This window comes from Rhamphochromis longiceps, linkage group LG14 (assembly GCF_057381845.1).
Source record: "Rhamphochromis longiceps isolate RC_006_pf linkage group LG14, R_longiceps_female_GT1.1, whole genome shotgun sequence".
Taxonomy (NCBI): Eukaryota; Metazoa; Chordata; class Actinopteri; order Cichliformes; family Cichlidae; genus Rhamphochromis; species Rhamphochromis longiceps.
Genome location: NC_140570.1, coordinates 8,634,498 through 8,778,676, shown reverse-complemented (window position 1 = coordinate 8,778,676; position 144,179 = coordinate 8,634,498). Strand labels below are relative to the sequence as shown.

At 43.0% G+C, this 144,179-nt stretch overlaps 1 protein-coding gene across 2 annotated transcripts; it reads right to left on the bottom strand.

The window, feature by feature from the left end:
* Positions 1–78,330: 78,330 nt before the first annotated feature.
* Positions 78,331–140,815, bottom strand: epha4l (eph receptor A4, like). 2 transcript variants are annotated; one of them, XM_085380214.1, is made up of 18 exons: positions 140,516–140,815; positions 138,634–138,701; positions 135,223–135,886; positions 113,481–113,636; positions 104,429–104,764; positions 99,175–99,299; positions 98,907–99,066; positions 97,093–97,204; positions 92,693–92,748; positions 92,119–92,232; positions 91,400–91,585; positions 88,012–88,073; positions 87,337–87,546; positions 87,077–87,226; positions 86,504–86,700; positions 84,180–84,338; positions 81,394–82,682; positions 78,331–79,409 (listed from the first exon to the last, which is right to left on the bottom strand). In XM_085380214.1, exons 1-17 carry the CDS (start codon positions 140,610–140,612, stop codon positions 82,568–82,570), a joined length of 2,967 nt encoding a protein of 988 aa, XP_085236340.1. In that variant the 5' UTR covers positions 140,613–140,815; the 3' UTR covers positions 78,331–79,409; positions 81,394–82,567. The 2 variants fall into 2 exon arrangements, with proteins under 2 accessions (XP_085236340.1, XP_085236339.1); XM_085380213.1 differs by having other exon boundaries at positions 92,693–92,751; positions 140,516–140,813.
* Between the last annotated feature and the right edge of the window lie 3,364 nt (positions 140,816–144,179).

Sequence of the window (144,179 nt, the reverse complement as noted above, 5' to 3'; positions counted from 1 at the left end):
CGTCACCCCTCCCCAGTGAGGGTTTGCAGAAATTTGACAAACATTACAGAGCAAAATACAGAGTGAGCATGTGGATGTAGTTTACACACCATTTTTCTTCTTTATGCTTTTTTTTCCTGCTCCAATGAAACCCCCACCTTCCCAGCGTGCAGTCACTTCAGCTCCTTCTGATCGTCTTCCTCCTCCTGCCAGTCGTAACTTCTGCACTTCCTGTTTCCCCGGCTTTGGCTGTGATGTCTGGAGCTGAGGTGAGAGGTCGCGGGGACCAGGTGCGCTGGAGCTGGCGTCGACCAGTCCGCCTGCTCCGTTACCTTTGTCTCTCTCGCTGTTAATCTGGCGCGGTGTAAGCACATTTTGTTCTATTGTTCTCCCCATGAATAAGGTGTTATGCTAAGCTGCTTTGTCCGCCTGCCACGATTTTATGAAATGATTTGAACCAGGCTCTGTTGCCAATTTGTAGAGCTGTGTGTATCACAGACAGCACAGACTGTGCAGAAGTGGTTTCTTGGTGACGATAACAGTTCATAAACTCTTAATGTGTTATTGATCAGTTCTAATCCTCTAATAAGGCCAACATCTTCTTTGCAAGGGCGTGAAACGTTACCTTGACATTAAGATTTTTGTAAATATTATTTTTTCTGCTGGTAGAAATTCAAGCAAATATGCTACTTTGCTTTTAGTTTTATTACACAAAAGAATAAAAGTGTGATGGTAAAGTGGAAATCATCCTGAACAGAAACAACTGCATTACAATACTAACAGAACTTCAGCTCATTGCAAGCACCTGCACAGACAGCATGCTAATACAAAGCAAACCAAGAACCCAGAGTGATGTTAAAGTTGAGTGAATGCCAACAGCCACACCCTGAACTTTAACAGGAAACGGGATTTTTACCATCTACTTAATGATCAAAGAACTGATCACAGCCCAGTGTTAGTCAGTAGTGCTACTTTCAGTCATTATGCAAAGGTTCTGTCTGTGAGGCTGTGGAAACCTGCAGTTAGCTGTGACTGAAGAAGTCACTTGGATGAGTGACAAAAAGTTTCTCCCACTGAAAACATTACTTCCAGATGAACAGAATCAACCTTTTGGGGAGGATTTCTACCTCCCCAAAAGGTTGGTTAATGTTAATGTTTCTAAATTAGAATCACTCTGTTTAAAGTTTCTTTGTGCTGGTTTTCAACTTTGTTTTGAGTTTTCGACTTCATAATTAAACAGTAGAAGAAAGATTGTGTCCTCATTAGAATGGGGATTGGTGTGAGTGTGCGGGACTGTAGCCTATAGGTTTATGTTGTTAACCGCTAATTATAAGACAATGTGTTTCAGGTCATTTCACATAGTTAAAAGTAATGTAAAGCGTAGTGAAACAAATTTCTTCCTCCAGCAAGTGATTAAGTAACGTCAGAAGTAATGTGTACTAAATTACTCTTTCTGAGTAATGATCCCAACGCTGGTGAGTTCAGACGCTGCAGGTAGTTGATTTGGGATCTGGGGGGTCTGAAGGCTGTAATAAAGCCTCTGAATTTTTGTTGTGTTTGTCATTTTCTTTACAAGCAGTTTTTCCTGCATGGTGGACATATTATCCTTTGGGCACAAGCTGCAGCTCATAGGAAGTGCCTTTGGGGGTGCGGGGAGAGGTTCATGGTCTGCAACAATGTTTAGGTGGGTGATACATGTCAAAGGAGCATGCACAATAATGACATTTACTAAGATTTCCCAGAAGAGACTTGCACTCTAATAAAATAATCAGTGGCAGGGATTTTAATGTTGTGTCTGATGAACTAATGCCGCTGATGATCTAACAGCTGACATGTTTGCAATATTCAGTACTAACAACTCCTAGAGCTTCTTTCTATTATCTCTGTGCCAATGTCCTGCTGACTTTCTGTTCTTGGGACTGATAGCATGTAAAAAGAAAAGGAAGGAAAGACAGAACCATATTTATACCACAAGTTCTGCCAAGAATTGCACGAGCAGTTTGTACTCTCAATCACTTCTTTGCTGCACATCTCCTGTGATAACAGCATTGCTCTATTTTCAATCAATAGTTGTAAACTTGGTGTGCCCACTGTCAAACTTTATGAAAGTAAAACAAACAATTTCTTCATAATAAGGTTTCTATACTGTGTGCTGTGGCTGTTTAATGTCAGAAGCCTGTGTTAGACCTTTTATGACTGTTTCCTGCTTGAGTAAAGAGTTATCATCTGTGGTCATTCACTGCATAAAAGAATAGGGAACATTTTAAGACTCATGGTGAGAAATAACTTCGTTCTTCACTACAACCTTTTGTACCTGAACCTTACTGCATAAAATTTCCAGCGACAAGTCATGGGCTCGGTGTAACAGATGTCAGCGATGATTTCTGTTTGTGTGAGGTCAGAAGTTTGAGATGAGTCAAGGAGGAGAGACAGAGACAAGCAGTCTGCCGAAAAATGAAATATGCTGAAATCGTGACTGTCACACATCATTTAAGGGGAGTCAAGGGTGACGTTTACTTTCAAAAGCATGCGCCACACAGTAGGGGCTGGCTCAAAGGCATGCAGGACACACACATCTATAAACACACTGCATCACATCGTATGCCTGCAGCCGTGTTTCCGGGGCAATAAGCTAAGCATGCAGCATTGATCTACAGCTGGTTTGGCTATGGACAAAAAAAAAAAAGCAGAGGGTTTAGGGTTTCTGTCTTGTCTTTAAACTGCTGAGGTGGATCACAATAGGGCACAGAGTGTTGACAGGCCAAGCAGAAAGGCCTCATAAAAGCCTGGGGATTTAACTAGGGCTAAGGGAACACTGGGGACAGACTGCATCAGTGTCGGAGGGAAGATGATTTAACTTTGCATGACATCTGGAGATGTGTTGTTGACATATGAAAGATTTTACAGGGTTTAGGAGGCGTCAGGGAACAAGGTGGAAGAAGCTCGTGAAGGAAAGAGGAAGAGGCAAAAAGAAAAGCACAAGCAGAGAGAGCTGACATAAAGATAAGAGCAATATGAAGAGACACAGAGGGAATCTATGTGAGACATTTGCAAAGGCAAGATTGCATGTGCAAACTTGTGGCCTGTGACATACCATTCATCTTAAGTCAAGACTTAGAGTGGGAAGCACTGGAAACCACAGAACGATCGCTTTTCTCCTCCATTCACTCTGGGTCGTCATTCCGTCGGTAACCTCTGGTGTCTGCTTAGACCTTGTTTGGGCTTCAGCAGATGTGTATGACGTGCCTGTACCTACAGTAGCATGCTTGAAACTGGGTGTGTATTTCTGTACCTGGTACTGTGCCTCAGAGTACATGCTGAACAGTATGTAAATGCCAGGCCATGCTGAGCCTCGGGGCAAACAGGCCACATAGGGTTTAGAAATGTTTTCTCTGCACGCCATTTCAGAACACACTACCCTCTGCTGCTTTCTCGCCTGACTCTCTAGGTACAACCAATTGCTCACACATGCACACACACAAACACACATCATGTGACAAGCATCTGACATTTTAAAGTGACAAATCTGCAAATAGGCCCTCCCTTCAAAGCATTTCTAACAGTGACTGAATTCTAGTAACCTGCATTTAAAGGAAAAGTCTGGTAATAATATCTATGTTTTATCTTTTTCATCAAAACATTGAAAAAACACAACACATCAAAGTAACCTGCACATAAGTGTTGTGTGTACAAGCTGCAACCCCTGGGGCTGCACTAAAAGTGCAGCTCCTGGGGTGGCCTCTTGAGACCAACCTGTACACCTAAATACTCAACTCCACATTGCCTGATAACTAAGCTCGTTAATATTAGCTGATAATTTAAAGCATGTCAGGTAGGTTATGTCCTAATTTATTTATACTCTGTAGTATCGAAAGCCTGATACAACCTACTCCTGTGTACTATAGAGCTAAACTGTTGTCCAGGAGTCATTGGAAATGCCTGACTATTCATGAATCCATCCATTTTCCTCTGCTTACCCAATTCAGGGTCACCATTCACACTCGCGTTCACACCTATGGGCAGTTTAGAATCACCAGTTAACTTAACCCAAGTAACTAAAAGTGGGAGGAACCCAGAGTACCAGAGGGAATCCACACAGACATTGGAACAACATGACTTGATGTTTATGGTCACCACTCAGGAGATGCAAAAGCTTTCAGACTGGGACTTCCAGAAAGTTTTTCAAAAAAGACTGCCAAGCCTGAATCACTGCTGGAGAGGAGAGCAGTAACATTTAAGTTGGGTATGGTTTAAATTTTTATGTGCTGATATGTGGAACACTATGATCACATCTTGTACAGCACCCTGGTGCAAAGTGAAAAGCATCCACAGGTACTCAGCTCTGAGGAACCGATAAGACCTGATCCAGTACCAGGTGCCTTTGGGATACTGGCATCAGATATTGCAGGGCCTCCATTTAGTGGCACACATCTCTAGTCTACATGCCAATTAATTAAAAACCCAAGTACATCCGAGCACAAAGTAGCACTGATAATTCTCCTCTTAACATACAGCATGCCTTTACATTCACCTTTAGCATTTTTGCAGTTATACACCAGTTCTTTTGCTTGTTAACTCATCGCTATGCATCATCACGCTGCTGGTCTGTGCAGGTCGAGCTGCATTTTAAGGTTAATTATATTTAGATAAGGTTGGCTGAGATTAGGTCCCTTTAGGCAAACAGTCTAATCGTCGATTTTGAAACCTTTTTCGATCCATGAAGACCTCGAGCAGCTGTGTTTTTGTTTTTATTTTACTTGTCTTAACAACTCCAGAGCCCAGCTGCATCAGACAGTGAGAGTTTTCTTCTACATGAGAGTTTCGTTTTGGGTTTTTTTGCATGGAAATATGATATCAGCGGGCATTTATGCAAACAATTATATTATCTGTGCCACACAAAACATTATAGCATTGAATTTAAATGGAATACATAATGTAAGCAAACTTTTTCTCGTCCTAGAAGCCTTTCAAGGACCCCATTTGAGAACTGCTGAAACATCTCATTCCCCCTTCATACCCTTTCCTGTATCAGCACCATCCTCTAACTCTGCAGTTGTCAGCTCCCCATAATGTTTCACTCTCCTGTTCCACTTAACCTGTCTCAATTAATCCAGGAAGTCCCACTGAGATAAAGGATCTGCCCCATCTCGGCATTCAATTGTCACTCTCCTGACGAATCCACTCACCTGGTTGGCTAGATTGCAATCAGCAGGGGTTGATTGAAAGGCAAGGACACAAAAGGACAAAGACAGAATCACTTAGGCAGCCTATTAGGCCCGGAATGGGTTGCCCATTCGCAACAATACAGTAGGCACTGATAATCTGCTGCTGATAAGGAGGAGGAGAAAAGTTTGCTGGCCTCAGGGGGGCTGTCAAGAGGTGCGTGTGTGTGTGTGTGTGCAGAAGTGTAGTGCTGCTCCACAGATAATAAGCATCCACGTGGAAGCAAATTATGGCCAAAGTGATTTGAATCTTCGCCACTAAATATCTTATTATGAAACTGAGTCGCAACTGACTTCTTAGTGCTAATTTATTTGTTCCATTTGTGCGCTTTGAAATATTTACCAGTCAATTACAGGCTGTGTCTGCATTTTCAGGGCGTTTTTTCAGACATTAACGCAGAGTCACAAAGCTATACTCGAACTGCTTTAATCCAAAAAGTGGTCTTTCAATTAAATCGCAGATATAAAATTCAGACTTAATTGGTGATAGTTAGTATCAGGACTTTTCAGGTCTGACATTTTTCTGGATTTGACTAAAGCTGCTGGCATATGTTCTAGTCATTACACAAAGCTTTGCAGACCCTGGTATTGCAGCTGTAACTAACAAAAGAGGTCAGTTTGTGCCTATATGCATGTGTAGAAACACTGTATTATTCTGACTAATGTAACAGTTTCCTATAATAGCTAAAGCAGTGTAGAGCTGTTATTTTACTTTGCCCGATATATCTATAATGTTCATATGCTCATTGTCAGGATATGTGAGCCCTCTTTGTGTGGATGTGTGTGTGTCTGCACAGTATGCCCACACTTCCCTGCTCTAATTATGTCCTTGGCCCTTGTTTCAGAATCAGTATGGCACTTGGATTACCAGTAATACCACCAGATTCCCACAACCAAACAATACGGCCAGTTTAGCCAAAACCTTAGCAGCTTAAAGCCCAGAGAGCCCAAGTAGAAGTCATGGATTACGCTCTGGCCACAAAGTCCCTTATTTTATAAGAGAGGTCAGGAATGTTCTTCATCACTAACACCCCCGTAATCCTACATGTACTGTATGTGAGCATTTGTGCATGTTCGAGGGAGACAGGGGGCGAAAGTCGCTTGCTTGAGAATCTCCAAGCTTGTGTATGGATCAACAGTCAGGTGGAGGTCAACTGGCTCTGTTAACAGATGGATTGACAGAGGGATTGGGTCACTGTGTTTGTGTGCATGGAGGAGGGGAAGGATGTGTGAAGTGTGTGTGAAAAGGGGGAGGTCCCAGCTTCAACAGATGGTTTGTGACTGATTCCTAGGTGAAGGTTAAGAAAATATTCAATATTGTTTTCCAGCAGCTTTCCAGACACACCCGCAAAGTAATTTGTTACCTTGCTGTGACAGTTACATTTGAGCACATTCCCCAAATCCTCCACGAGTATTGCCGATGTTTCAGGGTGACAGTAGGAGACAGTATGCACATAGTGCACTGAGGCATCTTTTCCATTAGCAAATGTACCATAGTGTGTGGCATTCACGTCTGCAGGGATTGGTTCGAGTTTTGTGGATATGCCTTTTGTGAGAGGTTAAATCCACCGCTGTCTAATGATGCTTTCATGTTGTCTGTCTCTTCATCTCCCTCCCTATCTCTGCCTTCATCCCTCTCTACTCTAATAAAGAGAATGGCGCTATATGCATCAGACATCAAACGACATCAAAGCCCACATACTGTTTACCTCCGATGCTTTCTCTCCTTCGTGCTCCTTTTTAGAGCTTTTTTTTGTTTTCTTGCACACACATTACCTGTCTGCAGACGCCGTTTGATGTGGAGCTTCGGCAAACAGTGAGTGTGTGCCTTAGCATCAATACATTGTGGCATTGTCCATGTCTAACAGGCAAATCAGTCTACAAGTCACCATTGCAAGTGCATTTTCCACACTTGCAGTACACCTGTATAAGGGTGTCTCTGTAATGCAATTAAGGCAGAAAGAGAAAGAGAGACAGAGGAAACCTGGTGTTCTCAGCCTGAAACTCAAACCATCTCGATTTATGTTTCAGGCTGATTTTTATGTTATATTATTTCTGTCTGCCAACATCAGTATTACCACCAAACAGAGGTAGTGCATTTCCCCTCTGGATTCGTCCACCTGCAGGCAGGCTACATGAAATTTAAAAGATGAGGATGTCTAATGCTGTTTGATCATGCATTAGACTGGGCAGCCAGCTCCAGGTGTGTGTGCAGGTGTGTGTGTGCATGTGTGTGTGTGTGTGGCAAACAGGGTTATAAATTTATCACCTGTGACAAATCCGTCTTTCTACTCCTTGCCAATTTTGCTGTGGGACATTCTGAATTTTTAAAATAGCACACAGAGATAAACTCGGTGCATTGTGCTTAAATTGTGTCAGGCAGCCAAACAATTAAAAACTGCCTCCAGGTGCCCTTTGGAAATATCTGAATTAGAGGGTAAACACTGATACAAACATAGCAACAGCAAGAATGCTCCATGTCACTGTACTGGATCGAAATGAAAAGTGTGTGTATGTGCCGACTGTTGAATGTGCCCCTGATTTTATGAGGTATTCAAACTCTGTTCAGGCAAGATATACAGTTCAGGAGGTACAGTTGATCATCCGCTGTTCAGACATTCCATTGTTTCCATCCACAGCTCATCCGCACTCCATGCAAAAGTGCCCTGAGACAATATACTGAACCCAAAAAGCCCTGTGATACCCTGAACCTCTAATGCAGCATATGGTAAATGTTATTGTGAAACCCCTATGTGACTATGTAACTGTGGCTTTGAGTGAGCTAAACAAAAAGACAAAATGTTTTTGAATTTGAACAGAAACACTAAGTGCAGCTGAGACAAAGTCTTTTGTTTTGAAGATTTTTATTCATTAAGAAAAGTACTGGACAAAGCAAAATTATGCACCGAACATGGTTATGTATGAACAATTAAGGGATCATGAAAGTTCATCGTGAATTAATTTTTCACACAAAGTAAACTGTCAGGAGGTGGGGCCGTTAATGTTTGTACAAATTTCCTGAAAATACATTCATAGATTAGTAAGATTACAAGTATAATCATGTTTATTCTGCTGTTCTAAGCTTAGCTTAGAGAAACACTGTCAATAACCTCTGCACCTCTTTACCACAAGTGAAGGAAATCAGTGATGAATTTAGATAATGATGGTTGTTGAGCAAACCTAGATGGAACTTGGGGACTGGCTGCTGGATAAGGTGATGATAAAAGCAATCAGGTGGCTAGACAGTGACAGAAACTTGACTATGTTTGATGAACAGCTTTAGCTGATCGACTGAATTGAGAAATGTGGCATAATTACCTGCAGTCAGTACTTACAAGCTGCATTTGCGGAAATATGGCAGTTTTGACGAACCAGTTGTTGGTTCTGGAAAGTAAGTTTTAATATCAGAGGTTACTTAAGGTAGTAAGGTGATAGTTAGCACCGTCACCTCACCGCATAATCAGTTAAACTAACAGTTAAACTCCTTGTTAGTTTAACTGATTATTCTAAATTAGATTCAGGTGTGAATGGCTGTCTTCCTACTGTGTTAACCCTTCGACAGAATGACGACCAATCCAGGGTGTACGCCACCTCATATACAGTGACAGCTGGGATAAACTTTACAGAGTTACAGAGAAAACCACGACAATCACATGACGCCCTATGAATAAGCACTTGGTGACAGTGGAAACAAAAAACTGCCTTTTACCAGGAAAAAACTTCCAGCAGAACCAGGCTCAGGGAGGGGCAGCTATCTGCCGTGACCTGTTGGGGGTGATGGGAGCTAATACCTAACGGTTTAATGCAGAGTGGTATATAAACACTCTAATGGGTGAAAAAGGTGAAGAACAATCACTCAGTGGATCATGGGAACCCAGGTAACCTGATCCAGGCATAACTATATGCTTTACTAATGAGAAAGGTTTTAAGACACAAATCCTAACATGGAGCTGGTTCCATTGAAGAGGAGCCTGAAAACTGAAGGCTCTCTCTCCTGGGAACCACAAGTAAGCCTGCAGTCTGAGAATGAAGCGCTGGGGATGGGATTCAACAGGGAGTCAGTATGGGAGAAATATGCTCTCTCTTTCTAGTCCCCGTCAAGAAAATGGATGGGTGGATGGCAATTCAATTGAAGCATATGGACCACTCGTAGAATTAAAGATCTGTATGGTTGGGTAGAGTCATCAGGTAAGTTCAGATAGCTTGTATATTTTTACAGACATATGTGACGGTTGTCAGACAAACAAGAATACACTGGTTCGCTCAGGCCAACTATTGTATTATTCATTTAAATCTTAAGGAACTCTAGCTTTCCTGCACTCACCATGTATTGCACTCTCAGATATTCAAGTATCTTATTGCACAAACCTAATTCTGAAAAAGTCTGGCTGTCAAACTGTGGAAGTGCAACAGCTTGTCATCGGAGCACTACACTCTAAAGTGCTGCCGTGTAACCTTGACAAGTGCTTGATAACCTTGAACCTCTGGTGACAGTTTTATAACTTAAAAAATTCAACTTAAACTATTTAACAACAAGGATTGCAAAGTACATGAAACTGGTGGGTTGCAACCATTTACACTACTCCATAGAGGGCATAGATCATAGTTTCGCTTGTTGATGTCATAAACATGTTGAACTAAAAATTTTGGCATACGGAGGGTGATTTGAAGAGAAACACATGTGCGTTGGTAACCTTTATAGTTCAAATCGGAGATGAGTGGCAGCCAGTTTTGCTGCGTTAACCACACCTTTATTTCATTTCTTATGGGCAGCATATACAGCGCACAACATCTGGACAACAGTTATACTAAAGCTCACGCATATTTAGACACTCTAGGTTTGATTACAGTAACTAATCAATGTCAGATTGCACAACAGTGGCTGCAGCTACTTCGCAAAATTCCAGCATCAAGGAACACCAGGTCCTTGGAGGAAAAGGCTCAAGAGTATCACTCCACCTCAAATTTCAGGCCCTCATCAGTAAACCACAGCCACAGCACTTGTAGCTATGTGGATAAGCAAATGCTCATTTTGTTTCCATTGATGTTTCCAAGCATCGACTTTCAGACGGCAGCCCTGATGTGCTGCTTAGAAGCATACAGCCTTAGCAGTAAGCAAAAAGGCGTTGATGATGCCTCAGTGTTTTGACAAGGAGGCTATTGAGGGGTTACACCGGGGTCAGTCACTGAATAGAAATGTATGAGCGCGGATGTCTCTGGCTGACTGATGACGGATTTTGAAGGTGTGTGGGATCAAAGAGCGTCAAGGATGTTGTCAGGAGTTCAGCATCGACAAAGACGTGTGCGTGCGTGTGTGTGATTGTGATGAAGTGAGGTGTCCCGCCCTCCTCCAAGGGCCTGTAACTGAGGGTTTTCATCAATCACCCCCTGTCCTCTCACTCCTTTAATTCTCTCTCACCCTGTTGCTGACACATTCCTCAGCCAAACTAGCGCTCGTCTTTTTTTTCTCCTATGCCCTCTAAGACTCCTCATAAACTTCTTCATGTTTCTGTCTGTCCTCCTCTTCCTTTTATCTCTTTATTCTCTCTTTCTAACTCACCCTTCCTGTCACTCCCTTCGCACTTGTCCCCGTCACCTTATGCTTTAGCTCAGGTGAGTCCCATTGTGGTGGTATAGTGTGTACAGCGTGCTGCCAAGGCGTCCCCCTGCAGTCATGATTTATGACTGCTTTTACAGCAGGTATGTTTGCCTAACAATCACCTATCAAGGAGAAGTCCCTCCTCCCAGCTCTTCATTTCCTTATGGACTCTTTATACACCCCAGCTGTCATCTCCAATGACCCTCTTTTTAAAAGAAGAGTCCAAATAACAGCTTGCAATCCAGTGCTCATATGTGTACCTTAAACTGTGTGCCAAATATCTTACATACTCATTTATATGACTGATTCAGGACACTTGGAGGGTGTGTGTATGCGCTGGCCTGTTTGAAAAAAACTCCTGTTAACCTTTAAAGTTCTTATGTTTGTTCACTGGGGGTGCCCTCTTGTGAACATATGCTGTGGGATATTTGAGTAATAACGAGACACAGGCGCCTGATTTCATATGTACAGCCTAGAGAATGATTGCCTGTTCTTTGTTATTGTTCTCTGATGCTGATACAAGGGGCCAAATTAGGATTTTTGTGCATCTGTGCAAATAGATGCCGAATCAAAATCAGTCTCTCTCTGTAGATTCTTGTTTATCTTTGCATTTCGACCTCTGTTTGAACTGCTCGCGAGCGCAAAGGCCCGCTGCACATAGCGAAACGCAAATTAGTTTTCCCTAAACCCTCAGCATGAGCTAACTACTGAGCATTAGTAAGAAAAGTTGTCCTGCTGAGTTGCCTTGCTAGCCTGGAACAAAATGCCGGCAGGGGAGGTTGAAAGAACTTCAGTGTAACGTTAGAACCGGCAACGGGCCTAGAACTGTTTTTCATTTGCATCACTGAGTGAAGTACGAGGCGACGGGAAAGGAAAGGGAAGAAGGGAAGGATAAAGATGAAGAGATGTTTTGAAGGATGTTGTTTGGGTGTTTGGAGGGAGGGAGATGTGAGGATATGGCGATATCCTCCAGAGGGGTGTTTGCTAGCTTGTAGCCATCCTTGGCTCTTGAAGCACCGATAGACATGTGCTTCATAGTGCATTTAGTAGCATGTTGAAGTAAGTCCAACAGCACTCACAGACTGCTAAACAGGTGGGGAGAGGCGAGCGAGGTGCCGTCTGTGTAGAACTGTAAGATTTTCTTAAGTCAAAAAGTTTCCAGACTGCGTCTGATTTGCTATCTACATTGGCAAATGTGTGTTATGTCTTGGTGCAGTCTGTCAGGGAATCCTTCCCATGTGTTTTCAAATGTGTACCGAAGCCGTGTTCACGCAACAGGCCTTCATGTTTGCTTCCACATGCTGCTCATATCAGGTTCTGATAGATGCTTATATCCATTTGCTCATAACTCCTATCCTATTACAGCGCAAACTGGCAGAGCAAAAAAGACACGCTCGAGGAGAAGTAACAAAAGACGTCACATCTGTTCTCAAACACTAACTTCTTTGTGTTTGCAACACAATTCAAATGTGTAACTGAGCTAATTCTTAGGGGTGCAACGATACTCGTATCAATATTGAACCGTTCGATACAGTGCTTTCGGTTCAGTACGCATATGTATCGAACAATACAAAATGTTTAATTTATTTTATCAACTTTTCTTCTGACGATGCTGTCTGTGTTGAGAGCTCAGTGGATCTGCGTTCGACTACTCCGCCTAGGCTGCACTGTCGAGCGCAGATCCACTGCGCAAGCTAGCACGACAGAAGTTAAGCTCCTTGCAACATGGCAAATTGAACCTCTCCCACCCTCATTCAGATCTGGCCTTTGGAACTATTTTGGTTTTCATGTGAGTATGACCCTGAAGGTAAGCGCGTCATGGACAAAAGTAAAACAGTATGTCGGATGTGCCACGCAATGCTCAGTTACATGGGTGGGAACTAGTGTGTTAGCGCAGTTAGCTCGTTAACGTGTTGACGCTGTCCAGCCCCACGCACGGGGCGATCCGCGGTAACTCGTTAACGGAGATTTGCCGTGTTGTGGGGTTAACGTCATTTCAGATTAATGCTGACAGCACTAGTGGGAACAAAATGAATATGACTGCACATTTACGCCGACATCATCCTAGTGCAAAGACAAGTGGAAGCTGACAAAAACAACAAGCACGCATGCTACAAACTTTACCCGAGTCATTTAGACAGCCGTTAGCACATGATTCTCCTTATGGGGACCTGATATGTTTAATATGCTGCTGAGAGTATAGCCCAGAAGAAGCATATATTTATAAAATATATATTTATATTTTATAACTTTATATTCCATTTTTTTCAGCTGCTCATATTATAAATACAGTCCTTAACAAATTTATAATTAACAAAATCACTGTTTTAGGTTTCTGTAATGGTTAATATGCAAGCTCTTAAAATCAAAATGATATTTTTTATGCTAAAATATAATTATCTTTGTTATTCATGAATTTTCACATTTTGTGTTTTACAAAAAAGCAGAAAAATATTAAAGCACATAATTATTTTTTGATTAAGATGCCAACTTACGGGTATTTACTTGCATTCCTGAACAGAAAAATGGGCTTTAGTGGTTGAATGTTATGCTTGATTCATTTCTGACTTTCTGACTGAAGTCCAGCGTGTCGGGTCTAATTTTAGTATATAAATATGAATTCAGTTTGTTATATTGCATTAAATAATAATCTAATTTTTAGTTTTAAATAAAACTAAAAACCTCCTCACACATATATTCCTAAGATTATTTGATTATTATAAGAGTTACAGTTCAACAGTCAGTCTACTATCACCTCAGCAGAACAAAGCCTGCTTGTCAGCATGTGGAGTGTGTGGGACGGGGTGTGTGCGTGCATGCATGAGGACGCTGGAGTGTGTGAACATTTGCGACCCGTCATGTGTGGTCAGTATGTGAATGGCTTATGTCATGGATGGAATTTCCACCACTTCACTGTGTCACCTGAGCTGCTCCTGTTCCTGGCCACTCACCCTGAGGCATCAGGTGCAGGAGCCTATCATTACCTGCCAATCACCTTGTCAATAGCGGCGGGTCGCCTCCCCTGCTGCCCCTTGAGTATCTCCACTGTTGCTCTCCCCTCTCTCCCTTTTAAACAGGCCCCCTTTTAATGTTCTCTGATTACTGTTGTTTTTCAATTTCATGCCCATTTCTCCTCCATAATCAATTTGCACAACATGCCCATCACTTATTGCTGTTTGCCTCAGTTGCAATTGTCTTGGAATTCAATAATCATTTCTGTTCTTTTCTGCTTGGTAATTGAGGCAGTGGAGTGTGTGAGTGTGCTTTTCTTTTCACTCTAGTCAACTCCATCAGCCTGTCTCTCCGTCCTTTTTTGCATTGTGTGAGCATTGTGCGGCCACGATGGTGAAACAGCGCACAGCTTGAGCATTAGGAACCAATAGAGCACGCCACATTATTTACACTTAGATAAAAACACGGCAAAGAGCGTCCACACTCATGTACGGGGAAGGAAACCCACACAAGGACACGCCGTCTCTGTCTCTCCCTTTTCAGCATTTTAATTAAAAGCCAGAGCTCCCAAATGTCATGAAAGTGAAACACACACACACAGGCAGCCTCAGTATTTACAATCCAATGAATTATATTTTCATGCTGAAAACACAACACTAATAAATCACACTTTTCACATTTAATGCAGGATCCGGTGACAAAATATGACAAAGTTTTATGCTGGGTTTTCATTTCCTAATGGTTCGGGCCTCGCCTCTCACATTCATTCCTTTTTTCCCTTCCTTGTCAGCTTCCATCACTGTCCTCATCTATCGTGTTCTGCTTCCTCCTGCCTGCACCCCCTGAATTTCCTGCCAACGTTACTTCTACCTCCTTTTCCCTCCTCCTTTGTCCTCTGTTTTCTTCGTTCTTTCTTTCTTTCTTTCTTCTGCGCCACCACACACTTCCCTTTCCCCCCTCATTGGGAATGCGAGGTAATTTAGAGCGATGTAGGTTAATGACAGTGGAGACTTGCGTCGGCCACAGTGGCCTGGTGTCTGGGAACACGCCTGGAATCCAGACTAGGACATCTGACATCCTCTTCCTCTCGCTATACGTGCTGATGAGCCACCTTTTATTATCTTGTTTTAAGTCGGATGAATCTGGAACAGATGCCTCTAAAAGCCCTATTTTCCTGGTAAAACTGAAATTGTTGAGGCTAACAAGGCTTCATAAAGTTTGTGCAAGTTCACATACCTTTCACTGTTACCCAACTGACACCAAAATAGAGTGCAGTGCGCTCTCAAGCCTGAAATATTCATACATTTTCTATAGGTGACTTCTGCACAGATCCCTCTCAGCAGGCTCCTTAAGACTACCCACCCCATCCATCAGTACAGTATACAAGAAGGCATAAATCAGACAGCTCTTGACCATAACAGACCCCCTATACATCTCCCCAAACACCCCTCAATTCTCACACAGTTGTTTGTCAATGTCCAGCACTCTCTGCAGTGACAACACAAAACCCCTCTTTGTCTAATTGGCTCTTTAAGACACCCCGGCGATTAAAAATCTCCCCGGTGGCGGTGGAGGAGGCAGCGGCTATAGCATCTCCTGCTGAGCTGTGACAGGCTACTGTTTACCAAAACTCTCCCTCTGTTCTCCACTCTCTGTCATCTTTGCTTTCTTTCCCTCTGATTCTCCCACACAAAGGGAGGCTGCTCAGAGCAGGGAGGGGGAAGCCCTAAGGCAAACAGAGGCCCAGGCAGGAGGACAGAGGGCCATTGATGGCCAACGTATTGACAGGGATGCTGAAAGACACCTCCAATAGACGAGTAGAAAAAGAACAGAAACAAATGGTGGGGAAATGGATGAGCTGCGTGAGGAATCAATTCACTAAATCCTATGTTAAAGCAAGGCGCCTGAGGTTACCGTTTTAATGCCACCAGAATGTCCAAACATATGTTTCTGGGTTTAACGTGACAATCAGGTTTGAGAAGGCAGAAACGCCATATCAAGACTCACAAACCCAGCCTAAATCTCACAGTCTCTCTTTTCTCCACAAAATATTAGACTCAAAAAGGTGCATTTATTTAGAATGAATGAGCCATACAAGTAATCATCAAGGCTTTTCTCCCCCTTAATTTATACAGACAGCTTCTACAAAGCTTGTTTTACCTGGGCATAAAAGACTCTGAGGCCTACCCTCAGAGTCTTTTGGTTTTGGGGTGTTGACTTGTCGCTAATATAAACCACATATAAACTGTTTATCCTTAAAAGATGTTGGCTCTTTACTGTTAGTAGGTTCACACACCAAAAGTGGAGCACAGAGTTCATGAATAAATGTGTACAGTTTTGTTAGAACAAGTTTGTAGAGCACCAACACCACAAACATAGATGACAATATTGCATATTGTCTCAAATTAGCAAAGGTGAGCCCTAGCAGACAGCTAGTTGGCACTCATTTATTGTGGTCATATATCCACCTCTCCTTTATCTCCCACTTATCCAAAGTTGGGCTGCAATCTCAGCTGGCTAAGAAGATTATTCCAGACATTTTTCTCCCAAGGAACCATTTCCAAGGCAGTCCCAGGACAAAAATGCAGGTTCCGGTTTACCCGGGATCTCCTCCCAGTTGGGCATGTCTGGAAAACCTCTAAAGGGAAAGTTGAGGATGCATTATGATCAGATTCCTAAACACCTCAACTGGCTTCTTTTGTCACAGAGAAGCAGCAATGCGATTCTAAAGGCTTATTAGGTTTATTATATACAGTGATACAGCTAATCAGAATGAAATTGGGAGTGATGAATAATTATAATGGAAGACTGAAAGCAATTTATGAGAAACAGTCACGTGTGAGCGCTGGTACCATTTGTGAGAAGGGACTACTTTAGTGAAATTTACAACTGGATTGTAGCAAATTTTGTGTATTTCTGTGGAGAAATAAAGAGGTAAAGTGTTTTTGTTCTTTAAAAAAAGGACTCAAAATGTGGGTTTCACATATTTGATTGCACCCACAAGTCTTTTCCAGCCAGTGTCAGATTAGGTTGTAGCATAGGAAAAGCTAAATTAGCCTATATTTGTCTTTTGGGGAATTCACTTAAACAAAAGTCTCATTTTCAGACGGCGCTGATGTCACACAATGATGGTGATGTAATAAATTTTTAACCTTGAACCAAAACTGAACAAGATCTATTTCAGTCAGAATTAATGTCGAAAGGGTTCATGTTGACATCATAAAAAAGAAGGCTTGCTCATTGTTTTCCCTGTAAAGGTCGTGAAAACTTACCTGCCTTAAGCAAACGGATACTGAGATTTTCCAGGGCACAATCAGTAGAACAGAAATTGTGAATTACCCAAAGGTTTCCTCATGTGAATGATTCAATGAAATGCTTGAAGCGAATGAAACTGTAGAGGTTTTCACACATGAATTCCAGACAGTGCTGGAAAAATCAGGTCTGGACGTCGTCTGAAGTTGGCTTTTCTCAAAGGACAGAAAAAGGAGTACGAAATGTTCACACACTCCGTACGAAAACGAGTACAGTAAAAACCAGCTAATAAGTGATTTTACCCTTACCACTGGTAGGGCTTACCTTGAATGGTCAAGTAAGACTAGACTAGCACAAATACAAAATAAATTCATGATTACAAATACTGTTTTTTAAATGTCTGTTTTTGTACCATTACAGAAAATTCTCAGACGAGGTTCAAGACTGGTCCTGAAGTACAAACCACAAGCCTGGTACTTTCAAGGGTACAATGGCAGTACCTAGGAGGGTTATGCCTCATTGATAAGCCATTAAAGGTACAATAAGGCACTTATTTTCTGGGACTGTAAGGAAAGTGTGCACGAGGAAGGAAGCAATGACGTCCACTCACTGGGAATGCACAGGAAAATTAGCCGTGCTGTTCTTACATGGACATAATCTGACATCACACAGACTTTGTCCTAGGAAGCAGGCAGTTTAAAGATCATATAATGTCTGACCAAACTGTGCTGGACATTGGTTTCCTCACATGCTTGTAATGGAGTCATGGTGGCTCCACTGAACTGGGTGGCTGGAAGGCAGAGGGGTAATCTATAGCGAGTATCAGGCCACGTTTTTTTTCCCTGCGGTTTGTTCATTTTCAGCGAGTGCGTATCTGCTACGGTATTTCACTGTTTTCGCCCGGGGCAAATTTGAGCCTTATTATCTGTTCAGCAATTAGCAGGCAATCTGCTCATTATCAAGCCAATTATCCTGCACTAATAGCATGCTTAATCAATCTCATTTTATCAATTATTACCATTTAAGGAGGTGCGTGCCAGAAGTCAGAAAGAGTTGGAGCGATAAGAACTAAGTTGTTTAGACTGGGAAGTTGGTTTGATCGAGTGCATATGTGAGCGTTTGGGGAATTTTTTTCTGTTGCAGTGGAGCGTTGGGTTGTGCATTGTCACTGAGTGTGTGTGTGCGTGCGGTTTTCGGTGATTGTAAAAATCTGCGTGCATGCGCTTGTGTGCGTCTGTGTATCTGCATGTCTGTGTGAAGTTGAGCGTGCAGAGAGATGAATGGGAAGCCGTGAAGCGGCAGGAGTGTGTGAGCTAGTGTGTGTTGTGCTGGTGGCGGCAGCTGCTCTGAGTGCAACATCGTCCTCTGGAGATAAGAAGACGGGGCCACGGTCACAACTGTAGGACTTATCAAAAGGGACCACGCACCATTACACTGCTATTCTGACAGCCTAAAACCCACCATCACACACACATACACACACAGGCGCGCACACCACACAAGCATATAGACTCACACCACCCATATGGACTCACATGCTTCAATAGATTTGCTCAGAATATACACAGGCATATTCTATATGCATACACAACCCATGTGGACGCACGCATGAATGAGCACGGATGCCCACGCTGGCACGCTCAAGTGCATGCGCACACTTTCGCAAAAGCACACTCAGTAATAGCAGACACTGTGTTCTCCTTTCCAAACCACAGTCATTTCTAAAATAACCCCCTCATGCAAGTAATCTTTGTGTTTCTCTCTCTCGCAAAAAATAGCCCACAACACAATTTGCGCTCACAAAGAAGCACACACAAATACGCACACATACAATTTCCTTGCCATTGCCCATGGATGCCCAGGTAGGATGCCCTAAAGGGGGCACAGAGGACAGGCTATCATTTTCACAGGAGACCCACTGGGCCGTGCAGCCCTCGCCCCACAGGGCACCGTATCTGTGTGTCTGTGTGTGTCAGGATGAGGAGGGTAGGGTGGGGCTGAGGGGGGGGGGGGGGGGCAATAATTACCTGTGTGCTTCTCCTGCTGAGGGAGGCACAAAGGTTGCCCCCGCCGAGGGGCTAATTATTAGGAAAAAAGCTTTTTAATTTACCGTTGTCTGCTGCCATTCCAGGGAGGAAGAGAACCATGTCATTCAGCGCTGCTGCATGTGCGTGTCTCCGTCGGGGCTGAGCGCTAACAGCACTGCACAGGTGGCCCTCTGTGTGACCCCTTGACCTCTGAGGACACGCACAGTGTATCTGAAGCCTTATTGTTTCCCACAATACCCACATTCGTCAATCATCTGAGGTGGAGGGGATTGAGTAATAGAGGTCTGCTCTCAGGTCAGATGATGTAATCTATGGGAAAAAGGAAATGTTGAAAAGACAAACAAAGACCTCTGGCCACATTGTACACTGCGTGCACTTGTCAGCTGCAACATTAAAACCACTGACAGGTGAAGTCAGAGGTTTTAATCTTGTGGCTGTTCAACTTGGACAGGAACACTGGCTCCTATCCAGTTTGGATTGTTTTGAACATTACTTTTTTTCCCCCTCCTTTTGCTTTCATGTGTGGTTTCCACATTTGCCTAACCCTGGAGGAGACACAAATCCCTTGAGGTTTGAGTCAGGAAGAGCATCTGGCATAAAAATCCACCAAATCAAAAATGTGGAGCTACCCGCTGTGGCGACCTCTTGTGAATAAGGGACCAGCTGTAAGTTTCACATGTTGGTTCGGTTTAGCCACTAAGACGTGCTTGTTTGGGAGTAGGCATTAACGGGCATGTGGTTACGTTTATACACTAAAGATCACTTGGTTAGTTTTAGGAAAAGGTCATGGTTAGGCTTAAAATAGATCCCTTGACAACCCTGCTCACTGGGGGGGAAAAGAAAAGTTCGGAGTGCTCAGAGCCAATTACCTAAACTAGTGTGTCACCAGCCAGCACCAAAGAGAACGTAGAGACAGCTCTGGTGCGAACTGCTCTACTTGATGTTACTGGATTGAGAATAGCCTGAGCAGACAGTGTTAGGTGCCATCCTAGCCTAACATGTAACTCATTCCAGAGGTGAGGGGCCACAGCTACAAAGGCATGATTTCCCCTTGGGCTTCAGCCTTGATCTTGGTATAAGCAGAAGCAAAGTGTGAAACAGACCCGAGTAAACTGTAAAAGGTCAGACAGATAAAGTTATAAGCACACACACTGTGTTTTAGACAGATTACAGACAGGCACAGGGGAAATAAAAATGAACTTTTCATAATAGTTGATATTAAGATTACATTTAAATTGCAAATGAATTTGCGAGTTCCCTTTATTTATTCATCGTTTTTAGCTTTTCTTTAAAATGTGCCCTGGACTGTTAAGTTGGCATTAGCTGGCTGTAGCACATTACTTTGTCGTTACACCAACAAAAATCCCTATGTTAACACGCATGGTCTTTCTTTTGCTGGTTTTGTATAAACACAAAGCTTGACAGCACAAGGCAAAGATGAAACCCAGCCCAGAGAGGCTACAAAGCGATCGCCACAGTGACTCTACTTTAGAAACATGCACAGGTAAAAATGGAAGCTCGCTGCTCATCACTGCTTTTGTTACCTTCTGAAGTTGAGGCCGTGGCTGCTGGGCTGGGGTCACTCTAGGTACTTGGCTAGCTTAGTGTTAGCATGCTGTCTGCGCAGGTGCTTGCAAAAAGCCGAAGTTGTCTTCGTAGCCTAATGCAGTTATTTCTGTCCTGGATGTAGTTCACCATCGCACTCTTTATTCTTTTGTGCAATAACATTAAAAAGACTGCCCATATCCCTGCTGACTGCTCCACTTTTTTCGTCCTTCACACAAACTAGAATTAGCTGGCAGTAGCGGGAGTGCGCAGGAAGAAAAAAAACATGTTTGCTGAACCATTTCTCTTTGTATCCACCTGACATGCAGATAACTGAAGGACCTTTGTAACACCAGTAATTACTGAATTTGCACTAAAACGTTACATTACTGCAGCGGTCCCCAACCCCCGGTCCATGGACCGGTACCAGTCCATGAGTTGGTACCGGGCCGGAAGAGTTGAGGCTCGGGTGGGAGATTTATGGTTTTCAGGGTTTTTATCATTAACTCTGTTTCCCTGGGTCTTTTCCTGTGTTGTAGTTGTGTGTCTTATTTTGAAAGAAATATTTACACGTTACCATAGCGACCAGCGAGCATTAAGCGGCAGAGAGGAGGATATTACTCTCAACATTGTTGGGGCATTTCAGGAGGATGCTGCTAATAAAGTTACACAATTACACAGTGAATTCACGTTTATTATTATATTTACAAAATACCACAGTTTTTGTCTTGGTCGTATCATTTTATTTATTTCCATGGTGCAAAAAAGGTTTGGGACCGCTACTTTACTGCATTGCTAAAAAATATAATATGATTACAGTGTTACACCCAACACTGCACATGATTCATGCCCTTTTGGGGCAGTGGGAACTGTGAGCTTAGATAACATGCTGGGGCTGAGTTGGCTAATGCAGAAGTCTCCCAGTACCTAATGAGCTGAGTAATTTACAGGCGCTCGTGCACTGGCAGAAGTGTTGGGCGTGTGAAGCTTTAAGTGTCATTCTCTGGGAAAAACATTCATTTAGATGTTAAGGATTTATTACATAAATCCAGCACTGTCACTAGCAGTATGACTCATTTTACAAAAATTAGAGATTTTGATTTTTTGGTTAAATAACTCTGGTTTAGGATTTTCAGCCAATAATAGCCAAAGTCATAACTCATTTTTCACATCTTAAACTTATGCGGTGACTGACACTGATAATAAAACTATTATCACCAAGGAAAGTGCTGATAATATTGCTATGGGCTGCTTAGGCCTCTACCATCCAACACTGGTGCTCAGGCAGCAGACACACACATGCACACACACAGACGTTCACATTCGTCTCACATTCTCTTTGACACCTAAACTCACCCCCATCCAAAACCCCAATTCTTTGCCAGTCTTTTAACATGCGACACCACCGCTGCACCCGCGCAGCAGGAGGGAGGGGGGTCTGTAGATTTTTCAATCAGCACCAGCTCTACGAGCTTCTCCTCTGTTTGAGATATTCTGTCAGGTTGCTCCCTCCCAGCCCTGCCTTCCCGCCGTCTGTCAGATCCTGCTTCGTCAGTCTTCGCCGCTCCGCCTGCAAATGAGTGAATCCAACTGCTCGCTCGCACCCCCCAAAACCTCAATGCACCCCTGGCACGAAAACCAGCATGGGGTCCCAGTTTCCTGACACACAATGATCTCTCAATTTAAGGGGAAGTAATCCATTTAGCTTGTGCACGCGGCCTCCATTTTGGTGTTTTAACCCCCACCCCCCCCACGCCCGTCCTTAGCGCCTGCCCTCCTTGCTGCGTCTCATGATGCTGCAGCCATGGATTTCAGAAGCATTGGGGCTGAACTGATCGGCGCATGGCTGGCTTCGTCTTTTCAGTCAGACTCGTGAATAAGCCAGGTCAGATTCTGTTCCACTCTCCAACATCTGCTACATTGGACGGCTGTTCTTGGACTGAGAATAATCCACTCCAAATATGCTATTCAAATTAGGGACTGTTGTTCCCATTTATAGATTAAAAAAAATGTACCAAACAGCATGATAGTCATTGGTCATTATCTTTCAAAAGTGTGTTTTCTCCATCATTTCAACATCCACCCTCCAAAAGCTGTACTCATATCTTATATCACTGTTATTCTGGTTTTCTGCAGTTTTGGTTAAGATGCAAAGTACTCGGTCAAGGTTAGAAAAACATTACAGAAAAGCTCTTAAAGTACACCTACTGTGTTCACTTCCACCTGTGTATTTTCTTTCTTGGACTCTTCTAGAGCAGTTTTGGACCAGTTCAAAATATTTATTTCTCCAATATCATGCTTTGTTTTTTTCTGATTGGCTGCTCCTTGCAAGCTGATGGGTTTGCCCATATGAAGGATATCTACTGTCAGTGTCAGAGCCATGAGTAGAAAACCTTGTCATTTAGAGGAACATGAAGCCTGACCTTACTTGCACAAACACTAAGCAGTGTCCTACCAGTGCATTCCTCGTGACAAGCCTGGAAATCGAATATAAACCTCAAAGTTGAACATTAAAATTAACATGCTTTCACTTAATGGTAAAATGCAAAGCTTAAGTTTGCTACTATAGAATGAGCAGGTGAAGTGACGGTGCATGTAATGCGGTGTAAACAGCTAACTGGTAGGCATGGTTTCTTGTACTAGTGATGGAGTTTCCTGAGCAAATCAGCTCAGACTGTGACAGACTGTGTCACATTGTCAAACAATCGTGTATATGGACTGGTTCTTATATAGCACTTCTCTACTCTATACAACACGTTGCACTTTTTTTGTGCTTAAGTATTTCTATCTACCATTTACACTCTGATGGATGCATTGGAGAGGAACTTGGGGTCAGTATCTTGCACAAGGACATAAACCACCAACCTTCTGTTTAGTAGATGACCTGCTCTCAATCCTTAACTATAGCCACCCCAAGCTTGCAGCACCTGATATTCACAGACGGGCTCCCATCCAAGTACCAACCAGGCCTAACTTTCCAAAGCTTCCAAGAGCAGATGAGATTGGGGTGCAGAGGCAAATCTGAAACCTCACATCAAATCAAAGTATCTGGCCAGTCCTGGGAAATATCTAAGGGGGAGAGATTTATGTGTGGAATTGATCATAACAGGAAGTCACCACAGGTAAAACTTCCTATAAAAGTAAAAAACACTTGTAAATTGACCCACCATCAGTGAGCCTGCTTTGCGATTGCACACTGTTTAAATGTACTTCAGCTGGTGTGTGATTTATTAGAGTATGTGGTGCAGATTTGGGCAAAATGGGAAGTTTACAGCAGGCCAAAATAATGTAAGAAATGGATGTGAATTTGAATTGTTAATTGTGAACTGAACATGAGCATTCAGTGCATACACTGTGCACAGTAACTGCTGTTCACACATAAAGATTCAGGGTTTAATAAACCTTAACCAGCTGAAACGCTCAGCTCTTTTCCTGTGACAGAAACCTGCCAGCGACACCTTCATCCTTTTGCTTTGTTTGGGGAAAAAAGTGAGCAGCAGTGAGAGCAGTGGGTACTCTGACTGCAGTCTAAGTATTTCAGAGGCGACCTCAGAGTCAACGGAGGAGAAGTAATATTTAATGTCGGGGAAGAGAGCAGTAGCAAGATCTCCTCTAAAAACGAGAGCGACTGGCCGGCCCCGGCCTCTGCGGCGAAACTAACCGGCTAAAGGTGTCGAGCTAAGAGGTCATGACTCACATACACATACAATAAGTCGGCGCACACACGACCCAAAGATGGGCCACTGTTGCCATGGGAACAACCTGACAAATCCTGTGAGTGAGATGTATTTAAATGGAAATCTATCCTCACCCCCACCCTTTCCCCCTTCCTCCTCCCTTGCACAAATCCAGATTCATTTCAGACGCCCCCGTTAGTCTCTCCTCGCCCCCTTCTCCCTTGTCTCCATGCGTTTGGCCATGGCTGATCGCGCTGCATAGACAGCACAGCCCAGAGGTTTTTAAGCAGATTATTGAACTCAGAGAGAAGACGGTGGGGGCTGGTGTGTGTGTGTGTGTGTGTGTGTGTGTGTGTGTGTGTGTGTGTGTGTGTGTGTGTGTGTGTGTGTGTGTGTGTGTGCAGAAACTCCTAAATAGAGAGAGAAAATATGTTTTGGGGGAAAAGGAGTCAGAATGGGAGGAGGCTCAGCGATGATTTAATTCAAATTGTCATGTTCCCGCTTGAAATGGAAACAAACTAATTCTAGCTTTAATATGAATTTATAAATTGATGCTGAGCCATTTGAGGGGAATGCAGGGAGTGGACTCTGGTGCAACGCAAAAAGAAGGCCGAGGCTCAAGGATTTGGCCGAGGGTGTGTTACATGGGCTAAGTGGCAAATTAAGGTTGAAGTTTTTTCCCCTCAGTTTCTTGCCTTAAAGCCAGTGTGTGAAACAGATGCGGCGTTTGATGTTGAGGGAAAAAAGAAAGAAGAAAAGTGAACAGGACAGTATAAACCAAAGGAACAGAAGATTATTTTCTCCTCCAGTATGTCACTCCTGGCTGAAAATAAAGGTACCTTTAAACTAACTAACTAAAACTTTTGAGCTATGCTGTTAGTCTGACAGAGTATGTAATAGCTTTAATATGAATTTCTTTTTAAGTCTTTTATGATTACCAACAAAAAAGCAGACAATTTGCTTTGAGTTTCACTGATTCACTGTGTCTATATTAATTTATGGTAATCAGAGTAACTGCATAGATGTTTATTAACATGCATTAACAGTATATAACAGATGGAACTTACCGCCATGTTAACCAGTGTTAGTGAAGTCCCATCTAAAAATCAGAGCATTGGGCACATGTGGAATTCTCAGATCTCAGGTTTGATCCTGGGAGGAGATCCAAACGCCTTTGGGACCTAACCTCTATGTTAAATAGCCGAAGAGTAGCTTATTTACAAAATAAACATTATGTTGCATTCAATTAGATCTACAACTAGTGACATCACATATGATGTTGAGATCTCATCACAGATCAAGGAAGTCAGAGAGTCGCCCTGTGCTGCTCTACTTCCACATTGGGGTCACATCTCAGATCTGGAGACTACAACAGTCTTTTATGTACAGTCTATAACAACATGCAAAAGTAATACAGTAATACACAATAAACAGAAACAATATGAAAATTGGATAAAATGCTATTTTATGTCATTCTCTTTCTATAAAAATGACCCTGAACTGAACCGCTGGAAAATGTAAGCATTTCTTCACGTAATTATCTGACATTGGCTCTGGAAAATAAGCAACTATGCCACTGTTACACAATTCAGATGTTTCCAAATTATGATTACTGAATGTAAGTCGTTAACTTTGCTGAAACCAGCCCGACCCACTTCAAACCAGCGAGAAGAGCTTCAGTAGGCAGTTTTGGTAATGAAGCAACTGAAATGGTTTGAGCTGTGGCAGAAAATCATGTGTTCATGCTGGACCAAATTACTCAGGGTATGCGGCTGATTGGAAAAACAGGTTTTCTCAGCCTTTATGGCAAATCCTGCATCATTATTCCCCAAACCTGACATTCTGTCTTATACAGGGATTCAAAAAGCAAATAAAATAAAATTTATTTCACCATCATATTATGATCCATCCCTGAATATGTTTGAAGTCTAATTTCACCACCAAACATGTACATTCAATTGTGAGTACGTTTGCAGTGTCAGCTTAGGGTCAGCTAAATAATGGAGAAAGAAGAAGTCAAGGGAGAATTTTTCCTCCCTTCCCGAATCATTCCTTGATTTTCACCATTCTCCTGTAGAATCAGAAGTCTACAAACAGCCCGTGCTAAATGATCACAGATCTTGCAGTTCCCACATGCAATCCTCTTCAGTGTTATAACCTTGATATGTAGTTACATTTTTTATGAGGCATATGTCAGATGCTTGCCTTAGGTACCAGGTTAGCACTAAGCTCTAAGATATGCCTCTAACTTTAGTTGTGCGGTCAGATAGTAGGAGAAAAGATCAGGGGTGAAGGTCGGTGGAGCCCACTTCACAATGTTGCCCTAAGGTACTAACACTGGATTAATCCAGCACCTGCACCTGGTTTTGTTCCAGTTGTAAATCAAATTCCAAGACTTGCTACATAGGTAGAAGTAAAAGTGGGCTGGAACGATCCGGTTTAGCAGTACCTTCAATTAATGAGTAATTAAATCTTATAGGCTGGTCAATGCAGGTTACTATTGAATGAGTTAACAGTTTTCATGATGCAGCCTGGCTTTGGTTATAGTGTGGAGATACTTGCTTAATATTAGAATAATGACATCCTATTACTCGCTTACATCTTTTATGTGTTCATGCTATAGATGTGCTTGCCGTGCTTTAGCACTTTAGAGTTTTTCAATCAGATAGTGGATCTACACAAACCAGGCACATAGGCATAGGCATATATTTATCCCAATGCATGCCTATGTATTGGGATAAAAGTTGTTTACAGCAACACACTACGTTACACTGGTTACATCGGAGGAAGCATAACTAAATTTCTATTTGAAGTGATGATCAGAATCATTCACTGAATTCTACAACTCAAACTCGCTTTGTGGTGTCTAGAAATCAGCCATATAGCATCTGCTTGTATCTCGTTAAAAGCTGACTGCGGCTAAATCCACAAGGATCAGTGAATATCATGGTAGCCGTACAGGTCAGCTCATCATAGTCCTTACACAAAGAAAAATCTATAGTGACTTTTTGCTACAGCCTCTTAAGGACCTGCCAAATCCCACTTTAACCCCAGTGCACATGTGTGGCTATTGTCTCTTAACAGTTTCGGCAGTAGCAGTGTTAGTCTCGAGTAGACACTGATAACTTGACCCATTAAGGTTAGCCACCGTTCCTCGAGGAATACACAGTATAGGCGATGATTCTTCTTGTTCTACCAGCGCTGCCGCCCACATTCTCGCTCTTTAGTGTTTACCTATATATTTTACTCTGACGGAAGGAACAAATTAATCAGCATGCGCTTTCTGTAGCATCGCACAAATGTGCTGCTTGTGACTAATGATAGTTTGAGGTTAATTTGTACACCTCCAAATGTGTCTCCTGTGGAATGGGGATGTGGGTGTGTATGTGTTAATGCCGCTTAGTGTGCATACACACACTTGCTTATGTTATTTTACTGCTCTCCCCTGGGCTAAGAAAGTGCTGTTACTAATGAATCACTTAGCTAGCAGTTACAGCTGCTTTAGCCCATATAAATAGATATTCCAGCCTGTTTTACATTTTAATACACATCATTTACCCCGTTTTTTTTACCTACCATATGAAAGCACATAAGGGCCCTTATCCTCCAGCATTAAATGTGAAGTGTTACCAATCAAGCACCATTTAGCTCCATTGCTCAGCATGTGCTGGATGTTTTTGGAAAAAACCAGTTGCCAGTAAAGAAAGCAGAAAAAGAAAGAATAAAAACTACAAAACATGAAAACGGTCCAAAGTCTATTTACATATAAATGTAAATGTGCATATTTGCAGAGACAAGATATTTTTGGCTACCACACCTACTCTGTTACCAGAAAGACAGAATAAACTGATTAGCTTAGCATGTGGAAACAAGCATGTTATTTGTCTAGAAATAACAACAAGAAGCTCATGAACATATTATACACTCACTGGACACAATACATCAGTGAGTATGAAGCATTGGACCCTCTTTTTCCTTCAGAGCTGCCTTAGTTCTTAGTTCTTTGCAGCACAGATTAACCAAGGTGCTGGAAATAGTCCTCAGAGATTTTGGTCCATATTGATATCACACAGTTGCTGCACATGCTTGATGTGAATCTCTAGAGATGGCTGTACTGGAAAATCCCAGTAGATCAGCAGTTTCTAAAATACTCAGTCCAGCCCATCTGGCACCAACAACCGTGATACATTCAAAGCTATTAATTCATCTTTCTTTTCCGTTCTGATGCTCGGTTTGAACTTTGGTTTGAAATTCACCATGACGATGTATACATGCCTAAATGCACTGAGTTGCTGCTGTGTGATTGGCTGACAAATATTTGTGTGTTGTGTCCGGTTCTTTAATTGGCTCTAACTCCAAATTATAAAGATGTGTTTTTCTACGGTTACACAGAAAGCCTGTGCGACTTTTTGGATTCACTGTACCGTCCACAGATTTAATAATATGCTAACACTATTTTTCCACCTGTTTCCCTTTTCAATAGACGGCAAATAAACAATGAACCTTGAGTTTAGCATTCTGGCCATGTATGAAATGAGACTTCAAAAACGAAGAGTAGATTTTTACAAAGGACACTGCATGCTAATGTGGTTGGTGCACTAAATTCTATCTTACTTTATACTTTATTTTAAACTCTAATTTTGGTCATATTACATTACAAACTGGAGATCCTTATTAAAGAGTACTTGTTAAGTCATGGTTGAGACTCTAACCTAATTAGTAGTTATGAGGTAAGAAATTGAGTGAGAAGTGGGGTCATTTTCTCACTGATTTCTCTATAAGCTGACTTCTTTTGGCAACTACAGGAGTCCCCCACTGTTGACCATTAGAAAGAAAATGCCTGCACTGATTTCCCTTTTCACACCCAGAAGTCTAATCTATCTTTTATACACAGTCTGTACTGTCTGCGAGAAAGTGATGAAAACTTTTTAAAAATACCTCTGAAACTGCATCCTGATGCGCAGTTTGCATTACATCACCTCTCATGAAGGCAGTGTCACATTGCGCTTTATCATTAAAGACCAGCGCTAGATTTATGATGGCAGATACTGACACACAGCATGACACACTGCTGAGCTCATTATTTAGGCGAAGCCCCATTTAATAAGCATAAATCTGCATACGAATTAAAGGAAACTTAAACTTGCATGATCTCATCACTTTTCCAGGAGCATCTGACTGGGTTTTAGTCAGCTGAATGACATTATGTGTGCCTCTGTGATTGTCAGTTAAATACAACCGGTCATCATTATGTCACTTGATCTTGAATGCCGGAGTGGGATGGTGTTAGAAGTCTGTAGGCGTTTTATTGCAGCCCGGTGACATAGCGCTACCGTACCCAAAAGTCACGCTGAGTGCATCTGTCGCAGAGTTTAAGTGGACTGAGGGAGCTGGCGGAGGAAAAGGCACAAGTAAACATCTAAACCGCTTATTTTCACAGAAGAAGCAAAGACATGAAGGAATGATTCTTTATGAATGATCTGATTTTCCCCATGAGCAATTCCAACTCGGATTGCTGAAAATAACCAGAAGAAAATAAAGGGGCTATGCGGTTGTCTCGGTAACATTTCCCACAGCTTTGTTGTGTTTCCAGACATTTTCCCCACCAAACTGATTTTCCTCCATTATAAAGCACCCCTGGGTTCTGCTGTGGATTCAGTATATAAGATGTTTTCATGTGTCCCCTGCCAATCGCTCGCTCTCCGCTGAGCATGTTAACGACCACCCCAGATGGACTGCATCATTTCCAATGAGAGCGGCCTGTGACTGCTCAAAGTGAGACAGAACGACAGGGAGAGAGCGCAGCGCTCACCAGGGGAACAAGGAAGAACAGATTACTGGATAAATTTCTATTTCACGTCACAAACTTGCAAGATTTTGACGAGCACTAACATGAAGGAGACGACCACGTTCACAGCACCCTAAAAAAGTACACTCCATTTGTATCAATGACCAACTGTACAAACTAGCAACAAGTAATATATTTAAACTAAACCCATAAAGTAATTTAAATGTTGTAATTAATTGGATGTTAAGGTTTAATTATTACCTACTCGACTCGGTTTTTAGGGTTTTCCATTAGGTGGCAGTACCAGGTGTCTTTTAGTACCTGCTCATCCGGGAGTCCAACCAAATTGACATGAGCCAAAAACGTGAGGACAGACTGCATGCCACGTCATAAGAGCGACTCCTTTCACAAGAATTAAACCCAACATTTTTGAAACCCAGCATGGCATAGCTACACACAAACTGCACACACAAACTGACACCGTAATCCAACGACAAGTTCCTACATTTACCATGAGTTTAGCAGCTGGTATGCCATCACCATGATGTCCTCCATTGTTACATTTTTCTCAGACGTCATGGGACTTTTGGGCCGCCTTGCAGTAACGAACCCACCCACACTGAGGTGGTACTCAACTGTAATGTAAAATGACACAAACCAAGTAGAGTGAGTCAAGCCAATAAGGTGCGAGTGGAAAACAGGCAGTATACCACAATGCTGTTTTTCAGAGTGTATAACCTCAATTATAACCTTAATTATAACCTTAATTTTTGTAACATTTTAGTCCTACGCAAAGAAAACATTAAGCTAGTAACGGTTTCCTCTTACACCCACTCCAAAAATTCTTTATATCTTCAATTAGTACCCTTTGTCCTAACTATGTCATGCCTCTATTGCAAGCCATAAACACTGCAGACATTTTCAGGCTTTTGCTTTATACAGTATCCACATTGGTCCTCATATTTTCAAATGCGCCAGTGTCTCTCACGAGTTTGAGCTAAACACTCTGTGGACTCTTCAGGTTACATGGAAACAGCTTGGCTACAGATACAAAAAAGAAAATACTGCTACTGCCTGGCCAGTGTCTGCTTTAATGTAGCTGTAGTGGCATTAATCCCCTAACATGCACAGTTTAGAGGATTCTGGTCGAGGTTATATGAGCCAACCTGCTTTTATTTATCTGATATGTAAGTCATCATCTTTGACAACTTTAAGGTTAACCCTAGAAAGTATAAAGAGGGTTTTTTTCTAACGAAAAATGTAAATAGTTTTTGATATGTGTCACAGAGAATTCCTTTTCTTCTTGATGAAAAGATTTGGAGGACAATTAAAACAGATAATAAATAAAATGGTAACTTAGGGTTAGAGTTAGGGTTAAAGCTAGGGTTGGGGTTGTCACCAATGACAAGGACTGAATGGACAACCACCTTTGAAAAAAATAAATAAATAAAGACAAAAATAAAACAAAAGAGAGAGTGCTTTCATATTGTCACTTATGTATAATTGTGACATGCCATGTCCACAAAACAGAGGTTCAATATCTTGAACGCATTTCCACATTTTCCAATTTTTAAGTGAGGCCATGCCTTAAAACAGTGAACTCGGGGCCTCAAGGGCCAGTGTCCGGCAGGTTTTAGATGTTCTCCAGAGGCCTGGTAATCAACTAATCATTTGATTCAGGTGTGTTGACCCAGGGTGATACCTAAAACCTTCAGGACAAAGGCCCTTGAGACTTGGAGTTCCCCACCCCTGCTTTAAAACTACAAATTATGGAAAGTAGTATTGGGCCACCTACTGGTTAAACCAGCAGGAGCTGCTTGCTGATGGAAGCCCATGCTATGAAGCTCCCAGCACACACTTTCTGTGCTGATGTTAATGTCAGAGGATTTTTAGAAGCCTGCAATTATTGAGTCCCCAAAGTCCTGTCCAAAATGTCAGTGTCAGACCTCAGAGGCTTAAATAAACTACTTGTTACTGAAAGTAGTTAAATGATCAAATCAAATTCAAATTCAAATTCAAATTTTATTTGTCACGTACACAGTCATACACAGTACGATATGTAGTGAAATGCTTGGACAACTGCTCGTGACCTAAAGAGAACAAAAAAGGAAAAGGCTATGAATAAGATAGGAAATAAATATGAAAAATTAAAAAGGGTAAATTTAACTAGGAAGGAATAAAATATAAATTAAGGTTAAAAATGAAATAACTGTACAAAACAAATTAGAATGAAGGGTAAATTTAACTGGGAAGAATAAGATAAAGATAAATATATAAATTAAAGTTGAAAATAAAATAACTGTACAACAAAATACACAATACACAATATAGAACTATATAAGAATGTATGAAGAAATTTAAATATAAATAAATATATACACAATAACAGCAGCTGTACAAGTATTAACCGGAAATGAAGAATATAGTGACCAGTGTTGTGCAAAACCAAAGTCCAGAAAGTCCAGTGTGTGTGTAAGAACCATATGTGTGGGTCAGTACTGTGTGGTGGTGTGATTGAGAGACCGTATCGCCTGCGGGAAGAAGCTCCTCCTCAGTCTCTCTGTGTTGGTCTTCAGGGAGCGGAATCGCTTTCCTGACCTCAACAGAGAGAACAGTCTGTTGTTGGGATGGCTGAGGTCCTTCACGATCTTCCTGGCCTTGGTCCAGCACCGCCTGCTGTAGATTGAGTGCAGGTCAGGGAGCTCGGAGCGGATGGTGCGCTCAGCTGACCGCACAACCCTCTGTAGAGCTCGTCTGTCCTGCATGGTGCTGTTCCCGAACCAGGTTAAGATGTTTCCCGCCAGGATGCTCTCTATGGTGCACGAGTAAAAGTTCCTGAGCACCTTGGAGGGCAGTTGGAAGTCTCTCAAGCGTCTGAGGTGGTAGAGACGCTGTCGGGCCTTTTTCACCACGGTGTTGATGTGACAGGACCATGACAGGTCATGCGTGATGTGAACTCCGAGGTATTTGAAGCTGTCCACTCTCTCCACTGGGCACTCGTTGATGACGGGGGTCTGGTAGTTCCTCTCCTGCTTAGTGCTGAAGTCCACTATCAGCTCCTTTGTCTTACTGACGTTTAGAAGGAGGTTGTTCCTCTGGCACCAGTTCTCCAGATTCCTAATCTCCTTCAGGTAGGCCGTCTCGTTGTTATCAGAGATCAGGCCCACCACGACGGTGTCGTCAGCAAACTTGATGATGGTGGTGGAGCTGGTAGTGGCCACACAGTCATATGTGTACAAAGAGTACAGCAGGGGGCTCAGAACACACCCCTGGGGGGCTCCAGTGCTGAGAGTGGTGGAGGCTGAGACATGTCCGCCCATCCTTACTGCCTGTGGTCTGCCAGTTAGGAAGTTGGAGATCCACTGACACATAGATGAGCTGAGTCCCAGATGCTCCAGCTTGGTGGTGAGTGTGGAGGGAATTATGGTGTTAAATGCAGAGCTGTAGTCTATGAAGAGCATTTTAACATAATTCCCCCTTCTAGTGTCCAAGTGAGTGAGTGATGTGTGGAGGAGATGAGAGATGGCATCGTCTGTGGAACGATTTGGACGGTAAGCGAACTGTAGTGGGTCCAGTGTGTCTGGTAGTGAAGAAATGATGAAGTCTCTGACCAGGCGTTCAAAGCACTTCATCACTACTGAGGTGAGGGCTACAGGGCGATAGTCATTGAGAGAAGCAGGGTGGGGTTTCTTCGGGACAGGAACAATGATGGACTCTTTGAAGCATGTGGGGATCACCGACTGAGATAAAGAGATGTTGAATATCTCAGTGAACACAGGAGCTAGCTGGTATGTGCAGTCTCTTAGGATACGACCTGGGATGCCGTCTGGTCCTGCTGCTTTCCTGGTGTTCACTCTCTTGAAGGCTCTCCTTACTTCATGCTCGGAGATGACGAGCACGTTTCCGGTGCTGGCAGTATCTTCCTGTCTGCAGCCGTTAGCGCCGCTAACACTAGCATTGTTGGAGACCTTAGCTGCAGCCTCGAAGTGAGCATAGAAAGTGTTCAGCTCGTCTGCCAGAGTCACGGCCGCGTTCGTCATACCGGTTGTTGGTGCTTTATAGTCCATTATTGTCCTTAGTCCCCGCCACAGGCTCCTAGAGTCACTCTGTTGGAGTTGTGACTCTAGTTTCCTCCCGTAGCGCTGCTTCGCCTCTTTCACCGCCCTCCGCACGTTATATGACGCGGCTTTGTACGGGTCCATGTCCCCCGTCATGAGTCCCGTGTTGTAGGCAGCGGTGCGGGATCTCGAGCGTCGCGGATGGTTTTATCCACCCACGGCTTCTGGTTGGGAAACGTTGTGATAGTCTTTGTCTCCACGGTATCATCCGCTAGTTTCCCGATGAATCCCACAACCGCTTCCGTAAACACGTTGACGTCATCGTCGGAGCTGTTTCTGAACATGCCCCAGTCTGCGTCATCGAGTGCGTCCTGTAACGCGGCCACCGATTGATCCGTCCAGCGCGCGACCTTCCTCTGAACCGGAACTTCCTGTTTCAGCCTTTGTTTGTATTTTGGCATGAGGAAGATGGCGGCGTGATCAGATTTGCCAAACGGGGGGCGGGATTGTGCCTGATGACTTTGCTTTCCTGAAGCAGCAAAGCTAACACATTAACACAACACTGTCCGGTGGCCAACACAGAACTCTGTGATCACCTGGTTATAATCTTGCCAGAGACTTTGTAGCATAACCTCACCAACATCAGGAGATCAGAAGAAGAGCAGGAAGAATCTCAACATTACATCAGCCTCAACCCCTCTTACAAGCTCTCCAGACCTAGCCCCTTATCTTCCCTCTCTTTCTTCACTCTTATACCAGTCTGATTTACTGATTACCTTCTGAATCTGTAGATGAGAGGTGCAAGCTCTCTATCACTGGTGCAATCCCACAGTCGTATCTTTAAATGAAACCATAGCTGAAGTTTCTCTAATTACCACTTGAGGCCCGCTCCACAAATGAGTCAGTCCCAGTATACTCCCATTTTAAAATTCCCAGTTAAACAAGATTAAAAACCATGTTAACAGCCTGATAGAACAGTATTGAAAGTTTATGGTTGGTTTTTCCCCTTCATAACAATGTCAGAGTGGACCTTTTTTTTAAAAAAATAACTCATCCCACTCTGGGTGCTGTGACCAGCTAGACCGGTGCTTATTCCAGTTCAATTCAATTCAATTTTATTTATATAGCGCCAAATCACAACAAAAGTCGCCTCAAGGCACAGTTCACTGAACTGGGCCTCTCATCTGTGTTGGTGCTGTTGGTACCTTTTGGAGCATTTTTTAATGGAACTATCTTACAACTAGCATGACGTGCTGTGTGGTCCAGCTGGTCCAAGACATTTGTGTTGGTGTGCAAAGATCTTGTATTGTATTGGTCTGCTACATAGCACGTGTGTCTGCGTTTGCTGACTAAGCTAAGATAACTTAGCACTTACTCTTGCATCGAAATATTGAGACATCTAATTCCCAATCACCAACAAAGGGAACACTAAAGCTCTAGAAGACTGAGTCTAGAAAGCACATACATCTGTGATAGCAACATGGAGTGATGTGTCATTATGACTGTGAAATGACCCAAGTTATCATTCATCATTTTTATCATTTAGGAGCAAGTTCAACAGCTATTGTTTTACTATTCCCATGCCACGTTCACATGCCTTGTGAACCTCAGATAATAAAATATCTGTCACCCCCACCTCGAAACAGCTTCACTGTTCCCAAATGTCAGGCCCGGAGTGAAAAGCCAAACATTGGCCACACGTACTCCGGAAACTCCCAAGTCTTTGCCTGCGGGCCTTCAACCTTGCATTTCTCTCTGATCTTTTACACCATGCAGTTGGATGGAAGTCAAGATGGAAAACGGCCACCCTCCAACTCCACAATCCTGTCCCAGGAACTTTTCTGGATGGATATCCCACAAACAGCTCCCTTTTCCTCATCCTCCTTTTCTCTGCCTCCCTCACTCCAACCTCGCATTTCTCTTCTTCACACGTGGGAAATCCCTCCACCTCTCGATCCAACCTGCTCTCCCCTGTTAAGGTTGCGACGTTCGCGGTATATTTTGTCTGAATCAATATGTGGAAAATGGAGGATGGATTGGATCCTTTTGACATTTTGGATCTGTATATATTTATGTGCTGTTGTTGTTTTTGTCGAACGGCTCTCCAGAAGGTCAGAGGCAAATGTGGTTTCATGTTTAGTTTGGATCCAGGCTGACTGTGATTTGCTTGGCTCCTGCTACATCTCACACTGTTGTAATGCAATGGGATGTGAACCTCAAGGTCAGTTTGCTAGCTCATGTGTATGTGTTTGTCTGTTTCACATCGTGTGCACTTCTTTTTTGTGTTTATCTTTTAGTGTGCCTGTATTCTTTTTTCATACGTTTACAGCCATGTTTGCATTGCTTTCTCACTTTGTCTCGCTGTCGCTGTGTATTTGTGTGTTTGTGCGTGCTTTAGTTGAGGTTGATGAGAAATCCAGCGTTTGGCAGGGGAGTCATTGTGGCCGCTGCTCTGTTTACACAAGTTTCAGGCTTGGACTCTGTGTAAAGCCTTTAGTCCTCCACTGGCCTTTCAAACAGCAGCATACACACACACACACAGGCTTGCACACTCCTCGGCAGCTTTTATTTTCACATCATTCACTATTGTAAGGATCTGCTGTAAAACCCGAGTTAAAAGCCAGTCGGATCAGGGTGAGGGAATTAAAATTAATCAGTCTTGTAAAACTGCTTATGCTTCACTCAGCCGCAGGCCTCAGTCAGCAAATGAATCACGCTGCCGTTTGTTTGAATCCAAGCGAGCTTCAACCGAGAGACTGAAAACAAATTAGCATCAGCTACACAATAAATTCTCAAACTAATTAAGTAATGGTCACATTATCAGAGTTCTTTCAATGGAAAAGGTTGGTAAATAGTGCTCTATATTAAGTTGAAAAACATTTATATTAATCGAATCATGAATGCCCTCTCAAAAAAAGAGCGAAAGAGAGAAAACAGCCTCTTAAGTCAGGTCTAGCTTACACTGACCAAGCAGTTCATCAGTCATGCCTACATTGGTTATTCCATCAGCCAGCCACATGTGGCAGCAGGGGCAGGAGGAGGGACGACGACAGTCATAATTTTTGCTGGTGTCAGATGGGTCGGTTTGAGCCTCCTGGGATTTTCACCACAACACTAACTCACCAGTTACTCAGAAATGTGTAAAAAAGAACAGCACGCGCATCCAGTGCAGAGTATTGTTGTTGACCGCATGCATCTCGTTCGTTGCTATGATATACCATCTTATTATTTGTTTTCCATCACCACATGTCATGCCAAGAGTAGACCTTATGGGATACCGTAGATTTGCAGCATGGGCGTGTAGCTGATGAGTGTCCAACATCATGTGGAATCCAAGAACTGAGGATGTTTGGGAGCAAATAGAGGCCCTACCCAGGATCAGCACAGCATTTCCAATGAAGTGCTCCTTAAGATTATTTGCGTGGCTAAATTATTTTCTCTCTTGTTCTTTACCCTGTTGCATTCCACTTTGTTCTTCAAGAAAAACAAAACATATTGATTTCGACAAAGACGGCGACCGTGTGGTTTCTGTGTCTTGCCTTGAGGCTGGCTCTACATACAAACCTGCCAATCAAACTTGGCTGTGGGATTGATTCTTCCTCTCACTGACACTGCCATCTCACTTTGGTTTAGAGAAGTCCAGACCTACTACTGTTGTTTCTTTTGACCTTTAAGACCATAACATGTCCTTGTCTCCATTTTAGTGAGTAGTAGTCATGTAAAAGTATTTATGTCCTGAAAACAGCAGAGTAACACAACAACGCACTACAACAGCTACTGAAAAATTAGTTTTGTTTTTCACATACATACAGTTTTGTTTCTAGGATATCCTGATATGATTAATACATTTGAGTCTTCAGTAACTCCAACTGATGTAATTGTAAAACCTTAGTGTCATGACAATTAATATTTATGTTTTATATTGAATAGAAATAATGAGATTTGTTTTTCCCATTGCTTTATTTTGCCTTAGCTGGCACTAGCGTCTTACATATTCATTTTGTAAGACGGGGTAAGCAGTAACAGCGTCACTGTTCGATGAAAACTTATTTAGAAATACAACAACACATTGCAGTGACCCCAAAGTGCCAGTGCACTACAGATTGTTTAGCATAATGCATTTACAAAAAACAACGTACACGTAACGTACACATAATGTCACTGTTGATTAACGCATCTAGGAGGCATTAGGGAACAGAGAAACATATACTATGATCAAAAATAAATGTAGGGTAATGTGTTGCTTGGCTAGCCAGAGCATCCCCTTGTTCACATGTTTGTTTATGATAAAATCTTATGTCTGGTGGGAAAATCAGCCCATCCATGAGGCTGGTCAAGCAACCATCAGTTGCCAACAGCGAACGTGTACAGTTGAGATGAATGGAATCAACTGTGGCTCCAGAAACCTGAGAGCATGGCTCCCTTTAAATGATGTACTTAATGTAGAAAAAATCAATTGTTGTTTATTGTTTATTGCCATAGTTTTGGTTAATGATGTTGCTTTTCTCTATATAAAGAGAACATAACATATGGCTTGTATTCCACAGAGAAGGTTGTCTTTGGCTCCAAAAAGCGCTGCTAATTACTTAGCCTGATAGATGAGACTTATGAGACTTACCCCTTTCTTAAAGAACTTCCACATTGTGGTTGGTCTGTTTGGTGGCTATGAAACCATTGCCTTCATCTGTCTCTACTGACTGAACTTTTGCTCCTGACTGGGAACACTTGAGGTTTCTTCCTGAGAAATCTGGCAAGAACGCAGCTTTTGTGCTACATCTGGATAATGTCTCAATAAGCTGAATTACATTTTCACCTGACATTCAAATCGGCCAGCAACATACCCAAATTGGATTTTTCTTTCCTTTGCCAAAACGCAGATTATGTCTGTCTTTCCTTCTCTTAATATTTACAAGTTGTAAAAGTGCCAGTAAACACCTTGTCTCGATTGCCGCCTTATCCTGGCGATCCATTAGAGACCATGATGTTTTACTTACTAAACTTCCCGTCACTTGGTTGATTCACAAAACAAAGATTATTTCCATTTAACACCAAATGTAACAAAGGTCACTTCAGTGTTTGCTTTTGTTCAGATGATGTTGAATAAATTTACGGCTGGATTTTGTGTCATGTTTGTCTTTTAGTTTGAAATAAACAGTTCCCCCGCTGCTCGGCAGTAAATCTCCTGTTCCTAGCTGAAAGTGCTCAAAGTAACATGAACATCATTTTTGGTAATGAGTTGGCCGTGACACAAAGACAATGCAACTGAATATTTGGAACCAAGTGTATAAACAGCATATTGGATTGAAATATTTAGAGTGAACCCAGTGGCCTTTACCTGTTTTGTCTATTAGATGCAGTATTTTTAAATGTTACAAAAAAAGAAGAAATCTGTGGCGAAGGCCATTATAAATCTTATTGGAGGCTTAGAAAAAGCTTTATGAACGTTTACAGCTCGATATTCTTATTCTTGGAGTTTTAACTGTTCAAAAGCAATTGTCTTCTATTTGATCTTGATGCATCCGCTGTTGATCCATTTTCTGAAAGAAGCTGCTTTAGTTCCCATTCCTCAATGCCACCCTCATTCAAACAAACCGTCCTCTGATTGGTTGAATATAATTTGTATTTTCTTTATTTAAATCCTATCTTATCTTATCCAGATTGTATTTGATCCCAAAAATCCAACATAGAGTAGACATTATGAACTTTTGCAGCAACAAGATGTATTGCAGAAACATGTGAGAGGACAGAGGAGAATAGTAACAACCGGGCTTCATTTAAGCATGACAGCCTACATGATGTTGCCACAAAGAATTGGGGCCGTTCTAAATATATGTGTATACATACACACGAAAACACACCGCATATATAATAGGTGTACTTGAGGGAAATGAAATGTGCTAAAATGCTGACTGAAGTAAAACCTTAATGGTATCATAGCAGGAAAACTGCTGTTCTGCTATTAGTAAGTGATTCTCTTGTCTCTCCTTACCCTTTTATACATGTAAAAACATCTTGCAGGAGTTAGCAGAACAATAAAGAGCAGCATAGATACTTTGTAAATGTGGCTGTTACCAATCAATAAATCATAAATATCAATAAAGGACAAATATTTCAGGGTTGTTATGTTACAGCTTACTCTTCTGACTCCTCAACAATATACTTTAGAGATAAAACAGCCCAGGATTTTAACATTAGCTAAATATATATTTCTTTAGAAAAGCCCCCAAAATATAACTTTCCTTTACAAGTGAAAAATCTCTTTTTTTACAGCAGTGATTCTTATCATTCTTGAATCACTTACAGAGTACTCCTACACAGAGTGGTGGAAAAGGCAGGTAGATAGAGCTGCCAAGCTCATAGTCTGTTTAAGCGCATTCCTTTCTCTTTAACATCAAAGAGATTCAAGAGCAGAAAAAGTGGAGCATTTAGGGAAGCTTGAAGTCTGAGCTGGATAACTTATACGTACATTTGAAAACAGGGACATTTTGAATTTCAGCTCTCCAAAACCATTGACTGAGCCAGCTCAGGTACCATGTGAGCCTGCCCAGGCCTTGTTTCAAGAGGAGGCTCCTGTATCACCTGGGATGGTGGTCAGCGCCTAAATAGTTTCTTCCTACTGGTTTTCAGTATTGCACAGTGTGCTGTATCTGCCCAGGGAAGATACTGGACATTGTGCAATTATGAAAACCTCAATATCCCCCAAAAGAGCTGCAGGAGGCACCTGGGAGAGGGAGGCCTGCTTAGACTGCTGCCCATGTGACCTGGATAAATAGGAAATGAATGTATGAATATTTCAATTCAAGACTTTTTTTGTATTATTGTCTTTCAAATCTATGTCTAACTAATACCATTACAGCTTCATTGCTTTGGATTAGTTGCTTAACTGAGCTATTGTTAATGGTATTAGTGCTTTTTCTGCTACAGTATAAGTAGTCAAACGAACTGCAGGGACAAAGGCTTATTGCATTAACCTCCTTTCAGGCATGTGGTCATGACATCAATGTGATGTGTTGTCATTTCGAGTTCTGTACAAGTCTTAATTGTATGCTGTCAGACTAATATAAGGGAGCACTGGTAGAAGATTGCTGTAATAATTTTATAATGTCAGCCTTCATCTGATATATACACAGAAAATCGGTTTTATTTACAATGAAACACCATGAAGCAGTCAGTTTGAAGATGTTGAGGAGATTTGTTTACCGCAGTCTGACCAACAGTTGCAGCCTATATTTTCTGTGCTCATTTGTGCCAGCTGCAAGGATTTCTCCAAGAATATCCTGCAAAAGACTTTATAATCACCTGGAGCAGTCCCAGTTTAACACACTGACAGATTCAGCACTGTTGAACTTTATAACAAAATAAAGTTATGAGTGAAGCTGATGCTGTTGTTTTAGATTCTGTGAGATTTACGCTGACTAATATAGTCATTCTCAATCCATTTTACAGACTGGATAATTAATCGGTAACGTTCAAACATGATGAGCACATTGATCGTTAAACCCAAATCTCTAAATGATGCTGCATTCCTATAGGCTAATTAGTAGACATAGGACATCGTAGGGTGTAGGACATCAGAAGATGCTTGTCTGCAAACACTTCCAGCTTTGCTTGGTAAGATGTTGCGAAACTGTGAAGGCCTCGGAAACCTTTGCCTTCAAGTAAAAGTTGCAAGATTTTGAGATGCGTTGGTTGCAATAATAAGGCAAAGCTTTTGCTCTCAATGTTTTCTGATTCTGGTCTGTTTTCAGACAAACCAGCATCTTTTATGCAAACTACGGACAATCGTGGCAAGTCTGCTAGTGACTAAACCAATCAGACACAGATTTTGATTCAATGCTCATTTTTGCAAACAATTTCACCTGGCAACAGCAAACAACGTCCAGCAACCACTGGCCAACCTTTCAGGTAATGCACATTTTTCCCTAGCAACTGGAAGCTGCCAGCATGTTGCCAACCAGTGCAGGAATCATTATGAGGCAACTGATAGTCAAAGATGATGTAGATGTAGCCGTTACTCTTATGGACACAGACTCTGATTAGACTCTGATTAATATATCAGTTGTAGCACTCAGACCCAGACAATTAAAGGAGTCAGGCTCAGTTCAGATGGTCTGGACACTTTTATAAGTGGTGAGTGCCAAAAAAAAAAAAATGCATGAATTAAAAGATTTTAGAATCCCTAAAGCTTTAAACAGGAATTGAAACACGCTAAAGGCTAAAGATAAAGAATCCTAATCGTTCTTTAAATGATCGGGACCGACTCGTCATTCACGGCGTTGATGTGCAGCAGAACCACTGACTCACCGGGGCTCGGCCGCCTCAAACGTGCCCCTGACCACAGTCTCATGAAGGCAGAAGTCCACCCCTTATTAAAACGAGTCGCTTCGCTTCACGATTCCCCTGCCTCAGAAGCTGCGCCCTCCCCTTTCCGAAAGAGAGTCACCTTCCCTGCCTGCGCCGCAGACACACCTGTTTGTAATTGGCTCTTATTAAGGGAGTAATGTTTTGCACCTGTGCCACTCGGCACACTCAGTCATCCCGCCAATCAGGAGCAGAAACTGTAAAAGTCGGCCTATGAGGGACGAGGCTTGTAAAAGTCGATTAGACATGAAAGAGGAGCTCCCCTTCAGGGGAGGATTTTGGTGAAAGGTTCTCAGAGCAGAACAGCTTGGATTTATTCCAGTGGTGAAAAAGATACGCAAGATGGGACAGATAAGTGTTTTGTCAGATGGATGTTGCTGAAAACACGATACTCGACTGGTATAATGTTTCAGATCAGAAAGTTCATGTTTATTTCTTTCTCTGTGGCCATCTTACACGTTTCATATATTTTTCCTTTGGTTCTCTTGTGCATGTGTGTAAAAGCAGGCGACTCAAAAAGGGGTTAACAGGTCTGAAGGAATCGCAGCTTTGTCATAAGTCTCACTTTGACTCATCTAATTCACTATGTGATCGGCATAGTGTGAATGCACACTTTATCATCAGCAGACCTTGACCCACATGGACCAGTAAAAAAGGAGTATCCTCCCCTACCAACACACACACACACACACACACACACACACACACACACACACACACACAAACATTCATTCTTTTGATCCAGACAAAATGAACTGACCATGAAGGAAGAGTTCTGGCTATATCACTCCTCTCCTCTTTCTTCCGTATCCCATTCCTCCTCCCTCATTCCCTATCTTCCCCTCAGGACAGGTTCAGGGTGAGGGCAGCGTAAAGAGGGAGAGGATGGAGAGATGGAGGATGTGAAGTATGGAAGGAGACGCAGCAGCAGCTGTCCACTAATGAGGTGCCTGGCTCCCTCTATAAACCAATACCGACAGATATAGCCAGAGGACTGCCACACTGTGTGTGTGTGTGTGTGTGTGTGTGTGTGTGTGTGTGTGTGTGTGTGTGTGTGTGTGTGTGTGTGTGTGTGTGTGTGTGTGGTGTATTGCATTGTATTTGCGTGTATGAGGTGCGGGGGGGACTTGTGTGTTTCAGTGTATGAATGCGATGTGATGGGCAGCGAGAAAATATGGAACATAAATAATATGGTCAAGTCTCATGACTTAAAGGCACATAAAAGCTGTCATGAGTGTTTGCCCAAATTAGGATCTATGCTGTATGTGAAAATTCATTTTCTGACCTTGGAAATAGTACACAGTGTATTCTTACCAACTTTTTCCCATCAAGTCCTCTGAAAAAGTGAACATAGAGATGATTTCTGTTCTGAAATGACCTCTGCAAGGAGGCACTGAGCCACAAACTCATGTATGGCACAAACACACCCTCTTTCAACCATCAGAGGCTGACTCCTGGGGTACTTTCAGTTACTGATTACATTCGTTTTCACCTGCTGTTTGGATAGGTTTAGTCACATTTGGCTAGACTATAGAAATATCATGATAAGCTCCATTTTCTGGGCACCAGTGTGCTGAGCTCCACCCCATATAACTGTGACTACACCAGCACATGTTCAACACATGACAGAAGAGGTTAACAGAGGTCTTTAAAATATTTAACAGCTTGCACTTATGACCTAGGGACCAATATCTACAGGACAGACTCCTTTTTCCAGACCGTTTTATAACATTTTAGTCAGTTTTAACTGATTATACTGCTTTACAAAAGACTAACTGGAAAAAAATTATAACAATGGATGAAATTTTGAGCATTTTCATACAGTAAATACATAAAATCTTTAGTTAAATGTCACATAATCTAGCTCAGATGTTGGAAAACCAAAATACTTTATGATGATTATGCAGATTTATCTAGCAATGTCATTTTGGACTCATTTCCTGGAGTCAAAGAACAAATAAATACAATTTCACAATGCAGACCACTAAAGACTAGGCTTGGAATCTGCAGTGTAGTTTAGGGTTAACATTTTCTTTTATAGTGTTTCCCTCCAGCGTTTTAACATGTTTAAAAAAAAAATTGTTATTATACAGTTATTATTTTCGGAATTACTTCAAGTATTACTCCATGGTCTTCGTTAAGAGATGGAGTTTGATTTTTGGAAAAATAGAAAAACAAGAAGAAGGTAGTTACACTAAGATTACTAATTATATGTGTGATTTGGGTGAAAGCTAGGTTTGCATAGGAGTGTGTGTGCAGATATGTAGAAGTCATTAACTCCCAACATCTCCTGACAAAGAAAGAATAATATTTTTGCAGCGCTTACTGACTGATGCTTCTATGGGCATAAGCAACATTAGCTAAGAATTTCAGGATAAAGCAGCTACATGCTGATATCTTTATCTCGCTAACACTGAACAGATGCAGAGATAGAGTAGAAAGGACAGAAAGTAAATGCACGGTTCTTAACATTTGTAATTGCACTTCTTATCATATTCTTGCAAAATTGTAGGCTAATGGAAAACTACTTTGAACAAAATATTTGGACTTTGTGAAGTTGGTTTGATATGACTTTCCAGATGCCTGAATGGGTTCAAAGTAAGCTCAAAATTTCAAAGGTTTGATAAAATCTCTTCTGCTTGTGTGTTCAAAAATAAATAGATTCACTCCATCGTGTTTCTTAGCTGACATAGTAAGCATGACCAGTAAATACAGTAAAGGAAATGAGTTTGTATTGCCTGAAATTTGACAGAAATCGATGGATTTTCTTACATTTTTTTTTACCATTAGCTTGTAGATTATACACAAATTTTGTTTTGTCCAGAGTTGCAGATATAATTGAAAGAAATAAGCAAGAAAAAGTTTGAAAAGTTTGAAAAGATGTTATGGCCATAAACAGGACAGTTATTATAAATAAAACAAGGCAATACAGCATTCACCATCAGGTGTCCATTAAAATCACACATTTTGTTTGTTTAGCAGTCTGATATTGGTACGGTCCAAAGGACAGCTCATGGCGCTTGGATTTACATTTCCTGTGAATGCCTCGTCAATGGGCAATAGTGGATATTCATTTCAAGCTAACACATGAGCCAAACAATCAAAACTATAATTTTTAAACAATGACATTACATGATACTTTAAATCTTTATACAGTTCTTTAATATATGTTGACATATGAGAATCATAGTTATAAGGCATTTTGTCAATTTGGGGCCAATAAATCATTAAGCTGATCTTAAAAACCTTGGTGAATGTGAGCCAAATTTGAATGGACTGTTGACATGACCCCACTGTAAACCCCAACAAGGATTTAACAGAATTAATTCAAAACCTTTTGAGCTGTCGGGGTTTTAGACAGAATGATGAGACATGCACAAATGCTACCAACCAAAACTCAACCTCCTGGGCTGAGATAATAATTAATTTTGCTGAAAGTGGACAGCTTGGCATCTAGTTTTTAAGTGGTTGGTTCATTAAAACAAAGCAAAAAACTTTACATTACTTTACACTAAAGAAAGATGGGGTTTTATGCGGTCACTTTACTGGTCAGGCCCACCTTGGCTCATATTGGGCTGCATGTGGCCCATTAACTAAAATGGCTTGTGTAGAACCGTGAATGTGCTCGTCACCATTGTTTTGTTAACTCTGCATAGAGACAACGTGGCTAAAGCATGGTGGATAGATGAGTACAGCCCACCTCTGAACCTTAAAATGCCAAATGCTGCTAAATGTGTGTTAGAGAAGACTCTGGCCAGAAACAGAGATCCTGCTCGTGCTCAGATCCAGTCAAAACAAAAACTGACAGCTGGAAGTTAGAAGCATTTTTTTTAAGTTAAACATGCTTCATGTACAACTGCTGTTCAAATAATAAAGATATTTGAGGCAATTTTTAAATTTGCATCTTACCTTCTCACTTCTTTTGTTTTCGCTCTTTGGAGTTGGCATATGGGGGGATTGTCAGAATCTTCTGAAGAAAAAAACCTCCTCAAACACTCCTCAACCTGCTCCTGATAAGAGAAGAAAGACAAAACCGTTTTCATGCAGATATTATTAATATAAACACATAAAATTCAATTTTAAGGCTTTAAAAAACAAAAAAAAAGGGTTAGATGTTTTTGAGTTAAAGAAATCCATATTTTGCTCTGAGGACTAGAAAAAGAAAAATTAATAATAATTTTTTTTTAAAAAGACCATCTGTTTCTGTGTAGCTGATTCTGCATATTTCTCATATGTCTAAAGAAAAAGGAAGGGAAAGGCCCACCAGGAGAGCGCTGGGAGGAAAAAATGCAGCGCAAGGCCGAGACTAAAAAAGGGAGTGAGAGCAGTGGAGAGGTGTATTTCACAGCACTAGGTGCATTGGAAATTTACAGCGTGTGGTCTCTTGCTCTAAATGCAGATATTAAAATTATTACCGCTGTGTGTTAGCATAAGCTTTCCTCCGGTAGAGCCAAAGGGCTGTGTTTTATGGCTCTTTTATTTAGTAATCCACAGTGGTTTCGGCGAAGCGCAGTTTCCCCTCCCAGCCTCCTGCTCTGACTGTGTTTCCTTTATCAAAGACGGCCATTGTGTACTTAATATTGAGCCTATAATCCAGTTATCAATCCTGGCACTGGGGGGAAAAGTACATACAGTTAGCTCTGAAGGTCGGCTCACAGACAAATAGATTTTGAGACAATAAAGATAGAGGTTGAAAGAAATATTTCCACAGTCGGAACCAAAGTCAGAGGCAAAAGCACCATCGTACGCACACGCATTCACACACACAGACGCCCAGACACCTTGTCCTCATTTTAACAGCGTTGTAAAAATTACAAATAAAAATGTGATGAATTTAAAACTCTTATAGGTGTGTGCGTCAGTGTGAGATGGCGGTCATCCGATATGTAAAGCCTCAGGGAGAGAAGCAGGTCTGTGTATCTGGCATTCCACTGCAGGGTAAACACAAAGTCAATGCTATGTTTTATGTCAAGCCAGAGAAATTCATTACGTCTTATCACACATTCAGGTTTCAGGGTCAGCGGCAGAGCGTAAACCCACACATGTACTCAGTGTTTATTATTGCGCACTTACATATTATTAGACTCCTACATTTTCATAACTCACATATGGGGCAAAAAGGCCGGCCTGAAATTCAGTGTTTATTAAATGGGCTGCTATGCAGGAGAATGAATGGAAAACTCATTGCTGGCGTTCCCCTGCACATAAACAGAAGCAAAGAAACACGGCAGACGGAGAAAAGAGAGAAAAGCAGCGGCATAAACCCAAAGGATCCCTTTAAACCAAATAATCAAAGTGCATTTTGTCTTTCAGTAAGCGGTAGCTCGCCAAGTCATGTGTGTTAGGTTTATTTATTTATTTATTGGTCTCAGATATTTAGAGGTTTCTTCAAAGTCTTTCTGAACTACAGTACTACAACACTACAGAAAAAATCCTATAAAAAATGCTGACAGATTATTGTGTGGCTCATTTAGAGTAATGACCGCCCCTGCAAATTTGAGTGGTTCTCCTCCAAATTAAACAAAGAAATGTGCAGACATCATTTGCCTGTGTGTTTCATTAAGTATAAAAAATGAACCACTGAGGTTCAAGTTTTGTTTAAGCAAAAGGGAAGAAAAAAAAATATGGAGTAACGATCATTGTTTGGGTGAAAATGCCTGCTTGTCTCATGTAAAACAATTGCTGACGTTCAAAGCACCTAGAAATACCTGCCTTTCATGATCACTCACTGGTGTCAAAGTGTGTTTGCATGTCGACTGCTATCCCTATTTTTAATCCTGATATTGATTACATTTAGCAGGCCTTCACCTCTCACGTCTCAGCCTTCTTGAATGTTGAGAAAACTTGATAAGGGCTCTTTGTTTAAAAGGCCATAATATACTGGTTTGTAGTCCAAGAAGGATATCCATGTCCATGCTCATAAACCCTGGCCATAACCAGTATACTTATGTAAACAAAGTGGCTGAAATTAAATTTTGACTTCAAATTATGGTCATCAAGACTTGAGCAAGACAATTCTTTATTGGCGGTGCCACGGTCAAAGGAAACCAACATTAACTGCAGAAAAAAGGAAGCAAACAATGGTTTCCCAATGGAAGTTTGATGTTTTGTTGACCCTTCCTACAACCCCAGCCTCCTACGTCTCCTGACTTCCTGACTCGATAACAATTTTACACTGTTTCCACTCTTGCTCATCGCTTACATGACTCATTAGTCATGGCCGCCCGTATCTTGAAAGTAAACACATGTTGTTGCAGGGCTTTTGTCAGAATGACTTGCTACAACAATCTCCCTGTTCCTGCCAAATCTGGAAAAAAAAAGAAACCCAGACTGAGACTGGAGGCTATATTTTTCGTTTACTTCATCATGACTGACTGTTACCATGCCAGGCTCATGCAACACATTTGCCATGCTGTGTCCTGATCTCTTACTCCCCACTGGGCATTGTAGATCGACTTACAACACATGACAAACATAAAGGCAGAAAGGAGAAATATCTTAATAAATGACATATAAGTGAAAATAACCAGAACCATACCCAGCTGGAACCTAGAAGCTTTACGCAACAAAATGGCACAAACCCAAAGCAGGACTCAATAGTTGGTTAAGACCTGGTAAATCTGAAAAGCCTTTTGCAGTAAAACATTTTCAGTGCTTTCACATATGCAATTCAGTGTATTGACTAAAAGTGCATTTTGTTAAAGGTATGTTTAACCCCAAGTAACACCAAGATAATCTTTACACATGGACTGCATAAAGTTATAAGTGAGGAATTGTTTCTTTTTTGTTTAGTGACCCCTCAGAGAACCTAAAAGAATGACTCTGAATGTGAGCTGTTGAGAATGAAGGACAAATAGTTGTTTTAAAGAGAGTTGATTTAGATTCAGGCATTCCTGGCGTCCCTGACAGGGACCTTTCACTTTTCTCCTGTTGTTTTATTTTTTATTTTTTGCTGTCTTCAAATTGTATGCTTTTGATAAATAGCTCTATTCAAGGCCACGGAAAAAAAACTTCGCTTCGCTTGTTTCAAGCTATACCATTGTATAATTTACATTAATGATCACACCATGATTCAGAGCTCGTTGACTGTTAGCTCTAGCATAGCCTTGTCTTTTCTCAGTTGAGGTTTTCTACCTTGATATATTATATCCAAGGGGTTTGAAGGCCAAAGAGAAGAAACGCACATTCTGATATACTGCATTATTTGTTTTGACTCTCTATAGTATGAGCTAATTACACCCAAAACCACACATTAAGCCCTTCCAGTCCTGCACAAATACATACTTTATTGATTTAAAATCCTGTCTAACTCCTCATTACCGAATGGCTTCGCGCTTGCACGCTAAGGCTTCCTCCCGTCTCAGTTTTCCTTGCATACAACTTTCTTGGCCTAGAAATGAGGGTGCTCTTCTGTGGATAGAGGCTCCCTTGTGTGCAGGATGGCTTTTCATCTGACTGTAGCAGATACCCTTGGCCCAGTTCATCTGCAGCTCATCACATGCACGTCAATATGGCAGCCGTGTAGGCCCGTTTCACGTGCTGTTGAGCATTAATGGCTGCATCGTTCACCTGGTGGCGTGCAAAAAGCCCCACAAATCACCCTGCGAAGTCACACTGCAGCGGTGCTCAAAACACAGGCTTGTACGTGTGCAGTGTGCACCGCAGGTGACTTCTTTGATGCTTTCGGTTGCTGCTAATTAAGCCGTGTGTGTTTTACCCCGTACTGCATCAGTTACTGGAAGAGCTGAGTGTTAGGGGGAGTAAAACTGGCAGAGATCTGAAGCTACAAAGCAAGAAAGACAAATGGAGTATTTGTGTCAGTGTGCACAGCCGTGTGTACGTGTTCGAGCTTCTCAGTGTGTGTAACTTTGGATGTGGTGTGCTGCATTCTGCGGTTTGCAGCTCCGGTGACTGATGTCCCGTCCTTCCTGTCTTGCCTGTGTGGATTGATGTGCTCGACTGCTCTGCTCTCAAGGCCGGCTCTGCCCCTCCCTGACCCTCCCTTAGCCCTGGCTCGGCTCCCATTAGCTCAACCTGACCCTCCCCAGCCTCTTTTGACCCTCACCAGCCTGGCTCGGCTCTGTTCTGCTCTGCTCATTCAAATCGGACTCGCCTCAGCCGAGCAGCTCTTACCGAGGGGAGGATGGGATGGCTGAACCTTGGGGCCGGCAGATATATGAGCCCTAACTGCTATTTCATTAAGCTGACTGTCATTATGAAAAAGCCCTTTCTTTTTCCTTGTTTTCCTTCTCTGACTTTCTCTCCTCCTCCTCTGCAACCTCCACCCACCTTGTCTGTCTCCCTAATACTTTTACGTTCAAGGACAGAGCAGTCGTTCGATGCTTTACGGTGGAGAGGAGATGAAACAAAGGTTTGTTCTACTCTGTGTTTGCGAGGGGAAAAAATGCACTCCAGGGGAGGAAACTGGGAGGTTATGAGGGTCTCGCAAAGCCTGAGGAGATGGATGGCGAGACATTGTGAGGTGGTGACCTCGGTGGTGTGGAGATTTAGTGTAGGGCAACGCACTGTTTTGAGAAATGGAGATCAGGTGATTAGCCAGCACTGGTTCCACTGCGGCACAGGCAAACAAAGTGTGTACTGTATTGAAAAGGAGAGTGCTAGTGCCCTTTTTCCAGCTTTGTATTTTGCATTTGCATCTCATGCAAACCTGGTGATCAAATATTATCACAACTCTGTTGCATGTGTTGCATTCAGTTGATTTATTCGTCTATCTAATGGGATGTAATGACAATTTGACGCAACAGCACCCGCACCAAGCATGCGCAAAGAGTTACGTGCACGACACGTCCCCCTCCCCCTTTTAAATTCTCCACACATGTGAAGCAGACAATCTTCCTTGACATCTCTGACACAGCAGGGCCATATAGCATTTTTATTTTTCTTCTGTCCCAAACAAAACCCATAACTCAGCCACCCTTTCCCCTCCAGATTGTAAAGGCAGGGTGGAGGGAATGAAAGGCGAGCAACTGTTTTTACGACAGAGTGAGGGATGTAAATCGTGCAGGTCGTCAAAGCGGAGGGGCAGAAGAAGGCCCCTATGACTCTGGGGTACAACTCCAAACAAAAGATGTCGGCCTTTCTCAAAAATCATGAAGGACTACACCCCCCCACCACCACCACCCTCCAATCCATGGGTTTGTTACAATGGAAGCGTGTGACTGTGCAACCAGCTCAGCAGCAAAAACATTGTATCATCATATTCTCGTCTTCATCCCTAACTCTCCCTGACTTGCTCTGCTAACTAGCCGGGGTTTGGGTGACCATAAGTGCTGAGAGGGTGCCATGCTGACGAGCGGAGCGACTGTATTTATGGCTCTCTCACAGGTCCCGCATGAATTATACATGAGCTCTCATTGTGGCGCGGAGGAGCTCTGGATGTAAATCGATAGGTGTTCACTTCCACTGACACAAATGATATCTCCCCTAAGCAGCTCCCTCATCTGCCTCTCTCTTTTTCTGTGTCTCGCTGTCATTTTACACCTCGTCCCGGGATAATAATGTTTACCAATCCGACATCACTCGCGCTTACAAAAACACATGTGAGCAAAACACGGGATTAGGGTAGCTTTGATGAATGCATTGATGCGTCGCTCGAAACGGATAAACAGATGAATAAGTAAATGCTATTCATTGCCTGAAAGGAGACGGGGACGACAAGCAGTGATTGGAGCTTCTCTTTCTTTCTTTCAGAGAATGCGTCTCGTCTGAAAGGGGAGAAACTGATGTAATGGAATGCAATAACAGTATGATCTCTGGATTACAGCACAGGATAAAAAGGTGTAATTTAGGTGCTAATTACTGTTATCATTCACATGATATCATTTCTAGAAATATTAATTTTTTTCATACTTGTCAAACTCTGTTATTTTTGATGGGCCCTGGAGTCTCATCCTTCATCCTGTCCAGATAGATAGAAATTATGCATTCTCCATGAAAGTTGTTGCAGTCAAGGTGAAGGAAGCATCTGCCTCTACCTTTTTTCTCATCCATCAGTGAGAGGGCTGAGTTCAGTTTCTCCATAGTGTTTGCCGGCATTAAATGTTCTACTGAGCATTTGTATTACATTAGATTTTGACTATAGATTACATGTCTAATTCTGCTACCGGGCCTGTTTTCATTCAGTATTTATTCCTATGGCATCAGTGTTTTGTATGTTACTCTGTCATCGTTTATGTGATTTTTACAGTTGCTTCTCCCATTTGATATTTTTCCTAGGGTTTTACTACTGTTACTGCTACTGCTATCCAGCTCAGTGGTCAGGACAGGTTGCAAATCTTTCAGAATCAACGTTATGATTTAGGGCCCAGTAACTGCATAAAACAGCTACTCTTTTTCTCTTTTAAGGAACAGAGAGCTACAAAATCAAAATTAAAGGCCATCTTATCAGCTTTGACAGTTTGAATATTGTTATTTAGTGAAGAAATGTTCACTGTGATGTTTAGTTTAGCAGACAGATATAAGTACATTAAAAAATAATTTTTTAAGATATTATATATCAGGACATAATGAAAATCAGTCCTTACCTCAGAGTCAGTCTTCTAGTCCTTGTTAGGGCTAAATACTATTTAAGTACAAACAGAGATGAAACCTGAAAACACATGAAAAATAACATTGTGCCATTATTTATGTAACTATATAACACTTATTTAACAATTAAACAGTTTAATATGTCACGTTTTGTACTTTATTTGAGGCTGCATTTATCAAATTTTAATACCTGAGATGGACCCAATTGTTTTTATGTTATAATATATAACACCTTTAGAATTTAAAGAGCATGTACATCTTTTTTTAACCGTGACTTGTTTCAGTAGTCTCCTGGCACTTAGCAACTAGAGCAATAGCATTATAGTTGCTCAGTGCCAGTAGTTGCTATTTTCTAGACGTACATGAAAACATAAACACACTCGATTTATGATTTATTAGACATTTCCAATACTGTTTTTTTGCTGAAGAATTCCCTATAGCAGGCAGACACAAATACATATTCTGAACAATAATGTTTTGAGCTATATTCCTGTTAGCGACCAAATTGGCTAGCTTTCTTGCATATAGCAAATTGGCTAGTAGGCTGTTAAATAGCAGCAAAAATAAAAGAATAAAGAAAAACATGGGTCTGGCTTCTAAAAATTAAAGCAAATAGAGAATGCCAAGATGGGCTACATATCTGGTTGCCTAAAAGTAATATGATTGTACAGATGTTTACAAAAAAATAACACTAATATAGACTAAATATCTTAGTTTTCTTCAATAATACATTAAGTTTATGATTTGAATAAAATCAAAAAGCCTATCTAAGGTTTTATGTATCCTACATCTGTTTTAGACTGTGTTGTTTTTGACATGTTCGTAGCTTGTACGCCCGTCCTCAGTCAGAATCACTCATAGTTTGTGACATCTGGCTTAAAAACCATGATGTTAATGTTTCAGCCAACAGGAAATAAATGTCACTGATTTAAATCAAATAAATGTATTTCAAATATATATTTAATCAGAATGTAATCCTCCTCTGTGTGTTTTTTTTTAACGTTCTCAGGTCAATCGCTCCTCTTCTGACTTTTTTCCACTTCAGTGCCATCCGTCACTTGTTGTTGTTTTTGAGCCTGAAGCTGTGTTTCTAAGAAATTGCCTCTGTGAGGACCCACTGACACACCTGTTTTAGAGGTCAGAAAGGTCATGGCCTACAGGTGAAGAGGCAGGGGAAGTACATATCCTTGACTTTAGAGTTTCCAACCAACTCAGAGCCGACACAACCACTGTTTATGTTGTCTGGTTAGGTTTTCAGTGCACATTTTATTTGAGTCACATTTTATTTTGTTTCATTTAATGTAGTGCCCGTGGTTTGCCTTCTTTATTTTGTTTTCTTTTGTTTAAGGCGGCATTTTTATGCCTCTGTTATACATTTCAGTTCTCTTACACGCACACCCACACACACCCGCTTTCAGCGTGCTCACAGGGGCAAGTTCTCTTAATCCACCTGGCTTTGCCTCTCAACTTTCCAAATGCCGCCATGAGAGCCGGTCATAACTCATCACACACATACACACTTTCTTACACACGCATACACAGTCGCACAATGGCCGTTACTCCAGAGCCTTTCTTTGGTGAGCCATCGGCGCCGTATTACATTAAAGGTCAGTTACTGAGTTTCCATTTTAGCCTTGCCTTCCTCCAGTAGCATGCTGTGAGCTAAAGAAATTGGAGGATTGTCTGTCAGGCCGTCTATTTGATTTTTTTTGGATGGCTGGGATGGTTTGGCTTGAAGGAAACCATCTCTCCTTCACCCTATCCTCCCTCCTAGTTCATGCAACTTTATACTCCACCACATTACAGAAGGAAAATGATTGTACTTTACATTTATTTGGCAGTTTTAGTGACAAGTTATCATGTAAATGTAAGATTTTTTTGAGGAAAAAAAGGAAAGTAGCTAGTATATATAAAAAGTTGGCTCATTAATAAATCGATTGTGAAAAAATAAATCATATGGTAATATTTTTTTTTCTCTCTCCTAAAATGACCCCATATATTTCATATAGTCCAGTTACTTAAACACCCTATTTTATTTTTTTTAACCCTTAGATGCACACATGGGGTCAAAAATGACCCCATGGGTTGTTTTTCTTCAAAATCTTTAAAATGCAAAGTTGTAATATATTCATATTCCAGGTATTCCTCATAAAATATGTTTGTAACATGAGGCCATTTGCATTTTTATTTATTTTTTGCAGTTTTTGTATCACTACCCCACTCTTCCACAAGTGGGGTCAAAAATTACCCCAAGCAGTTCCTATGGAATCTTCTATGGAACTTTCATTCTTAGCAACTCTGACTGTCCCACTTACACTTCTGATGGATCAGGAATTAATTTTTACACTGTAACATATATGATTTATAGTCAGGGCTGCACATAAGTGGTCCGCAGGTGCGCATTCGCTGTCAAAATAAAAGTATTCCCGGAAATTCAGAGAATACACACTTCTTTTGCGGTGGAGGAACACCAAAGTAATTGCTTACGGAGCTTGCTTTTTCGACATCTTTAAGAGTTCTGAACAAATGTCTGTCCTCCTCCAGAACATCTAATTTACACAAACGAGCGTCCCAACTTCTTATCTGGTATGTTTTTTATTTTGGCAGCAAATGTGCACCTGCGGACCATTTATGTGCAGCCCTGTTTAAAGTTTCCTGTGCATTTCAAACATTGTCCTTTCTGATTTTTTTTTTTTTAATATTTAAAGTAACATGGCTGCTATGAGGCCAGCTGTGGACCTTGCCCTACAAATGATCCAGGACGGATGGGATGAAGAGCCCATCGGAGGCACTGACTCAGAATCTGACATCTCCCCCCCCCACTGAACAAGGCCAGTCAGACACAGAGGAGTCCTCTGATGAGTCCTCTGCAGAGGAAATAAATATTTAGTCTAACAGAATGAGCCCATCTTACTGCTCTAGCCACAATATTCTGAATTAGTCGGCCAGGGCTTGCACCTGGGTCTAGTACTGTCTCTCCAATAGATGCATGGAAGATGTTCATGTCTGATAATATAATAGGAGAGGTGCTGACATGCACAAACATGGAGGCACGAAGAGTAGCCACAGACAGGGGAAAAGAGTGGAAAAATGTAATCAAACAAAAGCTCCTGGCCTTCATTTGATTGACCATTCTTGCAGAAAGTGAGAAGAACTGGGATGTACCAGTCAGTGTGTTTTTTGGGAGTCCTCTGCATAACCCATTGTTCAAGGCCACTATGTCAATTCAAAGATTTAAAGATTTTTGCAGTTTCTTGCACTTTGATGACAAGAGGACCAGAGCCTATGGACTGAAAACAAACCACATGGCAGCTTTCCGCTACATATGGGACCTGTTCCTGGTCAACTGCAGGCAGAAATTCATCCTCAGTGATTGTGTTACAGTGGATGAACAACTTGTGCCTTTCAGAGGGAAGGCCCAGCTTCTGCAGTATATGCAGAGCAAGCATACAAAAGTGATACAAGTGATACAAAAACTGCAATTTCTTAAAATTAATGAAAAAAATAAATAAAAATGCAAAGGGCCTCATGTCACAATCATGTTTTATGAGGAATACCTCAAATATGAAAATATTACAACTCTTTGTTTTAAAGATTTTGAAGAATAACAACCGAGTTTATAGCAAAATGCATTGTTTCTATTTGGGGTCATTTTTGACCCCATTCGTGGAAGAGAGTAGGTACTGGTAGGTTGTGCATCCAAGGGTGAAATGACTCAAAAAATTTAATTGCTGGTAAAGGTTTCTATAGATTAGTATTTACGAAGAGTATGTTGTGACTTACCTTAAAAATTACAGCGGTCCCTCGCTAATAACGCGGTTCACCTTTCACCTGCTGTTTCGCAGATTTTTAGTGCAAGTTTGCATGCTTATTTTTTTTTACATCACATTGTGTCCTGCGTCCTGATCGCTGCAGACGATCTCCTCCGTGACGTCTCTCCTGTACAGTACAGAATCGCTGCATCGATCGCTAGCAGTGTGACTCTGAAGTGCAGTACTGTATGTCCACGATGTCCACGAAACGTTTTGCACCGTCAAAAAATAAAATTGGCAACTTGATTTCACCTATCGCTGGTTATTTTTAGAACATAACACCCACAATAAACGAGGGACAGCTGAGAAATATAACATTTGAATCCCTTTTCTCTTTTGCCCTGAGGTGCGGGGAAAAAATATCAACAAGTCGATGAACATCATTTACAGATATATTGGGTAAATGCCCAAGACATCTATAGAAATGTAAATCGCCGCTTGATTCATTCATTTGCTTAACTTGTTTTGGACCATAAACCAGGCGCGAATAGGACACCGGAAACAAAGCTCCCCACAGGAGTTTCCGCACCGGAAGTAGCATATGCTAACGTGCACACAGTCAATTACACAACTTAAATTTAGTCCCAACTTATCACATATGATTAGGTAGTGTATTTGTGAATCAATACAAGTTTGTGACATGTTCTTTTAAACGACTCAACCTAATAAATTAACAAGACACTGTGCTACATCGAGAAATATACCAGGTAATTATTGCTGCTCAACAGTAGCCGAGGGTGGAGCTTAGCAAATGCGTCAGATGCATTTAGAATGCGTTTTGTTCAAATGAATGTTGTCGTTGCATTTATTGAAAAAACACATTTTGAAGAATGCTGGCAGAGCTGGTACATGCACTTTGGATTACAGAGGAGAAAAAGAGAGGAGAGGAAAGAAAAAAAGATTATTTTTTAAGGTAAGGACCGCTCGACAAGTGACATTTGCTAAAGTGGAATTATTAAGGGGACATGCAGTGTCCACGTTTATGTTAAACTTTTCTAAACTCAGTGTGGAGAGGACAGGAGTGTTTTTGTGGCATGGGTGTGGTGTGATCCTGTGCGTGTGCAGGAGCAGCTCGGAGTGACATAATCTGGTGCGCGTGCGAGAGGTGGCCCGGATTGAGTGGTGGGCTGGGTGTGGCCCTCTCTCGTGCGCGTGTAGGAGGGGCTTGGTTGGGGTGTAATCTTGTTGCGAGTGCAAGAGGTTGTCCAGTGTGACACTCTCTTGTGCACGTGCAGGAGTGTGAGGTTCAACGCTGGAACGTTGAACCTCCTCCCCCCCACTTCCAGGTTATGGATCGTTCCTCAGTGGGTTTGTGAGAGGTGGCCCAGATTGAGTGGTGGCTGGTTGTGGTGCCATCTTGCAGGACGAGCTCCGAGTGGTGTAATCTTGTGCATGTGCAAGAGGTGTGCAGGAGTAGCTCAGAGTGTGAGGTTCATCTGTAGAACGTTGAACCTCCTGAATCCCTCCTCCCGGACCAGGTTATGGACCTTTCCTAAGTGCACGTGTGAGAGGTGGCCCGGATTGAGTGGTGGCTGGGTGTGGCCCTCTCTCGCGCACGTGCAGGAGGAGCTCGGAGTGGTGTAATCTGGTGCGTGTTTGAGAGGTGGACTGGATTGCGTGGTGGCGTGGGCGTTGCGCACTCTTGTGCGTGTGCAGGAAGGGCTCAGAGTGGGTAATCTTGTGCGCCCAGATTTTATGTGGGAGCAGCGCCCTTTCGCACATTAGCGAGAGGGCGCTGCTCCCACGCGTTTTTAATGTTAAACTTTTCTAAACTCAGTGTGGAGGGGACCAGAGTGTTTTTGTGGCGTGGGTGTGGTGTGATCCTGTGCGCATGCAGGAGCAGCTCGGAGTGACATAATCTGGTGCGCGTGCGAGAGGTGGCCCGGATTGAGTGGTGGGCTGGGTGTGGCCCTCTCTCGTGCGCGTGTAGGAGGGGCTTGGAGGGGTGTAATCTTGTTGCGAGTGCAAGAGGTTGTCCAGTGTGACACTCTCTTGTGCACGTGCAGGAGTGTGAGGTTCAACGCTGGAACGTTGAACCTCCTCCCCCCCACTTCCGGACCAGGTTATGGATCGTTCCTCAGTGGGTTTGTGAGAGGTGGCCCAGATTGAGTGGTGGCTGGTTGTGACGCCATCTTGCAGGACGAGCTCCGAGTGGTGTAATCTGGTGCGTGTTTGAGAAGTGGACTGGATTGCGTGGTGGCGTGGGCGTTGCGCACTCTTGCGCGCGTGCAGGAAGGGCTCAGAGTAGGTAATCTTGTGCGCCCAGATTTTATGTGGGAGCAGCGCCCTCTCGCTAATGTGCGAAAGGGCGCTGCTCCCACGCGTTTTTCCTGTCCCTGCAGGAGCAACAGGAACTGAAGGAGGAGCAGGATCGGCTGGAGATGCAACAGGAGTAGCAGGACCTGCCGGACGAGCATGAGTAGCATTCTTCACCTGATGGAAGAGACAGGAGCAGCAGCCATCATTAATAAATGCAACATCATATCAAAATAATAAAATCAATCAGTGTCATTCATAAAGTTGAAGTTGTGTCACTTCAGTCTTCAGCACTTCCTCAAAACATGCAGAAATCCTTTCTCCTTACAAATATCTCTGCCTCAAGGTTTTATGACAACATGATTCTTTGATTAAAACTCATTTTTTAAGTTTATTGGTAAATATTGACACTGATACACACTGTGAATGTGTATGTCAGTGTTGGTGGTCATCTCAAGTTCACTGTAAAGATAAATATATATATATATATATATATATATATATATATATATATATATATATATTAGGGGTGCAACGATATTCGTATCGATATTGAACCGTTCGATACAGTGCTTTCGGTTCGGTACGCATATGTATCGAACAATACAACATTTGTAATTTATTTTATCAATTTTCCTTCTGACGATGCTGTCTGTGTGGAGCGCTCAGTGAATCTGCGTTCGACTAATCCGCCTAGGCTGCACTGTCGAGCGCAGATCCACTGAGTGCTCCACACAGACAGCATAGTCAGAAGGAAGAGCGCAGGGCAAGCTAGCGAGACAGAAGTTAAGCTCTACTTGCAACATGGACCTCCCCCACCCTCATTCAGATCTGGCGTTTGGAATTATTTTGGTTTTCATGTGACGTATGACCCTGAAGGTAAGCGAGTCATGGACTAAAGTAAAACAGTATGTTGGATGTGCCATGCAATGCTCAATTACATGGGTGGGAACTAGTGTGTTAGCGCAGTTAGCTCGTTAACGTGTTGGCCGTCTAGCCCCATGCAAGGGGCGATCGGCGGTAGCTCGTTAACGGAGATTTGCCGTGTTGTGGTGTTAAGGTCATTTCAACGAGATTAACCTGAAAGCACTAGTGGGAACACAACGAATATGACTGCACATTTACGCCGACATCATCCTAGTGCAAAGACAAAAACAACAAGCATGCTACTAACTTTAGCCGAGTCATTTAGACAGCTGTTAGCACATGATTCTCCTTATGCTGCTGAGAATATAGCCCAGAAGAAGCGGATAGTATAGCTTTTATTTTGGAAAGAGACATTTCTCTGTAATAAACTCTCTTTTCCAAAGATGAGTGATTCCTCAATCAGATACAGGGCTCGCAATATCGCTAGCCTGACGTCCTGGGGCTAGCGATTTTTTCAGTCGGGCTACCCTGCCCGTCGGGCTATTGTAGGAAGGAAAAATATATGTCAATGCTTTTGCATTCTTTCAGAAATGTAGCTGGGTAATTATGTCATTGGCATCGGTGAGCCACTGTCAATATGTGACATATTGAAATCGCGTTTGAATTTGCGCTTGTTTTTTTGCTTTCACTTTGCAATCGTGCGAACTGTGTATAGAGAGCGACAGCACTGATCTGTGAGTGATGATAATTTGCGCACCAATTCCTCTGACATCGTCTTATTAATCGTTAGCTTACTATGCAAACATGACAAGTGAAATCTCCTGCAGCAAGCTTAAACATGTGAGAGGTTGATCGCGCAGAGAATCGCTGAGCTTATGTGAGTGAGAGATTAGCCTGAAATATATATATATATATATATATATATATATTAGGGGTGCAACGATACACAAAATTCACGGTTCGGTTCGGTTCGATACTTTGGTGTCACGGTTCGATATTTTTTCGATACAAAAAAATGTTCATGCATTTTTAATTTGTCATTTATTAAAATTATAAATATATATTTTAACTCAAAAGTACAGTTTTTAAATTTAACCCTAACCCTTGTGCGTGTTTTTTATTTTGACAGCGAATGCGCACCTGCGGACCACTTATGTGCAGCCCTGGTTATTTAGCTCATCATATTGCAGCCACAGAAATTCTTTTGTCCATGAAACCATAAAGCTGCACTTTCTTTTTGCCTTATAGTCTGATTTGTCATAACTTCTCCGTTTTGTGGTAAGCTTTTCTTTGGCTGTCACTTCTTCACCCTGACCTGTCTTATTTGGCTCAGCAGAACTGAAATGCTTTTACACACGCACTCACATAAGCTCAGCGATTCTCTGCGCGATCAACCTCTCACATGTTTAAGCTTGCTGCGGGAGATTTCACTTGTCATGTTTGCATAGTAAGCTAACGATTGATAAGACGATGTCAGAGGAATTGGTGCACAAATTATCATCACTCACAGATCAGTGCTGTCGCTCTCTATACACAGTTCGCTCGATTGCAAAGTGAAAGCAAAAAAACAAGCGCAAATTCAAACGCGATTTCAATATGTCACATATTGACAGTGGCTCACCGATGCCAATGACATAATTACCCAGCTACATTTCTGAAAGAATCCAAAAGCATTGACATATATTTTTCCTACAATAGCCCGACGGGCAGGGAAGAGATAGATTTTGGTAGCCCGACTGAAAAAATCGCTAGCTCCGGGACGTCGGGCTAGCGATATTGCGAGCCCTGTATCTGATTGAGGAATCACTCATCTTTGGAAAAGAGAGTTTATTACAGAGAAATGGCTCTTTCCAAAATAAAAGCTATACTATCCGCTTCTTCTGGGCTATATTCTCAGCAGCATAAGGAGAATCATGTGCTAACAGCTGTCTAAATGACTCGGCTAAAGTTAGTAGCATGCTTGCTTTTTTTGTCTGCTTCCACTTGTCTTTGCACTAGGATGATGTCGGCGTAAATGTGCAGTCATATTCGTTGTGTTCCCACTAGTGCTTTCAGGCTAATCTCGTTGAAATGACCTCAACCCCACAACACGGCAAATCTCCGTTAACGAGCTACCGCCGATCGCTCCGTGCATGGGGCTAGACGGCCAACACGTTAACGAGCTAACTGCGCTAACACACTAGTTCACACCAATGTAATTGAGCATTGCATGGCACATCCAACATACTGTTTTACTTTAGTACATGACACGCTTACCTTCAGGGTCATACGTCACATGAAAACCAAAATAATTCCAAACGCCAGATCTGAATGAGGTTCAATTTGCCTGTTGCAAGGAGAGCTTAACTTCTGTCTCGCTAGCTTGCCCTGCGCTCTTCCTTCTGACGATGCTGTCTGTGTTGAGCGCTCAGTGGATCTGCGCTCGACAGTGCAGCCTAGGCGGAGCAGTCGAACGCAGATTCACTGAGCGCTCAACACAGACAGCATCGTCAGAAGGAAAATTGATAAAATAAATTACAAATGTTGTATTGTTCGATACATATGCGTACCGAACCGAAAGCATTGTATCGAACGGTTCAATATCGATACGAATATCGTTGCACCCCTAATATATATATATATATATATATATATATATATATATATATATATATATACGTATACATAAATATATGTATAAAGTATGCATTTTTAATGTGCCGTGCTCAGTTATGTTGCAGCACTGACTCAAAACTCAAAAGAAACCCTTCAGATTTTTCAGCAATGTCTTCAAACCTGGCTTTTTACTAGTCAAACATGATAATTCCATTTAATATCACATGTAATTGTGGGTGCTAAACTTAAGGTTCCAATGCTGTAATCCACAAACCTATGGGTGATGTCAGGGTGGCTGCATTGATCTTTTACATACAGTCTGTGGTTACGATGCAGAAGTGCATCTTTTGTACCCCTCAAACATAAACTGCATCAAGAAAAAAACATAAATCTGTTTTTAAGCAAACTGAATTCACACAGTGATCACACTTTCTGCTTCTTTTACCTGCACTGTTCACAATTGTCTGCAATGGATATTTAATCTCCTCTGTTTCAAGGCTTGAATTAGTCCAGCAGAAACTTCATTTAGATGAGAAAGAGAGAGAAAGTTGAGGGGTGATGATTATAGGAGTCTGTTGATAGAATTAACAATCTCACAATCATGTAGCCAGCATAAATTATGAAAATATTCAGGACTCTTTGTGGCCTGCAGCAGAAACACCTAAGAACCTGAAAATTAGCAGCACCTGTTACAGTCAGCAAGTAGTTGCTGGAGGTTGCCAGCTGTTGCTAAATGAAATTGGTCACAAAGTGAGTGCTGTACCGAAAACCTCCTTATGATTGCTCCCTTGTGGATCTTCACCCTAAAATGTCACGGTCAGAATGAGGGTCAGGGGAGGGTGACCCATGACATAAAAATTACAATTACTTTATGCTGCTAACACAACTTGTGTTAGCAAACATGTGCACAGACAGCATGATAACACTAAGAACCCAGAGTGATGTTAAAGCAGAGTGCATGCAGACCCCAGGCCAGCAGCCAGAGCCTGAACAATCATCAGGTTGCAGCGTCACTTTTTACCTGTTCATATTTCTGGTAGAGAATCACTTTGCTTTGAAGCGTCTTTGGGCTGGTTTCGGCTTGTGTTGTTGGTTTTCTGTTACATTACATCAAGTAGACTCAGATTTATATTGCTAACCTATAATTTTGTGACAGTGGGTTTCAGGCCAGGGCAACATGGTGGTCAGCACTGTTCCCTCACAGCAAGATGCTCCTGAGTTCAAATCCACCGTTTGGCTGGGGCCTTTCTGTGTGGAGTTTGCATGTTCTCTGTCTGCTGACATGTCCAGGTTGTACCCCACCTCTCATTCTATAAGCACAAGAGAATAGATGGATTTTATGGAGTAGAGTAACAAATTACTTACTCTGGTGCATAATTAAGTAACATACTGCACTACTAAGTAATGTGTGACGCTGTTTTCTGAGTAATGACCTCAACACTGCAGTGTGTGTGATGTTTATGTGAGAGACAACAGTTCCTCTAATCTTGACTATTTTTAAGTTTCATCCTATTAAGTTCCCAGTATTTAAGTTTTAAAAACATCTCAAAGAAGAAAAATGAAATCCACTCTACACTTATAATTAACTATGAATTCTGACTGGAGAAAAGAAAACTCCTGAAAAACGTAAAAGAGGTTCTATTATGTTCATTTCATGCTCTATATATTTAGTGCTGGGCTCCACTAGAGTTGCTTAGCATGATTCACAAATCAAAGCAGTCCTTATTTGTTTTTCTCTGAGCTTTAGTGCATGCTCCCCAGTTAATCCTCGAGCTGAAACAAGCCGTTTCTGCTCACTTCTCCCTTTAAGCCAGCTTTCTCCGGACTCTGCCCCTGTCAGGGAAAATATTTGAATAGTAGGTGGGGGTTTCTTTGCTCACAGTCAGAGCTGTGTGCCTGAGACAGCTATACTATAAGGGATGTCCCCTCTCACTGACATCACTGTAAATCCACGAGTAGAAAAATATGTAAGTGTTTAAAGCCTGCTGCCTGAGGTTTTGTCTCACAGGGATTAGCGGTCCACATATGCTGACCTCATTATTTGAATCTTTGGCCACGTTTAATATGACACAAGTAAGAAAAGATTAACAAGTCCACATTAATCATGTATCTACTTCCTGCTCTTGCCCGTGTACCCGCTAATATGCAAACCTCGCCTTCATGCTTCACTGGTTAGCTGTTCACTGTTCTTTTAGTAATATCACACATGCTCGTGGACGAGGAGGACATTTAAAGTGAACCTCTGTGATTTGTTAAGACAAGTTTCTTGACCTAGTTTAATTGCCAATTAATAAGGGTTTGGTTTCCATGGTAATAGTCTAGCCACAAGTTCCCTTGATAGCTCCGCTGACCTGCAGTAATGATGGTATAGATACAGCAATTATAGTTATTAATAGATACAGTAACAGAGCTGAGCTGAAAATAAAGGTTACATCCTGATAACCAAAACTGAACCTTTCATGGAGCAGTGGCTTTGTGCTTCATATTGCTGTCACTTGTAATGATTTCTGCCCTTAAACTTCCATGCAAAGCCCCTCTTCTTTGGGCACGTTTACTGTTGGCCTTTTATTAGTACTTAATGGACTGTACGATCAGTGTCATGGGTTCAAAAAGCGCTAGCAGGCTAACCGGTGAACCAAAGCATGAGCCACTTCATTTAATTAGCCTGGCTGTAATCTTATTATGACACAGCCCTGTCTCCATCAGTACATGCTGTGTGGTCCCCCTGAACTAAAGTCAACTCATCAGATTTACAGGCAAAAAAAAAGCTCCCACAACAAAGAGACAAATAATAAAGAAATCTGCAGATACTTTTGTGAAATATAGCTGTTTTGATACATTTTATACAAGCGCACGCTCACTAAAAATTATACAAACACACACTCCTCCAATGTACACACCGTAATTACCTAACAAGGGTTGCTATCTTAAACTTTTATCCCCATAAGCACATTTTCTCACAAACATATAGAAACACACTCTGGCTCATTGCTGCACATTTATTTTTACTGGGTCTCCTGGGCTTATTATACATGCACACACACACATGCTGCAACCGACTGGCCAGTCAGCCTTAGTTGTTTTTGGACTCAGGAGTCTAGTTAGCAAAGCCTAGAATCAATCATTTAGGCGGTGTAGAGCAGCTCAGTCGATGGGGTCGCGCATGGGTGAAGAACCCAGACCGGTCCCAGAATCCCTCACTCTGAGGGGGGTGCAGGAGCCAGGACAGCAGGGGTTGGAGATCACAGATTGAATGATGTCTTCAACGGGATGTAAGGACACAAGCTGAGTGAGGGTGGGTGAAAGAATTGTAAATAAATATGTCGGCACACTACCGGCGATGCTTATTATACGACTTTATTAAGCACTCCATTTTCACTGCCCAGCTGAGCACACTCCTCCTGCCTCAAATCAGATTATATCACTCTGTCAGAGCTTAGCTCAGCTGCTTTTGGTGATGCCTGATCTTAAGGAAAAAAACTTCTGTGAGTCATTAGTTTTCAATAATTTCTCATTCGGGATCACAGAGGGACTGGAGCCCATTCCAGCATGCATCAGGATATTTTTCATACAAAAACATACTGTACCCACAGCCTACTGAGAGCCTGTTGTTGAGCTGACCTTCTTGTTCTGTGATTGGGGAATCCATCAAGAATCCAAACAGCAGAAACATAAGTACCCACACTGTGAGTGTTCTATTAAGAGATTTGTTGGTAATGATTCAATCAAGACATCGCAATCCCTCAGGTAAAACTTTTTGCTTGAGGCACAATAGCTGCACCTAAGTCTTATTTCAAACAGGGAGCCAAAAAACATCAATTTAATTGATTTGTCATTGCCCCTAATTAATATGTGGGAAGGCTTAACCTAATGTAGAAAGGTAAGCTTTTCTTTGGATATAGCAGTTTGTACACAAAGGCAATTCAAAGAGGTGCTTAGAGAGGCAGAGTGAAAGCCTGAGTTGTGCTCCCTGCTAAGGATCAAACATCGCATCTGTTATTAGAACTCCCCAAGTGGGCTGTTAGCAGGCTGCAGAGGATAAGGGGGTTATATAATGAAGGAGAATCCGTAATGAACTGTTGCTCCTAATCATCAGTGAGAAAATTGTTAGTTACACCGCCGCATTTTCATTTTAGCTGTGCATTTTTTCACAGTTTGTAGCACGTTTGTTCAGTGTGTGGACAGGCAGTGCTTTTTTGTTGTGAGGATTCAGGTTGTCATAGGAGAGATACGACAAACAGCCCATTGCTAAGTACCATTGTTGTCTTCCATTATCCATCCATCCATCCATCCAGCCATCCATCCATCTTCTTCTGCTTATCCAGGGCTGGGTCGCAGGGGCAGCAGCCTAAGCTGAGAAGCCCAGACCTCCCTCTCCCCAGCCACCTCCTCCAGCTTATCCGGGGGAACACCAAGGCGTTCCCTGGCCAGCCAAGAGATATAATCTCTCTCCAGCATGTCCTGGGTCTGCCCCGGGGCCTCCTCCCGGTAGGACATGCCCGGAAAACCTCGCCCAGGAGGCATCTTCGTCAGATGCCCGAATCACCTCAACTGCCTCCTTTTGAAGTGGAGGAGCAGTTGTTCTACTCTGAGCCCCTCCTGGATGACCGAACTTCTCACCCTATCTCTAAGGGAGAGGCCAGCCACCCTTCAGAAGAAGCCCGCTTGTATCCACAATCTTGTTCTTTTGGTCACTACCCACAGCTCGTGACCATAGTCCTTAATAAAGTCTCCAATAAACCTGGAGAGCTAGTTCTCCAGGTTTCTTCAAGGACATTAAAACCTCTTTTTTGGATGTTGGCTGCCTTTTGTTTTGTTCTCTATTAATGTGATCCAACACTGCTTTCATAATACTGAGGATAGATAGATGACACACATACTACCCAAAGGTGATGCTAAGAGTGAGATTTTATTGATTATATTTTAGCTATCAATGCTATCTACTGATAGAGACTACCAATGTACATGACATTACTGGGCAATGCTCTTTTGTATATTTTTCCATGTCCCATAAGTATTTTTTCTTTGTTTTGAAAATGCTTCAGCAGGAACGTTGTGTATATTATAAGCCAAACCATTCCCATGTTTGTATTTAGCATGGCTGTAGAAGTTGTAGTACATTTTTAATGTGAAATATTAAACCACTTTATCTTTTATATCACAACCGTGCATATCCCAATTTAACAAAAAGCAGCCAGACATGAAAGAAATGCTTACACACAAATGAGCTAAGCTGTTGCATACTATATTTCTCATGATCTTATCATAGAATGTTGTATCACTATTCCCTGGCACGAGCGCTATTTTAATTCCATTCCCCAACCTGCTGAAAACTAAGGATTAAAATTGTACAGATCATGTGTCCATATGTTTGTGTGTGTGTGTGTGTGTGTGTGTGTGTGTGTGTGTGTGTGTGTGTGTGTGTGTGTGTGTTGGGTTGCATGTGTTGTAGCCCACATGTGAGCAGTGATAGGAATCTTATTGCTGTCAACAGACCAAAGGCCAAAGCTGTGCTGAACAGAGAAAATCCCACAGCCCGACTCTCAGCAGCATTACTGAGCTCTCTGTCTCTTTTAATCTAGACTCCCTTTTCTCAGCACGAGGATCAAAACAGCAGATGATGGATGGCTGCTGTGTCACATGTTACCTTTTCCCCTTCACTCTATCGCTTTCTCGCTCTTCTTACCTTTTTTCTCCCCAACTTTTTAAATAAAATGAGGTTAAAAAACTAGTTTGAGGGGCAATTGTTGGGAGTTTGAATTGAATCACTCGGCTGTCTCCCAAGTTCTCCTTTCATCAACAGTTCTCTTTTCACTCCTCCTTTCCAATTTTCCCCCTCTGTCTTTCTGTATATACATAGCTGTCTGTCCATCTCAGTCTATCAGACAGTTATCAAGGGGATTTTGAACATTGCTTTCACCGTGATAATCAGGTTTCTGCTTGAGCTGATAGCCTGCTGGACCTTCATCAGGCTTCCATCCAGACCCAGAGGGGGAGGATGAAGAAGAGTGCAAGGGCTAACTTGATTATCTGTCATCCAGCTTGCATGTTGAGAAGGCCTCACACAAGAGACTTGGTGCTAAGAGAAAGTATTTTGCTTTTAAGATTAGCATGTTTGTATATTTGGTTGTGTTGTGCATGTGTGCGTTCAGGGAGGTCAAAGGTTAGCCTATCAGGTGGGGTCAGTCTATCCGTGTGGCCAGCAGCCATGGATAAGAAGCCACTCAGTGGTCAAGTAGGTGACCTCCCTTTGGCTTCATTTGGGAACAAGCCACCCTCCAGCACCCTTTGGCCTGGAGGTGAGATTAGTCTGGTGGGGCTGATAAAGCTTCTCGTTCTCCCAGAGGACCAACAATCAGTGAGGATTATGCTCCTGGAGAGAAACGGGTTCCACAATAAGCAGGTGGGGAGAGATGAAAAGACTCCATACTTAATGGCTCTTCATGTTATTGCTTCACCGTCTGTAGCCTTGTAGCTTTTTTTTCCCCAGAAAAGAAGGTGCAGTCGTTGACTGGTCACCTTTTCAACTTGCAAATAGTTTGGCTTTGATACAAATGTGTCTTCCAGTGTTGACGTCTTCACTCTCAGACAGATGTTCATGGCCATGACATTTCTGAAAACAGCCATGCTTTATGAGGTGATAAATAGTGAGTTCATAAACTGTGGAAGCCTCCGAAAGTCTTCATTCACCTTTTCCCAAAATCTCCTTTCCATCCCTCTGTGTCCTGCAGGGATAAACTGCTAGTTTAGTCACTGGCAGTGCAAAGAGCGACGGTACCAAGATCAAGACAAGTTCATCTTGCTCTGTGATTCTGTGATTAGCAGTTTTGTTTTAGCATCATACTAAATAACCAAACTTTTAGAAACTATTAGAGTACATCTTTTTCTCATAAATACATTTATTTTGGCAGTGTAGTTCCTCTACTAAATGCTTTCCCCTTTGTGTGTTCCAAATAGGAGAAAACTTTATAAATCTTACCCCAACAGCTACACTCCAACACCAAAGGCAATCTGGTGGATGTTAGGAGGTAAAAGATTTCAATTCTAGAGTGTCTGTGCCCAAACGCAGCTCTATTTTGAGCTTTTTGGTCATAGACCAAAATACTAGGTAAATTTAGACTTGATGCTGGAACTAGATCTAGACGAAAGGTCAGGAAGTCTTCAAAGCTTATTTTAAAAAATCATTTCCAGGGATTTTTGATTTCTGTGCTACAATTTTCCGCAATCCATTCAACAGTCGTGATAATATTTCAGTTAAAGAAAAGAAAAGAAAAAGATTATTGATGCCAGAAGGAAAGTCTGTGGATCAGTTCATGGAAATCCATTCCCATAATTGGGAAAACATTTCACTCTGAGCTCAAAAGTTCAAGCTTTTGATTTCACTGGAATTGTCAGGGGATCACTAAAGTCACTGGACATCATATGGAAACAGTTAACACCGGCATCACATTTTTCGCCAATACATCTCATAGATACAGTGGGGCAAAAAAGTATTTAGTCAGCCACCGATTGTGCAAGTTCCCCCACCTAAAATGATGACAGAGGTCAGTAATTTGCACCAGAGGTACACTTCAACTGTGAGAGACAGAATGTGAAAAAAAAATCCATGAATCCACATGGTAGGATTTGTAAAGAATTTATTCGTAAATCAGGGTGGAAAATAAGTATTTGGTCAATAACAAAAATACAACTCAATACTTTGTAACATAACCTTTGTTGGCAATAACAGAGGTCAAACGTTTACTATAGGTCTTTACCAGGTTTGCACACACAGTAGCTGGTATTTTGGCCCATTCCTCCATGCAGATCTTCTCGAGAGCAGTGATGTTTTGGGGCTGTCGCCGAGCAACACGGACTTTCAACTCCCGCCACAGATTTTCTATGGGGTTGAGGTCTGGAGACTGGCTAGGCCACTCCAGGACTTTCAAATGCTTCTTACGGAGCCACTCCTTTGTTGCCCGGGCGCTGTGTTTTGGATCATTGTCATGTTGGAAGACCCAGCCTCGTTTCATCTTCAGAGTTCTCACTGATGGAAGGAGGTTTTGGCTCAAAATCTCACGATACATGGCCCCATTCATTCTGTCCTTAACACGGATCAGTCGTCCTGTCCCCTTGGCAGAAAAACAGCCCCATAGCATGATGTTTCCACCCCCATGCTTCACAGTAGGTATGGTGTTCTTGGGATGCAACTCAGTATTCTTCTTCCTCCAAACACGACGAGTTGAGTTTATACCAAAAAGTTCTACTTTGGTTTCATCTGACCACATGACATTCTCCCAATCCTCTGCTGTATCATCCATGTGCTCTCTGGCAAACTTCAGACGGGCCTGGACATGCACTGGCTTCAGCAGCGGAACACGTCTGGCACTGCGGGATTTGATTCCCTGCCGTTGTAGTGTGTTACTGATGGTGACCTTTGTTACTTTGGTCCCAGCTCTCTGCAGGTCATTCACCACGTCCTGCAGAGATTCTGGGATCTTTGCTCACCGTTCTCATGATCATTTTGCGTGCAATAATCCTTTCTGTCATCGTTGTATTTTTACTCAGTTGTATATAGTATTTGTATTCTATTTTTATCTTATTGTATATTTATTTTATTTTATTCTACTGTATATAGTATTTTATTTTATTCTATTCTGTACAGTTGTGTACTGTATTTATTCTTATTGTATTCTAATTTTTGCCTCATAACTTTTGCACTGTCCACTTCCTGCTGTGACAAAACAAATTTCCCACGTGTGGGACTAATAAAGGTTATCTTATCTTATCTTATCTTATTTTGAACCCACGGGATGAGATCTTGCGTGGAGCCCCAGATGGAGGGAGATTATCAGTGGTCTTGTATGTCTTCCATTTTCTGATGATTGCTCCCACAGTTGATTTTTTCACACCAAGCTGCTTGCCTATTGTAGATTCACTCTTCCCAGTCTGGTGCAGGTCTACAATACTTTTCCTGGTGTCCTTCGAAAGCTCTTTGGTCTTGGCCATGGTGGAGTTTGGAGTCTGACTGTTTGAGGCTGTGGACAGGTGTCTTTTATACAGATGAGTAGTTCAAACAGGTGCCATTCATACAGGTAACGAGTGGGGGACAGAAAAGCTTCTTACAGAAGACGTTACAGGTCTGTGAGAGCCAGAGATTTTCCTTGTTTGAGGTGACCAAATACTTATTTTCCACCCTAATTTACGAATAAATTCTTTACAAATCCTACCATGTGGATTCATGGATTTTTTTTTCACATTCTGTCTCTCACAGTTGAAGTGTACCTCTGGTGCAAATTACTGACCTCTGTCATCATTTTAGGTGGGGGAACTTGCACAATCGGTGGCTGACTAAATACTTTTTTGCCCCACTGTACATCTCGTAGATGTACAATTGTGTGTCTTCAGTTGGCACTAAAGGTAAGTGTTGAACCTCTGTGTGATATTTCACTTTGAACTGCAGTGGAGGACTGGTCCACCATCGATCCATCACTCTGACAAAGCCACCAGAAGAACCCAAATAGATATCAGTACAGCTAAATATGTAAAATTCTGGACATATAAGTTCAGCGATGCATTTTTGTTCCGCCCTTTTGTTTCTTTAAGTTGCTCTCACAACAGAAACCAGAATTTTCTCTTGTATTTGCCTTGAAAAAGCTTCAATGAACATTTAACATCTGTTAGATATTTATTTTTATTGTTTTCAAGCATCCTTGAATCAGTGTTCTGAGATCTGCTGCCAATTACTTGTAAAGTTCTCGACTCAGTCTTCTTAGCTTTGTGCCGAAGTTGTCACCGATCAATCTTCGCTCACTTTTCCCTTTATCTTCTTTTTCTCTCTGTTTCTTTTGTTATACCAACTCAAAGCTCTGTTTTCTTGTGTTTGTTTTTGTTCTGTGATTCTTAGTCATCTCTCATTCATTTCCATTACTCACAGGAGGCTCTGCAGGAGGAAAAGGAAAAAAAGCTGCCTTTAGGCGCGGTTGCAACGAAAAGACGGTGCTTCTCCCGTAAGTGCTTTTTCATGTTCTCGGGTGTTTGTCTGCGATAGTTTCTGTCTCTCCGAACCAAAGCCGCACTTGATGGATACACACACACACACACACAACATTTGACTGTGAACAGAGTGATTTCAAATGTAGCTAAATTAAGACACACTCTGTCCTGCTGCCAGAATTTTCTCATGTTCTGTTCCAGCACAGACATTTTTTGGCCCTTCACATCTAATGCTACATGTGTGTTGTCCATCGAAAGCCCGGAGACGTAATATCTCGCGGACCAGACACAAGGTCAACTCTGTGCCGGAAGCCTCTCAATCAATATGCTCAGACGTTTGAGGGGCTCTGCCTGGCTATTTTCCCAACTGAAGCTTTCAGTTCTTGTTGTTTTCTTCACCCAGCTTTTTTGTTTCGTTTTGGGTTTTTTTCTTTCTCCATAAAAAAAAACACTCTGTTTGCCTCTTCATTCGCCCTTCACAAAAACAAAAACGATCGAAAACGAAAAAGAAAACTCTTGAGTCAGACGCAACTGGGGATTAACACTGAAGTGTTTGGATTAAGGATTATAATATTGTTCAGACCTAAGGATGCACTTTAGAATGACAACACAAAAGACAGAGTAATATTGTCAGTGTGTTGTGCCCCGTTGTGAGCGGCTTAGAGGACGAGCCTGGAGGGGTTTCATCTTTTAGATCAGAAAATTGAATTATGAAGCAAAGTGACCGATGAAAAGGGGTTGCAGTGACAGTGGGGGTTAAGCCTGTTTGAGGGCTGCCACTTCACCTAAGGCTTTCTTAATTAGATTGGATGACAAAAGCACTCAGGCTTGTAGCATTGTGTGGGTGTATCTAGAAGAAGGGCTGAAGTGGTAGGCTTGTTGTGTCTTGACTTGGTCATCATTTTAGACTCCTTTGTCAGGTCTGCATGTGAGAGGGGTTACTGAAGAGAGGCTTGATTGAGATGTAGCCAGAGGCCCTTTGCCGGGGAAGGAATGGGCATGGTTGGGTAAAAAAAACCCCAAAACATTTACCTAAAAATTGGTTACAAATTTAGCGAGTTCTAGAGAGCCACAGTAGCTACATAAACATTAGGAGATGTAATGACAACTTCTCATCTCAGGCACCAGATTCAGCTAGAGGTTGAAAGAAGGAAGAGATTAAAAAAAAAAAACAATATCTCCCATAAACTTTAATTTAGGTTCACCTTAACCTTCCTGTCGTGTTCGGGATAAATAAAATAAAGGGGTTACAGCAGGGATAGGCAACATTTGTTTCCAGCGTGACATACTATCTTGTTGCATCAGAAACCTCTTTGTGCTTGTTTTGGGTGTTAACAGATTACTGTGGTTGCCTGTAGTTAGCATGAAAAAGTCAACTTCTCTATAAACACTCACCATTTACTCACAGTGCAAACTGGAAACAGAGACTGTTTGTCTTCATACTAAGAGCTGGTTGCATTACCGCTGCAACCAACACATTTGGAAAGGGATAACTTCAAATTTAAAGGCAATTCATCCCGTGTTCTGGTTTGTGTTACTTTTTTTTCACAGTTTCATACCCCTTTGGCAAAGTGTTGGCAAATGTTTCCACGCAAGTCTACGTCTTCTGTGCAAATTACTGGAGACCAGGGTAACCTGCTTGCACAGGCTGACTAGGGCCTACCCTAACCTTGAAAGTCACATTATTAGACTTAAAGTTTTAGGTCTTGCCATGTTAGTTAGAGCTAGAAGTTACCTTATGCTAAGTTATCAGCTAACACAAAGTATCTTAGTTAGTAAGCAGCATTCATTCAACTCATATATTAAATAATTAGCGCTAATGGGCAAATCAAATAGAAGAATTTCACCATGGTCTGCACCAAACATCAAGCTGTACTAGATAATCTATTAGAAATGTTCAAGGCACCAATAGTGCAAAGTGAAAAGATCTAGTTTTGTGAATCAAAATAATGGAGGAGAGACCTTATAGCTGCCTGTCAATAAACGCAGACACCAGTATTTTTAAATCACCCTCCTCTGTGTTATTATGAGGAAGAATCTATCCACAAAAACCAAAACCATTTTATGCAGCAGCCTGTTAACATGCTTTCTAATGCTGTCTGTTTGGCAATTTTAACATGGTAAATGGTCTGTATTTGTATAGCGCTTTACTTGGTCCTAAGGACCCCAAAGCGCTTTACACTATACACAATCATTCACCCATTCACACACACATTCACGCACTGGTAATGGCAAGCTACATTGTAGCCACAGCCGCCCTGGGGCGCACTGACAGAGGCGAGGCTGCCGGACACTGGCGCCACCGGGCCCTCTGACCACCACCAGTAGGCAACGGGTGAAGTGTCTTGCCCAAGGACACAACAGCCGAGACTGTCGGAGCCGGGGCTCGAACCGGCAACCTTCCGATTACAAGACGAACGCCCAACTCTTGAGCCACGATCGCCCAACATGGGAGCCTTATAGGGATTTGTTTTTGAAGCCAGCCTCAAGTGGTCATTAGAGGAACTGCTGTCATAGGCACCTCGGCACTGGCCTTATATTTCAGCTAAGGAGGTTAATACTTGGTAATTTGTCTGTAGGTTAGAGAATAGTAGGCATGTGAATTAGAAGTTTATGTTCTGTATTTATAATTAGCACAATAGCGATAAATTAATTTTATTAAATGGTAAATGGATTGGTACTACTCTGTTCAACTGAGCACTCAAGGCACTTTGTACTGTAATTCTTGCTTTGTATGTCAATTCTCATTTACTCAGTCACACACACGATCATAAAGCATCTGATGCAAGCCTCAGGGGCAACTTGCTCCAAGGATACTTGAGTGTGCAGGCTGGAGGAGTCAGGGATTGATCTATTGGCAGATGACCAGCTTTACCACATGATCCACAGCCATCCCAATTATATATTATTAAATATTATACCAACGCACCCAGCAACAGGTGGAATTGGAAGGTCTGGATATAACAGTTTACATATTGCAATGGAAATGAATTGGCTTTTTTAGTCTTACCGCACAAAGAGATTTAGACTGCAAGCCATACCCAGTGCTTTGCACACTTCAACTACCCACGGCCAACTTAGAATCACCACTTGCATGCTTGTTTTGAACTGTGGGAGGAAACTGGACTACCCAGAGGAAACCCACGGTAACAGTCACAGAAAGGTTGCAATCCATACAGAACCTTACACCACCACTGCACCACCGTACCAAGTCTGTTAACCAGGGAGCCTTCTGATGCCACGCCCCTGGATGTTACCCCTGAAACAATGTTTCATGGGAATAATAGTTGCATAGGTGTCCCTGGTGAAAGATTGTTAATTCATGTTCTTATTCACTAAAAGAAACATTGTTTTCAGCACTGACACTGGGAGTAAAACATGAAAATTCCAACCAACTAGGCCTGTGTATCCCACATTACAAGTAATCTTTAGAGATTTGTTAGAGATGGAAAGCTTCTCATTATTTGGTAGATAAAGTCAACAGTGACCCAAATATCGGATTGTCTCTTTCCCCCAACATCTGTGTTTTATTTCTACCCATAAAAAGGGCCACATGCTGAAGTACCTGAGAGACCTCTTTTTCAGTATCTCCCTGAGAAACTGGCCCTAAAAGAGAATCTTTACTGACAGAGGTGTTGGATTGCACTGATTTTGTTAAGAGGAAGGCAGCAGTCCAGCTGAATAATGGCCATTACCTGAACTTTTAACTGACTTTGGTTAGCCAAGTCCAGCAGTCGGCCAAGTATTTCTGCACTCCCAGTGTCTCGGTTTCTTCTGCTCTGTTCTCCTTTTTTCTTTCAATTAGGGCTGCATCAAGAACTTTTCTTTGATTTATTTCCTGCCTTTTGGGTTTTTGTTTTTTTTTAAGCTTCACACCTTCTTGATTTTAGTTATGCTGATTTACCACTTTGACTGAAATATGCCAACAATGTTAGATGTAGTACACATTCACGCTCCCCTGATGGCGAATCTTAAAGTAAACCTTTTATGCCTTTCCTTGTTTTCTGACATATACGGTTAAAATGGAAGATACATAAAAGGAATCTTTTTGGGGTAAAATCTCAGGTTTCTAACTGCTCTGAAAGCTTGTTTTTGTCTTCTCTACTCATTGACGTCACATGAAGGAATATCCTAATATGGTCATCTCAGGCATATACTTCTGACTTCAAGCACAGAAGCCTGACAACTGTTTTACAACTTGCCATGAAATTTGCTACAGATATTCAGGTTCCCTTGTGGATATCTTAAAATGACTTTCAGTGAAATAGTTTGACATCTCCATGGATCCACTGGCCTAGAATTTTGTACAGGTCTCCGTTTCCCAGAAAAGAATCTACTGTCAATTCCCACGACATAGATAAACCTGACTTTCTCTTGACATGCACAAAATATTCCCAGTGTTTAAATGCATGCTTTACACATGCAAAATCAAAAAGGAAAAAAAAGAATTCTGAGCTTCAGGGAAAATTTATCAACCCAAGTCTTCTGACTAATCGTCTTTCGTGTTCCCCCTTTAAGCTTGCCAATAATCTCCAAAGGAGGCATACTTTCCCCCTTTGAGGCCGATAACCATCTCCCACTGCAGACTTCAGGCTTTAATGTACGCTTGCCTTGCGCTGGTGATGGCTCAAGGAACGTGTAAAATGCCACTTGGCTCAACGTTCACACAAGCTGTTTCTGAAACTGTACCCACCACCACTCTCAACCCCTCGGCCCTTATCAAAGACTGAGGACAATCAGTGGTTTATCGCTGCTGGAAATGAGTGCAGGAAGCAGATGTTGTTCTGATTAAACACACATACACACACACATTAATAGACATACTGTATGCCAAGTGAGCAGCCCCTGCTGCTGCCTCTTGGCCCGAGAGGAGTTGTCCAGAGTCATGATATCTGCTGAGCGTGTGCTGAAGAGCGAACAAACTGCCAACAGACGGGCCACAGCTACGAATCTGCCTGATGTGCTACCTTGGCCCGTTCCTTTAGTTACATAAGCCATCAATTACACCCAATCATGTAACACGGTGCTCCATGTGTGATAGCTAGGTTATCAGCTCTCCTTTACGGGCATAATAGCTCCAACAACAGATGAAGGGAACGCCACGTACGTGCACGCATAAATGAGAGGCACAACGATCATCATGTACTTTCTACTTTAATAAGAATGCACTTTGGCACCCCATTATTTTTCTTCACTTTAGGCTATTATTTTACAAACTAGATATAAAAGGACATAAATAAATGACATAAGTTACATGTACCTAGAGTTCATTGACCAAAACAAAAACAAAGCAAAAGAAAAAAAACTGAAAAAATCATGACCATGACCCCCCCCCCCCCGGCCCAAAAAAAACAAGTACAAAAAAAGATTGAGAGAATGTTAGATCTACATGGCTAGATCATATGGCATCGGAAGGCATACATTGACAAACATTAACTCTTGCTTTTTGTTGTTGATTTTTTTTGTTGGTTTTTTTCTTTTTAAATCATCTGACATTTAAGTAAAGGAAAAAAGTATTTTACAGTACATTCTAGTTTCATTCTCTTTCCCAGCATGTCTTGCATATTTCCAAACAGGTCCTTTTGTCCACAGATAACCCCAACATCCGAAAACACACTGCTAAAAAAAAAAAAAGAAAAAAAAAGGAAACAGTAGAGCTGTATTAAGGATGGAGGTGTTTCTTTCATATTACATGAAGCATCACTTACGAGTTCAAAACATTCACATAAGTATAGTTTAAAGAGATAAATGAGCAAAATATCCATCGTTAAACCTGTAACTGTATGTTGTGGTCTGAATATTAAAAAAAAAAAAAAAAGCAACAACAAAATTAAAAAACAAAATTAAAAAACAAAAAAAAGCATAAACAGTTCTCCCTCCTTAGACACCATATTCCTCACGCCACTTGCTTCTTTAAAGGTGTGTCATTTAGAATCTGTTCTCCCCTCCCACCCCACATCCACGTGGAGAAGACGGCGCCAACGTTTCCTCCTCGACTTGTCACGGGCTCGCAGTAGTCTGAGGTCCAGATTGATGCGATTGTACGCACGGGGAGACCGTTAGTCACGTGCAGCTCTGTAGTCTCCATGTGTCCATTCACAAGCCGTCGTCGCTGCCGGAGCAGGAATGGGTCGGATTCCATGAAAGTTGTTTTAACAAATGCTGTTGCTGAGTAAAGTTTGCACAACATGACCGACACACCTTACAATGTTTTTCCTTTTTTTTTCTTTTTAGACGACACAAAAAAGCAAAAAAAAAAAAAAAGAAAAGAAAGAAAAAAGTCTTTTTTGTGTTTTTTTTTAATATCAAAAACTATACAACTCTGTTATCTCCTCCTCCTGCACAGTGGCATGAAAACAGACACATTTACTGATAGTACTTCAAAGACGTTGCCACTCACAGAGACGCACACACCCACGTGCACACTCGTCATCGCATTCGCTCAAATAAAACTCTTGTTACTTTACATGCAAACAGAATGAAACAATAATTAAAAAAAGCAAAAAACAACACACAAAATAAAACCAAACTTTCAGGAAAAAAATAATCATCATCATCGTCATCAGCTGAAGAGGGGCTCCTCCGTTATTTTACATTCTTCCTTTGTTCTCTTTTTGATGCTGTTAAATTCATTCAGAGTAATTCCAGCGCGGGGCCGGATTGATGGACGGCGACGAGTTTGTCAAGTTGACGTGTTTTGAGGGACAGCGGACGTCTCAGACGCTCGAGGGGGTATACATTTGTCATCTCTGTGTCGGTGAGGAGTGGAAGGGTAGCCAGGAGGAGGAAGACAAAGAAGGAATAGCGGGGAAGAAATCCAGTTGTGGTGAGGGAGCGAGCGAGGATGGGATCCTGTTTGTGATGGACGGCAGCAGCTGGGAAGAAAAGAGGAAAAAAAAAAAGAGGAGGAGGAATGAGAGGCTGCATCAGTCACGGTGGTTTAGAACATAAACAATTTCTGCTTGGCATCCAGTTCTGACCAACAACCCTGCTCTCCGGCTCCAGCTCCATGGAACATTCGACTCATCTGCTAAACAAAAACCGAGCGCCAAAGCCAGAGCGTCCAGAGTCTGCGAACTGCCGGCCTGAGGGGGCGAAATATGGATTTCCAGGCAAGAAGTGTACTAACTTCTGCGTGCCACATGTTGCTCTGTGCGCACAATATATGAAACATGCCCTCGACTTATTGGCGCACGTCAAAAACTCAACGATTTAATTCCTTTGTAAAGTTGTCAACATTTCACAGGCAAGAAGTGATTGACCACACGTTCAAGAAGATCTTTAATAAATGATAGACACTGATATAATAAGAAACACTAATAATTAGAAACAACTGCCTGTGTAACAAAACATGTATATAGTCACACATATACAGTAACAAAACCAGAAACACTCTTCTGGTGTGTTGCTAAGACAAAACAAGCAATGCGACTACACCGGCTTGAGCTTTGGCTAATCCTGCATAGACAAAAATTAATTAATTAAAACGCAGCGAGAAGTAACCAAACGTTCCAACACTCGACTTTTAATAACAGAGTTTTTGAGAGAATGCTGGTGAGGGTTCTGCTGCTCACTTGTTTGCAAGGAGTCACCACAGCAGATAAATCAAATGTTTACACCAGATTCCCTTCCTGACTCAACCCTCCCAGGGATCCGTGTCTCCTCACAATCTTAAACCGAGGATCTTTTGCATGTTACAACTGATCGATTTGCCTCAAGTATGAAAACACTCCTAATTGAGCCAATCTGACAACTGAAACATTCTCTTTAAAGATATTTATTACATGTCTCTTTATTGGAATTATTGTAGGGTCTTTGCCTCAATACAAAGTGTCTTGAGGTGATACATAAATAGAACTGAATTGAGTTGAATGTATACTTAAATGCCACTGAGAAGTTTAGGATTTCCATAATACTGCACACAGTGTTAGATAGTTTGGCTTTTTTCAGAAAGTAGGGACTTTTTACTCCACTCGCCTACATGTAAACATTCATTTTCTAGATCTGGTTCATCTTACTTTCCACTGTGTTAACAACCTTCCATCACAGAACCAGACGGGGGTTTGCATCTGGGGGTTTAACTGGCACTGTACTCACGTAAAATATGAACAATTACTTTTGGTATCTAGTTTCTCTCTTGTCAATGAGGACAGTCAGCTGTTTCACATCCATACTGCTTTACCAGTATCAAAGTGGTAGCTGTGTCCAATAAATCAGTGTTGAATAAATGAAACTAAGCCTTGAACTGTGTAAGCTTAACCTTCACTTTATTACCTTGTGGGCAAGTGCTAATTTATGCACATAAATTATGATGCTCAAATTATTTAAAAAAAAAAAAGTCAAATAAATCTGGCCACGGGTTAACCAACAAGAGAGCAGTACGTAGCATCTGATATGCCAAAATTAATTAAGACCCTGCGTTAGGACCCTCTGGTACCGTGACAACGTGCTGGTGTGTTGGCTCAGAAGAAAGTTAACACCCCAGAGCGCCTCTCTTCGTTCTTGGAAAGTGCCTTGGAGCTCTGCTGGGCTCTGTCAGGCTCAATGGGAGTCAGCCGCTGATAAATTTTTCTCATTAATATGCCAGAGGCATCAGGCCCGCAGACTGATCACAGACCAGTGGCTATTGATCCGCTCTTGCTGCCTGAGGTGGAGCAACCTGCTTGTTAATTAACACGGCTTCTAGAGCTGAGGGGCCAGTGATAGGGGGATCTAATGACACTCTGTGGTTATATTAGAAGCACACTTCGATAATAAAGGGAGCTTTAATCCAATGTCTGTATTTTCTTTTCTTTAATAGAGTTGTTTCTTTGCTAAGTTTTGGTAACAAAATGAAAACAAAAGACTGTCAACTCTCACCTTGATCCTCCATCGTTTTCTTTTTCTTTCTTTGAATATTTCCTGACGCTGATGACTCTTTCTGCATCCCTGTTGCCCCCCGTGTCCGATAACGTCTTGGCAAATTTCTTCATCTCACATTCCGCTTATAAAACCAACTCATGTGGTCCAAACGGGCGTCCGTCAAAAGTGGTGTGGAAGAGTTGGTTGGTCCTGCAGTAGTGATGGGGATGGGACTTCGATCCACGTGGGGAGATGGATGGGAGAATCCGAACTGCGTGTTTATCGAAGGTGTAGCAGGGTGGGATTTTATTTATTTTTTTTGACTGTGTTTTTTTTTTTTGTTTTTGTTTTTGTTTTTTTGGGAAGACAGGGGAGTGGAAAGGCTCCTCTGGAAGATCAAAGACATTCTCAGAAATGTCCTGAGGGCAACATAATACAGCGATCTGGGAGAAAAAAAACAGGCCAGAACAGAGCAAAAAACAAAAAAACGCAACACAAATAGCTCCTTAAAATAAGCCCTCCCTGCACAGCCATCTTGACCCCTCCCCCCCCCTCCCCCCCGAAGAATCCAACCCCCAGCCTGTCAGAGATTCACTGTTTATATCTGACGGCTAGGATTGTCCATTTTTTCTGGAAGATATCAAACAGTTCCAGCTGAGAGAGAGAACAATGGTGGCCGGGGCAGCCTCTGAGTCCCACAGAAACAATTCATGTACAATAAACACAGAAAATCAAAAAAAAAAAAAATGCTCTGTGGATTATTCCAGAGAGAAAGTTCCAGAAATAACACTCTCTGCAAAAGGAGGAAGAAAAGGTACGATCCCCCTCCCCCGCTTTTCATTCCAGACCATTAAAGGCACTCCAGATTGGCCTCTCGGAAGCACTTTTCCAGCCGTCCCCTCCATCTATCCATAAATGCTGCAGATAGAAGTGTCCCATTCTCCAAAAACAACTAAAAGGGCAAGGTAAAGGTATGATTTTTGAAAAAAAGGTGCCATTTGCAACACTTTTTCCCTTCTTCATCAATGTCTTCTTTTCTTTTAGATCCAATTTAAAGTGCATGGATGAGGTAAACTATTTCTTCATAGTTGATTTGTCTCTTTTTTTAATATTTAATCTTTTTTTGTTATTTGTTTTTTTTTTCATAAGAAACAAAGTCGTTTTGCTTCCTTTTTTCTTTGTTTTAATCTTCTCAGACGGGAACCATTCTGCCTTGCATCTGTTGCATTTGGGATAGCATTCCCTGGACACTGGTCAGGATCTTGTTCTGGTGCGCTGCGGAGGAGATGCCTATGCGTGCCATGTCCCTGAAAAGGATTGGGAGAAGAGGCCTTTTAGGACCGAGGACAACAATAACATGCACACGGAGGTCTGATCCACATGATGAATTTTACAGCCTACCAGTGGAAACTGGTCTGACAGTTTAACTGCTGTATAAGGAATTTCACTTGCCAACACGGCAACTCTAATCGTGTAATCTTAGCAGAAGAAAAATGTGGATATAATAAAGAAGTGACAAATTTAACTCATGTTTTCCTTTCTAAATGTGTCACAGAATACCTTAATAAGGGGATAACAGAAACTGTGTGCTAAAAATGAAGCAGAGACACCGGGGGAACCGCTTAACTTGACTAAAAACTTAAGCAGAGGGAAACAGCCAAAAACATGCTCCAATTACTTGAGCTAACTAGCATAGCTTAGCTTATCCTTAACATCTGAAGCAAAGTTAAGTCGCTAGCAGTGTGCTCAAATTATTTGAGGTGACTGGATTAGATTCATTTAGTTTATTTTAGTTCATATATAACTGAAGCAGAGGTAACATAGTAGCTTAATTCCTTGAATTATTTTTGAAAACTAGCTTAGCTTATTTTAGTGTAAATTCTAAAAGCACAGTTTGCCAGGATTATTTCAGGAAATTAGCTTATTTTTGCCTGACGTAAAACCGAGTGTTTGCGTATGAACACAACATGTTTCTAAGCTGTTACATTTGGAAACAGCAGGTTGGCTGTTTTCATGTCTTATGCTCAGCTTAGCTTTATATTTATGAAGGTGTTTTAATCTGTCTCTCTTTGAAAAGGTTTAATGAGAAAATGTGATTTCACCGTTTTGTCATAAAATAATAGATAAACACAGTTGTTGCTAATCATGTCTCCTAAGATCTCTAGTAATGTCTAAATAGGATCCCAGTGACACCACTTGCCCCAGCCAGTTGGCAACTGTGTTCCCAAACAGCTTTGTAATGCTGCCCTAAAACCTCTTCACAGTTGTTTTGGTTGTGAGGATATTCCTGCAGGCACGGGTAGTTTGCGTGGAAATCACTGACTTGCCTGCAAACTCTCACCAACTACTTGCAAACTGGATGGCAAACTGAAAGGGGAGACCATTCATCTTAAAAGTAGATGTTTCATCTTTTGAAACAACTTTCACTTACTCTGTTTCCGGTTTGTGCCACACTTTTGCAGGTTTTTCTTCTGCTCTGTGGTAGATAAGTGGGTGTTTGCAAACAAGTCACCGTCTGCCATGGAAACTAAGAGCGACCTGTCGACCCACTAGTAACCAAAACAATCACAAGGAGGTGGTGCAGCACCCTCTTTGTAAACTGTTTGTAATGGTTTGTGTGAGCTATTACAAACTCAATAATAGCGTAACAAGTTAAAGAAAAATCATAAAATTGCCTACTTTTACAAAAACCTTCCTATTTCACTGTGATGCTTGGCATTTCCTTTAGTTTTCTGTTTCATTCTCCTCATCCTTCAAAATCACTTGCAGCATGGTAAAAGTATGATTGTGGGCAAAGTGCTTACTCTTGCGTCATGTGGACCACGGCCTCTGGAGTTGTGTAGCCGGCGGCCGTGAAGTTATCGCAGTATCTCTCCATGCCGATGGCCTGCAGCCAGTCCTCCACTGTGCCCACAGCCGCGGACACCTCGGGACTCCCTGGCTCAAGCAGGGTGGTAGTGGGCCTGTAATAGGTGGAGAAAAGTGACGAGGTTATTTCACGAAATCAAACTCCTCGTTGTGTTTAAAGCTACTGCACTGTATGCAGCTGTTTGCATGTAGATGATGAAAGCCAGTTGTTCAAGTGCTTTTTACTTGAAGCATAATCATCTCCATCTTTGATTACCTCCGATTCACCTCAACTGCAGCAACGGCCACATTGCGGGAATTATTCCATAATTCTTAACTATGCTTCTGTGCTGTAGTGTCAAAAATGTGTGACAATTACAAGCTGTAAAAAGCACCGAGCTACACTTCTCCCTAGCTTGTCCTCCCTGATTGAAACACCAAATGTGTCAGCTTAGCAATTTTGTATTTTTTTTGTGTCTGTATTTTGCAGGCTGCACCCAAAAACTGAGCCAAGTCAAACACAGCTCCTCCTCTGGTGTCACCGATACAGTTAGTTAATCCTTATTTCACGGAAAACACACAACCTGGGCACACTTCGGTGAATTTTACAGTGTGCTTGGAGTCCCTCTTCACATTCAGATATTCATCAGCATATTTGTCCTCCCTCTTTTTTCCCTGCCTTTCTCCCTTTCTGTGGCAGCAGCTGTGAAACATTTACACGAGGCCGGTGAGTCTGAGTCACACTTGTCCCGCTTGGGTAAGTCTTGCGCTCTCGGCCTCTTTATCGTTCTCTCCTTTTTAAAAAGGATGTCGAGTAGAGCTGTGAGAACTGGATGTCAGGCTCTTTATTAAGTCGTCACTTCTAAGTAGGTGGAAAAGATTATGCGCAGGGATACCTTCCCACACACACACATACTCTTCTTTCCTTTTTGTAACCGTAGAGCTGCAGTTATAGGATTCAGCTCTGCTAATTACTCTACACAGACTCCACGCTTGCTCTCGCTGTATCCTATTAGGAGTGCGCATCTGTGTGCGATCGCGCAACCCGCTCGTGTGCGCTCGCACACTCGTTAAACTCAAACAGACTCCCGTCGGCCTGCGTCGAGTCTGTAAACACACAAAGGTCATCCTTAACACGTTTGGCTGCTCAAGAGTAATGGTGTTGGAGACGTAGGGTCGTGTTTGTTTTTAACTCGGTGTAACGTTGTAATTCCTCCCCCTGTTAGAGCGCCTAGATTCCTGTGTGTAAAGCACCATTAAAGCTAGTTTGCAGAGAAAGCCATTATGGAGGTTGTTTGCGTTGTAACGAGCCACACGGTGCTGGCAGATAATGTTTAATGGTGAATGTAAATAGCGGTGACAGAGTGGGACGCTGTGTGTGTGCGCGTGTCAGTACGTTGGTGTGGCTTCTCAAATATTATGTGTTATGGAAATTTTGATGCTCTCATACAGAACTGTATGTAGACGAGAAGCAGATGATGAAGAGTATAAAATACAGATGCATTAATTATGAATGTCAACGTGATATCGAGGTTGACAGGTGAACGCACGTGTTACAGCAGGCAGTCACCTCACTCTCAGACTCTGCTCTCACACAGAGCATCTTAACTTGTCTCAGGCCCACTCTCAACATACGGCTCTCATTTTCCTGCAGCTGGCCGGTCCTCGAGAACCATCATAGAGCCCAAACAGAAAATAACCCATTGAAGTATCCAAACAGTATTTGTATTACTTTTATACAATTTGCTGTACTTTGCAAATGTGGCAGTGAATGTGTGACTAGCACATTTCCAGGCTGTTTAATTAAACTAAATGGGAAATTCCTGTAACACAATTGCCAATTTATTTTAAATTAAGTGTAATAAACCTATATAATTGTCAAATTTCCTGATAATGTTAATTAGCTCATTCAGTGGATTCCAGAGCGATCTTCCCTTAACAGCCACAAGGCAGCAAGCTGATTATTAATAATTAATTCCTATTACGCAATCAGAGCAATCTTAGAAGTCTGACAGAGAAAACTGTTTTAAGATGTTGCTTTTTATTTTATTTTCACTCTCCTGCTTTTATGCATATGGACTGATACTGTTTAAGCCCGAGACTGTGTGACCAATATTGGGACTGCTCATTGCTAAGATTAAAATATCCTCTGAAAACACACTCAACACTAACTCAACCATCACCTTATGATATTTCCTGTCATCGTTCATTTTCCAAAGCACAAACGGAACTGAAAACTCTTCCTCTTTTCAGCCCCTTGCGTCATTCTCCTTCCTCTCACCTGACGGTGGTCTCTCCCCCGGTCCTCTTCAGGGTGTTGGGGTTGCGGATCAGTTTGTCCAACATGTTGACTATTTGCCCAAACTTTGGCCGGTCGGCCCTCTCTCTCTGCCAGCAGTCTAGCATGAGTTGGTGGAGTGCCACGGGGCAGTCCATGGGCGGGGGCAGTCGATAGCCCTCATCAATGGCCTTGATCACCTGGATAGCAGATAAATGTGGCTGTAAGACTTTATGACTGAGCAGAAGTGTTATAAAAACTTCAGGCAGTTTGATTACTTTGTCATTTTTATAACTTTTTTCTTAATTACTGTACTTTACACACCTACACAATACATTATCTTTTTTTTTCCCTTTTTCATAATTAGTGGAACCACACATGTGAGCTCACTGCAATAAGGAAGAGGAACGCTCTGCTGGTGTTTCATCACAGCTGCAGGTAATTGTATAACTACGTTAAAATGATGAAGCATTCTTATAAAGTTGTTTGACATTACCCAGCCTTAATATCTCACAGTAATTCACCCTGTGCATTATTCATGACTATCTGCATATGATTACGTTGCTTCTGACTTACATCTTGGTTGCTCATGTCCCAGTATGGCCGCTCGCCGTATGACATCACCTCCCACATGACGATGCCGTAGCTCCACACGTCACTGGCCGAGGTGAACTTCCTATAAGCGATGGCCTCCGGGGCCGTCCAGCGGATGGGGATCTTTCCTCCCTGTAATTGAAAGCTGGGCTGATTAATGAAAGCCGACAAGTGAGGGTACAGACAGCCCGCTGACTCAGTCAGACAGATGCTCGCCAACACACAAACATGCTTGCACTCACCCTGGTAGTGTATGCGGCCTCGGGGTCGTCCTCCAGGACTCGGGACATGCCGAAGTCGGACACCTTGCACACCAGGTTGCTGTTAACCAGGATGTTGCGAGCGGCCAGGTCACGGTGGACGTAGCTCATGTCTGACAGGTACTTCATGCCGGAAGCGATGCCACGCAGAATGCCGACCAGCTGGATGACAGTGAACCGACCGTCGTTCTTCTGCGGGGGAAAAAAGAGAAACGCTCATCCTTATTACTGTTAAATGTCCACACTGTGACAAAAATGTCTGCTAAGTAAATACAGGGACACTTGTGAAGGGTCACTCCTAATAGCTCATTGGGTATAGTAATAAGTAATAGTCTTAAGGTTTAACTTTATAGCGTAAAGATCCGTAAGATTAGAAAAGACCTATAAAAAGTCCACTCCATTCCACATCTCCCTTTAACTAGCACTGTGCAACTGGTTAAGATGTATAGTGGACCTGTAGTGCTGTGAACCTGAGAAACACAAAGTTTCACCTGTTTCAACCTCATTGTCAGGAGAAAAGCGAGACGATAAATGGGAAGGACAAAGTGCGAATGTTTGTGAACCGACACTTGTAAATTTGGTGGATAACATGAGATCAGCGTTGATGCACAAACACGCATGAACACGTGTGTGTGGAGACAGAAACGCATGACTTACCCTCAGGAATGCATCCAGGGATCCATTTTCCATGTACTCTGTGATAATCATCACCGGTTTACCTAGAAAGAGAGAGAGAGAGAGTGGGAATAAGAGTGAGAGAAGGAAAGGCAGATGATTATAGAGGTAAACGACGCACATCACAGCTCAACGCAGCAGGAGGGGGCTCTCCAGGGAAAATGCATGTGTGTCTGTGTGTGTGAGGCCATCCATCTCTGTCCCATAGTGATTTAATTAGCTGTGTGTTACCGTTGCCCTGACGTCCCCCGTTTTTCCCTTAACATGCAAAGGCATCTCCACTGAAACAAAACACCACACACACACACACACACACACACACACACACACACACACACACACACACACACACACCATCTTGTGTTTATGCAAATATGATCTGACTCTGGGCGTATTATCCAAAGTCTCATCACAGTCACCCACCCAGAATCCCCCTAACTCGCTATTTCTGTCACTCACTGTCCCTTTGCCCTCTTTCTCCTCTGCCAACTTTCGACGCATCTGTCACTCTCCTGCTAGCTCATCTCTGTTGCTCTCTTTTTCCCCCCACTCCTCCCTCGCTCATTCCCTCTCCTCGTTTTTATCCTCCGTGAACCCTGCCAATCCTCTCTGGCCTTTTTTCACCCCATCCCTCTCTGTCTCTCTTGGGGGAGCGTCTGCGTCTTTATCTGAGCCGGGGCAGGCGGCGGGGAGGGTGGACATTCCCTGGTGGGTCTCTGTCTGTCTGTCTTTGTCTCTTAGGACGGAGGGAGGGAGGGGCATATAAGAGGAGAAGAGAGATAAAAAAGGGAAAGGAAGGGCGACCCGCTTGTTTTTGTCCCAAAACTGCAGCAAGCTGGTGCCTAACCAGCCACGGCAACAACACATGCTGAAAAGTGCTGCCACACATTCGCCTCCTAGAACAGCGTCGCTCTTTGTGCTCCATTTCGAGTGGCACAGTTAAGGTGGACTTAAAAGCTTACAGCCTTATAGAAAACTGCTGACTTAAAGCCTCCGCCTTAAGGGGAGCTTGTATGAAGCCTCTCGAGTGCTCCAGCAGAATGTCGAGAGCTGCAGAAGCCCGCTGAGAAGGTGAAGTTCCTCTGCTCTGCTGCGGGTCTCTGGCCGTGCCAAGAGGCCGTCAGTCACTGCCTTACCCGCTGCGTGATTGGCACTCCATTAATTACGGGGCACTCCGGCGATGCCCTAAAAAGAGGAAGTTCGGCGAAAGTTGTATGAGAGCAGAGGGGGCCGTCTTTGTCAGCCATCTTTGTTCCCTTTGTTGCGTGCCTCTGCCTCAGGGCCGCCGGTGATTGACAGCTCCGCAATCAAGTCTGAGGAGAGTCTGACCTGCGACCTTAAACTCTCGCCTTCCCAGCCCCGCCCTCTTCCTTCCAGTCCATTTGCATGCTAATTACTTGTTTACTGAATACGCCCTGCCGCCTTTGGCAATGAACTCTGGGCGAGGAACCCACCAGTGGGCCGATTATCACCTGCCAACAAAACAGGGAGATGGCAGAGGGGGAAAAAAAACGCGTCAGGGGGACAATATTGGGGGAACGTTGGGCAAATGTCCTCCGGAGGCCCTGGCGTTAGCAGCAAACAAAGATCTGGGTTTTAAAAGCGGACCTTTTTAAAAAAAAAAACCAGCACGCTCTTACTTCATGTAAATCACCCATTAAGAACATCACGTCTGATTTCAAGCTTTAATGGATGCTCGATTTTTAATTACACACCAACGTGATAGAAACATTAAATATAGCCTTCAAGATGGTGGACCACAGCCAGCAAGTCTTCAGCGAGAGATTTTTGCACATTTATGTATTTTAGTCCCTATTTGGAGTTCCTCCATAATTAATAAGCCTTAATTGGCTCTGTTGGACATGCCAGCAAACTGAGGCCAGATTGAGAATTCCTTTTAACTTGATTGTAATGGAGAGTGGGGCGCAATTCAAATAATGGATTTTTAATAGATTCCACTGACACACTCAAGTGTGAAGGACTAATTTGCCCAAACCTCGTGTCAAGCTCTCAAAAGTAAGAGTGGAAGGAGGTGGAGTGGGAGTTTTCGGACGCCCTTCTTGCGTTTGGTTCGCCGTCCTTTCACTCCAGCTCTCTTGTCACCGCTGCGTCGCTCCTTCCTCCCCCCCATCTTTTTGTTTTCAGCCTCCGGTTGAGTAGCTCGAGCACCCTCTGCTTTCCCTCTCTCTGCGTCGCCCTGTCTTTCCTCTCATCCATCAGCTCCTAACTGTCCGGCATCTCTATTTGCACCTTCCCTGGCAGCAGCTCATCTCTGGTTTCTCTTCCTTTCTCCATCTGTCCGCCTTTTTTCTCTGTCGTTCTCACGCCGCCGCTGCGAGGTCTGAGAGGTCATTCCCCGCCATGTGAGGTGTGATAGGTGATAAGCAATTCTGCCTGTGCTGCTGTTCACTTTCAGCTCCGGCTGGGCTGCATGTTTGTGTGTGGGTATATCTATACATATATATGTGTGTGTGTGTGTGTGTGTGTGTTCTACAGTGAGAATGGCAGTTTTATCTAGCACAGATAGAGATGAGCAGTATCACGACACATTAAGGCACATGTAGCCGAGGCTACATGGTAACACTCAGGCGCACATCCATGCAATCGAAAGGTACCGGATGTTGGCATGTGCTGACAAGACACCCACACACACAGCACACACCCACACACACATACCTATAGCCGAACAAATAACATCAGGGGAAGGTGTAAAAGAGGGGGAGAAACGGAGAGAGCACTGAGGGCAGGAGGAGGGAGATTTGGCCAGTGTTTTGTGGCCATGCAGCAGCAGATAGAGAAGGGATAGGGTATCACTCCCTAACCCCAAACACATTTACAGCTGACACCATGATTAATGAGTCTGGTGCCGTGCTACAGGGCCTGTTCCTGGGCCCATTAGACTCCCACACCCACCCCTCTCCCAACTGCCCAGCTACCTCTACAACCACCTCCCCCTCCACGGCAATGCTGGACCCCTTCCATCTGGACAGAAACCCACCTGGGGATAAGCCAGGATGGGACGTGCGGACGATGCTCAAAAATACGCATTTATCTGAGAATATTGTGAAATCTTTGTAAAATGTCCGCACAGAAGCATTAAGATATACACTAGTGCGCAGGCGTGTGAGTAAAAACAGGCTTGTCCCTACGCTCACCTTTCTCCAAAGTCACCCAGAACTGCACTTTGTGATGATTTATTGCTACATTTTTCGAGGGAGACAGCAGAAATGACTGCCCTTTTAGAATATAATAGTAATTGTATGTGTGTGAGCTAAGCATTATTGCAATTTCCAGAAGCAATTTCACCTGCGCAAAACACTTTCCTCCCCTCATTTGAAACACATTCTGTAAAAATGAATCCTTGACATACATTTGGTGACCACGCCCTCCAGGTGAATGATGTTGGGGTGGTCGAACTGGCCCATGATGCTGGCCTCGGACAGGAAGTCCCTCCTCTGCTTGTCTGTATAGCCAGCCTTCAGAGTCTTTATGGCCACGCAGATCTCCCTCTTGCCGGGCATCTTCAGGCGTCCACTGCAGACCTCTCCAAATTCCCCTGAATCAACAGCAAGAACAGCAAAAAAAAAAAAAAACAGATGAAAATGTGAAGCGCTGATACACGAGCACTCTGATCCACAGACTATAAATCAAATCAAAAAGAGTGTGCCCCTACACGTCTGTTTGTGTGTGTGTGTGTCTGTAGGTTAGAAAGGTTCCACTTTAAACATTGATCAGGGTCTCTAATCCTTTACTCCCCCTCCTCCCTCCACCCACTGGAGCAGAGAGAGGGGGAAATGGATATTGATTCTTTCTCTTTATTATTTTGTCATTGGATGACTTTTCTCTGGCCCAAGGAATAGCATGGACAACGTATTTAGCCACTGTTGATTTTTTTTTTAACTTGTTGACCTCTCTAGAGCCAGAAGCCACATGTTAAAGTCTGGGAAAACAATGGATTTTAATCTCAAAGAGGCCACAAAAAGTCCACATATCACAGAGAAAGGTGTGTTTGTATGAAACAAATACAAAATGTGATCTTTTTCCAATAGGTATTCATGCATGTAATGTAGGAAAAAAAAATCTCCTCACCAATGCCAATCACTTTCTCAATCTTGATACAGGAGGCATCGATCTCTTTGGCAAACTCACGGACGGCCTGGTTGGGGTCCTCATAGGTAAAGGGGTCAACATATATTCTCACTCCTGGGGAACGAAGTTTGAAAAAAAAGGAAGCAAAGAGAGAAGGAAGTTTAAAAAAAAAGTGAAGGTTAATTTATTCCGACTACTACTCTCCATCTGTTCTTTATTTCCATCGTGCTGCAGGCTACGCTGCCTTCCTCTATGGATCCTCTCCTCCTCCTCCTCCTCCTTTCTTCTCTCCATACCTCGCTTCACACACTGACTCCAGCGCTTTTCATGTCACTATGGCTGACTCCGATGAAGATGGAGCTCATTAACTTGAAATTTTTGTGGCACACAAATAACAATGCTGATGACTTGATAATGAGGTGTTTGGAGCATGTTGGGTTGCAAGTACATTAACTTCAAAACAGTTTGTTTTTCCTCCCATTTTATGGGCTTCATTTGTGCACATGAGCATACCTGACAGCAATAATGTTTTACAATTATAAGGTCTGTAGGCGGAGTGTTAACTATGAGTTACCTTGATGTAAGTGCTTCTCTTCATCAGAGTCCTGCTTGGCTTTGCTGTATTTACTCCTTCTAGGGGGCAAAGAAAAGCAGAATGATCACTCATGGCAGGGAATCAAGCTTCAAATCTCAGGAAGTTAGAACACAATTATATCTTATACATATAAGATGAGATATGGATATTCCTTTTTTAATATAATTAAACAATGCTCATCACAAGGATTTTAATTGTCTGTGGGTTCTCAATCATCCAGTTCATGTGTCTTTTGCCCCAAGTCCACTTGCCTTCTTTTTTCAAGCTCTCAGGAAAGATGATTTAAAATATCATGTTATGATAAAACCTTTAAAAATAGTTAAAACCTTTTGCAAGCTCATTTTCTTGCTTATGTGTGGCACATTTATGTCTGTAAAGTAAATACATCGAACACATCGGACTACAAACACGCACATTACCAACTCCGGAAGACGATCAAAGCAGCCAAACGTGAGTACAGGGACAGGGTGGAGCAACAGTTTGACAACCCTCGGAGTATGTGGCAGGGACTAAACACGATCACAGACTTTAGAGGGAAAACCAGCACACCGCAGACCACGGCCTCTCTGTGTGAGGATCTAAACGTATTCTACGCTAGATTCGACGCAGCGAACACCATGAGACCGGACAGTGTGCGCACCGCGGATGACGTCAGTGCGCACACTGTGTCTGAGGAGGATGTGCGGAAGTGCTTCAGGAAGGTGAACGCGCGCAAAGCTACTGGTCCAGACGGGATTCCCGGCCGCGTCCTCAAGTCATGCGCGGCTCAGCTGGCTGGAGTGTTCACACACATCTTCAACCTTTCCCTCTCTCTGTCTGTAGTCCCAGCCTGCTTCAAAATGGCCACCGTCGTCCCTGTACCCAAATCCTCCACCATCTCCTCATTGAACGACTGGCGACCTGTAGCCCTGACCCCCATCGTAAGCAAATGCTTCGAGAAGCTGGTCAGGGACTTCATCTGCTCTGCACTACCCGACTCACTGGACCCTCTACAGTTTGCATACCGCCACAACAGGTCCACTGATGATGCCATAGCCCTGACACTACACACTGCCCTGTCACACCTGGAGAAGAGAGACACGTATGTGAGAATGCTGTTTGTAGATTACAGCTCAGCATTCAATACCATCGTTCCCTCGAAGCTGGACAGGAAACTGCAGGATCTAGGACTGAGCAGCTCCCTCTGCAGCTGGATCCTTAGCTTCCTGTCTGACAGATGCCAGGTGGTCAGACTGGGCAGCATCACCTCATCCCCCATCACACTGAACACTGGTGCTCCACAGGGGTGTGTACTGAGCCCTCTCCTGTACTCACTCTACACCTACGACTGCACAGCCACTAACAACTCCAACATCATTGTGAAGTTTGCGGACGACACTACAGTGGTGGGTCTTATCACCAACGGTGATGAGACAGCTTACAGGGAGGAGGTCAGCGCCCTGACCCACTGGTGTCAAGACAACCATCTCACCCTCAACGTCGCAAAGACAAAGGAGTTGATAGTGGACTTCCGGAGGTGCAGAGAAGTACACACCCCCATCACCATCAACGGCGCTGCTGTGGAGAGAGTGAGCAGCTTCCGGTTCCTTGGTGTACATCTGGCTGAGGATCTTACGTGGTCAGTACACACAAACAAAACAGTGAAGAAGGCGCAGCAGCGCCTCTTCTTTCTCAGGAGACTGAAAAGATTCGGCATGAGCCCCCGCATCCTCAGGACCTTCTATCACTGTGCCATTGAGAGCATCCTCACTGGATGCATCACCACCTGGTATGGCAAGAGCACCGCTTACAACCGCAAAGCTCTCCAGCGAGTAGTGCGGTGCTCTGAACGGATAATTGGAGGTGAGCTTCCCTCCCTCCAAGACATCTACAGGAAGCGCTGCCTGAGGAAAGCGGGGAGGATCATCAAGGACTCCAGTCACCCCAGCCATAAACTGTTCAGACTGCTTCCATCAGGAAGGAGGTTCTGCAGCATCCGGTCCCGTACCAGCAGACTGAGAGACAGCTTTTTCCATCAGGCCATCAGACTGCTGAACACGTCATAGACACCTCAGCTTCACTACTGGAACTTCAACATTATGCACTCCATACTGTATATAAATGCCACTTGTTTTGCACATATTCAACTCTGTATATTTTATATATTTTATTATTATTATTATTATTATTATTATTTTTTTTTTTTTTTTACTATTTAATTTGTAAAAATGTGTATACACACACACACACACACACACACACACACACACACACACACACACACACACACACACACACAAACACGTAGGAAAATATTTAGTATACACATCCAGAAATGCATACACTATTATATATTGTACATATATTTATTAGTTTCAGGTTGGCCATTCTTGTATTTTGCTCGTTTGTGTTGTTGTGTTTGCACATCTCTGTTGCTTGTGGGGCTCGCACACAAGAATTTCACTCGCATGTGCTGTGCCAGTGTGCCTGCACATGTGATGTGACAATAAAAGTGATTTGATTTGATATTTTGCCCCCAGTTGGCTGGAAAAAGGGGCATGTGTGTGTTTTTGATTGGCTACCAGACTTCCTCAAACAAAAGACGTTACTTCTTAGCTCTTCCTCCATATTTCAGGGAAATTCATCTATAGCTCTCAGAATAAATCTATGGGGCCAACATGAACCTGTGTCCCCATTAAAGGAAGGGTTTCAGGTGACTAGTTACAAAAGAAATCCTCGTGAGGTGACAAAAACAATGCTGGAAACCAAACCCTAATCTTTATGTTCATATTGCACACGTGGACTACTTTTTCCATTTTCTGACCCTGTTACCTGAGATTTTGACCATGCTTAAAGATGATAATCCACAATTGTAGACGTAAATATAGCACAAATATGTACCGATACCCTTTAAGACTGTGTAATAATAATACAGTCTTATTAGTATTATGCAAAAACTAAATGATTACTTCATAAAATACATATCAGTGCAACAATAATAGTAATAATCCAAATAAATACTATAAGTGCCTTTAGTTTAGATGTTTGTTGATAACAGTTTTACTTCGATATATTTTTTGCATCAAAGTCAAGTGAGAAATCTTCCAACATTGAAGCTTCCTGAAGGGCACTGAGCGTATAACAACAACATGGAGCAGAGAAGCTGAACGAATATAAAAGCTATAAATCAATTCTAGAGAAGATGAACTTAAATCCCTGCGAATCCCTCAGGCTGCCTGACACCTGTGCTTATTATTGACGTGTTAAGGTCAGTGGTGGAAATGACCAGATGTGCGAGACATTGTCCTCTTCTACGGCTGTGTAATGATGGTAAACGGCTATGTGATTACAGTCCCTCCCCACAATCACAGGATGAACGCGGCAGCACAATGACAGTGGCCGTCACATGCATATAAAAAAGCCTGAGACAACCACCTGCTTGGCTGCAGAGAGAGGCAATCACATGGAAAAGAGAGCACACACACACACACACACACACACACACACACACACACACACACACACACACACACACACACACACACACACACACACAATCAACAGCCCCCTTCACTCCCTATCATTCATGGCACCAATACACACATGCAAACAGTGATTTGGTCAATTCAAGAATCAACACACAAGCCATTGACACCCCCCTCCCCCCACTGCCACACCACACGCACACAAAACTTTATTTTTTTTCCACAGGATGTACGCACTCGCACCCCTAACACATATGGAAGCGCACACAAACACAAACACATGCAGAGAGTGTGTGTGGTTTTACACCCTGAGGTGAGGCAGCCCCATCTGCATGTAATCCCATCTGTGTGATGGTGCTTTGTCCTGCTCGCTGGTTAACACCCTGAGATTGGGTCACTGCAAATCCACCTGATGCCTCTCAGCCTCGTCCTCGCTCTATTCTATCTCCTACTTTTTCCCGCTTATCTCATTGTCCACCCTCCCGTCGCTCTCTCATTCTCGTCGCGGCGGTCAGCAAGGTGCAGCAGGAGAAAATAACTAGCGGCAGGATTACAGCCACTAGCTGAGAGATAGTGGGAGAGGGACGGGGTGGAGTGGAGGCGGGTGGGACTATGCGAAGGGAGCGGGCTGGATGCAGAGGACAGGGAGCGAAGGGTCGCTGATTGCATCCCTTCAGCTGTCGGAGCTGTCAATCACATCTCCGGTGTGGCGAGTCATCACTCATCCGACGTGAGCGAGTTGCACTAGCTGTCTGGGAGTGTTAGTGTGTGTATGTGTGTGCTCTTTTGAGTGACTTCCATTTCCTGACGGCACTAAGTAAGACATCCCTCATCTGTGTGCCGAGAAAGAGAGATAGACAGAAAGCAGAAGGGACAGAGTTCGATGGAAGGGCGGGGGTGGGTAGCGAAGCTCACCGTCGGCTGATGACGAAAGCACTGATGAGGATGATGAGCAGAACCACGCTGCCCACCACTGACACCAGCAACACTGTGGAGTTGGCCCCGTCGCCGATAATGGGAGCTGGGACTATCAGAGAGAGGAGAGAAAAAAGGTTGACGAGAAACAACAAAAAAAGAGCAAAGTAACTCGATACCCCTCATCCCTCCGCCTCCTCCTGTCCCCACGCAGTGTTTGCTCGCTCTCCCTCCATTTTACTATTCTGATCATAAAGTCCACTGTTTCGCATGCTTCATTGGGAGACAATGACAGCCCATTAGGATGTGAGCTTGACCGTGTCATTATCATGCGCTGCTGTCTCTATCTGCATTACAAAAGGGACACCTGGGCTTCTAGTGGATCTCTCTAGCCCTCTGTGTCATCAGTAACGGGAAACATTATGTGGAAATATATTCACTGGACCAAAAGCTGAATGCTAAGAAAACACAGAAAGCTGAGATTAGATTTAATAGGCCACATATTATTATTGGAGTGATGGTGCTGTTTACCACTACTTACAAGCTACTCGGGTGCATAACAACTGTTTTGTGTGTCACCCGTTGGCACACAGACCATCATCTTAGAGGCCAAGTCCACCATAAACAGAAGCTCTAGCAGGTGGACGGCTGGTGTATGTACCGTGCTGTCAGACTGGAGAGATTACTACTCAGTTATTTATCGTCACAAAGTATGTACGATATGTATTGTTATAGACGTGCCCAACTCGTGCCCCTTTCACCACCACAAATGCAGTCTGATGCCAAATCTTTGCTTCAGAGAGAAATCTGTGTCGTAACTTTAATCAGAGACCCCTCTTAACCCTGCACCAAAACCTTCCACGCCAATGAGAGTCGTTGCAGGCGGGTTGCGTGTAGTTACATTTCTCTGGAGGTGCACGTCAGGTTACGTAGAAGGTTGTGGCCTCAGGGTTAAGAGGGGTTCCCGGTTATGCAGATTTCAAGTTGAAGCACAAGTCGGGCATTAGTCAGTAGTAAAATTCTTCCTGAAAAAACAGACTTTCATTTACATCTTGCACAGTTTTCCTCATTCATTTCCCCTCAAAGGAGTTTTATAAGGTCATGTTATTCCACTCTGTCTTATAGCATTTGATTTATTTTGTAACAGATTTTCCCAAGTTTTTATTTTTTTGCTACTCAGTATCAAATGGAAATCTTTGGAAACTGTGGGATCTCCACTAGAATTTCAAATAAACTTCTCAGGGTCTGAACAAGTTTTGGCTGCACTCTATATCACTGTAGTAAGTAACCCACTAGTGGGTTAGTGAGGTTTGAGAGGCTAATCTGAAATTGTGATCAGAGTCCACCTACACAGGCGCTGTTGCTCCGGTTATCACAGGGTTTGTGTGCCTTAGACTCTGGTAGAGAAATGAATACATTTATTTTGGCTTGAAACTGATTCAATTAAAGAGTTCTGGCGAGCAGTGAGAATTATCTAGCAGCAGCTTCTGACTGAAAACGCCACAAATGGTGCCATTCTTCAAAGCTTCATACAGTTTAAACATCAGCTGGCACGTCTACTGAGGCTGATACTCAGACGTGAATAATGGAAGATATTCAAGTTGCCAGTCAGGTGCCGGAGGACAATATCATTTATCTTTTATAGACAACAGCAATTTTGATTAATGACTCTCCAATGAAAGAGACAAACTTGTAAGAGATGCTATCATTGTAGGAATTTTTCAGACACTGCCGTGGCGGAGCTGGAATCAGGCCTCTCTTGGCTCTGCAGGGAGAAGAAGACGAAGATGAACAGGCAGTGTGACTTAACTCACCCGAGTTGGTCATGAACTCAAACGGGCCGCTGAATTCTCCGTAGCCGGCCGCTGTGCGAGCCCGCACATGGAAAACATAGGAGGTGAGGGGGGTGAGGCCCTTGATGTCGGTGCTCCTTGATGAGGTTTTTATGATGCGGTAGCTTCTTTCATTCTGGTCCTACAGCGGGACAGGAAAAAAAAAAGAAAGAACACAATACAACTTATTCAGAGGCTGCTTTTGCTTTGACGGTTCAGCAGAAACAAAATCTCTCGCACCGTCCCTCACCTTCTCGTAGTACTTGACCTCATACTCCAGAATGACCCCGTTGGCTTTTTCCGGTGGCTGCCAGGCCAGGGAAATGGTGTGTCTTGTGATATCCTTGGCCTGGATGGAAGTCACTGGAGAGGGAGCTGGTGAGACGATCAAAGAAAGAGGAAACAGAAGAGAAAAAATATGTTTAGCTGTTGTTTTCACCCTTGGAGACATTGAGTCTGTTCTGTCCCACGCGTTCTCCTGCTCATGCTGAGAAAGTCAAACAAGCCACGAGGCAATCGCTTCCACTTCTCTTTAGCTTGGCTCTCATTCAGAATCAGGGGTCTTGCGAAACCGTGCGGCCACACAGTTGATTTGACAGAAGGAGCGTGAACTAAACGTTGGCGTCTATAAAACCGATACAAGCTCTCCCGTGACACGAGCGTCTCAGGCACTTTTCTCAACCGCAAAGTATATGAATAAAATCAAATGGGCTCGACACCTTTGCATTTTTTTGTCTTTAAGAGAGCAAATCAATTGGTTTTCATTAAAGCTCCAGAGAGTGATCTTATCTCGAGCCTTTTCTGCAGCAGCTGATAATGAGGCCATATTTCAAGCAGCCGTGCTATCTGTGTTCAGACGCCTTTAACACATGAAGGTTAAAGCACAGATAATGGCTTATGCTCGCCCCTCCCTCCAAGTGCGTCGCCGCTGCACAAATCAAACCTCTATCTCCGGGGAGTGTGACAACACGTAAATTGGGTCATACACGCTCACGACTTTACGAAGAGAAAATCCATAGGTGTAGGAGAGATAAGAGTTGTAAACAGAGGAACAACTCGTGTAAGGACTGAGTTTTGGGAGATATAGCAGTGCAGTCACGAGATGATAGAATAAAGCTCCACAGATAAACACAGACAAAAAGACCAAAATAAAACCATGATGGATTTATCATCAGCAAAGTTCCTGTAAAGTAGAGGGAAAAATGCAAATACTTGTGATACTTGTGTCAGTTAAAATGCTTGCTTTTGGTTTTGGCCCCTGATTGCAAAAACCAAACGTCACATATTCTAATAACACAGCGTTAGGGTTAGGACTCAGGGCACCGAGACCACAGAGGGTTAAATAATACTCCCAACAACCTCGCCCACAGAGTCAGAACAAAGCACCACATAGACAAACATTCCCACTAACGCCCAGGTAACACAGTTTTTTTATGGCATCTGCTCTTACGACTCCAAACGGAGCAGATCTTTGACCTCTGCCCCTCGCTGATTACTGTAACCTTACTCGTTCCAGACCATCTGCCTTTTAAAAAATTACAGTGGGGATGATTAATGAGGGGTTCACAGTCCACCGATTATGATTGGATTATCTATGACATTATATACATTCTCATCACTTTGAGCGGAGGCTCCAGGGAGCCTAGCCCACAAGCTAATGCTAACAAAACCCTGCTTTTAGCTGGGGGATTGAGTTCAAACAGGCCTGGAATTCAAGCACCAACCAAGGGATTGAGTTTCATTGGGGTGAAGAAGCGACAGGGGGAGATGGGAGAGGGGAGGGGGAGGCAGAGGGCTTGCGACTGGTGGGGGTCGACTGTGATGGAGAGGGATGGGATTGCAGACATCTCTTAGTAAATAGATTAACCCAAGGTTGTGTCATCCTGTTGGCCTAATGTGTTGCGTCTCCCTTAAACAATTACACGGCGGCCATTTGTAGCCCTCCGATCAATCTTAGCCGGCAGCAAGAGCCAATTTGAAGGCCCTCCTGGGGCCGACTGAGGATGCTCCAACTCCGAAAGGAAAACCCCCGAGGAGGTCACGGGCCTTCATTCCCTGGAGGTAATCCACACATCCATCTTCCCCTCCGAAGATGACAGATATGGCGATTTAATCGTGTTCTGCTGCTCCTGTTGCGTTTTTATTTTCCTCTCGACTAATGTGAGGATAAAGATGACAGATTTTCTGAGTGATCCCTTCTAATGGACACGACCAGGCAGCTCGGCTCACACACAGAAGAAGAGATCCATTAAGGTCTCTTTAAAAAAACTACAAAAACAAAAAACGTGGTAAAAATAAAAAACAAAACAAAACTGTGCACAAATGCATACAGACAAATTGTGCACAGCTAAACTTGAGATCCTAAAATTGAAACATTCACCTGAGGCACAGCGTGCTAGACTTGCTGGCACCTCTGTAGATGAATTTAAATATGTGGGACAGATCTGTAATTTCTTACCGCCCCCCTCTGAACGCGTGGGCTAAACACGCCGGTGGAATAATAAGTGTTAGACGCAATGAATATTCAGATCTTATTTCAGAATTGTGCTCTCTCAAAAAAAATGCTTTGCAACACACACAGACACACACACACAGACATACACATGCCAGCAACACAAAGGAACTCATTATACAAACAGAAAGATAGAAATTCACATAGAAAAACACACACCTAGCCCCATTATCTCACACAGCTCAGACAGCAAAAAAAAAAAAAAAAACTCAATCACTGCGCACATGCATAAATTATAATCGGTAAAAACCTGGCAGAGGCACACAGAGTTCAGGGTTTGGTTTGAAAAATAACCTTCCCGGCAGAAAAGATTTTTATTTTTTATTTTCTTCTTTCTCCTTTTCCAGCTCGTTGAGCGGGCGTGCTCATCACGGAGTATTTGTGCAGCGAGGAGCATCTGCGGTGGAGGATTTGCGCGAATACGCGGCCGATTACAGTTTGACATTAAAACAGACAGGGGCTGCACATGTGGTTGCCAGATTGGAGCCTGGTTGCCAGATTTGAGTCACTCTTTTTTTCTTTTCTTTTTTTTTCTTTGCCTTCGCCGCCAAGGAGAAAGAGTCGAGGAGGGAGCCATTTTTCAGGGTGTTGGGAGAAAATGGCTCCTGCTTACAAGATTCCCTCCTCGCCCCCTCCACCTATCTAGAGTCAGCCTCCACCTCCCGAGAACACATTTCCACATGTATGCCGGCCCATTTGTTGCCAGAACGATGGAAACACACACACGCACTGATGGAAGTGCCCACACACACGCACACACACAATCCTTATGCATGAATTCACTTTTAGCCACCTGAAGTATTTTGTATCAGGACATAAATGGCCCCCTCCCTCTCTCACACACAAACACACATCGACATATAGAGCGCTCGATCTTATAAAAGGGGAAGAAAACATCCATTTACAGCCAGGGGTCAGTTCAAAGCTTGGACATCTCACCCTCCCCATCCCCGTTTCCCCTCGCTTTCCTCCTGTAGCCCGGGTGAAAGGGTTACACCCCGCCTGATTTACGACAGTGGAATTGTTCGTGGCGACACATGGAATCTGACCTTCTTGTACGCGCATAAATACATGCCTGGCCACAGACACACACACGCACATTAAGCGGCACTGCTCATTTTTATCTGACGGCATTCATTTTTCTCCACTGCACCTTCCTACACTTTCCTCTCGTGCCGAAAAAAAAAAAAATCCAGATCCTTTCCAACCTGCCTAACTCACTTCTTCCTCCCTAGCCGAAATTTGAACTTTAATGGGGCGGGGAGGTGGCGGGGGTGTCTTTTCCACAGCACTTATAAATCCTAATAAATCTATCATAATAAATGTGTAATCCTCGGTGTCTGGATGAGGGGAGGCGATACAGAGAGAGGGACAGCCACAGATGACTGGCTGGATTACCAGCGGCTGAAACCAGAGCTTCTAAAGCCCCTACCGAGCATTAGCAGGAAGAAATCCAATCAGTCTGGAGCTATTCTCTTTTAACACACACACACACAAATTATAAGAGACACACACACACACGGATACACACAGAGGACATTGTTTAAGAAGCAAATGTAGATCATCTGCATTCATGCAAGCATCTCTGCAAAACATTTTTTTACTTCTCACCATGCATGCAGTCAGTGCTGCACATGTGCAAGTACACGCACACACACACACACACACACACACACACTATAATAGAGCTTCCAGCTGCAGCTTCATATAACTAATCCTGGCGAACATTTGTGAAACATGCACCAGTGACGAGCCAAAGGCAGCATCATCTGTATCTTACAACTTCAAGTCAGCACATTAGCCTCCAGCAACCTTAGGGGGCTCTGTGTGTGTGTGTGTGTGTGTGTGTGTGTGTGTGTGTGTGTGTGTGTGTGTGTGTGTGTGTGTGGGACTGAATCTCTGTAAGAAAAAAAAAATCTGCATTTTTTTGTGCAACTGTGCATCAGCATGGTCACGCTGACATGCTATTATGAGCCTTCAGCCCGGACTCCAGGGTGTGCTGCATTACAGCTCCCACATAGGCCTTTCTGGCAGTACTCGCAGCTCTCCCACAGGCAGTACATCCATTCATCTCTATCTTCCTGACCCCGGCTGATAAATCAAGCCACTGTGTCCTTAAATTGCCAGTCCAAGCCCTATTGAAGATATTCGCTTTTCCCAGGGATGGAAATTAGCGATAAAAGAAGACACAAAAAGGCACTTAGCTTGCCACCCAAGAGCAGAGCAGTAAAGCAGACCAAGGTAATGATTGTCTATAAGCGGAGGATAGACGGGAGGGATGAAGAGAAAAGACCCGGGTCATAAAATCCATTTACACAACAACTGGTCACAAAATGGCTAAATGACTAAATAACGGGAGGCTTTGAATACAGCATGGAAGCTGGAGGGCTCTTCTCCTGCTCAGAAGGGGAGCCTGTGGTTGTATTCTATGACAATAATTACACACACAGGCACCCAGGCACATGTAATCCAGCAGAATTTGTAATGAATCCTCCCCAGATCAATACCACTCATCTAATTCATTAGTTTGGGTGCTAAATATAGCACGGTGCCCCCATCGTCAGCCCTGGCTTCTTATGCCTAATTATGCAAAACTCCAGTGAAATATTGAATAAAATCATTTCCCTCTGCTGAAAATCCATCATCATCCTCCTCAGTAATCACCCAACCTACCCCCCAATTATTCACAACTTTAATAAACATGTTTTTGACATGCCCCCCAAAAAGTACTTTCAAGCATTCAGTCAAATGAACCCGTGCTCTGTATCATACATGAGCCAGCACACTCTGGTAACATAAACTCTCACACAGTGTGAGAGTTTATGTTTTGTGATCTCCTGCAAAACCAGAAGACCCCCCTGAACTCACTAAAGTAAGCAAGCGTAAGGAGGGTTTGGAATATATGTTAATAAGTGATTAAACAGATGTTTGATGATTATGGGGTCACAGGAAACCATGTTAGGATCGGCTGAATCAGCTCCCATCGCCTTACCGGCCTGGTTGGTGGTGACGGTCACTGATGTGGCCTGCTCAGGCCCTGGGCTCTGAGGTGAGACTCCATTCACCGCCCACACCTCAAAGGTGTAGTTGGTGTGGGCCTGTAGCTCGTTGATGGACACCCTGGTTCCCTTCAGGCTCAGCTGCTGTGGGCTGAAGTGGATTCCATTTCCGCAGGGTTGACAGCGCCGGCCGTCAGAACCGCAGCGCTTACACACTACGTTGTATGTCAAGTCCTGGCGACCCCCAGAGCTCCGGGGTGGGCTCCACTCCAGGTTTACGGAGGTTTCGTTCACATTGGAGATGAGATGCACAGGTGCCGACGGAGGGCCTGCAGAGGGAGGGAGGAGAGCTGGCGTTGTAAAAAGCAGCATGCCAAATGCTAAAAAAGCACACAGATGCAATAACATTGACTTGTGGTTACTGAAATTGAGAAGAAATCCATAATACAAGCAGCCACACTTTCACGATTCTGTCTTTTACTGTCCTTTATTCTGTCAGTTACTTTTACAGTAACTGCTAAGCTGTTAGCTACTCATGTGTTAGCGGTGCTTTGTGGTGGAATATGCAGTTTAATTGAGCTTGAGTTTAGCCAGCTTTTGTTTAGAACATATTTTTGTAATGATTTAAACAGCAATCTGTAGGTTTAAGAAGCAGCTTCAGTAATGTGTTAAGTAATTATAAGCTAATTAGCTGTGTGCTCATGTTGCTTATGCTAATAAGCTATCTAAAGCGGCAGTGGTTAGCGTATGGTTTAAAGCAGCGGGGTTTCTGCCAATTTATTGCAAGATGGACACAATTTCAAACCCAACCCCCACCCCCACTACTGACTCTTTTCAAAGACTGTTAAATGAGCTAAACGTAGCACATTCAGCTAGTGTTCCCGTACCATTTTTTGTTTTTACACATATTAACAGGCCTGTTCAGCCAGTGTTGCCAACTTCTCAGTAAGTAAAATCGCTATTGGCTGTCCTAAAAGTTGCTAGAAGTCACTAAATGACGTCATCGCCCAGTTTGCATAATTGGTCATGCCTGTGTAATTGTAACAGACCCTGTAGGAGAGAGAAATAACATTGTGAAAGAGACATAGTGAGTAAAAAAAAATCATCCTAAAAGCATTTAGAATATATTTAGAACTAGAAATTAAATTTCTTTTAGCAATTATTGGGTTTTTTTTATGTCACAATTCCAACCCTCCTTCTTTATCTGGACTTGGGACCGGCAAAAGTGACATGAAATAGGCCCTCTGGCAGAGTTAGCTAGTAGGGTAGTAGTTAGTAGGGGTGAATATCTCCTATGTGCTTTCACGTCAAAAAGTCGTCATAAGTCTCCAATAACACCAGAAAAAAGTAGCCAGATTTGTTGCTAGTCACTTTTTAGAAAAAAGTTGTTAAGGGGGTCTGAAAACTTGCTAAATATAGCGACAAAGTCGCTAAGTTGGCAATACTGTGTTCAGTATCCATCTACTAATGTTCACGACACACAAAAAAAGAATTCTTGGAACAACTTAATTATGTTATGTAATAATTATGTCAACTGGTAAAACATGATGAATTAACTTGAGTTAATAAGGCAGACTAAGCCTACAGATTTAAGATACACACAATGCACAATAGGTGAACCTTAACTTGCAAGGTTTTACTTCAGTAAAAATAACACGTTAAAGGAACAGGCTGTCATCATATTCACCAAACCGCAAAAAAACATCAAGGTCTGAAATTAACTGCTGATCTGGACAGTTGTCATAATCCTCATGAATACCTGTGGCAATTAATCCTCTCTATGCATAAGTTGTGAATTTGTAATTGACTGGGTTCTCCGTTTATTGGGAGCTGAGGCTTCTTGAGTTACCTTTTAATGTCCTGTCCATTACAGAATGGGAGGATCCAGTTTCACCTCAGTTAATTCAGAATGCTAACAGAAATCCAATAGGCCAACAGACTTTCTTTCAGATTCCTGTCGAATCAGCTGGAAAGTGGTGGGATGCCTGAGCCCACTGCTAACAGTGGGACTTTATGGCAGTCAGTGAATAACTTTAAACAAAGTTTGCTTTGGAGCCTGTTATTTAGTCCCTGCTTTGATATAAAAAGCCACATGCTGTAGTTTTATATGGAAGCAGCTCTGCAGCTATGTGACAAACTTCCTGGCACATCAATCCCAATTTACATGTCAGCTCCGTTGTAATTAGTGTGTTTTTTTGCGTTGTTTTCAAACATAAGCGGCGGTAATTGACTTAACTCTCACTTTCTCTCTCCCCATGTCTCTGTTTTCCCTGTCTCACTGCTCTCCACTCTCTCTCTCCCTCTGACTAATGAAGCGCACGCGAGCTGGCTGGGGGGATCGATGCAGGGTGAAATATGAAAGCTAGTCAGTCCGCAGACGAATCATTTCACAACGGAAATTAATTATCAGTGTTATTTTTGGAGAAGGAGAATGGCAATGAATGATTTCACAGAGACACCAAGAGCAGCAGAGGGAGGACCGCGTGTGGGGCTGTGCACGCATGGTCGCCCGAGGAGGAAGAAGCGCGCTCTGAGTGTCAGCGTATTAATGGAGACGAGTAACTGTGCGCTAGGAAGGCGCTTGGCTGTGCGTGTATGGACACGACTCCAGCGTTATTCTGGCAGATAGCGGTAAATTCGCAAATGCTGAGGGGAGGCAGAGGCTGAGAGGAAGGAGATGGAGAAGACAAACACCGTCTGTTCACCCAGAAAGCAAAAGAAAAAAAACCTGATTAGTATGTAAGGAGCAGGTCTGGAGGGTTGGATACAAGGAGGGAGAGCAAATAATGAGCGTGGCTGGTAAGGAGAGGTATCGGTTTAACTGCCCAGTACATGAGCGTTGAGATGAAAGAATGCAGAATGGACTGCGCTAATAGCACCACCGCTCAGCCTCCCCTTACCAAGTGTAGCCCTCCATGAAAATCTATTAATACATTCCCATTAAAAATCATGATAAAGGACTCATCCACCATCCTTTGCCCCTGCCTTTTCATCTCCTCGCCCACTTTTCCTCATTTGCTCTTTCACCTTATTCCCCACATCTGCTGCCCAGACAATGGGAACAAGTTACAGATGGGATTTCTAATTTAAGGTGCCCACTCAAAGCGTTATCACAATAGCGGCTTTGTCAGTGAGCTAGGTTTAACTCACACCTACTACCTTTACACCAATTCTTGACACACTATCTGAGATACTGGGCTCTTATCTGGACTTCAGGTGTCATAAACGTAACAGGACAAAGGTGGCTGATCATTTGCACAGCAGTGCTACGCTGTTAAATTAATAATTGAAATGTTATGGAAACACAGACGCAGTTCCATTACCTCAAATCTATAAAACTAGACATCCTTATGTTAGCTGAGTTTTCTTTAGCTTTTCATATAAGAGACAGCTAAAAAAAAACAACTCACAAGGAAAAATTTTCCCTTGTGTATGTATTGAACAATTACATATACTGTGCTGATGAAAGGGTGTTAGACAGAACTAATCCATCAAACATGATTCAAACCCCAAAATCAGCTCCCTGGTAAAAATGTACAAACTGAGAAATATAGATCATATTATTATCCAAACTCATTTGTATTTGCTTTGCTTTTTTAAACAAATTTGTGGCATTCATCTTTTTCTATCCAAGCTGGATTTTTCAGATTTTTGAATGAAACAAACAGATCTGACCAATCAGACCACTGCATTTAGGAACAAGCGCACTCACAGCATTGAATATCCAAATATTAAAATAATCCGGTTTACCTCAGAAACACAATTAGACACTGTTCCGGTTCAATCGACTCTCTGAAATGATTACTCGGTCTCCTCAGATGTGGTCCCAACTCTGCCAGCAAGAGCTCAAACTGTCCCACTGACTTCCCAATATGTGTACAAAAGCAGTCGGGATACAGTTTCAACTCCTGGATCAAACAATAAAATTCTCCCTGCTGCTGCTTGCGAGAATCGTTTTTTTCCTTTTCTTTTGTAGAAACATCAGTACCAGCTCATCATTGCTTGACGTCAATTCAATTTTTTTCGTAGTGCATTTTCGTAGGACAAATGTTTCGAAAAAATTCAGTTCTTGGTGTGTACGTTATAAAACAAGCTTGCATCCAAAAAGTTTGGAATTTCAATTTTTTGAAAAGTAGCAATTTTTTGGTGTGTAAAGGTCTTTAGGGGGCAGGATGTCCATTGACAGGAGAATGTGTATAATCATCCCATAAAGAATTTTTTGTTCTGCTAATACAAACCTAACAACTGCACTATGTAGCTTTGCTTTTATAAACAAATAAAAATAAAATCTAAATCTTAAATACCATATCAGTATTCTTCCTTGCAAACACACACACACACACACGCAAACTACATTTGCCTGTACCTGTCGCTCTCCCAGAAGGCACCATTGGGAACAAGGGAGCGTGGGAGAGCCGTCGGCTGTGACTGACACCCGGTAATTAATCCTGGGAGAAAGAATGGCAGGGGGAGACGGGAGCTCATGCTCGCACAACCTTCATACAACGTTAGCTCAACATGGCCTCAAAATTCACGCTCCTTATGGGAGGTATCCAGGGGGACACTTGGAAAGTTTCTCCTAAAGAAAGTTGGTGATTTCTTTTCCCTCCCTTTCTGTTCGTTTATGGCCTAGCAATTTGCTCAGAGCATTACTTCTTTATTTCCTGCTGCTCTTTCACTTCCATACTCCCCCCCCTCCCCACCTTAATCTGTGTTTCTCATTTTTACTCCACTCCCATTCTCCATCTTTCCCCACAGCAAGCTCCCACCCTCTCCACCCCTATCTCTGTCTGTCTGTCTCTTTCTATCAGTAATTGTTAGCCTAGTGCAGCGCAGGACCAAGTTAAAGAGCCGGGCTAAATTGGCCAGAGCTACGACCCTGCTATTACCATCCGGCTGGGATTCATTCAATGCCCCCCTTGAGTCCTCCACAGTCTGCGTTCATTCCTTACTCCGTACCTCCTTCCTCCACAAAACCACCGCTAAGAAAACTGGGGAAAAATCTGAAAAACACATCAAGGGCCAACAGAAACCCCAAAATGGAGAACAACCCCTCCTTATAACCTGAACACAAGCAGAGCAAGCAGCTCCCACGGGTGTCTGTCGCTGGTCCTCATTACTGCTTTGTGTGTGGGTGTATTTATACCCACTCACATGGGTATTTTACCTAGTTTTAATATTGTACACTAAATTGTGTTCGGTGATATCTTCTACCTGATTACTTTATTAAAAAAAAAAAAGAAGTGTATGCGTGTATGGATCTCAGTGCTCCAGCTGCAGAGCAAGATCATTTCTATAGAGGTGGCCAGGCTGAGACTATTAGACACTATTACATAGACTGGGGTGGTACAGAAACTGAGGTCCAAATAACCAATTTTTTGGTCACTTTGATCTCTTTTGTCATTTACTTATGAAGGCATGAGTGCTACATATCTCTATATATTATTATGTAATATAAAGTCCTTAAATAATTATTCTTGTTTACGGCTGTAAAGCCTGAAGCATGAAATAATTGCCAGAAAATTCTGGCAATTAGGGTGGCCATAGTAGTGGCCAGTGCCCCCCCTCTGGCAAAACCTTGGTTGCACCCCTGCTGAGAACATAAAAATCTTTCCTAAAAATGAAAACAAAAGTAACCACAGCTAAAACCTGTATCCCAACTATGAAAAAGACTAGAGCTCAAGGTTGATGGAACAAAAAAAAGAAAGAAAAATGAAACCCCAGAATTCTCAAAAAAAATTGTTATAGTACATAAAATCTCCTAAGATGACTATCTGACTAGTAACCAACGTTTCCATTCACATGCAGCGTGCATTAATGGCTGGCCAAAAGAACATCCCAATGAAAAAGGTGTGGGCACTGAGAGCTAGAATACAGCTGGAGTCGTGCAAATGATGAAACTACAACATCCAGTTTTAATCATAATGTTACTTTGCTAGACTGCAAACTAAGAGAGAGGAAAAGTGTTTTCAATAACCCATACACGCGCACACACGCGCACACACACACAAAGACATGCTCCCCAATTACCAGAGATGCTGGCTCGTTCCCAGCCTGACCTTCAGCAAAGCAAACTGGGAAATGAATTTAAGAGGCTTTTTTTCTTCATCTGCTCTGTTCGTGACTCTGAGTGGGTTTTTAGAGAAACAGAGAGAGGGAGAGAGTGAAAACAAAATGTGGATGAGTAGGGATGTAAGAGTGACAGCTGTAATTACAGAGCTCTAACATGTGGATGAGATGTGCAAAAAACAAAAAAAGAAATGTACGGGGAAGGAAAACAGCAGTCGACAGACAGGGTGAGAGTTCAAAGATCAAATGTTGACCGGCTGACGAGGCAGGGCAAAGGTCGCTGAGAGAGTCGGGCTAATGTTCAGTTCCTAACCGCCAAGTTAGGAATGTAGCTGGAATGACAAAGCAGGGTCCTATAAAATCAGTCGAGTAATGAGCTTCGACAGCTGTTACTTGCAGCCGCCGTTGTGAAATGCCGTACTGACTAACGAGACAATGGGGATGACCTCCCTGCTCGTCCATTAAAAGACGGCTAGTAATCCAGTTTATATGAGATGTTGCTGAACAGTGAGGCAGGAGGGTGGATTAGCAGTCTGTTACTTTCATTTATGAATACTTGGGGATTTATCAATATTTGCACTGCAATTGAAAAACAATTCAAATCAGGTGTAAGTGTATTAAAGAATAAACAGCAGGGAATCCTGTTTTTTGTTTTTTTTCAAAAATATGTTTTGCAGCACAGATTCTTTGTTTTTGAACTATCTTGTTTTTTTCAGTGATTCATAATCAGCAGCACTGCACTTATTTTTCTTCTTCTTGTTTTCAACTTTAATTTCTATTACAGGAAGCTGAACGCCCAGGTGGAGATTGTTTGCTGAAAACATTACATGTCCTTATGCAGCATGAAAAGCATCCAAGCAGAATTCCTGCTAGAATATCAAGCTCTCAAACAGCCTACAGCACAAGATTTAAAACATTTATTTATTTTGCCTCAGGCCTTTATGCATCAAGCTCATTGCCAAAAAAAAATGAAACAAAATTCCGATTTTTTTTAATGCCAATTTCTCATGTAACGTATATACACACTGTAGGTGTTATGTTTTTTGCAAGTAATTTATCCTCACTACGAAAAAAAATTAAGTCGACATGCGACAACGAGCTGGTACTGATGTTTTTGCCCAAGAAAAAGAAGGGGGGGGGGGGGGGGGTATGACGTCACTAACAGTAGATGAGTCTGAAAAATATTTTTACCACATGAAATATTTGCACAGATTTTACATGTCCAGTAGATATTTAGACTTTACTAGAACAGCCTTCTATCATTCACAGTTCAAAATAACCGTCATTTCTCTTATACTGGGGGCTTTGGTGCACTTGCAAATGCTTGTAACTCCATATGTTTGTACTACAAGTCAGAATTTGGACACCTATCCTTAATGTGTGTATTAAGATGTCTTTCTTCTGATTGGCTGCTTCTCAGAATCAAAAATTAGCATGGCAGGTGGGCGGAGCTTCTGTGCTGACAGCCATATTAGGGATATCTGCTCATGTGACGTCATACAGAGCCCAGAGTAGAAACTGACCCTTTTGGAGCAGTCTGAAGCCTGAGGTTTGGCTCAAGGGATTTATGTGTTTACACGGCGAGCCGATTATTTGAAACCTCGGTCATGTTTAATGAGCATCCACCATTATAACAGTACGTGTACTTCAGAAAAAGAGGAAATGCATAATAGGTCCCCTTTAATGGAGTTTTTTGTTAAAGCTCTACATTGTTGTCTGTCCTTCAAATAAAATACCCATTTCACTCCTTTCTATTGCCACTTTATGTGACACATCCAGCCACTGCATAAAAGCTTTTGTACTCGCTGCTCTGAGTAAATACTTTCCTACTTTCATGTTTAATGACAGTTGGAAAATACGTGTAAACTCTCTAGTACTTTGTAGCAAAGTCGAACATTTCCAATTTTACAAATTGCTCACAGTGGTGTATTGCTTTGGATCCTGTATAGATACTATGCTAGAGGGAAATAATTAGGGCTGGGGGGGTACTTCATCCACTCTGATTCAGTGAGCTGATTTGCTGAGTGATGACTCCTCAGGAACTTGACAGAAAGGCGAGCCAACTATGAGCTAAGCACCTTAACAGATGTTTTCGTTGTTAAAATTACTTCATGACACTAAAATTACTCATTCATAACACAAACGGCTCTCAAACGAATGTATCAATCTTATTATTTTCCCGTAAGATGGGAGTGCAGGGATTCGGGTGTTATGTGGCTTTTCCTGTTCTCTTCGTGTTTGTGTGCATTTCTGCCACTATGAACTCCCAGTTCTGTGACTCAGAGTGGGAACGAGGTCTAAAAAAAGGCAAGAGGTATCATTAGGCAGCAGGATTGTTGGCAATATTTGTTATCACAGACGTGGTGAGTTAGTGGGGTAGGCTTGGAAGGACCAGATTCACTAGCAGTTCACTCATACAACCGGAAGGAGGAAAGTGAAGACACACACAGATGAATTTACCACTGAACACCTTCCTCTAGCTTGATTCATTGCTGTCTTCTAGCTTTTATGTCTTGCCCTTGTTTTCCTTTTTCATCACCTCCCCCAAACAGTTTCATTCCTGTTCACCGTCTGGAAGACTGAATCTGGGATGCAGCGGTTTTTACCCTCATTAGTTCTATGTCACTGTGACCGATGACTAAGTACCACCTGAGATCAAAAGACGCCTATTAAACCAACATGCGCCTTTTTTATGTTTGCACAATTTGCATGATTATCTGTCAGTGTGTGTATACGTGTACGTGTACATGTGTGTGTGGGTGTGAGGGCCTGGCAATGCATGTTTTAGAATCAATGCCCGTGTTTCGGTGGAGGCGGTCTATCTCAGTGTGTGTGTCGGGGTTCCTTTCCAAAACAGTGTTTGGTTACAGCTATCTTTGGCTGTTTAGAAAATCACTGCAAACCACAGCCTGTCACGGCCTACTGGTAACATAACTGGGTGCTGTGTATCGTTATGCTACATGTGGGTGTACTTACGGGTGCAGGGCATGGATGCCGGGTCCGTTTCGGAGCGGAAGTATCCCTTGTCGCAGGCACAGGAGGTGGAGCCTTCTCTGACAGAGTAACTGTGAAGAGGACACTTGGAACAGGCGCCATCGGTGGCCAGAGCACGGTAGTAACCAATCTTACAAGCTGAAAGATAGCAAAAACACAGAGAGGAAGTCAGGTTAGGGTTGCAAATCTGGACAATATGAAATACATGTTTATGACTCAAATGCTTTTGTACTAGAGGGGAAAGTTCTGGAAGAAGCTGGGAGGCTGTAGTTCCCAAGCAGCCCACTAATAAATTAGTGGTGGTTTTAGCTGTATGCTTCTGTCCTTCGACACAGCATTTGTAGCTAAAACTCATTGGAATGTCATTGAAGAGTTTTTGCTCACAAATCAAAGTATGGAACAAAAATTTAGATCTGATTATATAGATTAAGATTAAAAGTCAGCGAAACACCAAAGTTATTACAACAGTCCACAAAATCTTTACCCACTGTATGGACTGCAATGGACCAATTACACTGCAGCAAATGCTATGGCAAGACATCCAATAGTTACTGAGATATTTTAGTCCAAACCAAAGAGGGTGAACACAGCAGAAACACCCACAGTTAATATATGCAGTCGCCTGGGGTTTGTACTCTCTGCAAACTGGAAACAAATGTGGAGAATCTGAAGGCAGTGGTCACGATTTTTAGAACTGGAAGGTTTCTGGTTGTGTAGCTACTTTGTAGTTTTTGATCACACTTGAAAAGGCTTTGGATGAATAATGAAATGCTGACTTTAACTAATTTAATTACGTGCCACTTTTCCATGTAATTTTGTTACATAAGTACAGTGTAAAATTTTAACTAACATCTAATGGAATCTAGTCAAATGAAATGGCCTTGATTTGTCTACACCAAGCACATCTTCCTTAGTGATTAATTATTTGATTTTAGATATTAGTTGGAATTTACTCAAAATTATTGCATCACATTTATTGAGGATGAAGAATCTTTTTTTTAGTGTGTGTGCCAAAAAGGAATTGAATTTGCTGAAATGCAATCTTAAAAGCATCAGCAACATCTCTCTGTGTAGCTTTTTAAAAATTATGTCAGATTTACCTATATATTCATAAACGACGAATGGACTATTAGATATCACTTGGATACATTTAAAGCCCATAGAAATCGCCTCTTGTTCCCAAAGGCTAAATCAGTAGACTCGCCAGCGTGTCCCTCAACACTAGTTTCAGTAATAAGGATTATTACCTACTCACTGAACTTGAAATTTACCTGTATTTTATCCCTGAAGAGAAGAAGAGAGCAGTGTGGGCTTGACCAATTCCCCCCAATTAGCAACAGAGAACAACATGTTGCAGAGAGGCCCCTGTTCCTTTCACCAGTCCCCCCCCTTCCTCTCTCTCTTTGTCTTCGTTTTTCTACTTCAGCGCTTTCTCTCTTTTCACCTTTCTCACCAGCCTGCGTTCCATTACCAGAAACAACAGAACTGGAGGAAAGGGTGCTATTTCCTCTGACCAAAAAAAAGGAGAAGATCAAATAACTACCTCTTGTCTCTCTCACAAATTTAGGCTATGCTCTGTTGGCAAGATGTGGAGCTGCAATGAAACCAGAGCCGATGGCATTTCAGACCATTTAACAAACAAATGCCACCACACTTGGCACACCGGGAGCTCTGTCACTCTCACAAGGCTGTGAGCCCGGGCCTAACACACACACACACACACACACACACAGACCTCACAGCCTGAAATGGTAACCTAAGTGACACTTTTCCTACTTTTGGCGACATTGCTCGCCTTTCCTTTGAGTGACAGTTTGATTGGAGGGCTCGTCTTTCAAGGAGTTTCTCCTTCCTCTATCCATTTCTGTAATGGTCGGAGAAACCTAGCAGGGTTACGTTTCAGCCCCTGAGCGCTGAACCAGAAAGACGAGGACAATAGAACAATTCTCCGAAAGGTGCGGCGCAGACAGTCGCAACACCGATTGGACCGAATAACCTGTCAGTCAGTGAGGCAGCCGTGTGCTTGGCAGTGGGTCAACAAATGGTATGGAGGCCAGAGGGCTGTGGTTTGGGTTTTGTTAGAATGAAATACTTGAGTGTCTGTCTATATTGTTATGGTGTTAAAAAAAAGAACTCCAATGAAGACAGATGGGTAAACTCATACCCAATATAAGTCAGATAATTACACACTCACAGTCTGCAGGGGTAAAGCAATCTCCCCTTTTCTTCAAAAGCTCACGCACAACCCGGATCTCAAAGTACGTTTTGAAAGGCATATGGATTTCAACACCACAGTCATAAATACATCAAGGAAACCTGCATATAGTCGAATAAACAAACTTTTGCATGAGTTACCCACACCAGAAATCAAATCAGAGCCTGTCCACGTTCACCGCACCAAGAGGGAAGCCGGGTCTTCCAACAAAAACACATATTCCGCCACCCGGCTGACACACTCGCACACACAAACAGCAGAGGAAATCCACAAACCCTCTAAAATACTGGGAAATCCCTGTCTTGGAGGCGCAATAAAGTCAGGCTATTTAGCCTGCAGACTCTCCTCCCTAGCTGCTGGATTAGCATAGCGTGGCGTTAACAGAGCCAAAGCTAGCTGCTACCTGCTGAGCCATTCTTTGCCCAGTCCCATTCCCTCAATCAGCTCTAAATCCCTGTCGCTTTGCTCGCTAGCACTAAGCTAAGGGCCTCATTGACTGTAGCCCGCAGGGGTGCGTGAAGCCTCCATTTCTTTTTCTTCACAGTAGCAAAAAAAAAAAAGTGAGGAGATTAGTAAGGGGGTACTTTGTCTTATCTCCCTGTCTCTAAAGGAATCTTTCAGCGCCCGGTGTCATCATTAGAAACAGGAGGACACTAGGGTTTGTGGGTTTTGTTCGAGAGGTTGTGACCGCTTCAGTCGACAAAACACAAAGTCAGGGTTTGTACATGTGCGCTGACCAGGAAAGTGTCCGGAGCTGAGAGCGGGGTCAAGCAGCTGTTTGAGAAGGTGCCCCCCACCCAACCCCCGAATCCTAAAAGCTGGTGGGAGAGTTAATTGAGTCCCATGCTTCACAGCCTTTGGGTCTGAGCCTCTTAAAAGTCTAAAGACAGTCTAAGAGCAGCCTACCTCAAACTGTGCACGGTTGATGAGGTTTTTTTTTTTTTTTTGCCCGTCAATTATTAAGCTGTCCCAAGCTGACCCTCACAGGCTGTCCCAGAATTCTTTGCAGAACTCCAAATCCCCCCGTTTTGCCATAGACAGGCTCTGGCATCTTCATCTGTGGTTTGAAACTCAGGATTTCAGAACTTGTGTTTGAAAATGTGATGTCAACATATCAGGGCTTGTTTATAGCAGCGACTGCCCTGCAAAGGGAATAACTGGAAGAAAAGAGAGGTTGATATCCAAGTAAAGCTGGGGGAAATTTGCTTCCTATTAGGAGCCTTCGTGTGTGTGTGTGAGAGGAAAGAGACCACAATAGTGGGTGGTCCAAGAGACCGTGGCTTCAGAGAGGAATCTCCCTTAAGACTTGCTGGATTTATCACTGTCCGGACCAGCCGTGGCAAACCTATACAGACGCAAATAGAGGCGCACAGGAACACATGTGTATTGAGTTTTAATGGGATCTGAGCTGAGACGCCCTCGTCATATCCTCTCATGCAGCCCTCAAAAGTCTAACCCAATTTTTTCCCCCCACACCATCTTTTTTATACGTCTCTTTTTTCGCTCCCGATGCTCTCTAACTCTTTTTTTCCTTAATTTTTTTTACTCTTTCTGTCTCCCGCTCTCAGAGGCTTTCTCTCAGCAAGCCTCCTTTCAGAGACAGAGAGGGGTTTGTCAGGTGCCAAATCCCTGAGCTGAGAGATCAAAGACAGACAAAGAGACTGGTGACTTACTGTTCTATTCTAGAAAGGCAAAAATGGAATCCCTCATAGACCGGGGACATCACATTCTTCCCCTTTTCTACCCCAGCAGCTCTTTCACTCATTCAATCCTCCTCTCTAGCTTTAGTCTTTTTCCCTCTTTGTCACTCCTTCCCCTGCCCCATCCCTGTTGTCTCTGAGCTAAAGCCCGTTTGGAGAAAAGGAGACTGGAGTGAGTTGCAAGAGTTAATGAGTAGTTTTGTCTGTGCAGTCGGGGACTCTGCTGGCTGATTTAGTTTAATGGAGAGGGGGGGAAATGGGACCATCGATGCGTCCATCTGTAAAAAATAGGAGCACAGAAAAAGCTAACGATACAATGATAGCTACCCACAGGCGAGCCAACTACAAAAAAACACAGCTAAGTTTTCCTCCGAGTGGCAGCAACCCACACACCAGGCTTTGAACAGCGATAGATGCCGCCAAATAAATCCACATCTACCCACACACCCACCTACTGCAGCCCACCTTGAGTGACCCGCATGCTAAGCCTGATAGGCAAGCTATTCTGCAGCCTACACAACAAAGTAACCAATACACTAGGGAATGAAAGCATGAGAGCGAACTTGCACTACAATAAGCATCCGAAAACCCCGGGAATGTAACACCCAGCGCACGGCGCACAATAACCAGGCCTGCCCAGGCAGAACAATTGCCTCTCTTGTAATCAAAAAAAGGGAGAATTAAGTTCAAACTGCTGCCTTTCCCCCCGCTTTCAAAGCCGTGCTTTATCTTCTATAGGTGATGAAAACTCGGTCACTCTTTTTTAGTCATAACAGACAGTGAGCGCTCTTCAGAGGAGCGGTCGGAGGCATCCTCACAAAGCCGCTCTTTCAAAAAACCAAGCGATCGGCTTTCAGGACCTGAGGGCAAGGAGAGTCTCGCCTTCTCCTGCACCTTGAGGAGCCAACGATCTCTATTCAAACTGCCTTTCTGCCTTATCCCCCTGCCTTTGTGTGTTTTCAATCTCTTTTTTTACCCTCTCTGTGGAAGGCAAGTTGCTCAGGTGAGACTCCTGCTAAAAAAGATTACGATTCCAATAATGTTTCTCTTTATCCCCTAGCTATGGAATATACACTCACAAGCTGAACGTATATTCCCCACACGAACATGAATGTATAAAACAAAATAGCCTCCATATCGACACACCTGAGCCAGTGGCATATTATCGGGGCTAACTAGCTGCTGACCGTTAGCGTCTGTCACTGGGACAGCAGGAGAGTGGAGCAGGTTAACTCATTAATTCTGTCACTCTGGTTATTAATTACCTCCAGCCCTGACAGCGACGCAGAGCCACACGGCCAGCGAAACACATCAGCGTGATGGATGAGGGACACACGGCCACCGAAACTGATCACCATGATTGATGACATACACTCGACACACATCTTGACCTTGACCTGGCAGGGGAAAAGGTCCTATATTAGCTGTAGCATCCTTTAAGATGCAAAAGTGAAAAAGTCTGGGAGCGACATCTGGGCCGACATCCTCACTGGTGTTAATGAAGGCTTCAAACAAAAGCCATCGAGGCTAACAACGTTAATAAGACCCAAGCCAACCTTGCTGACAATCACCGATGCTTCGCTACCGGCGGCCGGTGCCAGCAAGCGCGAGGGTTGCCAGCGGTTTGTCTGTCGAAGGCCAGATGATTTATAACTGTATTTTCAGCCACACCAATCCATCACCCGAGAACCACCCAAGACGCTGCCCTAATTAAAATGTCTGTACCTGACATATAGGAGCACCGGCCAATGAACCAGATGAGCAAAGCGTGTTGTAAAAAAGGAGAATTATAACAAAAGAAGGCTCCGAGAACCGAGGTTACGCCCGTAAAACAAACTGTTCCCTCGTGCTGATGCCTTGGCCTTTCATCCAAATTCAACATCAGATCTGAAATGTTCTAACCTGCAGCGTTTCCACAAGTCAGTACTGAATTTTTGCAGACACTGTAAAAGACCTTTGACAGCACTGTTCACCCAAATATAGACTATACCGCAGACTGGATATGAAATATGGACGCAGCCACAGTGACGCCACCTATTGGTTTTGGACTCCGCAAAACCAGTGAAGCCTTGGTGAGTTTGGTTTTTTTGGAGCCAAAAGCGATGAAATTTGGAGCACATGGAGTGCTCAGTTACCAATTCCTGCTAGCTTTTGTCTGCTAATCAGTGCTAAATAACAGACTAATAAAATACGATTAAGTTTATTAGAACTGAAGCACAAACCACTTGGATGGTCGTGTACCACACTGTACCACACAGGTTAGGCCTAGCAACCAACAGCAGCTCACTGTGTGCATATGTCAGACAGGAAGGGTTTTCGTAGCATTTAACTGAATGAGGTATCCATCAGTTAACCCGATGTATAGTGGATATGAACGAAGAAACTAAACCAGTTGTGAACAGAGGTACTTTTGAAGCCAAGCTCAAGTGGTGACATGTTGTCTTCATTTTTCATCCCAAGGGGTTGCTGCTCAAATAATACAAGAGACTAACGAACAGTTTCCTGCTTCATTATGAAGCCGTTTTTGCTAAGAGCACAGTGTGGTGCCATATTGTAAAAAGAAATTGCAATATTGTTCTGAGGACTTCCTGTAGACCAAGGTCTCGGCGTTCTTATTGACACGTAGGCCCCAACTTCCTCCCTAATTCCTCTAAGTTCACCTTAAGAAGGAATATTAGTACAATGGTCATATCGCAGAAATCTAAAGTATTCCACCCAGCCAACTTCACAACATACAATACAATTGCTTAAAGAATGAGAGTCCTGAAAGTAAATGTAAGGAAAAGAATGAGGCACTTCAAAAAAAAAAAAAAAGACTTCAAGAGAGGAGGGTAGAGAGCAGAAATTGTTAGGACTTTGAAACGAATGGAGAAGAGCTACAGCAACAGGATGGAAAGATGAGGAAGAGGTGCAGGCAAACAGATCCATCTTTGTCTGGTGAAACACTATTTGACTTGGCTGCGTTAGGTGGGAGCCACTCAGATTCCACATTTGCGCCCATGCCAGGTCGGCAAGGGTGGCACCACCCAAAGCCGGGCATCGTGCCAACTGACTAAGGACCTTTTGTGACCTGAGATTCACAAAGCAGGTGGGTAATGGGCTATAATTCAAGGCAAACAAGACAAGTGAAACATACACAAACAGAGGCATGCAAACTTCTGTGCACCTGCAGACCCTCAGGTATGAACACAAAAGCCCTTCAAACGTCCTCTGGACTATGCAGATTCACTTTGCAGAGCCATGCATGCATGCAAATACACACAAAGATGCACATATCAGCTGAACAGGCTTTGTGTAAGGAGGTTAAGCACAGGCAGCACAGCAGGGACCAGGGGAGGTAAACAAACACAATCATGGCATTGTCTTGGTCCAATTTCCTCAGGTTCTCTGGGGGGGGTTAGTGTCTCATGTTGGATATGTGTGTGTCTGCATGTGTGTGTGTTTAGCATACTTTCCTGACATTGTTTACAATGAAAAGAGCCGCATTTCAATTCAGTTATGACAAAAAAAATAAATAATAGGTAGATAGGTGTGGGAGGTGGGGTGGTATGCTAATGTTGTTGTGTGAGGGGACACTCGCAGGGGCGCACACGCTGCTAAACAATTGGGGGAGTTTAACTATTCTGCTCGCGGTGAGTCAAGGAGAATGAGGCAGGAAAGGGGAGTATGTGTGAGGAGAACACACACTAAGAATAGGTGAAGAGGAAGTGATAGGGAAGCGGTCTCAATGGGGCCTCGTAGCCAATTCTGTAAACAAGTGTAAACCACTTGTGACATTGCAGTACAAATACACAACAAATCACTGCACAGACTCAAGGTGACACATGCTCAATGCACAGCTTGTTCACTCGCATATCCATTTTTTCTTGCACAGTGCATAATACGTCACACATACGTTCTGAAACTGGGAAATACATCAACATCACGAGCTTTCTGCGCAAAATGGGAGAAAATATCACGACAGCTAAACAAAGGACAATCTAGCTATGCGTCAGCTGAATATATACATCACACACTACGAAGCGAACTTGGTAAGATTAATGCAAGTAACAAACAAAAAATGTGCCTTTGTGATTAATGCATGTGTATGATGATGTTGCTATTTCTCTTGCAGGGTAGCACTGACTGCTTGCTGCTGATTACCACTGAGGCTGGGAAGCACGATTAACAAAAGCTAAACTAAAAACTAAAACTAGATGTGAAAAAATCATTTTTGTTAGTTAGCTGGTTATTTAAAATAATAAGAAAAATTTGACTTTCACCAAAACAGGAAAACTAACTGAAACAATTTTGTGAATTAAAAAAAAATTATTAAAATAAAATGAAAGCATAGACAAAATATCCTGATTTCTAGTGTTTGCTACTTTGCCAAAAAAATAAGTCAATATTAAAAGCCGCCTGCTGAGGCCTTTATGGTGGTGTTTATTGAGACTTTGGATTACTATAAGACTGTGAATCTGCTATTTTCAAAAGGTTCAGTGTTTTTATTCTAATACCTGGAATCATTTTCCTAAATCTTGCCTCTGACACATGCCCTCCCATACATTATTAATTAATAAAGACTAAAGCTAAGACTGAAACTAATAAAAACTAAACTAAAACTAAACATTTTCAAACAATAAACCAAAAAAAACAACAACCCCAAAATACTCTGGTAACTCACTGAAACTAGCCTAAATTAAAAGCAAAAAGTCAAAATGAAACAACCAAAAACTAATTACAAAATACAAAACTATGACAACTTCTTGGTAGTAGTGTGGCCCATGACACATAAGAAAACACCAACATATAGAAAAAAGGTTGCAAAAGCACAAAATAAATAATAAACAAAAGAAAAAGAAAAAAACAGAAGTGTTTCTGGGGACACATTAATGTGACAGACCAGCTGTGACAGAAGCGACAGAGACCAAAACATGTGACGAACTGCTGGAGGATTCACCGGCGCTGTGAGGGAGATGTAAGGTAATGTGTTTTTTAATTGCATCATTCATCTAATACTGTAGTTACATGTTTGCTATTAACCTTTTCCTGTTAGCTTCTTACATTCTGGTTGGTTTGTCACCCTAAAAACACTTTTGTTGTGTTGGGTCAACTTTCGTGTGTTTTTTTCTATTTCTGTTGTTCTGTTGCAGAAAGAAGAGCCTCAATAATTATTAAAAGGTGCTTCAAGATCTAGATATGAGTAGTTTTTAACTAACATAATAATCTCTAAATGTTCCTTCTATCTGCAAACTCTGCGTGGAACCAGCTGCAAAAGAAACTAACTCTAAGCAGCTGGTCTCAATAAATAAATTTAAGGTGATGTGGATTTGGATGAGCACTGTTTGTTTTATGTATGTGTGTAAGACTAATATGTCTTCTTGTGGGTGTTGTTCTGGAACCACTGTTCACTCTCATGTCCATTTTTGCTGGGAAACTCAAACATCTTATGTCCAGATTAAACAAAGCGTAAATTAAATTAATTAAAGTTTTTTTTCCAAAAAAGCCCATAAATCCGCCCTCTCTGGCCTGGTTGCCACAGGTGTGTGACCTCAGGTGGAAACATTGCAGCTGGAAAATTGTTCAAATATGATGTAATTGCTACATTTCTGCAGATAGCTCAAAGCAAAAATAAACCTTAACCTCCATCACATGTATTCTGATATCCAGATAAACATGAAAGCAGAATGGCTAAACCACTGCCTGTAGCTGTGGATTTTCAACATTAATTTCAGTTGTCTTTTCAAACGGAACACATGGTTTATTTAATCTTTAGTTACAGCGGAAGAAAAAGGGCTCCGACTTACACTTGGATCATTAAAAACGACTCCACAGTGACAAATTCACCACGTAAAATATTTACACCGAGCTTACATGTAAGTTTAGATGACTCCACCACGACCCCGTCGTAAATCAAACACGCTCCACCACACGCACACGGGACGTACAGTTTGTCAAATGAAAGTGCGCGCACATCTGTCAGCGCTTAAGCTCGCACATGCAAAAACTTAAATTGCTTCGTTGTCTGCGGTCTCGGGGGCGAGTTTAACATCAACCTTGACGGTTTCTCAGAAGCAGCTCGGTGCAGAGGTTGCAAAGGGTCGACTTATGGGTGAAAAAGGGAGGTATTTTTAGGTTGTTTGTTTAGGTAATCTACTTGTAGCTCCCAGACGACAGGCTGTCTGGGGCCTCAAAACACCTTCTATTGTGCATGTGTGTGCACATGAGGTGTGTGTGTAGCCCTGGGAATGCTGCGCTGCCATTGTGTCTCTGCACTGGGGGACACGTTTTTGATGCTCTGGATGTGTGTGTGTGTGAGTGCACACATACACACACACACACACAGGTTACATAAAAACTGTCCCGGGTCACTGGCTCTTCAACAGCTCATGTCAGCCCAGTGACGGCCTGCTGGTCTCCACCGCGACTGTCCCTGCCCTGCCCTTTGACCTCACCTGGTGTTACTCAGGCCTCATCAGACCACTTTCCCCCTCTCTCTGTCTCTCTCTCCTCTTGAAACAGAAACGAGGTCACTGCCATCATAGAAATGACACCTCCCATCCTGAGCCTCCCCCCAGTTTGAAACTGTGTTGACTCCTGCTCATGCTGCATGCCTTGACATGATGTGTGTACACTCCTAAGCTGGCAGCGTATATGTGTGTCCAACAGCTGGATGCATACGCTACCTTGCCTAACCCCCAGAATAGTTAAACCTAGCCTTGTGGGCAGAGTGGAGAGGGTGTGTGTGGGGTGAAGGGCGTGCAGGGTTTGTAACAGGAGCCTCGGGTTAATGGCTGCTGCTCTGACAAGGTTACTCTGCTAATGTGTTTTAGCCTTTAGCTTTGATGTGACAGCAGACACACATGCACAAGGATGATATTGGAGGGGGCAAACAAAGGGATATGAGGTAAAATGCACAGCGTGCTTTGAAGTAAGTGTGTGGGCACCACCGCGGTCGAGTTTCTGTGTCGTGTTTTTCACATTCCTCTAACTCTTTACATTCTTCCAACACAAGCATATCTACAGCTCTCTCTGCCTTTCCTTATCTCTTCTTATCGTTGCGATTTATCACCTCTTAAGTTGACGTTCTGCACTTATCAGCTTTGCTGATTGTGAAAGCAAAGAAAAGCGCTCATAACTTCCTTTATTCTCCCGCTTAATGCCGTCAATAATCAAGCTCCAACCTCCAGGCCTGAAAAGTAAAGCCAAGAAGAGTAAAGCCAAAACCTGCAATTCCTAATGTGGCCACTTGAGGCTGAACCAATGCCCATAGATGCCAATGGAAGAATGCTCTAAAAGAAAATCCCAACATGGTGGCAGCCGAAATGCTTAAGCTGAGGTTTCAAAAAGCAGAATCCAAAAATGAAGAAATGCCCTGGTGGCTTGGTCTGTCTGTTACTATATACAGTCTATGATTTCAGCACACTAAAACCCAATACTAATGTAAACACAACATATCAGGACATATAGCTTTGGTTTGAAATTTTTTTCCTTTTTAAAAAAAAAAACACAGCAGAAGCTGCTTTTATTGAGGAGGTTAGCTCTGGTGTCTTTCCAACTCAATGCACTCTTTAAAGGGTCAGTTCACTCATGCTCCCTGTAGGCCCAATGAAAACGGTGCAAGATCAGGTGAATCAAGTCTACAATACACACAGCTGATATTGACTGTAATATCTACCGCAGCTGCCAGAGGTCATGACATGACTACACTACGCTTGTTCAAAGAGGGATCACCACCCATACCCCCTCCCCACTTCACCTTTCACATCTCCAGCCATTTATCAGGCCACTAGGAATCAATTCATCTTGCTTTTTCTTTTATTGTCTCACACACACACACACACACACACACACACACACACACACACACACACACACACACACACACACACACACACACACACATTCCTTCTGTCAAACAAAGTCACTTTTTGGTGCCCTTGTTTGATTTCAATCGCTGTCTTTTCTCTTAAGCTTGATCCTATCTGTCTGCCTCGCTTTCTCTCCCTTCCTCTTTTTTTCTTCCAGCGATACAAGTCTTCAAGGGAACACGTTACTTTTTTTTTCTTTCCCCTTCTAGCAGTATTTGAAAACTCACTAGATATCAGGAAGGATCAAGGTTTCTAATCCCAGAGATGTGCCCTGCCACGGACATACCTCAGCCTCTGGCTGGAGATCAGCAACTTTGGGTCCACCGGCGCAGCAAGAGCTCCACATCCCCAAATTACATTTCAGCTCTCCTGCACAGAGGTTACACCTCAGAGGCAAGCCCACGGTGTGTTTGATACACATGTACGTTGCCATATTTGTGTGCATACCCATCTCAGCAATGTGTCAGCCACCTGTTCTCAAAATTCTGGGGTGAAATCAAAACTGTAGACGGCAAAAAACGTGTTAACAAAGGTAAGAAAGAAAGCTTTGCTTTTCTTGGAGAAACTGGTGTCACACATTGAATAGAAATATAAAGCTACAGCTAACAGACAGTGAGCTTTGCAGACCTTGAGGATACAGCACATGGGCTAATGTAGTTGTAGGCTGTTTTTTCACCGGAATCATCAACTGTACAAAAATAACAGACGTAGACATGACCGACTGGTTTGTGGACTAACAATCTGAAAGTTTTGTATTTGGTCAATGGTCTATATTTGGTCTATATTGTAAGGTAAAGACCTACAGAGAAATGCAGAGAAAACCCCAACAAGATGGCAGACAGACACAGATACTGGCTAACTGAAACATATAAATTCCAAATTTTCTCACATTAACAAAAAAAAAAAAATCTGACTTCACTGACAGCCTGTTTACACAAATAACCACATGGTTTTTGGTTATCATCCCGTATCCCATATAATAACTATTACAACACATGCACCAAAAAGCACCAACAGCAAAACAATTCTGTTCAGTTATTCAAGCTAGTGAACGTGAGGTCTAGCAGAGAGCTCACAGCCACAGCTACTTACGTCACCATTAATCTGGCATAACTTTAAGACTTCTTGTTTTTTGTACTGAGTTGAAAACACGTTCATTTGCAGTGTAAAGATGGGAATTCTAACATGGGAAGCTTCCAACAATGACTTGCATTTTTAGCCAGCCTTGAGTGTCATTACAAGCATTTGACACTTGTGTATTTCTTCATTTTTCAGCCGCAGACCTTGCAGGGACTGACTGCAGTGTAAAGGCAAAGAGAATACTCTCCTTGTTCATCATCTACAGTACAGATGTAGCTACGGTCCATTGGTGTGGCAATGTGGATAGCTCTAAATATGGCACTACATATGAGCTTCAACCATTATTAGAACAGAGGCGGTACTCGTCAGAGCAGTTTTACATTTACTTCATGGTTCCAACAGGCAGGAAATCAACATGCTAGAGCTGAATTCTGTTAGAAGTGTCAATTTAAGCAGTCAAACATATGTTTTAAGTTTTAAAAAAATAAACTTTACTATTTATTGTTGGCCCTACATGTCTTAATTTCTGCACTTAAGCCTGTGTTGTAAATGCAACCTGTAAGTTGTAACCAGCTTCTCTGTTTAAGCTTTCTCATTACCAAAAAACAAGCCATAACCTAATGCACCGACTCCTCCGCTGAAGCACCGATTCACAAGCAGGCGAGCGTAATGTCAGTTTAGGGTCTCCAAACTCATCTTCCATTGTCTAAGATGAAGGAGGCTTTGGATGCCCAGAATACTTCCTCCCACTTCACATCTTTAATCTGTTTTCCTTGCAACAATCTGCATGTAGTCTTTTATTCTAATCACACATTCTAAGTGTGTGTGTGTGTGTTTTTCCAGGGAGAATGAAGCACTGTGCCACTTCCTCCTATGCTGTGATTAGAAAAGGGGGATCTCGGCTCATTAGAATGGGCACTGCATCCAGTCTCAGGGCCCATCAGATTACACAGCCGCCCTTTATTGCAAGGCTTTTTGTCATAACCCCTAACTGATTGCTACGGAGCTGCCTTTGATTTGGCCACTGAACTCTTTGCCCTCTGAGGAAAAAAAAGGATGATGACGAAAGAGAAGAAAAAGACCACCTAGATACTATTGGATGGTGCTGGATTGTGTGTGTGGTGGGAAGGGGGGGTGGGGGGGGATCTTAAGTTGGAAATCAGCAGGAGAAAGAGAGAGGGAGAGATAAAACATTTCAAGGTGTTTGCAATCAGCCTCCCATTGTCAGATACTGAAGGAGAGCCGGCCGTTCATCTGAGGGGCTGCTGAGCTGCTTTGTCTGCAGGCAGAGATCGCGCACTGCGATTCGGGATGTTAATAGAAGTTTCTGATACAGCATGTGATACGCCTGCTGAGACAGATGCACTGAATAAACACGGGCCAGATAACGGTTCAGACACACACACATTTACTCCGCGTCCGTCTGCGCTGGTGATCACTAACACACTGCCCCAGATCGAAGGGATTTCCGTGCGATGGTGAACCGACAGATGAAGTGCAAAAAAAAAAAGAAAGGCAAGGTTGCCAGACTGGAACTAAATCTCTTTCCACTTCACTCCCTCCCGTGTTTTTTGCCTCCTTTTCTCCCTCCCTGTCTCCTCATCTCGGATCTCCTCTGCTGTTCTTGGCGAGTGAGGTCCGCTCTGCCTCTCTTTCAGCACAAAGAAGGTGGCAGAGGCCCTCGTTCTCTTTCATAACCACTCTCTCTCTCTCCATCTCCAAAACAGTTCACCCATGCCCACTTGATGGCTGTCCACTTCTCCCTCTCCGTCGGCCTTTCTCTGCCTATACATCCATCCATCTCCCTCCACAAACGCCACCTCTTCTCTCCGTCTGCCTGCCAGCTCGGGGAGAAAACAGGGCTTTTTTTAGGGGGGGGGGGGGGGTAAGGAAAATCTGAAAAGTGAGCGAAGGAGAAAGAAAAGGGCAAAGGAGCAAGAGGGAGAGTGTGCAGGAAAAAAGGAGGGAGAAGAAGGGGAACAGCCTGAGGAATGGGGGAATGGCAGAGATGCATGGGGGGTGGAGGGGTGGGGGTGAAAGGACTGCAGGGTTGTGTTGGTAGAGAGCTGGGGTATTGATTCAGGGCCTTTTGACATGCTAATTTGCTTGCTGACTGCTTTAATCGCTCCCTCTTCCCATCGCGGGCTTCAAAGAGAGGATGCTTTTCAAAGAGGAGAGGAGAGGAGAGGAGAGGAGAGGAGAGGAGAGGAGAGGAGAGGAGAGGAGAGGAGAGGAGAGGAGAGGAGAGGAGAGGAGAGGAGAGGAGAGGAGAGGAGAGGAGAGGAGAGGAGAGGAGAAATGTTATCATCCTCATGGCCCATATGTTGTTAATGCCAGCTGACAACCATGTAAGCTGCACTGTTACAAACATAGTGTACTTAAGAAAAGTAGTGTGTCTTCACAATATCGAGTGTATTTCAATGAAATTAAAATGAGCTGAAGGCTTAAATGCTCCATTATAGGTTGAAAAAGCAGATCATTACAAAAAACGGATTATTCAAAAGTTTAAAGCAGGTCCAAGTTCATCAACAGTTGCTGTACAGTGTTAGAGATTTGTGGCCTTAATAGGGAAGCAACGGTATATTCTGTACTCTGTGGATCATTCGTTCCCACTGTGTACCACAGTGTCCAACCAAAAACAGAAGTCCCCAAATTTCCCTAATTAATTTAGCTAAAACAACACCTGTCATTTTTTCCAGTGTGGCTAAACTACCTAATGAAAAACCTAAACAAAGCATCGAATGGAGCCGATTTGACACTTGTTGCTTTTTCAGTCAGACCCACTGTAATCAAAGAAAGATTTCCGTCTGCAGTAACTTGTCTTTGGCAGGAGTGCTCTGTCATGGGAGAGCGGCAGCAAGACAAAAAGCACAGAACAGAGAAAGCCCTGACGATAACAGATATGACACAGATTGAAGCAGCATGACAGGAGGAAGTGGATTGTGAATCTGCTTGCAGATGTGCAGCAGGAGGCTAAAGCAGGATAAAGAGTGGGCTCATAGAGAGTCTGGCCGAAGATATGTGTAGAATGTATTGAGCAGTCAGCTGATGTGGGTTAGCACTGAGATCAGCTGATCTGCCCCCCTGGTAGCTACTTTCCTTTTCATAAAGCTTATAGTTGGGGCTGGATCAGGTGACCCTGAATCCTCCCTTAGTAATAGACTTCTGAGGGCTTCCCATAATGCACTGAGTGTTTCTTCTTCTCTCAACTTTTTTCACCTTAGTGTAATATACACCACTCTGCATTTGATCATTAATTATTATTAATCTCTGGCTCTCTTCCACAGTGTGTCTTTGTCCTGTCGCAGCAGAAGTCCACCACTTTCCGGGAGATTTCTTGGTGACAGTGGGAAGGGAGTTTTTCCTTCCCACTGTCACCAAGTGCTTGCCCTAAGGGACTCAACTGATTGTTGGGGTTTTCTCTGTATAATTGTAGGGTCTTTACTTACAGTATAAAGCCCTTGAGGTAAGTGTTGTTTTGATTTGGTACTGTATAAATAAAAACTGAATGGAGTTTGAATTGCTTGACCTAGTGCTGCGCTCGATTTAAATCTATTCAAAACACTTATATCAATCTGATTCCAATGACAACAACATTTAGTGCGCCTTTAAATAATTTTTTCAGAAAACAGTCCTGGTGATTTATTGAATCCTTTAGCTCATTTTAAATATAGTTACTAGATCTCTCTTCCAGCTGGTGTTAGAAACAGAAATGAGGCCCAACTGTAAATTGTGACAGAGGAGCTTAAGTTGCATAGAAAAAGAAAAAAAAGAAAGAAGGAAAAACATGGATAAACATGGATACTTGTAGCAGCATAGTCATACACCCTGAGGTGTAGCTGGCACTGTGGGAGTACTGCAGCTATCAACCCGGGTCATGCTTGATCACCGGTGGCTTCCCGCCTTAAACAGGGCACGACGAGAAGAAACAGAGAAGGGTGATGAGTGTCGAGCCATGAAGGGAACAAACACAGAGGCAGGACGGCCGCCTGAGCAGGAAAAGCATTTCAGCACCTCGACTAATGATGGCTGTATTACCACCAGCATCCCCGCCCCACCTCCCTCCTCCCCTTCTTTACCATTCAAGTAGAGGGAAGATTTGTGTGAGCTGAGAGGACTGCTTCTTTTTTTTTAATCAGAAGAAAACAACAGCAGAATATTTAAAAATCCCTTAAGCAATTATTTTAGCAGGAACGAGGAAGAAGGGAGGAGGAGTTGAAGGATTCCTCGTGAGACATTTTGTCCTCTCTTTCTGCATCTGTTGTTCTTTGCTGCTCTCCGTTGGTAATAGCCTCCGTTCCTCGTCTCTATTCAGCGGCACAAAATGAGCCTCTCTGGTGGCAGCGAGAGTGATGAGTACATTCACCTCCATTCTGCTGCACTCTGCTCGGAGTGCGGGTCTGTGTGCGCACGAAATTAAAACTAAAGATTGTGAGTGCGCGCGTGCATGCGTCTCACTGCTTCGTCTATTTCCATGCATTTGCCTGGATATATAGAGTTTGTTTGCACGAGCATACGTGTGTCAAATGTTTATCCCAAGATGTAGATGACTGGGGTTTGTGCGCACGCTCTCGGGTGTCACTCGCGCATGTGTGTTCGCTGGGAGAGTGACGGGTGATGATGTTTGGTGTGCCGCCTCCCTCCCCACAGCGAAGGTAATCTCATTATTCAGCCCACTTCCTGCTGCTGCCACCAGAGACAGGCTGACAAACACTAACCACCTCGACGGCCGGAGCAGAGAGAAGAAAAGGGGGGTTAAAAGAAGAAGAGAAAAGGAGGAAAAAAAAGACAGCGTGAATGGGTGAAAATTGCTTACAGAAACTCGGCAGTAAAAATGGAGGGCTATGAAAGGAGAAAGAGACATATGAAAAGAGGAGGAACGCCTGTGAATAGCCGCTGAAGCAACAGGAAATCTGAAGAGACAGAAGACATGGAACAGAAAGAAAAAAAAAAGACAACCAAAAGGAAGATGCAAATGCTTAATTTGTGTATATGTAGAAGAGAAGGAAGAAAGGGAGCAAAACAGGGGTTGGAGGAGTGGTGGTGGGGGGAGAGAACAAGGGACTGAGTTTGTGGATTTAAAGTCACCCGGGACCGGCGGGCTAAATAGAATTACGTGGTGAATTTAGAATGATGCTCCCAAGCGCATATTTAACACTGTCAACAGAGGGAGGGATAGAATGGGAGACCTAGATACACACACACACACACACACACACACGCACACACACGCACACACACACGCACACACACACACACACACACACACACACACATATAATGAACGGAGCACAGGAGAGAAACTTCATCCGTAAAACCTCTTAATCCAATACCAATGAGAGTTTCCAGCTCAGCAAAGACTGCTGAAGCAAAAATGCTCCGATCGCACACCGACATCACAATCGGGTCCTGAACACACACACGTGCACAAGCAGGATTTAAAGAGGACGCAAATGCACAGATGGAATTTAAAGTGGATTTTACCATGCATTTGCTTATTTTCTGTCTTTTATATGCTGTTACATTAGTGGATGCTCATATTAAACATGGTACAAGTTTTGATTATTCAATTTGATCCAATTGATATTACATGTTTGTATTTAAACCTAAATACAAAAAAATAAGGGGTTAGGGTCTTTGGAAAGTAGTGATTATGGTCAGAGTAAGCCTCAGTTCATATAATGTCCTCTCATACACTTTGACAGTTTAAAACATGCAAGGCAGGGCCTTCTGTCTGATCTGTGGGACAGACCACACAGCTGATGAATCGGAATCACGTTAAAACTGGGTTTACAACAGAATTAGACTAAAGGTTGAACATTTAGTTTTGATAGTTAGGATTAGGATAAGGCTCTAGAGAAAGCTCACAAAGAAGTAGAAACTTGTTTGTGTTGTGATGAGAGGCAGTTATGAGTGAAAGCTTCACAGCTCAACTATGTGCAAGCATTCTGCAGTGTCAGAAGCATCTGTCAACTTCACACCTTAAACAAGCTACTCATCCCCAACAAACACACATGACAACAGAAGCAGCTTCGAGGGAAACAACTTAAAATCTGATTCATGAAAAAACAACTGCCAAAAACGTTATTTCGATCAATCTTCTAATCAAGAAAAAAGCGGGCAATTATCATTTCTCCATGATGATACACATGATGGGCCAAAGTGCCCACCAATCTCTTCTTTGCATTACCTCAGAGACACTCCCGCAGTTCCAACAGCAGGGACTCCCTCACCAGATGAGGAGTGAGACAACAAGCTGACCCCCGCGCCCTCCCCACAGAGTGGGCGAGGTGGTTAACAGGGAACGAGATCCCAAACACAAACAGACAGTCCCCTCTCCTTAGATCAGGGGGCCCCTTGGCCCACAGTGCCCCGGTTGTCCCTCTTGCCTTGGCCCTGGCTATACACCCTAGTCACCCTAGGTCCACCTAAGGCACAGACACCCATACACACTCCCCCTACCACAGCTGTCAAAACCCTGACATCTTAATCAATCCTGGATCCCCAACCCTGTCATACACTGCAGTAAGATGGATGCGGAAGGGGATGACCCCTGACCTCTGCCAGGGGTAGAGAATACAAGTCCTACATCCCCTGTCAGCTCCCCCTCTAAATCCTTCTCCCCCTCAAACATCACCAGTCTCAGACGGCTCCGCTGCTGCCCCAAACAATGATGGAGGGGAGCCCATTCATCCTGGGCTGGGAACCAGGGGCCAGGGTGCCCTTGTAACCCTGCACGTACACAGGACAAGCACACACACACACCACTCACACAACTGCACCAAAGAAAACCTTTTAAACAAAAACAGTTTGAACTTTATCAAACCACCTCATAGGCTGACACTCTCATACACATTTTCAAAACAGCAAAACAATACTGAAAAAAAAAATCACACCTTAACTCATGTTTCCTTTAATTTCACCCTCACCACAAAGAAACCCCAAACCTCTGCATAAGTCTGTTTGTCAACACGGGCATAGAAAAGCGGAGGCCCTCCCCCCCAGAGCCTGTCACATGGGGAAATATTAACCAGCTCATCTGTGCACTTGAGGACCAGCACCTTTTAACCCACAAGTCCCTGACCCACAATCAAAATAAAGCCAACACATGTTATCCAGCTGAAAGTGAAATTTAGAAAGAGAGTAGAACTGTAGGTAAAAGTGAATAGAGTGGGCGTACTGGCACTGTAAACTTAAACAAACTCAAGCAGATGCAGTGATATGGGGACTAAATGGATATATTGGCTTGAGCAACAGTGCTGGTGCCAAGCTGGCAAACACTACAATACTGCATTAGTCACATAAAATCAAAGCTTCCAAGTCCTTTATTGCCTTCTATGATGACTATAACAGCTATTTATCTCAACGAGAATTAAAGGGAAGAGATAAGAAGTCATTTCCAATGATGCAACAAAATGGAAGTTATGGTATACAATATGAGATCAGGGTTCTCATACTGAGTCATAAGAGGTTGTTGTGGTAAACTGATTGCAGATTTCTCTCTCTCTGCTTCTCTAAAACTGACTCTGGATATAGAAACCTGGCTGGAGCCATCTGAACCCCGAGGAGGTGGCAACACTCCAGGAGAATTCTTACTGATCGTACAGTGCGCTCAACAAATAAACTCTGAACTATACACACAAACCTCCATCTGTGACTACTTGAACCCCTTTGCCTTTCCCCCACCCCCGAGCAGCCAGTGGTAGCCCTAAATCACCAGACCTGTTTGTCATGCAATTAGTCCTCCGAGATAAAGGCTGCCTCGTAAATTAGGAGAGGTGTAGTAGTCCGCCCCCCTGTTAATCACCCGTGCCCAGCCTCTGACCCCTCACTGCTGCGGCCCACTGCTTTCTGTGTGATGTTGGTGGGTGGTGACGACCGGGGTTTACCAATAAACTTTCCTGGCAGAACTGGCATCCGCTCATCTGGCCAGCTTACAAGTGTGCCCCCAGCTTGGCAAAAGACTGATCAACAAAACAGCTGCTGAATCCTACTAGATGTTATTAACATCACAGTACTGTATACCATAAGCCACAGACCACTGGGTGCAATGAAACAAGGGAGTTAAAGTGGGTCAGAGGCAATCAAAAATGCCATTTATGAAGAGCTTGGAAACTGACAGAAATTTGAAATGATCCATTGGTGGGTTTTTGATTGGCATTCCTAGGATCATTTTAAATTCACCAACAGGCTTCAAGCTCTATCATGATTGTGATTTTAAAAAGTCTGAAGGGGGAAGCACTCTGTGCTGACCTTAAAACCTCATCAAACTGCCTGGTATAGGATCACGGCAAGCCAAGAGTAGAATAATTGTCCACAAAGGGCTATTCCTCTCCTACCAAATAGAACTATTTCAGCCCCATCTCCCAGCTGTGTATTTTTACTCCTCTCATACCTGCTTGGAATTATAAACCCTTTTCTCTCTCTCCTTCTCTTCCTCTAAAGCTGTCTATCTCTTTTCCACAGCTTGAGGCTCTATTGGGAATAAGAGAAAGAACAGTTAGGGGGGGTGAAAGACACAGCGTTAGTGCAAACCAGTTGGGGCACTAGTCTCCTCTCTCCGTGTCACCAATTCTCCTGGGATGCATCCCACTGCACAACACCTCCCAGTGGGCCCACTAATTACTCCATTTACAGTCATCTCCGCTTCTATCACCCAACTAAACACTGGAGAGAAGGCTGTAGAGAGCTAGGGAGCAAGGAGATAAAAACATCCAACGGAGAGGGAAGAACAAAGAGAACAAAACACACGAGATAAAGACAAAAAGACAGAGACAGGATATTGTAAGGGTGGGACGGACTGGAGGAGAGGGGGGACGGTGGTCTATAAATCGAGAAAGGAGCCAAAAAAATGTCATAGACAAATATCAATTCCTTACCTTGACATTCTGAATTGCGCTCCTCGTATCCAGGGTTGCACAGACAGTTCCCAATGGGCACCAACCACTCGCCGTCTGCCCCGCAGTACATCTTGGGCACCTCCTTCTCCTCTGAGTTATCCACGCATGAACCACGAACTTCCACAAGTGAAGAAGTATCAGCTCCAGTGATAGTATCTGGAAACTGGGCCAAATTACGCACGGCTAAAGGACATTTCTTATAGAAGACCCTGACAGAAACAAGTGCAATGCACGCCCCAACATCCTGGAAAGCCAAATAGAAACCCTTGCGGTTCAGGGCTCCCACATCCCGGACTTCTGTGTTCAACTTCATGATACGATCGCCAATGTCCACCTGAGTGAAGCTCTCATCTGCGGCGATGGTATCGATCTTGCCGAACTGGTTCTCTCGGATGTAGCGCTCTTTGTCGTTGTTGGACTCGTAGTAGTAAAGGTTGAAGGTTTCCTTGCAGGTTCCCATGACACCCGGGAGACTATTGCAGTCTCGGAGAGTGAACTTAATCTCAATGTAGACTCGCTGGGCACCTCCTCTGGGGATCCAGTCAGTGCGGAGCCAGTTGTTTTGATTGGGTTCCATGACATTGCACACCTGGTACGTCCGAATGGGGATGTTCTTTTCATCCATAATACTCACTTCCTCCCACTGGGGAAAGGAAACAAATAATAAAATGTTAAAATCAGAATCAGAGAGACTTTATTAATCCCAGAGGGAAATTCTTAAACTTTATTCATCTCCACCAGGTCACCAGTGACTGGTTTAGAGTTAGTTTCAAATCTACCCCTTTATATGGAATTTTCCTGTATGTAGCTTTCCCAAATTAAAAGTGTTCAACAGAGGGCCAAATGCATAGAAGAGCTAATTGGAAAAGCTAGATCTTCCAGTTTAAACTGTGCTTGTTCAGCAACCTAACCCTAAGTGGTTCCCTAATGACTGGGTGGATGACGAGAGTTTAAACTTTAAATCTGCTTGTGAAAATGGTATTTTCCAAACAGCAGCTAAAAGGAACCTGTAAAGAAAATTTGTTCAACATTAAGAACATCTAGAAAATGCCAGACATAAAAGCTCTCCTAACTGCCAATGTGTAATATGTAACCAATTAAGCACCAAGTACATATTACACGGTGCCAGTTTGCGCCAAGCAATACAGCGCAAAAGAGCATTTTGTTGGTTTAGCCAAGCAGAGCAGTTCATCGATGGCTTAAATTAATGCATATTTTATGAATGACACCTAATAGAGTTGTGCAAAGATATTAATATTTATTGCTTCTCCTCCACTATGAAGGAAATATGTGATTAGGTCTCTGGCTCAGCAATGCCTACAGTTCAATTACTTGGTGAGCTGTACACAAAATCTTCGTCTCACACACACAAACACACACCTAGGCATTAGAAGATTGCTAATGATCTAATGTGCGCCTGCTCTACATCTGCATACATGATTGGCACTGATGTCAGTATGAGCTTGCGCGGGGGGTGCACAGATTACCCGGTGTGGTCTGACTTATTTTTTACCCAGGGAGAATGTTTGTTCAACTCGTAATAAAGTTTCTCTCTCTACACGGCACCATTGAGGAAACGCAAGTATTTCTCGAGAGCCTCGGAGCAGCCCGCTGCCTCTGATTTTTTTTTTTACCGTGTGTTTTAAATAGAGCCTTTGACTGAGCTGGGCTGTAAACAAGAGCAGACAAGCTTTTGGCCGTTGTCGTTTCAGCCATTTAGAAAACTGCACAAAAAAGAAAAAAAAATTGAAACATGTGAGTCAGGCTGCCAGATTTTACTTGACGCCTTATCATAAACAATCTGGATTTAAGCCTTATTTCCCCAAAGCAGAGTGGTACGATAATGCTAAACATAGCTGTGGCTGTAGGATTTAGAAAAATGTCTATCATTTCCCTCCTGCTCTCTGGCTTCAGCCCCGCTTTTGTTGTGGAAATCAAGCACCGCTGAGATAACGCTGCACCTTTCCCCCCGCCGATAGCAAGAAAGAGGGAGAATAAGGCCAATTGGTCATAATGAGAGGGTGAATGCAGGCTTTGCGCGGCTGCCGGGACCCTGTCAATCACTTGCTTGTGATAAAATGGCTGAGGGGAGGACCGGAGCGCAGCACCGATCAAGTTCATTTAGAGAGGCCGACAACAGAGCTCGCAACAGATGCACAAGATGAGATCCTGCTCCCCTGGGTTCATATTCATTAGCTGACATGGCGGTTGCTAATTTGTATTCATTTTCATAAAACATTAAAAGGCTTAATTGTGGTTTTCATCACATTTGTGCAAGCAGGACAACTGGAAGAAGTGACTTCTGACTGACGATCACTAACCTTCTGTCGTTTGAGTGACCCTGACCTCTAAGCTTTGACGATTTGTGATTTTAAAATTTATTTATTTATTTATTGGCCTTTGAAATTTGTTTTTTCCCCCCAGGTTTGGACAATCAGAGGACAAAAAATGAATATTTTATCTAAAACATCAAAACCTACTTTTTTATTTATAAAAGGCTAGTTAGGGTGAGGGTTAGTTCCCAGCATGCATCTGAATACATATTTACCTGTTTCTATACAGTCACGTTTAGGCTAGGTTAAGGCATTGCATGTGCCTTACGTTTAACTAAAATCTAACACTTGTGGCCATCGTGGGGCCCTCTGCGGCCCCTGTTCTTTCTCGTACCAGATCCACTGTAGCCCAATTAGAACCACCAGAGATCACACATTCTGTCGATCCTATTCCCCGTTGCTTTGTAGCTGGTCATACTGCAGGCAAGAGCTGAACCCCACTGCACTTTCCCCCCCTCATTCATCCATTCCAGAGGACCCTCTCTCAGCTGCCAAGTTCCTCTCCCTCTCCCTCTCGCTTTCGCTTCGACTCAATGGTGGAAAGGGATATAAAGTTTCTCCACAAAGGCCGATTCAATCCACGGTCTATTCAGGAAACCCGACGCCCGCTGGAGTATCGGTCCCCGCATCTGACCATTACAGAGTGGTTGGAGAGGAGGGGAGCAGAAGAGAAAGAGGAACAGGGCTTGTGAGGTTACTGGGGTGCTTACACACCCCATGGTTCTCAAAGCAGCTTCCTGAACCCGATGTGGGTCTCGAGGTGGGTTACAGGTGGCCTCTATATAAGATAAAAAATGAATTTATTCATTTTTTTGTGAAATGATCTAATCCTGAGCCCAGATGCACACAAACACACACACACACCAACACACACGCAATACAACAACAAAGATATTCCCATAAAATGCTCTCCAGGACAGAATCTTATCAAAGGGGGCTGTGTATCTATTTGGCGGATCACTCTACAGCTCCTGCCAACAATGGATATCATCTCTCTATTTTTTCCCAATAGGGGACCATGCGTCCTAACAAGGGGACACTTCTTTGCAGCACTTACCCCTCCTTCTGTCGGGTTGGAGACCCATCCCAGCTCCCCCTGTACAGCTCTGGAGTCCAATAACGTGACTGGAAAACAAGAATGAGAGAAGTGAGCATGCAGTCTCAGACCGTCCACACAACATCAGCACTGGCATATAATCCAATTAGGCCTTACACTCTGAGGAGGAGAAATGGCTTCCTTTTTTTTAAATGATTAAAGCAAACACACACACACACACACACACACACACACACACACACACACACACACACACAAAGCTTTAAAGCGATTTATGTAGTTGAGGAAATCTTCTCATGATGATGGTTCAGGAGTAAAAACTGTGGGCCAGCAAGTGTTACAAAGATGTACATGTGAAGGCTTTGTTCTGCGTAATTCCTTGCTGTGCCTAAGAGATGTGGTTTGATTGATTTTCGTTAAGCAAAGGGATCTTCTATCAACGACAAACGCGTTTCCCCCGGAGCCTTTCACATCGTGATTTTATCGGTTGCTCACCGTCGGCTTTACGCGTTTGACTGAATCCTCGTGCGTAAACTTAAAATAAAAATTAAAAAAAAAAGAAAAAGCATTTTATAAAAGGGGAAAAAACACAGTGACAGACAGAAAACCGAACACAATACTTTCTCCAAAAAAGTAAAACATCACGCACAAGAAAAATTCACGCATATATTTATAATTTAAAAAGGGATCAAATTTATTTTATATTTGCGGTCCTTTAAATTTTCTTTTAAATTCCCACTGAAAGGAAAAAAGCTTAATCAGCTGCATGTGTTGTAAATAAATAAATAATTAAATAAAAAACCGAGCACGTAAGCACATGAAATACATCATCGTGCACAATGAAGACTCATTTTAAATTTGAATCTTTTGAGTCCCAACTAAACGGCGCTCGGGGTTTCTAACTGTGGACTTGTTGTGTCGGACAGCTTTGCTGTGCCGAGCAGAACAGACGCACACCAAAGAGTCCGTCAGAGAACAGACGTGCAACTAATGGGCTCGTCTTTAATAAAATAAAGTATTGATTTTATTAGTGTTTACAGTAGAAAGTGGGTTTGAGCCTCATCTGTAGCGGACCTAACACGCGGCGCTCCGGGACTCGAGCAGGCGACTGCAGCCCCGAAGACCTCCGAGCGCATGTTTTGAATGAGATACACCACACTTCATTTAAATAGTTCTCATTTTAACACTTGATCCTTTTTAAGTAAACGTGTATCTGACACATCATCGGCAAAAAATCTTGAATGAATCGACGACAAATATTTTGTTGTGTCGGCGTCAATGTAATGCGCCAGGCAGGAAAGCTAAACTTTTAGAATTTATTCGGATTTTTTCCCCTAAATGACGAAGTGACAGCAGGAGACATCGCTGCGGATGCTTCTGAAAATGATGGATTAAGAGCTGCTTTGTCAGTCGGATGTGTGGTTTGCGAGTCTCCAAACTGACTCGTATATTCATTTGGTTTCTCTTTTTCGACACATGTTTGTGCGAAGTGCTTTTTTAAATTGTATTTATTTATTTATTTTTTTGGGGGGGGGGGGAGCAGATGTCTCCTTCACTGTCCTACAGAAAACAGCACGTATTGCTGGAGGGGAGAGGGGGCAAAAGTATCAGTACTCCCAGGCTTTCCGCAGCTGGCACGATCCAAGTCCGACCCAAAACAACGGATGCGCGCTCGGTCAGGCACTTCTCACTCCAGTTTCGCTCGCATAAAAGCTCCGCAGAAGCCGCTGAGTGCGTAAAGGTGACCCAACTCGTCGCGGCTCCACGCACTCGCAACTACTGGGGCTCGGCGAAGTGAGCCTCCGCGGCGCAAAAGCCGCACAGACGCGGGGGAGCGGGGATGAAGTCCCGCCGCAGTTAATTTTCCTCCCAGCGACCTTACCTTCATTTGGGGGATATATCCGTGACGAAGAAAGAGATGTAGAAATCCCAGAAATAAGAAAAGTGGCCGTGAACAAAATCCCTGCCATGAGTGCCATTTGTGTCGGTGCTGCGTTTTTTCCCCTCTCCTCTTTTTCTTTCGGTGCTCTTCTCCCAGGTCCTGCTGTCTCTCTCTCTCACTCTCTCACACACACACTCTCACTCACTCCCTCGCTCTCTCCTCTCTCTCTCCCAGTGGAATATGGGTCTGAAGCGGACAGAGGGGGAAGAGAAACGCACTGAGCGCTCCACAGCCAGGAGGCGGGTCCACTCCGTGCGCTCTGACGCGGACTCCGTCAATCCATATAGGAAACGAGAAGAACTGGGGGTGGGAAGAGAAGAGACGGGGGGAAATAATCATTAACTACCCCCCAACACACACACACTCACACAAATAGGCACACACCTCTGCACACACCAAACAGTGGTCACTACAGTTCAGACGCATGAGACTGGGAATCATAGCGCACATTTGTCCAACTCACACTGACTGTGAGCTACAAGATACAATCTGCCTGGTGTGTGTGTGTGTGTGTTTAGAAAAAGCAACACCTTAACTAACTGTAGAAAGCGCTCCTGAACTCTCCAGTATGGGAGTGAAATGCACTGCGTCAGTCTCAGTCCTTCGCGCTCGCAGCACTCTCACTGTGCTGATAGTTCGGCTCCAGGTGAGTCCGAGGTGAGCGAGCCGCACCGGACCAAGGTCGCCACCTAGCGGACAACTCGACGCCTGTTCTCCAAAAGAATGAAAGGGGGAAAAATTGGATTAAAGAGCAAGTGTGAGCATGACCTCCCCTAACATTACACAGAATTGCACTTTGTAAAATTGACAATGCACGTTTCAGGATGGGTGGCGAGCTTGTATTGGATTATTGTCACTTGCTGTTATTCTGATATTATCACGGCTTTATGGGTATTTACGATGAAACCTATAGGCACAGTGCAGCGTGAGAGAGGCAGACCTGGTTGTCTGTTGAGCTCCTGCTGCTGCTGCAAAAAAGCAAAAAGCAAATGGTTGTTACCCCTGCAGTTTTTCTTGAAACAAAGGCGGCATTGTTCACATCTGAGAAAAGCCAGCTGTGTCCACGTTTAAGATTTTGCCCAGGGTGCTCTCACTCATCTTTGTCCTCCTACACAGGTCTTTCTACTGCTCCCGTGAGATGCGCCCATTGCTGTGGCTGACAGGCGGCCTCTCAACGATCTGCAGAGAAGACTGTCACTGTGTGGGCAGATTAGGGCTTTCTGCATCACCACACACTGCGGCCGGTGACTGCAGCCAGGCTTCCGCAAACCACGACCGGCACCCTTTGAATGTTGTGTCTCCTTTGGAGTGAAATGTGGCCTTTTCACAGATTACGAAGGCAGTGATTCAGCATGCCCTCTGCCTTCATTGTCCTTGGGCTTGTCATTGTATCCCTATCAGCTGTATGGCTGCCTGTTCTTTCTGGGGTTTGGAAAGTCAAAACAGAATTTTTCACGAAGATCAGAAAAGTATTCCAGCGCTGTGTGCAAACTGCTGTTTTAAAAATCCAAAATGCACCTGCATGCATTTTGGATTTAGACTGCTTCATTCACAGCCCAGGTTGCAAAGGCGAGCCAGCAAGGGCGAGAGCCATTAGAAACTTTCCTCACTCTCAGCAGGTGTGTGAATGCCTTTTTTTCGGGTTGTTAGTTTTTTCTCGTTTCATACATATATGAATGTGTCTGTGTGGATATATTGCCAAGCGCACCAGCTCTTATCTGCTTTTGTAGCTGTCACACCAAACTGAAGCTTCCAAACCGTGGCTATGATATGTTTATATGTGCCCATACAAGGAAACATCCAGGAGTTCCCTCACAGTGGTGATCTCATGGCAAATAGACTTGCCTTTGTCTTGAGTGATTCAACAGACATACTGTGGCTTTGTTTTCCCCCTCATAGATGCCAATAAAAAAAAAGAAAGACATATAGAGTGTTTTTGTGTCTCACATGCTCTGAAAGGGCAGCTCTTGAGTCCTGATCTTGGATTGCAAAAAATGAGGCTGATTTAAGAAAAAGATGGAGAGATGAGTGTGTGGGTTTATGTTGTTCTCGTCGGCCCTGGACACTCTGTCTCATTGTGGCTTTATGGTCTTCCTAGTTTGTCCAGTGTAATGATGCAGACAAAGCATCTGGTGTCCACTGAAATTGGTCAAACAACCCAAAATATACATTATACCTCTTGTTCGTCAGTCAGATGTGGAGCCTGATCGGTGACTGGAGTGGTGCTTTTGATCTTCGTAGACCAACGGTGGCAAAGGTTTGAAGCAATGACGAGGGGCAGCAGTGGTGGTCGGGACAGGCTGCTAGTGGGCGGGTGGTGTCTCTTGTCTCCCTTTATTTGAGCGGCTGTGTTTTTGATTGATTACACTCCCATCGTTTCCTTTATGCTCCTGTCAGACTGGTGGTTTTCTTTTCTGGAGTTGAGGGAGGGTGGGTGGTGGTGGTGGTGAAGGGGGGGGGGGGGGGGTAACTCCCCCCCCCACACACACACACTACCACCACCACCCCTCTTTCTTCCCTCCACCAGCAAACTCCGCTTTCTCCAGATGGCATCTGCTGCCCACACATCTGCATTGTGTGCCAATCATGCACACCGACTCCAAATCTTTTGCTTGAGTTTGCACACACACACAAACACACTGATATGCTACAAAGTCCAGCTTTAACATTGTGTAAGTTTTGATTTTTAAGTTAAGGTGTACAGAATTCATAGCACACAACAGTAATTAAATTAAGTGAACATCATACCTCATGCAGTAACTAAAAACCATCCTGACAGACAATATTTCATGATTTAGTCCACAGGACTTATACAGCTCGAGGACAATGAAGCTATCTTCCAATAGTGGCTATATCATATCTCATCTCTATCTATACCTCATCCTGATGTGACACATACCGCAGTTTTGTCAGATCCCTGTGTGTGTGTCTCTCCATTATACACGATATGTCTATCGTCACCTCGAGGACCACCATATGGGCCACAGAGAGTTTTAACAGTCCTACAAACTCTGTGTAAGGGTAGTGAGTACTAGAAAGACTGGAGGTAAAATGAGTTGTGTTTTGAACCCTCAAAGTCAGCGTTATGGACACCACTAGTGTGACTTTTTAGGAAGTCAGAAGTGGTCATATTTGGTTTAATGGGTAAAGTGCTGAGCTGTTAGCTAATGCTAGCAACGTTGGTTAGCAAGCAACATTCATCCATCCATAAACTACACTACAATGCAATAGACGCAAATATGTGTTAATGAGTGATGTGTAACAGACGTATAAAACACTGGAACCTCACTGAACAAAACTGAAGTACAAATACAGCTCAGAGGTCCAATTCAGTGATTCCAGCAGAGATGAGGCCTAGCAGACCGCTATCAGCTACAGCTGTCAGAACACTTGTCAGTCCAATTCAATTCAATTCAATTCAATTCAATTCAATTTTATTTATATAGCGCCAAATCACAACAAAAGTCGCCTCAAGGCGCTTCATAGATACAGAGAAAAACCCCACAATCATATGACCCCCTATGAGCAAGCACTTTGGTGACAGTGGGAAGGAAAAACTCCCTTTTAACAGGAAGAAACCTCCGGCAGAACCAGGCTCAGGGAG

Bases quoted from the DNA above. Each gene is read 5' to 3' on its own strand.
- epha4l (XM_085380213.1), bottom strand. From the start codon at position 140,612: ATGGCACTCATGGCAGGGATTTTGTTCACGGCCACTTTTCTTATTTCT. The intron at 88,074-91,399 runs GTATGTCAAGGA...CTCTCTTTCTAG, and splicing joins GGAGGGCGTGGTCACCAAAT to GTAAACCGGTGATGATTATC. The intron at 84,339-86,503 runs GTGAGAGGAAGG...CACCTATTACAG, and splicing joins GGGGGAGAGACCACCGTCAG to GCCCACTACCACCCTGCTTG.